Source organism: Vipera ursinii (genome assembly GCF_947247035.1).
Source record: "Vipera ursinii genome assembly, chromosome: 1".
In the NCBI taxonomy this organism is placed as follows: domain Eukaryota; kingdom Metazoa; phylum Chordata; class Lepidosauria; order Squamata; family Viperidae; genus Vipera; species Vipera ursinii.
The window spans coordinates 14,153,079-14,297,257 of record NC_139512.1 but is presented as its reverse complement, the minus strand read 5'-3'; the positions used below and the strand labels follow the sequence as shown (position 1 = coordinate 14,297,257).

General features: G+C 43.2%; 2 protein-coding genes across 7 annotated transcripts; both read right to left on the bottom strand.

The window, feature by feature from the left end:
• Positions 1–39,986: 39,986 nt before the first annotated feature.
• LOC310641043 (32 kDa beta-galactoside-binding lectin-like) lies at positions 39,987–88,056 on the bottom strand. 6 transcript variants are annotated; one of them, XM_083363699.1, is made up of 23 exons: positions 87,919–88,003; positions 87,571–87,804; positions 85,324–85,362; positions 81,890–81,922; positions 79,119–79,154; positions 77,750–77,785; positions 75,614–75,652; positions 72,244–72,315; positions 66,702–66,740; positions 62,908–62,943; positions 62,707–62,742; positions 58,739–58,777; positions 56,730–56,798; positions 55,910–55,942; positions 50,879–50,967; positions 50,340–50,550; positions 49,650–49,784; positions 47,874–47,962; positions 46,981–47,179; positions 46,282–46,407; positions 44,381–44,469; positions 43,271–43,430; positions 39,987–41,840 (listed from the first exon to the last, which is right to left on the bottom strand). In XM_083363699.1, the coding sequence occupies exons 3-23, from the start codon at positions 85,324–85,326 to the stop codon at positions 41,694–41,696; spliced, it is 1,716 nt and encodes a 571-aa protein (XP_083219825.1). In that variant the 5' UTR covers positions 85,327–85,362; positions 87,571–87,804; positions 87,919–88,003; the 3' UTR covers positions 39,987–41,693. The 6 variants fall into 6 exon arrangements, 4 of the variants coding, with proteins under 4 accessions (XP_083219825.1, XP_083219824.1, XP_083219826.1 ...); XM_083363698.1 differs by lacking the exon at positions 87,571–87,804 and having other exon boundaries at positions 87,919–88,054; XM_083363700.1 differs by lacking the exons at positions 39,987–41,840; positions 87,571–87,804 and adding an exon at positions 42,675–42,967 and having other exon boundaries at positions 87,919–88,056.
• A 9,152-nt stretch (positions 88,057–97,208) lies between these two features.
• Positions 97,209–139,800, bottom strand: LOC310641037 (galectin-9-like). The gene is made up of 23 exons (XM_083363684.1): positions 139,673–139,800; positions 135,878–135,910; positions 132,265–132,300; positions 129,758–129,793; positions 128,306–128,344; positions 126,103–126,174; positions 125,545–125,583; positions 124,178–124,213; positions 121,974–122,009; positions 121,183–121,221; positions 120,175–120,243; positions 119,320–119,352; positions 117,757–117,845; positions 116,895–117,093; positions 115,800–115,934; positions 110,530–110,618; positions 107,636–107,837; positions 106,792–106,926; positions 101,768–101,812; positions 101,612–101,641; positions 100,548–100,636; positions 98,989–99,148; positions 97,209–97,628 (listed from the first exon to the last, which is right to left on the bottom strand). The coding sequence occupies exons 1-23, from the start codon at positions 139,721–139,723 to the stop codon at positions 97,482–97,484; spliced, it is 1,839 nt and encodes a 612-aa protein (XP_083219810.1). The 5' UTR covers positions 139,724–139,800; the 3' UTR covers positions 97,209–97,481.
• Positions 139,801–144,179: the final 4,379 nt, after the last annotated feature.

Below are 144,179 nucleotides of genomic sequence, written 5' to 3'. Positions count from 1 at the left end.
TGTCATCCACTGGTGTCAGGGGACAGCCCACAATGTCTTGTGCTGTGCTTACCACCCTCTGTAATGCTTTCCTATCCACGGCTGTCAGACCAGCATAACAAACCACAATGCAGTACGAGAGGATGCTCTCTATAGTAGACCGGTAAAAGAAGGTCATTAGCCGTTGTTCTACCCTGTTCTTCCGCAAGACCCTGAGAAAGTGAAGTCTCTGTTGGGCCTTTCTGGCCACCTGGGTTGTATTAACTTTCCAGGTAAGATCTTCACAGAGGTAGACTCCCAGAAATTTAAAGGAGGAAACTCTCTCCACACAGCACACACCCCCCCCAATGTAAAGTGGGGCAGGTTTCTTCTTTTTCCTCTGGAAGTCTAGCACCATCTCTTTCGTCTTGCCGATGTTCAGGTGCAAGTTGTTGTTGCAACACCATATGGATAGTTTTTGTACCTCCCCCCTGTATGCTGTCTCATCCCCACCTGTAATAAGACCCACTACGGTAGTATCATCTGCGAACTTAATTATTACAGTAGATGGGTAAGCCCCTTCATGGATTACTGCCTTGTCGTGGCAAAGGGGCTTGCGTAATTCAATGAAGCTATGAGCTATGCCGTGCAGGGCCACCCAAGACGGAAAGGTCATAGCAGAGAGTTCTGACAAAACGTGATCCACTGGAGAAGGAAATGGCAAACCACTCCAGTATCTTTGCCATGAAAACCCTATGGACAGTACCAAAAGGCAAAAAGATATGACGCTGGAAGATGAGCCCCTCAGGTCGGAAGGCGTCCAATATGCTACTGGGGAAGAGCAGAGGGCTAGTACTAGTAGCGCCAGAAAGAATGAAGCGACTGGGCCAAAGCCGAAAGGACGCTCAGCTGTGGATATGTCTGGTGGTGAAAGGAAAGTCCGATGCTGTAAAGATTCTTTCTCCATAGGAACCTGGAATGTAAGATCCATGAATCAAGGAAAGCTGGACGTGGTTAAACAAGAGATGACAAGACTAAACATCGACATCTTAGGTATCAGCGAACTAAAATGGACAGGAATGGGTGAATTTAACTCAGATGACCATCAGGTATACTACTGCGGGCAAGAATCCCTCAGAAGAAATGGAGTAGCCTTCATAGTCAATAAAAAAGTAGCAAAAGCAATACTGGGATACAACCCTCAAAATGACAGAATGATCTCAGTTCGAATCCAAGGCAAACCATTCAATATCACAGTAGTCCAAGTCTATGCCCCAACCACTGGTGCTGAAGAGGATGAAATTGACCAGTTCTATGAAGCCCTACAGAACCTTATAGAACTAACACCCAAAAATGATGTCCTTATCATCATGGGAGATTGGAATGCTAAAGTAGGAAGCCAAAAGATAACTGGAATAACAGGCAAGTTTGGCCTTGGAGTACAAAATGAAGCAGGGCACAGGCTGATAGAATTTTGTCAAGAGAATACGATGGTCATAGCAAACACTCTTTTCCAACAACCCAAGAGACGGCTTTACACATGGACATCACCAGACGGTCAACACAGAAATCAGATTGACTATATGCTCTGTAGCCAAAGATGGAGAAGCTCTATACAGTCAGTAAAAACAAGACCAGGAGCTGACTGTGGCTCAGACCATGAGCTTCTCCTTGCAAAGTTTAGGCTTAAATTAAAGAAAGTAGGGAAAAGCACTAGGCCAGTCAGGTATGAATTAAATCATATCCCTGTTGAATATACAGTAGAGGTGACAAATAGATTTAAGGAATTAGATCTGATAGACAGAGTGCCTGAAGAACTATGGACAGAGGTTCGCAACATTGTACAACAGGTAGCAACCAAAACCATCCCAAAGAAAAAGAAATGCAAGAAAGCAAAATGGCTGTCTGAGGAAGCTTTGCAAATAGCTGAGGAAAGGAGGGAAGCCAAAGGCAAGGGAGAAAAAGAAAGATATGCCCAATTAAATGCAGAATTCCAAAGAATAGCTAGAAGAGATAAGAATGCCTTCTTAAATGAACAATGCAAAGAAATAGAAGAAAACAATAGAATAGGGAGGACCAGAGATCTTTTCAAGAAAATTGGAGAGATGAAGGGAACGTTTCATGCAAAAATGGGCATGATAAAGGACCAAAATGGCAGGGACCTTACAGAGGCAGAAGAGATTAAGAAGAGGTGGCAAAATTACACAGAAGAACTATACAAGAATGAGCTTAATGTCCCTGATAATCACAATGAGTTGGACACTGACCTCGAGCCAGACATCCTAGAATGTGAAGTGAAGTGGGCCTTAGAAAAGCTGAGCAACAACAAAGCTAGTGGAGGTGACAGTATTCCAGCTGAGCTATTCAAAATCTTAAAAGACGATGCAGTAAAAGTGCTACACTCAATTTGCCAGCAAATTTGGAAAACTCAACAGTGGCCACAGGATTGGAAAAGATCAGTTTACATTCCAATTCCAAAGAAAGGCAGTGCCAAAGAATGTTCAAACTATCGCACCATTGCACTCATTTCTCATGCTAGTAAAGTTATGCTTAAAATTCTACAAGCTAGACTCCAGCAGTATGTGGATCGAGAACTACCAGAAGTACAGGCAGGATTTCGAAGAGGCAGAGGAACTAGAGATCAAATTGCTAACATACGCTGGATCATGGAGAAAGCTAGAGAGTTCCAGAAAAACATCTACTTCTGCTTCATTGACTATGCTAAAGCCTTTGACTGTGTGGATCATAACAAACTGTGGCAAGTCCTTAAAGAGATGGGCATACCAGACCATCTTATTTGTCTCTTGAGAAACCTATATGCAGGCCAAGAAGCAACAGTGAGAACTGGACACGGAACCACTGATTGGTTCAAAATTGGGAAAGGAGTCCGGCAAGGCTGTATACTGTCGCCTTGTCTATTTAACTTATATGCAGAGCACATCATGAGAAAGGCAGGGCTAGATGAATCAAAAGTTGGAATTAAGATTGCCGGAAGAAACATCAACAACCTAAGATATGCAGATGATACCACTCTAATGGCAGAAAGTTGTTGCGAGTGAAGAATGAGAGTGCAAATGTTGGGTTGAAACTAAACATTAAGAAAACCAAGATCATGGCATCTGGCCCTCTCAATTCCTGGCAAATAGATGGGGAAGAAATGGAGGTAGTGACAGATTTTATTTTCCTGGGCTCCAAGATCACTGCAGATGGGGACTGTAGCCAAGAAATTAAAAGACGCTTGCTCCTTGGGAGGAAAGCCATGGCAAATCTAGACAGCACACTAAAAAGCAGAGACATCACCCTGTCAACAAAAGTGCGTATAGTCAAGGCTATGGTCTTCCCAGTTGCAATGTATGGCAGTGAAAGCTGGACCATAAGAAAGGCTGAGCGCCAAAGAATTGAAGCCTTTGAACTATGGTGCTGGAGAAGACTCCTGCGAGTCCCTTGGACTGCAAGGCGATCAAACCGGTCAGTCCTAGAGGAGATCAACCCTGACTGCTCTTTAGAAGGCCAGATCCTGAAGCTAAAACTCAAATACTTTGGCCACCTAATGAGAAGGAAGGACTCACTGGAGAAGAGCCTAATGCTGGGAAAGATTGAGGGCAGTAGAAGAAGGGGACGACAGAGAATGAGGTGGCTGGATGGAGTCACTGAAGCAGTAGGCGTGAGCTTAAATGGACTCCAGAAGATGGTAGAGGACAGGAAGGCCTGGAGGAACGTTGTCCATAGGGTCGCGATGGGTCGGACACGACTTCGCAACTAACAACAACAACAACAGATGGGTAAGATGATACACAATCATATGTGTACAATGAGTACAGGTAGGGGCTAAGCATGCAGCCCTGTGGCGAGCCAGTGCAAAGCTTCAGGGTAGTGGATAAAGCAGACCCGACCCTCACTGTTTGTAACCGGTCCCTGAGAAAGTCTTGAATCCAATCGCGGAGGGGGGAAATTTCAAGTCAGTCAGCTTTTCAATGAGAGTGCTCGGCAAGAAGCTTCTTCAATTCTGGATGAATGGTGGAGAGTGGAAGAATTTATATTCTTTGCAACCATCTGGTCTTTAGTGCTCTGAAGGTTGGCCATTAGCTCTTAGAGCCCTACACGTTCAGAGTGTTAACAACCAGATGACTAGTAAGGAACATAAATCCTTTCCTCACCATTCATCCAGAACTATAAAGGCTTCTTCGATGAGAAGGGAAAAAATTTTCAAAGAAAAAAACCCAGGAAGTCCAGTTGCCTTTTGAAAAGCACCTTTGAGACAAATTTATTTATTTTATTTATTTATTATTGGGACTTATATGCCGCCCTATCTCCCGAAGGACTCAGGGCGGCTAACAACAATAACATATAATAAATACAGAAGTTAAGATAAAATTAAAATTAAAGGCCTCTGTACAATAAATTAAAATTAAAATTAAAATAAATTAAAAATTAGTGTTACAAAATTGCCAGAATCACATGTCTGCAGAGGTGCTAAAATGGCTCTAACTTTGGCCACAGTTCAGAACTCTCTTTATTGTAAGTGCTGTCACTGAAGGAATGGTTAAATGTTGACAAAACGTAGTAGGAAGTCAGCGAAGCTCCAGTGATTTGTGCAAATATTTGATTAAAAACACTGAAGGTATTTAAAAACATTGAGGGTAAACACAATCCAACATATTTTTAAAGACTCTTTTAATGAAAATAAAGTGGGAAGCTGTCTTGTTGCAAACTACATCCGCATATCTTTAATATTGTATATTCCCAAATAGATCACTGGTGCCTTGGTGGAGAAAAATGGAATTAATAAGAAATAAAATGGTAGATTGTTGCTGATTAGTAGTTACTTTGTTGATAGGCACATAATTTGACTTTCAGTTATTTAATACAAGTAGTCCTCTCCCATTTTATGATTTTTTTAAAAAAAAATCAAATTCCAAAATGACCAAAGTAAAAAAAAAAGTTCCCAATCACACATAAATCAGAGATTCTTGTTTCTCATTATATTTTCTCTACAATTCAAATGAGGCCTAAATAAGATAATGTAGCATTTTGGGGAAAAAATACAGGCCAAGAGACCAGCCCTAGAAGCTAAGATAGAGAAGATCTCCACGGCCACCATGGTCTTCCCTTTGGTGCTCAGGTAAGTGGGGAGGAAGGTGATCCAAACACTGCAAAAGACCAGCATGCTAAATGTAATGAACTTGGCTTCATTAAAGGTATCAGGCAATTTTCTAGCCAAAAAGGCCACTGTGAAACTGATGAGAGCCAGGAAACCAAGGTAGGCCAGGACAGCATAAAACATCAAAGCTGAGCCTTCTTTACATTCCAAGATGGTCTCTCCTACCAAAGAGTGGAAGTCCAAGTTGGGAAATGGGGGACAGGTTGTCAGCCAGATGGTGCAAAGAACTGCTTGGACCAGGGGACAAGCTAAGACAATGGAGTTGCTCAGTGGTTTTCCAAAGAGTTTCCTTGTTTTGTTCCCTGGTTTTGTAGCCGTGAAGGCCAGAACCACCATGACAGTTTTTGCCAACACAGAGGATACTGCAAGGGAAAAGACAATGGCAAAGGCAGTTTGTTGGAAGAGACAGGTGAACTTATCAGGCTGACCAATGAAGAGGAAGGAGCAGAGGAAGCAGAGCAGGAGGGAAACCTGGAGAGTGTATGTGAGATCTTGGTTGTTGGCCTTGACAATTGGTGTGTTGTGATGTTTAAGGAAAATCACCAGGATTGCAGATGTAATCAAAGAAAGGAAAAAAGCTAGAGAAGCCAAAGTGCATCCCAGGGTATCTTGATAGGCAAGGAAGTGGAACTTCTTGGCAATGCAGTGGTCCTTGTCTTTGTTAGGATATTGATCTTCTGGGCAAGGGTCACAGTGAGCTGCATCTGAAATCAAGAGCCTTTGTCAAAGGATTTATGGGCATCTGCTATGTGTGGTAAAAGGTGATATGAAGGTCGCCTTTCTGTTGGTGCCAATCCACAAATTTACTGATGGAATGACTCACTGGGCACTTTATGAGATATCCTTCATGATGATCCTTGGGTTAGGTTAGCCCAGGGGTCAGCAACCTGAAACAATGAAAGAGCCACTTGGAACCGGCTCCCTCACAAAAGGAAAAACTGGGAGCTGCAAAAAATGTGTGCACATGCACGTACATGCACGCATGCGCAAAACAGGGTTTGACTGAAGAGTGGAGCCAAGGTAAGATATGCACCTACCCTGCATATTTGAATTGATTGTTTGAACTTTTTTAGTCCCACTTTTTTTTTTTTGGACTGCACATGGCAGAGGACTGGGAGCCGCAGGAGATGGTTGAAAGAGCCGCATGCAGCTCCGGAGCCACGGGTTGCAGACCTGTGGGTTAGCCCAAGAGAAACATCTGTTTATCTTCTGATGACATGATCAATTTATCAAAGAAATAAGACCCTCTGCAGTGATTGGACACTTCCCTGACTGCTGTGGCTTTCAATATCAGAAAGAATGTCAAACTCCTCTGCCACCTGGATTCACACACTTTATACTGGAACACCAAAAGTCTTATACATTTGTCCAGCGTGTATTCTGCTATTTTGTGTCTCTGTAAATTGGTGTGTGCTAAGAAGATCACAAATTGAGAAAGAGGAGGATATAAAAATGTATATTGAATGTTGTGAGAAGTCTCTTTTTCTGATCAAAAGTGATTTATAGGGATATTGATTATACCAGGGAGAAAATAAAAAAAGAATCAGAGTCACAATAGCTCTCTGGCTGAACCTGTCTGTTCTATATTTCAAGTCCACATATTTAGGGTTTTCTTTTTTTTAGGGAAGGGTTAGGAAACATAGACCTACAGGTCTATCAATTTCCTGGGAGATCAATAGCGTTGACAGAAAAAGCACATCTTACAGAATAAGAACAGAACAGAACAGAATAGAATAGAATAAACACAGTTGGAAGGGACCTTGGAGGTCATCTAGTCCAACCCCCTGCTCAGGCAGGAAACCCTATACCATTGCAGGCAAATGGCTGTCCAGTCTCTTTTTAAAAACCTCAAGTGTTGCAGCTTTCACAACTTCTGGAGGCAGGTTTTTCTAACTGTTAATTGTTCTGTCAGGAAATTCCTCCTTAGTTCTAGGTTGCTTCTCTCCTTGATTAGTTTCCATCGGTCGCTTCTTGTCCTGTCCTCAGGTCCTTTGGAGAATAGCTTGACTACCTCTTCTTTGTGGCAACCCCTGTGATATTGGAACATTGCTATCCTGCCATACCCAGTCCTTCTTTTCATTAAACTAGACACACCAAATTCCAGAAATTATGTTTTAGCCTCCAGTCCACTAATCATCTTTGTTGCTCTTCTCTGTACTCTTTCCAGAGTCTCAACATCTTTTTACATCATGGTGACCAAAACTGTATGCAGTATTACATATGTGGCCTCACCAAGGGATTATTAAATGGTATTAACACTTTAGACCAGTGATGGTGAACCTTTTAGAGATGGAGTGCCCAAACTGCAACCCAAATCCCACTTATTTATCACCAGGCTCTGGGTGGGTCGTGGCCCACTGGGTGGTCATGGCTGTGGTGGTCATGGAAGACTGGGTGGGTGTGGCCAAAGTGGGAGTGGTCACCTGGATGTTGTTCATGGGGAGGGATGCCTGTGGGGGCCAGGCAGGGTTGGGGGAGATCCAGGGGGGAACTGGCAGGTGGGGTGGTGGGCAGGAGGCTTGTCCTATGGGGTGAAGTGAGGCAAGGCAGGGCAGGAGTGCCATTGCCACAGGGCAAGGTGAGGCAGGGGCCGGGCAGCTGCTGCCTGACACCATCAGCCCCTGCACACAGCGGTCAGCGAGCGCATGGGGGCCGACAGTGTCTGTCAGCAGCCATAGCCTGTTGGCTCCTTGACCTGCGCACTCTAGGGCTCTGCAGCCCACTGCCAGCAGTTAGGAGAAGCTGCCTCTGAGCTGGACAGCTGGCCAACAGCTGAGGAGGCAATGCAGTGCCCAAGAAAAGGAGAGCATGTGAGGCCAGGAGGGATGGGATGGTGGGGGAGGGAAACCAGCCATGCCAGGATGCATCTGGCTATGTGGGACTTTGGACGACAGGTTGAAGAGGGACGGTTACCATCTCTGGGACATGGCACATGTGCCCACAAAGAGGGCTCTGACTGCCACCTCTGGCACGCGTGCCATAGGTTTTCCACCACTGTTTTAGACTAACCTTCACACCCCACTCCTTCAGTAAATGATTGATAATCAGTTTTCCTAATGGGAGAAGAGAGCGGCTAAACAAAAAAGGCTAAACAAAAATATGCTTTGAAACTATCCAGCATTAAACTGAAGCAGGAAAAGTGTCTTGTTGATGAAGGCAGTTTAGATTCAGAAACTGCGAGGTTCTGCTGAAAAAAAATATGAATAAGAATGACCAGAAAGGTCAATGTTATCATTTACTGAATGTTTGATTGTGGATGATCTACATTTGAGGTCTACCTGTCTGATTAGAAACAGTGCCTTCTGGACAAGGGTCACATTGGTAGCAGCAAACCTCCTTGCCTTCTGGAACTCTTCTCTCCTGCATGGCACCTCTTCATGCTACATCTGGCAAAGGGCACCTTCTAAAAGAGAAAAAAAAGAAATGTTTGATATGGTTTAAGCAATGAGAATGATTTTTTAAAGAAATGTTTCTATGTTCCTATTTTCATCTTCAAAATATCTTCAATAGTATATCTTCACTATGGTGTACCATAAACCAGGAACACCTCCTGGATGATTCAGATCGGTGGCACTGCCAACCCACCAATGGATGTTGGAGATGGGAACTGGGACCTCAACCTTGAAAGAAAGGCTTGTGGCATTGAGCTGCATCTCAACTCAATCCAATTCAGGAGGTCATAACAAGCAGATCCCAGTCTATTTCTGAAAGTATCGTTAGAAGAATGTTCTGCATCTGCAGGAAAGTATGAATCTCTCCCTGAATTTACAATATTTCCTTCCAACTCACCTTTGTGGCAAAGATGATTGCATCAGAGTTAATGGTGAAATCCTGGCCTGGGGGAGCCCCAAGATTTATTTGGCCAATTTTCTGTGGGACAAAAGATAGATTGGGGTGGAGAATCCAATTGAGGAGATCAAAACGAGCAAATCCCATTCCATTTTCTGAAAAGGAGATTTCATTTCATTTTTTATCCCTATATTTTCCCCTACTTTACTCTGCTCCAGTGAGTGGAATCCTTCCCAATTGCTCCTCCTGCACCCTGAACCAACCTAGAATTTTCCTGACAATTAGAACAATTAATGAGTGGAATGACCTGCCTCCAGAAGTTGTGAGTGTTCCATCACTGGAGATTTTTAAGTAGAGACTGGACAGCCATTTGTCTGAAATGGTATAGGGTTTCCTGCCTGAGCAGGGGGTTGGACAAGAAGACCTGCAAGGTCCCTTCCAACTCTGTCATTCTGTTGTTCTTCACTAGGTCAGCACAGTTTCTATCGTGTTGCCCTTCCTTACTTTTTATGTAGTTTATCGTCTTCGTCAAACTATTGAGAATTGTAGCCCATTTTATGAGCTCGGCTCTTTACCAAGAACAAATATCTGAATGATGCTGGGACACTGCAAATGTCACCACAACAAGGGTTTCTGAAATTAGTCCCTGAATCCCAAACCAAGCAAACCATTATCTACATCTTTTCTTTCCAGGTGAAACTTACAACATTATAAAAGGAAGCTCAAATGGGCACAATTGAAAGTCTGGGATATTGGAGGAAATAAGAGTTGCAAGAGGTAAATTCCCACCAATAACTGGTTCACCAGGCTTATAGTAGTCCCATTTCTTCTTAAGTTCAAAAGGATTCTTCAACACACATAGAGTTTGCATCGTCTTAGCAGTAGATGGAGGCAGGACCCAGAAGAGCAGTAGCAGTAAAGGCAGCCCAGTCATTTTTGCCATTTTCCCTCCAAGAATTCAGCAGCTGAATTGCAGGTAGCTCTTGAAATCTCAGCAGAGCTTTAGTAGAGTAGAGACTGACTATGCCAAAAGATGACCTTGGGACAAATTTATATCGACTGTGCTTCCTCTTATCTGTGTTTAGGCTATGGCCAAAAAGGCCAGCTGAATCTCCCCAAACCCAGGAGTTCACTGTTTGCAATACAAAGTGAGGTGACATTTCCTGCCCCAACAGGGAGAGCTCATAGCATATACAGTATATTAAAGCAGGTTTTCTTTTGTAAGATTTTTGTGGGTAGGAAATCCACAGGGGATACCTTAAAAATTACTGTTCTTCTGATAAGTGCAAGAAAAAAAGCCTTTGTCATTCCCATTGAGCACTAACTTCTCTTCATACACCAGAATGGAAAATATGTTTATGTCTCTTGCTGTTAATCCATAGAGCAGCTGGACTTGAGAATAGAGTTGAAGTTTTGCATTGGGCCTACATGAAACTGAGCCCCTGCAGACAAGATGGAGTTTGACCTGAGTGTTAAAGGGCATGTTAGCACACAACAACAGTTTTATCCTACTAATTGTGAACACTTTTGGATGAAATAACTGGTAAGAGAAAGAAATTGGAACTTCTCTCACAGATTTTAAAACTAGGTAGGAAGTTCTGTCAAGAAGTTAGACTAATTGAAATTCTACTGGCTTTTTCCCCATTGACCTGGTGCCTGTCTGAGTCCACTCTTTAAAATTCCTGACCAACTCCTTCCCTCACCTCTTACCTATCTGCAATCCACAACCAGGTTAAGTAAAATAGTTTGAGCAAAACTATTTGGCTGCAATAAAGGTAAAGGTAAAGGTCCCCCCGCACATGTGTGCTAGTCGTTTCCAACTCTAGGGGCCGGTGCTCATCTCTGTTTCAAAGCCGAAGAGCCAGCGCTTGTCCGAGGACGTCTCCATGGTCATGTGGCCGGCATGACTAGACGCCAAAGGCGCACGGAACGCTGTTACCTTCCCACCGTAGCGGTCCCTGTTTTTCTACTTGCATTTTTATGTGCTTTCGAACTGCTAGGTTGGCAGAAGCTGGGACGAGTAACAGGCGCTCACTCTGTTACGCGGCACTTGGGATTTGACCTGCCAAACTGCCGACCTTCTGATCGACAAGCTCAGCATCCTAACCCACTGAGCCACAGCGTCCCTGGCTGCAATACTAACTACTAACTAATCATGTCACAATCCCAACTTTTGATGTGATTTTCAGAGAAATGATTAAGGTCCCAAATCTACTTATATCAGAAATTCAAATCCTGAGTGCCATTGAAAGTGCTAGTTTTAATCTTGAAAGCCTGTATGAACTGGCACAAAGAAGTGAATGAGTCTGGAATGTGTTTGGTGTCTGAAGACTTGCTCTCAACTTTATTGGTTCTGTAATTCTTTACATATTAACTGCAGATTGTTTTATATTACAAATAAATAAATAAACTATAGTCAAATTTCTCTCCTTTGCAGATCACCATTGCTTCAACTTTTCATTTACACCACAAAAAAATTGCTTGTAATTCTTCCAGGTTCTTTTGGTAGACCCCACTTATCTCCTTCCAACCATGAATGTGTCAGTCTCCTGTTAACCATGTTGTCAAAACCCACTCCAATCCACATCTTAAGTAGCTCTGGGTTCAGCGGATGGCTCCGGTGCTGCAGGTTCCGGATCTCTCCCCCCCCGCTGTCTCTCCAGCTGCAGTTCCAGGCGCTGTTGTGGCTGTGGGACCCAGGTTTCTCCTCCTTTAGAGAGCCAAGGTTTTTTTTCATCAGGTCAATAGCCTTCTCTAGGATCCAGTCTGCATGTGGTGCATAACTCCCATCCTCTTCACTGATGTGCAGGGAGCTCTCCATCTCTTTTTTCCATTCGGGTTGGTGTCCACCCCACCTCAGGGTCACTTTCCTCGAAGCCTTTTCCCACTTGCTTTTCCTTCCAACGCCCATCGACTACCATGGTTTGTGGTCATGTGTCTCCACCACCTCTTCCCCGGAAGAATATGCCACTTCAATAGTTGGTGGGATGTTGATCAGGGGGAAAGTTCCCTTTCCATGGGGCTTCCCTCCTTCCCTGCCTCGTTGCTAGACATTATTTTTTTGCAAAGCCCCCCAGTAAGGTTCTTCCTTCCAGGTTGACTCTTAATGCAGATTCTATCTAATGTCAAAACCCACTCCAATCCACAACTTAAGAAAGAAAGACTCTTGGAGACAAGATTGTCCAAGCAGGAACTTTTACTAAGACATAGATGATAGAGGGTATAATAGACAGGATCTGAAAAATTTCCTCACAGATCGATATTTTTAAAGTGTCCCTGAGCAAAACCTCACCCCACCCCTCAGTCCATCTGGTCAGTTCCGGATCAGCTAAGTGTCAGATGGCAAGCCCTTCATGGGAAAGGGAGAATCATTAGTCCATTCACAGTGCAATTACTCCCTCCTCTTCACAGTCCATCCGAAGACACAAACCAGAATTCTCCCCACCCCCTTTCTTAGTTGCTCATAGATCAGAGAGAGAGTATTCCTTTCACTGATCTTTTTGCGATGGCCAACAGGCAGGCTGGATAAACAAAAAGTTACATCTAAGGGGAGGAAATTTATTTATTTATTTATTTATTTATTTATTTATTTATTTATTTATTTATTTATTTATTTATTTATTTATTTATTTATTTATTTTATTAGATTTATATACCACCTCTCTCCAAGGACTCGGGGCAGTGTACAGCAATAAGCTCCATTTATGTCCATGTCTGTTTAACTTCATGTCTATTTCCTTTCCTCCTCAGGAATGGCAGAATCCAAAAATGGTGTGTGTGTGTGTGTGTGTGTGTGTGTGTGTGTGTGTGTGTGAGAGAGAGAGAGAGAGAGAGAGAGAGAGATTTGGGTTTGCACAGAAAGAGAGTTAGAAATGAAATATATAAATGGATTCTGGCACATGTTCAATTTTTCATCAAAGTTCATTTTTCTTTTCTACATCCATTGTCATGCCTTGTGTTTGTTCTACCCATTTCTTCACCTTCTACTCTGTCCCATGATACAGATTCATCCAGCTACAGTTAAGAACTGAATTGTTCCAGATAATCATGGGGAACAGAGGTTCTGAAAGCTCTCTGCAAGAGCTTCTTGTGAATAGTTCACTCCATTTCTCTTTCAAACACAACCATTTTGGTGTTTGATATAGTGACCAGATAACATAATGGTTAGAGCATTGCCTTGGATGTGGGAGACCGGGGTTCAAATCCAGGCTGGCAACTACCTTATCAGTATTCAAAATAACATAATAACAGAGTTGGAAGGGAGCTTTGAGGTCTAGTCCAACACCCTGCTCGGGCAGGAAGCCCTATATCATTTCAGACAAACAGTTGTCTAATCTCTTCTTAAAAACTTCCAATGTTGGAGCATTCACAACTTCTGGAGGCAAGTTATTTTCCTAATTAATTGTTCTAACTGTCAGGAAATTTCTCCTTATACCCTCCTCTACATGGATAATATCAAGTTGTATGCTAACAGTGAATGACACCTCAGCTCATTGATCCACCTGATGTGGATCTACAATGGGGACATCAGGACATCATACAAATTAGAAAAGTGTGGCCAGATGGTAGTCAAGAGATGAAAAGTAGTAAAGACTGATGGGGTGGAACTACCAGCAGGCCACATAGCAGACATATAGACCAGTTACAAGTATACCATAGAATACATAGGAAGGAACAGCATACATCGAACAGCACAACCAAGTAGTGACATTGTGTACAGGAACATCGGCACAGAATATGGGTTAGACCCTCCTAGGTACAGATGGGAGATCCCACAGAAGGTTGTGGAAAACCAGAAAACCAAGATTCTGTGGGACTTCCAAATTCAGACAGATAGGCAGATACTAGCTAATCAAGCAGACAACTTGGTTGTAGACAAGGACCAGGAGATAGCAGTGGTGATAGATGACACAGTACTGAATGATAGCAACATCAGGAAGAAGGATATGAGAAGCTGAAGAAGTACCAAGGACTGAAGGAGGAACTGGAGAGGATGTTGAATGTAAAAGCTAAAGTCGCTCCAATGTTGGTGGAAGCAATTGGGGTTGTTACTTCTAAGCTGGGAAGTGGCTCCAACAGATCCTAGGAACAATGTCAGAGCTCACTGTCTAAAAGGCTGCAGTGCTAGGAACAGCTATGATCCTGCACAGAACCCTCAACCCTATAGAGGTGCCAAGACTGAAGAAGATGCATATCAGAATGAGAAGGAAATTTTTATATATATTCTCACCCATTCCTTCCTTTAATCTGCCCATCCTTCCTCCTTCATAATAGTTGGAAAGTATAAATAAATAGTAACAAAAAGAGGGGGAGGAAAATATCATTAATATCTACATGACATGATTTTATTTATTAATAAAGTACATTTCTCAAGTAAATATAGAATGAATCAATGTGGCTCATTTATACTCCAGATTTTTTTTAAAAAAAATAGTCAATTGAATGAAAAGGTTAGTAGGAAACTCAGCAAATGTTCAGGAATCTATGGAAACAAATATTTTTTAAAAAACACCCATAGTCAATCCAATATAGTTTTAAAGATACTTTTGATTAAAATAAATGAAGTGAGAACCTGTCCTAGTGGAAAGTCTTAAATATCAATGTTTATTTCAAAGTTATCATTAAATCCTCCTTTGGGATAATAGGCATTAATGAAAAATAAAAGGGTGATTGTTGCTGATTAACAGACAGATTGTCATTAGTCACATAATATGATTTCCAGTGATTTAATAGACAAGTCCATATCTCATTATATAATATTTTAGAAATCAGATCGAATAAAATAATGCCCTCAAATCAAAATAAAAGGTCCACATCCTAGTATAAATCACAGATTCTTGTGCCTTCTTATATTTTCTCTACAATTCAGATTAGGCCTCAGTAAAATAATGAAGCATTTAGGAAAAAAGATACAAATCAAGAGACTAGCCCCAGAGGCCAAGATGGAGAAGATCTCCACAGCTACCATGGACTTACCTTTGATGCTCAGGTAGGTGGGGAGGAAGGTAATCCAAACACTGCAGAAGACCAGCATGCTGAAATGTCATCAGCTACTAATCATGTCTCAAAAATAAATATCTTCCCCATGCCTGCCTTAGTTAGAGATTTTTGTTCCTTATCATATTTTCCCTACAATTCAGATGTGGTCTCAACAGGATAATGTAGCATTTAGGGAAAAAGTATTTAAGTATTTTTAAGAAATCTAAAAAATCAGATTCACAAAAATGCACCAAACTCAGAACAAGAGTTCCCAGTCCCTGTATAAGTCAGATATTCTTATGTCTCATTATACCCTCTCTGCAATTCAAATGGGGCCTCAGTAGGATAATGAAGCATTTGGGGAAAAAGATGCAAGCCAAGAGACCAGCCCCAGAGGCCAAGATGGAGAAGATCTCCACAGCCACCATGGACTTTCCTTTGATGCTCAGGTAGGTGGGGAGGAAGGTAATCCAAACACTGCAGAAGACCAGCATGCTGAAAGTAATGAACCTGGCTTCATTAAATCTGTCAGGCAATTTCCTAGCCAAAAAGGCTATAGTGAAACTAACAAGGGCCAGAAATCCCAGATAGGCAAGGACAGCATAAAACATTGAAGCTGAGCCTTCATTACATTCAAAGATGGTCTCTTCTACCAAGAAGTGGAAATCCAAGTTGGGAAATGGGGGAGAGGTTAAAAGCCAGGTAGCACAAATAAGTGCTTGAATCAATGGACACGCTAAGACAATGGAGTTGGTCAATGGTTTTCCTAAGAGTTTCCTTGCCCTGTTCCCTGGTTTGGTGGCCATGAAGGCCAAAACCACCATGACAGTTTTTGCCAAAACAGAGGAAACTGCAAGGGAAAAGATAATGGCAAAGGCAGATTGTCGGAAGAGACAGGTAATCTTCCCTGGTTGACCAATGAAGAGGAAGGAGCAGAGGAAGCAGAGCAAGAGGGATGCCAGAAGGATGTAGGTGAGATCTCGGTTGTTGGCCTTGACAATTGGTGTGTCATGATGTTTATGGAAAATCACCAGAATTGCAGATGTGATCAGAGAAAGGAAAAGAGTTATAGAAGCCAGAGTATATCCCAGAGGCTCTTGATAGGCAAGGAAGTGGAGCTTCTTGACAATGCACTGGTCCTTGTTCTTGTTGGGATATTGATCTTCTGGACAAGGATCACAATGAGCTGCATCTGAAATCAAAAATATTTGTCTAAGGATTTCTGGGGCATCTGCCACAAGCATTATCCCTCCCTTAAGAGTTATATGACTGTCCCCTTTCTTCTGTGGCCAACTCAGAAAAGTAGTGATAGATTGATGCATTCTGTATATTTAAGGTGCTGGTACTTACCTTTAAAGCCCTACATGGCCTAGGCCCAGGATATTTACAGGACTGTCTGCTGCCATGAACAACTTCCCATTGCCCACTGCGCTCACACAGGGTGGGCCTCCTCAGGGTGCCATCAGCTAAATGTCGGCTTGCGACCCCCAGGGGGAGGGCCTTCTCTGTGGGAGCGCCAGCCCTGTGGAACCAACTTCCCCTTGAGATCCAGATGGCCCTGGATCTCCGGTCCTTTCGCCGTGGCCTTCAAACATTCCTTTTCCATCAGGCTGACCTGGACTGACAACAGGGATTTTTAAAATGTCTTTAATTTTATTATTGGGGCTGCTAGTTTAATTCTTTTTTAACTTTTGTATTATTGTATTTTTTATTGTTGTTAGCCGCCCTGAGTCCTTCGGGAGATAGGGCGGCATATAAGTCCCAAAAATAAATAAATAAATAAATAAATAAATAAATAAATAAATAAATAAATAAATAAATAAATAAATAAATAAATAAATAAATATTATGGTCTATCAAAAAGAACAAATCATCCTTCATTCATGATGATCCTGAGATTAGATTAACTAGAGACAGGGGTCTATTTGGCTCCAAAAGGGGGGAAAGGTGTCTCCAGTCTTTGGACACTTCCATTATTGTGCTTTTTAGTATTAGAAAGGTTGTCAACTCTATTTTTTTTCACACTTTATATTGCAATCCTCAACAGACTGGTAGATGTGTTAAACAGCTATCCTGTTGTTTTCTGGTCTGCACATTATCTCCTGATGTGTGCTGAGAAGGTCACAGGTCATAAAAATGGGGATTAAAACAAGCACTTTGCATTCTAAGAGAGAAAGATCTCTTTTCCTAATCAGAAGTGAATTACAGGAAATTGATTCCAAGAGGGAGAAAGGAAACAGGAGCCAGATCTAAAATAGAACTCTTTGCCTCAATGTCTCTGCTTTGTACTTCACTTTTTTAAACCTTTTGATACATGAAAGAATTAACAAACATGGATAGACAAATGAGTAAGTGCCCCAGAGTTATAGTAATGGCATTTAGCAATAGCTCTGAGACTTATATATCACTTCACAGTGGTATACAGAGTCAGCATCTTGCCCCAAACAATCTGGGTCCTCATTTTACTGATCTCAGAAGGATGGAAGGCTGAGTCAACCTTGAGCCAGTGAGAATCAAACTGCCAAACTGCTGGCCATCAGCAGTAAGCAGAAGTAGCCTGCAGTACTGCATTCTAAGCACTATGCCACCGCAGCTCATAGGCAGATTTGAAGGGGTGTCCTGCCTAGTTCTCCAGGAAGCCAAAGACCTAGGATGAGTACTCCGAGTTTGTAGTTTTCTGGGCAGGCTAAAAATATCTTGCCTCCAGAATTTGTGGGTGCTCCATCACTGGAGGTCTTCAAGAAGAGATTGGACAGACATTTGTCCAGAATAGTACTGTATAGGGTCTTGAGCAGGGAGCTGGACTAGAAGAACTCCAACTATGATTCTATGTTCTATGTTCCTCTTTCCCCAACAGGTCTATCAATTTCCTGGGATTGATGGTGCTGACAGAAGAAGCGCACCTTAATAATAAAAATTAAAGCTTGGACTTTTATACCCCATGCCTTTAGGAAAACATTGTTGCTTGGTTTTCCTTAGGAGTTGTGAGACTCTGAGTGAAAGGTTAATAGGTTTCTGTCCTCACTCATGTCCATCTCTAGGGTGTGGTGCTCATCTCCATTTCTTAGCCGAGGGGGCCAGCATTGTCTGAATGCATTTCTGTGGTCATGGAAACTATATGCCAAAGGTGCATGAAATGCTGTTACAGTTTCACTGAAGTAGTATTTTTTTTATCTACATGCATCTGCATACTTTCAAACTGCTAGGTGGGACTAGCAGTTAACTGCTTATAGGGACCCATAAATTGTGCCCTGAAAATACCCCCCATTAAATAGTCAAGGAGCAAGAATGGTGGCTTATGTGGAACAGACATTTCAAATAGTTTGTTGAGAACAATGAATACTCTGAGGCATGTCAATCATAACACACATGACAAAATGATTTAATATTTTGGTCTACTAAATGGCTTCTTTGATCCTGGAAAAACTATATAAAAACCTGCTCTACCTGTCTGATTAGAAATGGTCCCTTCTGGACAAGGTGCACATTGGTAACAGCAAACCGGCTTGCCCTCTGGGACACTTCTCCTGTCTCCTGCATGACACCTCTTCATGCCACACCTGGCAAAAGGCATCTTCTAAAAGAGAAAAGAGAAATTCTCTGAGATAACCTACAGAATGAATATCCTTCGTTTATTTGCTTCCACATTCATTCGTTCATCTTCACAATGTCTTTAGAATAAATGGATCGCCAGGGTCTATGGAACAGTTCCTGGGGAATTCCCAACCCACAATGGACGATGGAGATTAGAACTGCAATCTTGACTTGCAAAGGAAGGCTGGAGTCATTCATCCACAACTTTTCAAAAAGAAAGAGTCATGGCAGTACTACTGAATGGGAAAAGTCCACTGTTGCCTACTCTAAGGGCATCCTATGTTCCAAGAAGTTTGTCCCAATCTTAACCTTTCATGGACCTGCCACAAATCAGACATCAAAACTGTTACATACAAAGCAGTTTTTTCAGCAAATGACTGCCATGTTTTCTGTTTAAATTAATGCATTTTTCCAGGATGAAGGAAGTTCTACATCCCCAGTAGAGAATGAATCTTTCAATGAATTTACTTTTTCTTTCAGCTCACTTTTGTAACCCAGATGATGGCATCTGTGTTAATGGTGAAATCTTGGCCTGAGGATGCCCCAGGATTTATTTGCCCAACTTTCACAGAGATAAAAGATTGATTAGGTAGGAAAACCCAGTTGAGCAGATCATAATGAGCAGATCCCAGTCCATTTTCTGAGAAGAAGACTTCATCTCCAACACTGTTGTTGAAGTGGATCCTCCTCAAATAAGGAAGAATCTGAAAGAAAAGAGACCTTCAGAAATTGGAGTATTTGGCTGAAAGCCATAAATGAGATACCATGGATTCTATGATTTTGTGATTGTCATCATTCTAGGAGATGGGTCTATGTTTTGAGAACCTAGTGGAGTTCCCTAAATAGAGCTCTGAGCATCAGGAGTAACACTAAATGCCTAGGTACTTCCTGAACCCTACAAAACTTTTCATTTATCATGAACAAATGTGTTGGGATCACATAGAACACTAAGGCAAAGAAACATAAATCAAAGTTAACATGAATCAAGTTGAGTGTCTTTTAATAGATTGTATTAGGCTATATATTGATGGAAATTGAGTTTATTCTGCAAAGATGCCCACCAGGACCTCAATTTACTTGTTGAACTGTCTTGCAGAAACAACCAGAGGTGTCATCTGACACCTCTTTCCAGGAGTGGTCACCTCCTGAAGCTCAGGGAACACGAAGAGCTTTCAAGTCCTTATAGGAAGTTCTTTCCTATAGGAGACCTCTGCACAACAAATTCCTTGACACTATCTTATGGACAATTTGTTTTTTTGGACGGGACCTTGGAGGTCTTCTAGTCCAGCCCCATCCTCCAGCAGCAAACCCTATACCATCAAATTCTGGGTGTGCAGTTAACAACTAGGCTGACTTGGTCACTCAACAGTGAGACACTGGTGAAGCAGGGCCTGCATTTTCTGTGTCACATGAGAAATGTACATCTTCCTTCCCTTGTCCTTACCACTTTCTACAGAGGGACAATCGAGTGTCAATGCTGCGACAAAATCAAATTGAAGCCATTTTCATTTTGTCTTTGTTGCCACATTTCTTAGTTAGAAGGAGGAGGGGGGTAATTCTCAGTTAGATAAAACAATTCACATGGATGGGAACCAAGGTTGTTGCTGATAACATTTTGGCGGACTGGAGCAGTTGGGAGGAGTGCCTGCATTTTCTAACAATCGGTGAATGTGATTTATGACAGCAATTTGGGGTGGGAAATGTAACTTGTAACTTTGTAACCTAAGGGGAGGGGAATTTAGTCTTGGGTTCACCTTTGTACATGCTGATGTTTTGTTTCCAAAATAAAATGTTCTTTAAGAAAGAAATTTTTGCCTTGAAGTTCTTTTAAATGGTTTCATCTATTAGAACAATGACAATCGAGAGCATCCTGTCATATGGCGTTACTTTCTGGTTCGTAAGCATCACTGCTTCAGATAGGAAGGCAGTGCAGAGAGTGGTAAGGATGGCAGAAAAGATTATTGGCAGTTCCCACCCTTCCATCCAGGATATGGCATATAAGCGATGCTTGAGCAGGGTCCACAGGATTGTCTGGGATGCTACACACCCTCTTCCCAACCTGTTCTCCTTGTTACCTTCTGGGAGGAGGCTTTGTGGTATCCAAAGCAAAACATCCAGATTCAATCATAGTTTTGTTCCATACAATATCAACCTTGTGAACTCTGAAGCTTTCTCTTTCCATTATGAATTCAAGAAGGACAGTGATTAATATTTATATGCATTTATGTGTGAGGGTGTAGGTTTCTACATATGTTGTGTATAGCATATTTAAATGTGTGTTATGTACATGTACACTTTGAGAGCAAACAACTAAATTTCATTTTTAATGTGTGCCAATGTGCCCACAGTAAAAAATGGCAATAAAGTTTGTCTATCTATTTCAGACAAATGGTTGTCCAATCTCTTCTTAAAAACCTCCAGTATTGGAGAACTCACAACTTCTGGAGGCAAGTCATTCTACTGATTAATTGTTCCCACTGACAGGAAATTTCTCCTTAGTTCTAGATTGGTTCTCTCCTTCATTAGTTTTCATCCTTTACTTCTTGTTCTACCTTCAGGTTCTTTGGAGAATAAATTGACCCCTTCTTCTTTGTGGTAACCCCTTAGATATTGGTAGACTGCTATCATGTCACCACTAGTCCTTCTTTTTATTAAACTAGACATACCCAGTTCTTCATATGATTTAGCCTCCAGGCCCCTAATCATTTTTGTTGCTCTTCTCTGTACTCTTTCTAGAGTCTCAATATCATTATTATATTGTGGTGACCAAAACAGGATGCAATATTCCAAGTATGGTCATACATTTGCTAAGTTCTTCTTAGATATGTTGATATGGTTGCATAGAGGTATTTAATTGGTAATTCAAGAAATACATATAGAAAGCTTCCTTTCTAAGGATCTGTGGATTGGATATAAAATCACAGAGATTACCTGCCATGGCTGGACATGTGAGGTCTTCTTTCCAAGTCTCATCATGGCTTGTCTGGTTTTAGATCCATACATTATACGTAAGGCATGTGCCACAACATAAACACCATTGTAGATATTGTAACTTTCACCTGTCATGCTTGTGTCAAAAATGTATTTTGGCAGTTTCTGTAAATTTTCCTTTCCTGTGCATGTTCTTTTCCCTTTTTGAAAGATTTTGCCTGGTTTGGGCATCGTGCAGCCAAAGACCCTCTCCCACCATGGACGGAGATAAACATTCCCTTGTGTGTTCAAGGGGTCTAAAGCCAGGAGGAAGTGGCTAAATTCTGAGACATCCCCAGTGTGGTCCCTAAAATGCAAAGCCCCATGGAAAGGCTTTCCATTTCTCAATATGTCTTCAGACTTTCTCACATTAAGCTTCCAATGGGAAGTTAAGATCCAAACTTTCAGACACGATGTCTTTTTCATTTGTTCATAATTATACTGAGCCATCTGTACATTTGCAATACTAAGGCGGTCTCCAAACACAATAATCACTTCAGCTTTAGAAAAGGTTTTGAAAATTCTATCTGATTTGTACATTTGAATTCGATAATCAGATTTCATCATTTCAGTGAAGGCCAGGCAGATCTCCTTCTCCTTGAGCATTGGCATCAGAGATGAGATGAAATGTTGTCCACTGTCATCTTCAGGGGCCATAAGTCCAACCCAGTTCCACTGGAAATGCAGGAGCAGCTGGACCAAACCCACATACTGAGGAAATTCATTGGGATTAATCCGGAAGAAGGAAGGATAAACTCTTCCGTCCCCTTGAGTGAACTCAAAGCCAACCCCGAGCTGGAGAAAGTGAGAATCCTCTTTAAAAGACAAGGTAAAGTTTTATGGTGACTTTAAGTATCACCATTGTGTGGTTTATAACCCCACCAGTCAAACTGACTCAATTTGAGAAGCAAGCGTCATCTTCCTCCATTATTAGAAAGAGCCACCAGTTACCTATTTTGCCTGGGTGTATGTCAGAAGTCAAGATAACAAACCACCAGTATGATGGCTTTTTATACAAATTGCACTGAAAGGATGGCCGTGATTTTAGGAAGAATAAGTTGGGAAGGAATTCCTCTTGATGAGTATAGCATTTCAGAATTATCTCATTGCCAATCTCTTTGGAGTTATATTAAAACGTATCTTGACGTATAAAATATAAAAAATGAATTCAACTCTAGCATGTCTTCTCTAAGTCACATATTCACGATCTGCCTGTCTTTGCAAATGCAGGCTTTCAGAATTATTATCTATCTCTCTGGGGTCATATAAAACATATCTTGAAACATTAAATATATAAATGAAGTCAGCTGTATCATAGATCTTTAAGTCACATAGACACCCCTTGGGTTTCCTCTTTTGCTTCTGTTTGTGCATCTGTTGTTTGTCTACTGCATGCTGCATCCTATGGAAACTCCTTACCTGTGGGACCTTGAAGATGCTGAGGATGGAGGCCATAAGCTTTGCATATCTGGAGCTGAGATCACCAGTCACAGAGAGCAGAGTGTCCTGCCTGTCACATTTATAACCTGGAACCATTTGGCCTCTTGTGGAAAGCAAGGAGAGGCTGTTTGAGGAAACTGATCTCTCATCCTGGACATTGCTATAGACCTGGAAGCCAAGGGTGATGTTAGGGAGGAGAACGGAATCTTTGTTCACTTCTGTGACTGCAAATGCCAAAGCCATGAAGTGTTGGTAGTTCTTGGGTATAAAACTAGAGTGGAAAAAAAAAATCAGAAATGTTGCGGACAATCTTTTATGTCCTGGCAGATTTTGAACTGCCTTATTTTGTGTGTGTGTGTGTGTTTTCTGGGGTTGTGCAGTGAGCTAAAACACATAGTTATAGTTGATTGGTCAAAGACTGTTGCATGAGGCAATCTGTGCTGTGATTGGTTGCTGTGGGTATGAAGGGGGAGCTTCTCTATTTTCCCCACCTTTTTCTTCTGTGTCCACTGTGATTTACCTCATGATTTACTTCAGATTGCCTGATTATCTAGTTTGCTGTAAATATTGATGTAAAATATATTTACATGAAACTACAAGTACATGTCAGCCTCTGTGACTTCATCTGGACAGCTGCTGCACAATTCCCTGACATCACTTAATGTCCCTTTATTGTCCCTCTTTTCTTCACTTCAGCCTCCAGTGGCTGAAATCCTTTCCATTTGGTCCTCTAGCACCCTAATCAATTTGGGCCCTTCCAGTGGTGGGATTCAAATATGTGAACAACCGGTTCTCTGTGTGGATGCTACTTCTGGAAGTCCATTCTGGGCCTGGGCAACAAAAAATTAGCTATCGGTTCTGCCGAAGTGGTGCGAACTGGCTGAATCCCACCACTGGATCCTTCTTTGAACAGCTTTTTCAGGTCTAGTTAGCACTGTTTAGCAATAGCAATAGCACTTAGATTTATATACCACTTTACAGCCCTCTCTAAGCGGTTTACAGAGTCAGCATATTCCCCCAACAAACCCTCATTTTACTGACCTCGGAAGGACAGAAGGCTGAGTAAACCTTGAGCTTGTCAGGATCGAACTGATGCCAGTGAGCATAGTCAGCCTGCAATACTGTGTTCTAACCACTGCACCATCAGAACAAGAGACTGAGAGCAAGAGTTGATTGATAGATAGATATATAGATATATAGATAGATAGATAGATAGATAGATAGATAGATAGATAGATAGATAGATAGATGATAGACAGATAGATAGATAGATAGATAGATAGATAGATAGATAGATAGATAGATAGATGAGTTAGTAATGGCACTTAGACTTATATGCCACTCCACAGTGCTTTACAGACCTTTCTAAGCAGATTACAGAGTCAGCATATTGTCCCCAATAATCTGGTTCCTCATTTTACCGACCTCAGAAAGATGGAAGGCTGAGTTAACTTTGAGCGGGTGAGAATCGAACTGCCAAAATGCAGGCAGTTGGCAGACAGCAGAATCAGTCTGCAATCCTGCATTCTAACTTTTGTTGCACCATGGCTCAGTACTAGACTATTAGCACTAGACTTCCATGGGAATCACAACACTGATTTACTGAAGATCATTATTCATGAACCCTGCTGATTCCAAAACTAAGTTTTTTCTTCATGACTGTTCCATCAAAATTAATGTTAGTTGTTCACTTCTGCACCAGGCCACCACAATTACAGAAACATGGTGGGATGGAACCCACAGCTAGAGGGATTTAAATTATTTAAAAGGAACAGACCAAACAAAAGAGGAGGTGGAGTTGCTCTCCGTATAAGAAATAACTACATCTCTACAGAAATAGAGAACAACAATGATGAAAACTGTCTTGAATGCATTTGGGTCAATATAAAAGAGGGGAAAATGACATTGCCATAAGTGTATACTATAGGACACCCAACCAAACAGAGGATGGACTTTTTCCAAGTCAGCTAACTGACTATATGCTGTGGATATAATTTACTTGGACTTCAGTAAGGCATTTGATAAAGTAGATCACAACCTACTACTTGATAAGATAGAAAAATGTGGGTTAGATAGCATCACCACCAGATGATTCATAGCTGGCTGACAGGCCCTACTCAGCGTGTGGTCCTCAATGGAACTGCATCTACATGGAGGGAAGTGTGTAGTGGGGTGCCCCAGGGCTCTGTTCTAGGCCCAGTGCTCTTCAACATCTCCATCAATGATTTGGACGAGGGGATAGATGGGGAACTCATAAAATTTGCAGACGACACCAAGCTGGCAGGAATAGCCAATACTCCAGAAGATAGGCTTAAGATACAGAAGGATCTTGAAAGACTTGAACACCGGGTGCCATCTAACAAAATGAAATTCAATGGTGAAAAATGTAAGGTTCTACATTTAGGCAAGAAAAACTAAATGAACAGGTATAGTATAGGTGGTACCTTGTTCAGTAGTAGCAGCGGTGAGAGGGATCTCGGAGTCTTAGTAGACAATCACTTCAATATGAGCCAGCCGTGTGCTGCAGCTGCCAAAAAAGCCAACACAGTGCTAGGCTGCATTAACAGAGGGATAGAATCAAGATCATGTGAAGTATTAATACCACTTTGCAATGCCTTGGTAAGGCCACACCTGGAATACTGCATCCAGTTTGGTCACCACGATGTAAAAAAGATGTCGAGACTCTAGAAAGAGTACAGAGAAGAGCAAAAAAGATGATTAGGGGGCTGGAGGCTAAAACATATAAGGAACGGTGGCTGGGATTGGGTATGTCTAGTTAATGAAAAGAAGGACTAGGGGTGACATGATAGCAGTATTCCAATATTTCAGGGGTTGCCATAAAGAAGAGGGAGTCAAGCTATTCTCCAAAGCACCTTAAGACAGGACAAGAAGCAACAGATGGAAACTAATCAAGGAGAGAAGCAACCTGGAACTAAGGAGAAACTTCCTGAAAGTCAGAACAATTAACCAGTGGAACAACTTTTCTCCAGAAGCAGTGAATGCTCGTATACTGGATGTCTTTAAGAAGAGACTAGACAGCCATTTGTTTGAAATGGTACAGGGTTTCCTGCCTACAGGATTGGACTAGATGACCTCCAATGTCACTTCCAACAACAACATCATTGTTATTGTTATTGTTATTGTTATAAAACTTTTATTCATCAAACATGAAACTCAGTCAACTGAACACTCAAATTGACTGGCACTAATGGTTGACATGGGCTGCTGCCAGCATCCTAGGTATCAACCAGGTATCTCCTTAAAATGTGAGATGTTCCAAGTAGCACAGTTTTTTGTAGCTTTGCTGGAGTTATTGCAGGAAGTTGCAATTTCTTGATGTGTTTTTGGACATAGTTCCCAGTGCCCCCAATGACAGTGGGTGTCACCGTTACACGTTTGATCCATAATTGCGCAGTTTCGATGGCCAGGTTGTGGTATTTTGTAATTTTTTCCCGTTCTTTTTCTTCGACTCTGGCATCTCCTGGTACAGCGATATCAATCAGCTGTATGCTTTGGTTCTCTACAACTGTGATATCTGGCGTGTTGTGTTCCAAATGGCAATCTGTCTGTATTCGGAAGTCCCACAAGGTCTTCACCCTCTCATTCTTGACAACTTTTTCCACCCTATGTTCCCACGACTTTTCGGACACAGGCAAGTCGTATTTTTTACACAATGCCCAGTGGATACGTTTAGCAACTGGGTCATGTCTAGCTTTGTAATCAGTTTTGCTGCACTCACATATTAAATGTGAAACAGTTTCAACTTTGTTGTTGCAAAGTCGGCAATTTGGATTGTCAGAAGATTTTTGTATCTTCGCTTTCATGGCATTAGTTTGTAGTGCTTGCTCTTGAGCAGCCAGAATTAAGCCCTTTATTATTAATTATTTTTTGATGGTTCCCATCTTAAGCCATGCCCATGTCAAGTTGTTATCACATTTTCCTTCAATGTTTTTCAAATGTTGTCCATGCAAAGCTTTGGTTTTTCATGTATTTAATCTATCATCCAGCTTTTTCCCCTTATATTCTGCCTTTGTTTCTGTTATTTTTATAATGCTCTCTGTTTTCACAGCCTGCAGCAATTTTTCTGTACTTTGATTCACATAGTCATTCAAACTTCGTTTTCCATCTTCTACAGTTTGGTGGATTTGCAGTAGCCCTCTGCCCCCCTATTCTTCTTGTCAGGTACAATCTGTCGATGTCACGTCATGGATGTAGAGCATGGTTGTTGTTGTTATTATTATTATTATTATTATTATTATTATTATTATTATTATTATTATTATTATTATTATTCCCCTTCATGGATTACTGCTTTGTCGTGGTGAAGGGGCTTGCTATGAGCTATGCGATGCAGAGTTCTGACAAAACGTGATCCACTGGAGAAGGAATAACAGGCAAGTTTGTCCTTGGAGTACAAAATGAAGCAGAGCACAGGCTGACAGAATTTTGTCAAGAAAATATGCTGGTCATAGCAAAAACTCTTTTCCAACAACCCAAGAGACAGTTCTACACATGGACATCACCAGACGGTCAACACAGAAGTCAGATTGACTATGTGCTCTGCAGCCAAAGATGGAGAAGCTCTATACAGTCAGTAAAAACAAGACTATGAGCTTCTTGTTGCAAAATTTAGGCTTAAACTGAAGAAAGTAGGGGAAAGCACTAGGCCACTCACGTATGAACTAAATCATATCCCTGACGAATATACAGCAGAGGTGAAAAATAGATTTAAGGAATTAGATCTGATAGACAGAGTGCCCGAAGAATTATGGATGGAGGTTCACAACATTGTACAAGAGGTAACAACTAAAACCATCCCAAAGATAAAGAATGCAAGAAAGCAAAATGGCTGTCTGACAAAGCCGAGGGAAGGAGGGAAGCGAAAGGCAAGGGAGAGAAAGAAAGATACAACCAATTGAATGCAGAATTCCAGAGAATAGCTAGAAGAGAAAAGAATGCCTTCATAAATTAACAGTGCAAAGAAATAGAAGAAAACAATAGAATAGGGAGGACCAGAGATCTCTTCAAGAAAAAACTTTTCATGCAAAAATGGGCATGATAAAGGACCAAAATGGCAGGGACCTAACAGAGGCAGAACAGATTAAGAAGAGGTGCCAAAATTACACAGAAGAACTGTACAAGAATGAGCTTAACGTATCTGATAATCACAATGAGGTGGTCACTGACCTCGAGCCAGACATTCTAGAATGTGAAGTGAAGTGGGCCTTAGAAAAGCTGAGCAACAACAAAGCTAGTGGAGGTGACAGCATTCCAGCTGATCTATTCAAAATCTTAAAAGACGATGCAGTAAAAGTGCTACACGCAATTTGTCAGCAAATTTGGAAAACTCAACAGTGGCCACAGGATTGGAAAAGATCAGTTTACGTTCCAATTCCAAAGAAAGGCAGTGCCAAAGAATGTTCAAACTATCACACCATTGCACTCATTTCACATGCTAGTAAAGTTATGGTTAAAATCCTACAAGCTAGACTCCAGCAGTATGTGGATCAAGAACTACCAGAAGTACAGGCACGATTTTGAAGAGACAGAGGAACTAGAGCTCAAATTGCCAACATACACTGGATCATGGAGAAAGCTAGGGAATTTCAGAAAAATATCTACTTCTGCTTCATTCACTATGCTGAAGTATTTGATTATGTGGATCACAACAAACTGTGGCAAGTTCTTAAAGAGATGGGAGTACCAGACCATCTTATTTGTCTCTTGAGAAACCTATATGCGGGTCAAGAAGCAACAGTGAGAACTGGACACAGAACCACTGATTGGTTCAAAATTGGGAATTGAGTCCGGCAAGACTGTATACTGTTTCCCTGCCTATTTAACTTATATGCAAAGCACATCATGAGAAAGGCAGAGCTAGATGTATCAAAAGTTGGAATTAAGATTGCCGGGAGAAATATCAACAACCTAAGATATGCAGATGATACCACTCTAATGGCAGAAAGTGAAAAGGAACTAAAGAGCCTCTTGTTGCGGGTGAAGAAGGAGAGTGCAAAAGTTGGCTTGAAAGTTAACATTAAGAAAACCAAGATCATGGCATCCAGCCCTCTCAATTTCTGGCAAATAGATGGGGAAGAAATGGAGGTAGTGACAGATTTTATTTTCCTGGGCTCCAAGATCACTGCAGATGGAGGAAGGAAAGCCATGGCACATCTAGACAGCACACTACAAAGCAGAGACATCACCCTGCCAGCACAATTGTGTATAGTCAAGGCTATGGTCTTCCCAGTTGCAATGTATGGCTGTGAAAGTTGGACCATAAGAAAGGCTGAGCAATCAAACTGGTCAGTCCTAGAGGAGATCAACCCTGATTGCTCTTTAGAAGGCCAGATCCTGAAGTTGAAACTCTAATACTTTGGCCACCTAATGAGAAGGAAGGACTCACAGGAGAAGAGCCTAATGCTGGGAAAGATTGATGGCAATAGAAGAAGGGATCGACAGAGAATGAGGTGGCTGGATGGAGTCACTGAAGCAGTAGGCGTGATCCTAAATGGACTCCAGAAGATGGTAGAGCACAGGAAGGCCTGGAGGAACATTGTGCATGAGTTCGCAATGGGTCAGACACGACTTTGCAAGTAACAACAACAACAACAAAATTATTATTGTTGTTGTTGTTTTCTAATGCATTGTCCCTTCTCACTTTGTATTTCTATTTTTTGTTTTCTTCTTCCTGGTGAAGAGTGCTGGAAGGATTGAGGATTCTAATCTAATTCTTGAACTGGATTCTTTATTGAGGAAAGTACAAAGTTTTGAATTACACTAGGATTAGGACATTGCAGACATCACTACACCAAGTATTTCTGAATGTAGTCCCTCAATAAAGATCAAAGCAAATAATAATAATTATATCTTTCTGTTCAAGGTGAAACTTACTAAAATGAGACAAAATGAAGAAATGGGTGTTGATCAAAGTTTGGTTGCATTGGTGCAATAGTTGCAAGTGGTAAATTCCCACCAATAATAAGGTTACCAGGTCTGTAATAGCCTTTCTGATTCTGGAAAGGGTTTCTCAACATACATATGGTTTTCATCCTCTTTGCAGAAGTTGGAGGGAGGAACCAGAAGAGCAGCAGGAGGAGGAGGAGAGGCAGCCCAGTCATTCTCATCACCTTCCCTCTTAGATCAGAAATCAAGATTCTGCAGAAGGTGAATTGCAGGTAGCACTTGAAATCTCTGCAGAGCTCCAGCACAAAAGAGACAGGTCATGTCACCTGGATGCAAATTTATATGAAACATGTTTCCTCTTGCCTGTATTTGGACTTTGACCAAACAGTAAATTAAAGCCAGCTGAATCAACAAATCCAGGTGTCAGCTCTTTGCAACACAAGGTAAGGTAACATGTCTCACCTCCAGTGGGAGATCTCAGGGTGTTTTTTTTTAAAAGAAGATTTTATCTTGGAATTTTTTTGTGGGTAGAAATCCACAGGGGATACATTAAAAACTACTATTGATCTGATAATTGCATGGAAAAACATTTGTCCTATCTACTTAGCAATAGTTACTCTTCACACACCAGATGGGGAAAAACATGCTTGTAACTCTTTTTGTTAATCCACAGAGCAGATTGATTTGACAGTCAACTAAGAACTCCCTAGCCAGCAAGCTGGATGGGCAATTCTAGAAGTTGAAGTCCATGTTTCTTATAGTTACCAAGGTTGTGAAACAATACTCTAAAAGGTTATTTTCCCCTCTCACGTCATGTATACTATGTTGAAAAGCAAAGGGACTAGGATGAAGTCTTTAACTTTAATCTCTCTCCTTCTAGCTTCAAGTATACAATACATTTATTCAGCTTGCCAAATGCTTTGCTGAAGTCAAGGTACTCTATATAGTAGATAGACCTCAACTTATGACAAATGAGCCCATAATTTCTGTTGCTAAGTGAAACATTTGTTAAGTGAGTTTTGCCCCATTTTGCAACTTTTCTTGCCATAGTTGTTAAGTGAATCACTGCAGCTGGTAAATGAGTACCAAGGTTGTTAAATGAATCAGGTCTCCCGTTGACTTTGCTTGTTAGATGGTTACAATAGGGGTTCACATGACCCTGGGACCCTGCATAAATATGAGTCAATTGCAAAGCATCTGAATTTTGATGATGTGACCATGGGAATGCTGTGATGGTCATACGTGTGAAAAACAGTCATAATTCACTTTTTACAGTGATGTTGTAACTTTGAATGGACACTAAATGAACTGTTGTGAATCAAGGAGTATCTGTATTTCCTTGCATTTCCATGGACAAGTCAAGTGGGAAAAAATACTGTATTGAAAATAAATTAATAGGGAGCTGAGCAAAACATCTGGGGACTATGGAAACAAAGGTGCTTAAAAATACTGAGAGTGAACCCAAACTGACATATTTTAATGAGTCTTTTATTTAAAAAAAATAAAGTGGGAAAATGTCCTGCTAGAAATTATTATCCACAACATTGACATCAAAGTTTATTTCCAAGTTGATCATGGGGCCTCACTGAGAACAATTGGAATTAGTGAAAAGTGAAAGACGGAGGGAATATTTAACAAATGTTTTCTTCTTAGACGTGTAACTTGATTTACAAATATTTAATGAAAAAGCACTTCTCTCATGTCACTGTAATTAAGAAATCAAATGAAATACAAAAAGGCCCCAAAAGAAGAAAAGTTCCCACTTCCTGCATTAGTTAGAGATTCTTTTTTCTTGTGACATTTTCTCTACAATTCAAATGGGAATCTAAGTAGGATAATGTAGCATTTGGGGTGGGGGGAATGCAGACTAAGAGACTAGCCCCAGAAACCAGGATGGAGAAGATCTCCACAGCCACAATGGACTTTCCTTTGGTGCTCAGTGAGTGGAGAGGAAGGTGATTTAAACACTACTAAAAGTAATGAATTTGGCTTCATTAAAACTTCAGGCAATTTTCTAGCCAGAAAGGCCAATTTTTTTTTTTATTTTTATTTTATTTTAATTCCATTTATATCCCGCCCTTCTCCGAAGACTCAGGGCGGCTTACAAGCTTAGCAGTAGCCTTCATTCTATGTATATGCCTGCTTATTAGGGCTTTCACACACACACCCCCCCAGCGGCATTTTTACAAAGTCAGCTTAATTGCCCCCAACAATCTGGGTCCTCATTTTACCTACCTCGGAAGGATGGAAGGCTGAGTCAACCTTTGAGCCTGGTGGGATGCGAACCTGCACTAATTGCAGGCAGCTGGTGTTACTTAAGGAGGCATCAGCCCACTGCTCCACCAAGGCTCAATATGAAACTGACCAGGGCTAGGAAACCCAGGTAAGTGAGAACAGCATAAAAGAATGGAGCTGACACTTCCTTCTATTCTAAGAGGATCTCTTCAAACAAGGAGTGAAAGTCCAAGTTGGGAAATGGGCAGGGGATAGGTTACCAGCCAGGTGGTACAAAGAAGTGCTTGGACCAGGGGACAGGCTAAGACAATGGAGTTGGTCAGGGGTTTTCCTAAGAATTTTGTTTTCTTGTTCTCAGGTTTGGTGGCCATGTAGACCAGAACCATGATGACAGCTTTTGCCAAGAAAGAGGAGACTGCAAGGGAAAAGAGAATGGTAAAGGCAATACAGGTGAATTTGCCAGCTGGACCAATGAAGAGGAAGGAGCAAAGGAAGCAGAACGTTGTAGCCACCTTTTCAGTGCAGTTTACTCTATGTGTCAGGTCGATAGTTTGATTCCTTGGCTTCTCTGACATGTCACAGCCAGACACAATATGTAACTGGGGGTTCTTCCTAAGAAGGGGAGAAGTTTAAGTTTACCCACTTATAATTGGACAGCCTGAGTGGTGGGGCAATCAACCGCACAACGGGGACCCCTAAAGTCACCATAAAACTTTACTTTGTGTTTGAAAGAAGAATCTCACTTTCTCCAGCTCGGTGTTGGCTTTGAGTTCACTCAGGGAGACAGAAGAGTTTATCCTTCCATCTTCCGGATTAATCCCAAGGAATTTCCTCAGTATGTGTGTTTAGTCCAGCTGCTCCTGCATTTCCAGTGGAACTGGGTTGGTCTTCTGGCCTCTGAAGATGACAAGGGAGAACGTTTCGTCTCATCTCTGATTCCAATGCTCAAGGAGAAAGAGATCTGCCTGGCTTTCATGGAAATCTTTAAATTTCATGATTTGATTGCTAGAGCGTTTGCATCACCTTTTGCTTTCAATGCTTGGTTTAAAGCTGAAGTGATTATTCTGTTTGGAGAGTCCAGTAGTAGTACGTATGTACAGTTGGCTGCATCTATTCATGAGCAATTGAGGATAACCTCTTCTCAGAATGTTTGGATCTTAATTTCACATTCGAAACTTACCGTGAAGGGATATGAAAGCCTACTGAAAGTAATGAAACCCTTCCATGGGGCTCTGCATTTTAGGGACCACACCAGTGATTTATCAGAATTCAGCCAATTCCTTCTGTCTTTGGACCCTTTGAATCCACAAGGGGACTTCTTTCTCCCATTATGGTGGGAATCAGTCTTTGACTGCAAGATCCAAAGGTCAGACCAGATCCCTCAAAAGGGGAAACATCAATGTACAGGAAAAGAGAATTTACAGAAAATACCATCTTTAATTTTTGAAAGAAGCATGACAGGTGAAAGTTACAATATCTACAATGCCATTTATGCTGTGGCCTATGCACTACATGCAATGGATGGATCCAGAGTGAGACCAGCCATGATGAGGCTTGGAAAGAAGATCTCAAATGTTCAGTCATGGCAGGTAATTTCTGCAGTTTCATATGCAGTTCACAGATCCTTCAAGAGGAAGCTCCCCTCACCTATTTCTTCAATTATTGATTAAATATCTGTATGGCATCATATCACGGCGACTCAAAGAGATTAAAACAGCAATTATTTTTTTAAAAAACCACAATAATACTAATTAAGTATAATGTTTTGTCAACTTTTCAATATCAAAGGCTAATTGTTGGACCTCTCTGGAAACTGATGGGACAAACAGAACTTGTCTCTTTGCTTGCATAAGGCCCTCAATTGATCAAACCTTGTTACTACTTTTTTTTTCCTCTTTGACTATCAGCTAGAGAAAGTCAGTAGAATGGTACACTGTTGTGATAGAAATTATTCAATCATTCCTAAAATGGATTTGCAACTTACTGAGCCATGCTGGTGCAGTGGTTAGAATGCAGTATTGCTCCTGACCAACTCAAGGTTGACTCAGCCTTCCATCCTTCCGTAGTCAGTAAAATCAGAATCCAGATTGTTAGGGTCAATATGTTGACTTTGTAAACCACTTAGAGAGGGCTGTAAAGCACTGTGAAGTGGTATATAAGTCTATTGCTACAGGACATTACAAGGCCTTGGGCCAAAGTAAACATATAGTCAAATATCATGGGAACAAAACCATACAATAAATTTTGGAGTGCATCTTTAAAATATTTGTATGTAGGTATGATCATGATGAACCTGAAATTGAATAAGCCAGGATACTGGATAATGATAAGAAAAGAGACAAATATTTGGTGTTATTCCTGATTACTCAGAACTTCACCAAGGGAACTCCTCAAGGCTCTCAGAGATCATAATCTAAGATTATGGTCATCATAGAATGACAAAAGCCATGATATCCCATGGGTGGTTTTCAGCAAGTACTCCAATTTATGAAGGTCTCTTTCCTTTCAGCTTCTTCACTATTTGAAGAATGTCCAGTTCAACAACAGTGCTGGAGATGAAGTCTCATTCTCAGAAAATGGACTGGGATCTGCTCGTTATGATCTTCTCAACTGGTTTTGGTTCCCCAATCAATCTTTTGTCCATGTCAAAGTTGGGCAAATAGATCCTGGGGCTCCTCCTGGCCAGGATTTCACCATTAATTCTAATGCAATTGTATGGCCTATGAAGGTGAGCTGGAATCTTTTCAGGGAAAGATTCATTTCTCCTGGGGATGCAAATCATCCAGAGTCAAAAGGTAGTGCAGCCAGTTTTCGTAAGACCCCCATGTAAACAGGTTTACATGGGACACATTTCAGAACTAATTTGTCATGCCCACAAAAGAATGGGATTGAGATATTTTTCTTAAAGTACAGGAGGCAATTAGAACTTGCAAGTGTTGTTTCCATTGACCATTCTCATTCAGTTGGATCCTCATCATCCCTTATTTTGGAAAAGCTGTTACTCCATGCTACAAACCTTCCTTTGCATCCAAGGTGCCAATGCCAATCCCCACCATCCATTGGTGGGTTTGGGAGTGCCACCATCCCCTGAATTCCCCAGGGTTTCTGGTAGACCATGGTCATGCCTTCCTTTTGAAGGCACTCTGAAGATGGAAACAGGAATGTGGAAAAGAATAAATGAACCATGTTCCTTGCTAAATCCATCTCAAACATTTGTCATTTCTCTTTAAGAAGGTACCCTTTGGCAGGTGTGGCATGCAAAGATGCCATGCAGGAGAGAGGAGAAGAGTTCCAGAGGGCAAAGAGGTTTGCTGCTACCACTGTGACCCTTGTCCAGAAGGGACCATTTCTAATCAGACAGGTAGAACACAATTTCAGTGTAAATCTTCCAGCGTTGAGAAGACATAGGTCAAAATCTTGATTTTATTTGTCATTTCTTGTATGATTGGCATTCCTATTGATAGTTTTCAGCAGAATCCTTCATTGTTTGTATCTAAGCTATCCTGCTCCACAGGACTCATATATCTAATAGAAGATCTTTTCAGAACATAATTTATGGGTCCCTTAGTAACCTTTTCACTCCCACTCCAGCTGCAGCAACATTCTCCTGAAGTACTTGGATTCATTGTTCAAGCTTTAATTTCTTTTACTTATTGTTTGTTTCTTCTCTCAGCATTATCCATCTCCCATGAAATTGATAGAGCTGTTAGAAAAAGAGGAGATCCATCTGTTTGTGATGGAGCAGCCACAACTTCTGGAGGGCTTGGGACAGGGGACATTCCTCTGTCCTAGTCCTATTAGACCTCTCAGCGGCGTTCGATACCATCGACCATGGTATCCTGCTGTGGCGTCTCAGGGGATTGGGAGTGGGAGGCACGGTTTTGCAGTGGTTCTCCTCCTATCTCCTGGGACGCTCGCAGTCGGTGTTGGCAGGGGGGCAGAGGTCGACCTCGAGGTCTCTCGTTTGTGGAGTTCCTCAGGGGTCGGTCCTCTCGCCTCTCCTGTTCAACATCTACATGAAACCGCTGGGTGAGATCATTCATGGTTTTGGAGTTGGGTATCATCAGTATGCCGATGATACCCAGCTTTTTATTTCAACCCCAAACCACCCCAGTGATGCCCTCGACGTGATGTCCCGTTGCCTGGAGGCGGTTCGGGTCTGGATGGGGAGGAACAGACTTCAACTCAACCCCGACAAGACTGAGTGGCTGTGCATACCGGCATACCGGGATATTCAGAAAATCCCATCTCTTTCCATGGGGGGTGAACTATTACCCCCCCCCCGTAGATAGGGCTCACAACTTGGGAGTCCTTCTAGATTCACGGCTCACTTTGGAAGACCATATAGTAGCTGTGACTAGGGGGGCCTTCGCCCAGGTTCGCCTGGTGCGCCAGTTGTGGCCCTATCTAGACCGGGATGCTTTATGTACGGTCACTCACGCGCTCGTAACCTCTCGTCTGGACTACTGCAACGCTCTCTACATGGGGCTGCCCTTGAGGACCACTCGGAGGCTCCAACTGGTACAGAATGCAGCCGCGAGAGTTGTGTTGGGAGTCTCCCGATACTCCCATGTTACACCTCTGCTCCGTGAGCTGCATTGGTTACCAGTTGTCTTCTGGGTGAGATTCAAGGTACTGGTAATGGTGTTTAAGGCCCTACATGGCATGGGTCCGGAGTACCTTAGGGAGCACCTGCTGCCTGCATTAACTTCCCTCCGCCCTGTGCGCTCCCACAGAGAGGACCTCCTCAGGGTGCCACCGATCAGAGAATGTCGATTGGTGGCCCCCAGGGGAGGTCCTTCTCTGTGGGCGCCCCGGAGCTATGGAATCAGCTGCCGGTTGAGCTCCGGATGTCGCCCAACCTTCGCTCCTTCCGTCGCGATCTGAAGACATTCTTATTTGAACAAGCCAGCCTGGCCTGATGGGGGATGGGTTGAGTTTTATGGTCATTTTAATATTTGTATTTACTGTTTTTAGTTGGGCATATGTTTAATTTTCTTTTAACTTTTGTATTTTTGTATTTTTATATATTTGCCCTGTTCACCGCCCTGAGTCCTTCGGGAGAAGGGCGGTATATAAATAAAATTTTAAAAAAAAGTTCTTCCACTGATTAATTCTTTTCTCCTTAGTTTTAGGTTGATTCTCTCTTGATTAGTTTCCATCCATTGCTTCTTGTCTGCCTTCAGGTACAATGCAGAAAAGTTGATTCAAAGACCTCTTAGTGTTAAAGTGCTCTGGAGCTTTTTTTTCCTTTCTCCCTCCTGTAATCAATCGCCCTTTAAATCACTTTTGATCAGGTAAAGAGTCTTTCCTTCTTACAACACTTAGTGCACAATTGTATGGCCTTCTCTCTTTTGTTTTGTTACTTTTTTCAGCATATAGCCACAGATAACGTACACAAATACAAAAGAGCAGGCATTTTGGCTAAAGATCTGTGAGACTTTTGGATGTTCTAGTATAAACTGGAAAATCCAGCTGGCAATTTATCTCACAGTGAAAGCCACAGTAGTCATAGATATGCCCGGTGACTGGCGATTTCGTCCACAGCAAACAGATCAGGTCATGTGGAGCTGATGAGGTCCTTGTCTCAGGCAAACCTATGTCTAGGGTCATCATGAATGAAGGATGATTTCCTCTTTTTGATTCCCCATTACGTGCTTGACATATTTGTGGATTGGCCACAGAAGAAAGGCAATAATCATGTCACCAATGTGGGAGGGAGAATGCCAATGGCAGGTGCCCCTAAAATCCTTATCAAAGATTAAGAACTTTAATCTTATCATTTTATCTTGATTTCAAATGCAGCTCACTGTGACCCCTGCCCAGAAGACGAATATCCCAACAAGGACAAGGACCACTGCATTGCCAAGAAGCTTCACTTCCTTTCCTATCAAGAGATCCTGGGATACAATTTGGCTTCTCTAGCTCTTTTCCTTTCTCTGATCCCATCTGCAGTCCTGGCGATTTTCCGTAAACATCATGACACACCAATCATCAAGGCGAACAACCGAGATCTCACCTACATCCTACTGGTCTCCCTCCTGCTTTGCTTCCTCTGCTCCTTCCTCTTCATCGGTCAACCCAGGAAGCTCACCTGTCTCTTCCGACAACCTACCTTTGCCATTCTCTTTTCTCTTGCAGTTTCCTGTGTGTTGGCAAAAACTATCATGGTGGTTCTAGCCTTCATGGCTAGCAAGCCAGGGAACAAGGCAAGGAAACTCTTAGGAAAACAACTGACCAATTCCATTGTCTTAGCCTGTCCCCTCATCCAAGCTGTTCTTTGTGCTACCTGGCTGTTAATCTCTCCTCCATTTCCCAACTTGGATTTCCACTCCTTCGTAGGAGAGACTATCCTGGAATGCAAGGAAGGTTCAGCTTCATTTTTTTATACTGTCCTCACCTACCTGGGTCTCCTGGCTCTCATCAGTTTCATGGTGGCCTTTCTGGCTAGAAAACTGCCTGACAGCTTTAATGAAGCCAAGTTCATTACTTTCAGCATGCTGGTCTTTTGCAGTGTTTGGTTCACCTTCCTCCCTACTTATCTGAGCACCAAAGGGAAGTCCATGGTGGCTGTGGAGATCTTCTCCATCTTGGCTTCGGGGGCTGGTCTCTTGGCTTGTATTTTTTTTGCCCAAATGCTACATTATCCTACTGAGGCCTGATTTGAATTGTAGAGAAAATATAATGAAACACAAGAATCTCTGACTTACCCAGGGACTGGGAACTTTTGTTCTGAGTTTTGTATATCAATTGATTTTTAAAAAATAGTGAAGTGAGAGAGATGATTTTCCATTAAATATTTGTAAATCAAGTAATAAGACTCACAATGAAATATCTGTTAATCAGCAATAATCACTTCCTCCTTGATTGTTCCTGGCTATTGTTCTTGATTCTTCTCCTCTTCTTCCGAACCTTTATTCCATTTGAGTTAAACTGCTTGAAAAACATCTTCATGCCATTTTTGAGAGAAGGTAGAAGAAAGTGCTTCCTTTCTCCCTTTTCTCATTTGCCATCTCCTTTCCTTTGCAGCATAGCACGGTTTATTATATGTTATCCCTCTTCACATTTTATATTCTTTTTTTTATTTTCTTGTAAGATTCGGTATTCTTGCCTGTTTTATGAGCTTGGCTCTGCAGCTTTCCACAGGCACCTGGATGATGTAGGGCTTGGGAAGATCTATTCCACTCTGGTTGCAAGGTGACTTTCTAGTGGATGTCTGGATTCAGACCCAATTCTCTGGCTCAAATGAATGGAGAGTGTAGTGTATGCGACTAAAAGCATACACAGGATGTCAGCACATCAGGGGGCTGGACAGCTCCAGGCTATAACCGCATTTGGCGGGAAAGCCTGTTTCGAACAAAGCCTGGCAGCCCCAGGGCATGGTCAGCTCTGGCGGGAAGCCAGGGTTTAAATCTATTGTCCACCTGCACTGGCGGGAAGCCCAGGTTTGAATCCATTGGATGGTATTCACCTGGGCAGGTATAAAGATACGCCAGGTAACCCCCTTTCCCCAGCTTCGTTCCTGACCTCAATAAAGAAGTGATTACCCAGCTGAGTGTCCGTCTCTGTGTGCGACCATGCTACTTTGCAGAGAGTCTTCTCTGGAAGCAGCATATGGATCAGTGTGCTCTGTTTCCAAAAGTTGCTGAGACATCTGTGCAGGGCTGACTCTCCCAGGAGAGGAAGTACTAGTCAGACAAAGGCATGGAGAACAGAGGATAAAAAGTGGAGAAGTGAAATGGTGGTGTGGGGCGGGGGATAGCTTGCAGGCAATTTGAAAAGACATTAAGGTTAGCTTTACAGATGTAAAATGGACAGATCAAACCCACTTAAACACATACAGTAAAGGAAGAATGAGACTTTTCCTGTAAATGAACTTTAAACATTCCCTCCTGAAAGAAATGGGCTCTACTTACAAGGAGAGAGAGGGAGAGAGGGAGAGAGGGAGAGAGGGAGAGAGGGAGAGAGGGAGAGAGGGAGAGGGAGAGGGAGAGGGAGAGGGAGAGGGAGAGGGAGAGGGAGAGAGAGAGAGAGAGAGAGAGAGAGAGAGAGAGAGAGAGAGAGAGAGAGAGAGAGAGAGAGAGAGAAATGAACACAGTTCTCTTCACCCTATTTTGTTGGCCAAGCAAACAGGGTGAGGGTGTTTTCCTTTTGGTGATTTATTTTAAGCAGAATTTCTAGCATAATTTTAAAATTCTTGTCTCTAGGGATTAGAGACAGCCAACAGTTAACATTTACCTCAGTGACACACAAAGACCTTGACACACACACACAAAGACAAAGAGGGAAGGAAAGGGAAACAGAACTCATAGTTTTTACACACAGGTCATTCCCACCATAAATCTCAATTGGCTCAAATTAGGGAAGGCACAAATCTCAATAAACATATCATATGGTTACATAGAAAGAGAGAGAGAAAGAAAATGGTCCTATATATATTTGCCTTTTCTTTTAAGTACCTTTATTTAGCCAAATTAGTTTCCCAGTTTTCTCCCTGAGTAAAGACCACCTTCTACATAATTTACATGTACACTTCTTTTTCATTTCCATCTGGACGGGTAACTTCTTTTGATCACAGGCTTTTAACAATCTCCCTAAAGGAGACATCGGCAGGACCTTGGACTCAGAGCTTCCCATATTTTCAGACATGACTCTGACCCTTGTTCCTCTTACATGCAGTGAGATTCTCTCCTTGACTCTCCTGCATCTGCAGAGTGAATGTCTCTTGGAGTCCAGATCCTCTCATTCTGTTTTGTTTCTCAGGCTTCATGATGGTTCTATATTTTTGAGTCCTTGACGATTCTGGCCTAAAGAGATGTTTGAACTGTGGGGCCTTTCTAAGAATAAAGACACTGTTTTATCCCCAAGAGGACTAAAAATATTGTGTACCATTCGTCACATTGATTTTTCTCTTGTGCAGTGCATGCCTTACAATCTGGCTGTTCTGTGGGGCTTGGCTGTGGACACTTGGGTGATGCTGGAAGGCCTGACTTGAGTCAAAGCAAAGGTAATTCAGCACCAATCCCATCAACTGGACATACCGAATACCTGAGTTGGGTGTGCATGACACATTTAATTGGCTCCTACGTTTGGGGGAATGAACGGTAAATTTGCCACACAGGTTGAGTTGACATAAACTCCCCCAAAGCTAAGATTAAAGCAAGTTATGTGAATGGAGCTGCTTGCTCTTTAACTGATCCAGTTATGGGCATCCTGGGAAAATAAGGAATTGGTTCGCACCTTTGAAAAGTTCCATTCCCAATCTAACAATCCTGCAATTTGTTGATTAAAGCCAAAAGTTGGATCAGGGCTCAGCAGGGAATGGAGTATCTGGAGGTTGAAATCCACACATCTTAAACTTGCCAAGTTTGAGAAAAACATCTGGGTCACCAACTTTAAAAAATACGTTGTGTGATCTACAAATCCCATTCTGAAGGCAGAAGAGTTAGCCTGTTGCACTGACTGATCACGATGCTTTATTAAAAATATTGCTTAATAATTATACTCAAGTCTGATTGAGTGATTGATTGATGGATTGACTGATTGGAGCTTGTTAACCACTTGAGTCAACAAGTTTCTAAGTGTATTGGCAGACAGAGAGAGAAGAGGGGGTCTATGCTGCTACTGGTCTCTCTCCCCCCCACCCCCTGCACCCAAATGCTTAGTACTTGATGTAGGAAAGAGTCACATCTCCATCAATCTCTATGGTGCAGATGTCTTCAATAGGGACATAACGGTGGACAAAGTTGAAGAAGGGTTGGCCATTGACGTAAACCTTGAACTTGTGGTTGTCACAGTGGATTAAGAGCTGGGAAAAGAGGAAGAATGTTAGTGTGACAAATCAGCACATCTGGATCACCTTTGATCCTCTGGTAAGGGGTTCTGCAGTCCACACCATCCACAGCTTGCATTAAAATCAAAAAGTGCCAACAATACATACGAAATGGGGCTTCATTGGGGAGGGGGGGACTCACAACTACTACATTGTTTTCTCTTCCTCCCACAAAGCCCCAAGGTCAATGCAAGGACAATCTTCCAGGAGAGAGAGGTAAAAACAGGATTCTGAATGACCCAAAGGTGCTTTCAGATCCAGCTGCTTTTGGAAATGCACCGTTAGGACAACCATGACCTGGATGATTGAGAATCTCCATAGATTCTGAATGACCTTCTAGAGAGGCCATTTCACTCTTCTCCACTAGAGGAGGTATTCATCCCATTAGCATCCCAGAAGCTCAGATTTTAATTCCTAGATCCTGTGCTAGCTGGGAATTATGGGAGATGGAGTCTTACACCTCTGGAAGGCACCAGCGGATCTTTCTCTACTCTCCCCATTGCCTCCCTACTTTCTCACTGGCCAAACAGCCAAGTTCTTTGCTGGAATCCCGGGGTGTCTACACGAGCCAAGTAAAACAGGGACCAGATATCATTTGTATAGCTATGGCTGACATTAACTTTTTTTTTTAATTGAAAAGTTTTAACATACAATTTTTCTTTAAGAATCCCCCCTCCCCCTCCCTCCTCCCTCCCCCCCTACCTCTACCCCCTCCCCCCCTCCCCCCCGACTTCCCAGAGCTAAATACAAGGTATATATAAAAAAAACAATCATAAACAACCATATACTAACAACCATAAACTCTAAAATCCATCACTCTCTAGCTTATATAGGATAAGACAAACATTAATAATATTAAATATATATAAAGAAACTAAAATAGAAAAAGAAAAAAAGAAAGAAGACTTATTCAAATGCTACATGAAACTTCTTAACCCTATACTTGTTCTGGACAAACTCAATCCATTTTCTCCATTCCATAATATAGCGTTCTTGCGAGTGATCTTTCAAATAGGCCGAAATCTTCGCCATCTCTGCCAGGTCGGAGACCTTTAAAGTCCACTCTTCTATGGTCGGCAGTTCCTCTTTCTTCCAATACTGACCTATCAAAAGTCTTGCTGCCGTAATTAAATTTAACATCAACTTAGTGTCCACAACCGTAGCATCCCTAATTATTCCCAACAAAAAGAGTTGCGGACAAAACTTTATCCTTTGCTTAAAAATCTTCTGCATATTCCACCAAATTTTTATCCAAAAAACCTTGATCTTTTTACAAGTCCACCATACATGAAAATATGTTGCATCTTCATCTCCACATCTCCAGCATTTTGCCAAAATGCTGACATTAACTTTTTTGACTGCCTCCCTGCAGACATCCCTCCTTGCTGTAATCAAAACCAACTCACCTCAAAGAACTGCCCAGGTTGGAAAGGGTTAAAGGGCAAGTCCCTTTCCTCACGTCCCCACCTGCCATAGAGAAAACTGTTGCGGACCACGGTTCTTCGTTCCATGCGTAGACTAATGTGCAGAGCAATATCTTGGCCAGCCATAAAATTGATTTGAAATCTATAGAAGAAAGTAGGTGTCTCAGATGACTCTTGGAATAAATAAAAGGAAATCTGATTCCCCCCTATCCCTTAAACCAACAGCAGCCTGCCAGATGTTTCCAGGGGGAAAAAAGACAGTTCTTGTTCCTCTTTGCAAATGTTTATTGGTTGACTGCTGCTAATTAATTATTGTTTTTAATGTAATTTATTTATTGTATTTGGGCACTATGGTTTAATCTGTTCTTAATTTTTGTATTTTTGTATTTTGATATTTATTGCCCTGTTCACCACCCTGAGTCCTTTGGGAGAAGGGCAGTATACAAATTAAATTAAATAAATAGAATAAATAAATATTCTATTCTATTCTATTCTATTCTATTCTATTCTATTCTATTCTATTCTATTCTATTCTATTCTATTCTATTCTATTCTATTCTATTCTATTCTATTCTATTCTATTTATTTTATTACATTTATATACCACCCTTTCCCGAAGGACTCAGGGCGGTTTACAGGGTGATTAAAAAACCAAGATACAAAAGTTAAAAACAAATTTAAAAAAATTATATTTGTCCCTGCATAAATAAAACCCCAGTTAAAATAAGATTAATCCTCAGCCTGGGCCAGAGAGCTCGAAGAGCCAGGCCCCGGCGGAATGAACGGAGGTCGGGGGCAGTCCTCAGCTCCACTGGCAGCTGGTTCCAAAGGGCAGGTGCCCCCACTGAGAAGGCCCTATCCCTGAGTGTCGTCCGCCGGCAATCTCTTACCGGTGGCACCCTGAGAAGACCCTCCCTGTGGGAGCGCACTGGACGAAGAGAACTTGATTCTATTCTATTCTATTCTATTCTATTCTATTCTATTCTATTCTATTCTATTCTATTCTATTCTATTCTATTCTATTCTATTCTATTCTATTCTATTCTATTCTATTCTAATCACAAAATGCATTTGATAAAAGAGACATAAGACCTTTTAGCATTCTTCGGAATAGAGCCTCGCACTGTGATGGTCCTGTTGGCTCCCAGACCTCCAGGAATGTTACCTGTGTAAGGCACTGTCTGAAATAGACAAGAATCCAGGTTACACGCAATGCCCGCCTCCAACCATGAAGCTGCTAGCTGGGGTCAAGGTAGTTTCATGGTCCAGGCTCTGGGCCTAGATTCTGAGTCAGTGGTTGTCTAGCTGATCATGTGAATGTCAGCTTCAGGATGGACAAAGCTAAAGGACATGAGGCTGATCAGTTGCAGGCACCACCTGTGCTGCTGGATCTGCCAGGACAGGAATATATACAGCTTTCCAGTCCCCACACCAGGTTAGTAGAAAAGAGAGCAGAAACAGAGAAAGTCTGTTAGTCTACGTGCCAAGCAAAGGAATAGATTTTCTAACGAGTGATTGCAACTAACTGCATCCTATACAAGTGACTTGCTCTGCCTCTGTTTCCTTTGCTGGAAACGATGTCTGACACCTGGCTCATGTCACATTTGTGCATGGATTCTTCTTGAACTTTCTCTGGACAACTTTTCAGTATATTCCCATTCACAAAACAAACTTTACAGGTAAGTGTCTGCTTCATTTATATTCCTTTATGTGCCGTAAATTTTTCAGCCATGTAGTAAACTGATAATTTTCCCCATAACTCTCTCTCTCTCTACCAGGCATTGTGTGTCCATTTGTGTGCACCTCAAGCCTCCACCAGGATAAGCAACTGAACGCAGCTCTTTAAGGGGATGGTCACCTTTCTTGGGCAAAAACCTAGAAAGATAGGTTTTACTTATGGGGTTTTACTTATGCAGGGACAAATATAATTTTTTAAAATATGTTTTTAACTTTTGTATTTTTGTTTTTAATCACCCTGTAAACCGCCCTGAGTCCTTCGGGAAAGGGCGGTATATAAATGTAATAAAATAAAATAAATAAATAAAATACTAATTTGCACCAAGCCAGAAATTGCACTGTAGCCTTTCTCCGACCATCTTTTCTGGGCGTTTAACGCAAGGTGATCACCGTTTGTCTCAGAATCTGTCTTTTCAGTGGAGAAAGCAACATGAGACTTCTAATCTTCTGACTGAAGAGATATGCTGCCGTTTTCAGCCGCTGCACACTTCTTGGGTGCTTGTCTTGTCTTGTGTTAATAATGATATGCAGGTATCTGCTAAGACAGGGGTGTCAAACTCAATTTCATGGAGGGCCGCATCAGCATTGTGGTTGCCCTCAGGGGGGCAGGTGGGTATGGCCAGGGTGGGCGTGGTGAGTGGGTGTGGCCTACTGGGTGGGCGTGGCCAACTCTACATCCTTCGCATCAAGGGTGCCTATGGGGGCCTGGGCAGGAGTGGGACAGATCTGAGGGTGTCTGGCAGGAGGAGGGTCTCTGGGCCAGGGCCAAGGCAGCGGGGGCCATTCCCTCCCTGTTTCCAGGATGGCTTCGCGGGCCGCATGAAACCACTTCGCGGGCTGGATCCGGCCCCCGGGCCTTGTGTTTGACATGTCTGTGCTAAGGCATTCTGGGAGTTGAAGTCACACATCTTAAAACTGCCATAGTGAGAAACACTGCTTCATCCTCATTTGCAAGGGGGAAAGGAGGGATTTTACTAAAATTTACTAGAGTAAATTTTCTCCCTAGTGCTAGTATCACCCCAGGAGGAGTTTATTTATTTATTTGTTTGTTTGTTTTGCTAGCATGCACACCCATAAGCGAAGACAACTGAGAACCCAGAAGGACAGCCATTCTTAGGGATCAAGAAAGATGTCTATGAAGAGCAAATGGAAGGGAGGAATAAAATTTGGCAGCTTGAGGGTTGAATGAACTGAGAATCAGTTCCCGGGGAGATCAAGGATCAGAAGGTACCACCCTGTCGATACCGAACGCTTACCATGTTCTCTGTCTCTTTCACATTCAGAGATTGCAGCTCCACTTGTCCCTTAATGTTGATGACCTTCACACTTTGTGGTGGGATTCTGTGCAGGTAGATACAGAAGGGCTTCCGGTTCACCAGGATCTCTCAGAGGAAAAAGCCAAAGGGATCAGGTCTCAATTGAGATCATACAATTTCTTTGCAGGAAAAAAACCTGTTTATTCTAGCCAGGAATGCATCCCATCCCAAAGCTGAGCAGACAGGACATAGAGGAGTCAAAAAAAAAAGTCAACATGTATTCATGTAAAAAAAAGGGAGAGACTTTTATTTTGATATCCGTTTTCCCTTCAGGAACAAGCCGGTGTCCTCATTTAGTGACTGGCTGCATTTCGACAGTGTTGAAATTTTAAGTTTGCAACCAATCCTGGCATTTGAAAGTTTCACAGGACCGTAAAGCAAAGCAAATCTGAAGGCCAATCATAAACACAGTCAGGATTTCATTTAATGACCTCAACACCTAATGGCTGAATTGTTGGTCCCAGTTGTCACTAAACGAGGACAAACCTGTACATCACTTAAATAGTATCTGTAAGATATGAAGTTGGGAAAGTCAGTACAGTATTTATGGTTCATTCCAGAGAAACTCTAAATTCTTGGGAGGGGTTGTAAAATGAAGGGCCACCTGCAGTCTCAAAGTAGCCTCTGCTGTGTGCTAACCTGGTATTTGGCCTCCTTGACAATGAAGATGACCTCAAAATCCTCCCCCTTTAGGAAGGGAATCTCATGATGCTCTTCATGTCCCCACCTGCCAGCCCGAAACGTGTTGAGCACAGTTTTCTGCCAATTAAAATAAACCTTGAACTGGAAGGCAATGTTCGCCCCATCATGCTGGCCACAGGCAAAGTTCACCTCAAATCTGAAAGAGACGGAGGAGAAAAACAAGTGGAAAATTTAATTGGCAGACGCAGTAATCTCAGGGTAGAGTTCTGCCCCTTCCTTTTTCCTTGGCCCTGAAGCTAGAACACGTAGGATAGGATGCTCTTTGTTGGTTTAACAGAAGAATCAAGTTCCTAGCCCTCAGGACTTGGTCAGAGTTGCATGAAGCAGAAAGTAGAATTAAGAAGGGCATTAATCTTGGCATACAATTTGAATTATATAATTTATCCTTAGAACATAATAATCTTATCACTATTATTTTGAGACAGGTAGATGGTGCTGGAGAAGACTCCTGCGAGTTCCTTGGACTGCAAGGAGATCAAACCAGTCAGTCCTAGAGGAGATCAACCCTGACTGCTCTTTAGATGGCCAGATCCTGAAGCTAAAACTCAAATACTTTGGCCACCTAATGAGAAGGAAGGATTCACTGGAGAAGAGCCTCATGCTGGGAAAGGTTGAGGGCAAGAGAAGAAGGGGACGACAGAGAAGGAGGTGGCTGGATGGAGTCACTGAAGCAGTAGGCGTGAGCTTAAATGGACTCCAGCAGATGGTAGAGGACAGGAAAGCCTGGAGGAACGTTGTCCATAGGGTCGCGATGGGTCGGACACGACTTCGCAACTAACAACAACAACAACAGATCTTGCCCTTCTCGTAAGCCCATAAAGGAATGTTACCTTTTGCTGTTTTGGGGCACTGTGCCTTGCACATATACAGACTTCCCAGGATAGAATCCACCAGGGACAGGTCGATGGTAAGGGAGAGCCTGGAAGACAGAAAATGATGAACCAAGCCAACGACCTTACAGCAAAACACAACTGTGACTTTTCATCCAGCCAACCACAACCTGTGCCTTGAAGCAGCCTTTCCATCTGGCTTCCAATTCTGTTCAACCTTGTAGTAAATTGATAATTGACCCAGAAACCCTCTCTTTCTGCATCTTTTTGTGTGTGTGTGTTTGTGTTGTGTGTGTGTGTGTGTGAAACCTGCATCAGGACAAACAACAACAACAACAACAATAAGAGAGTTGGAAGGGACCTTAGAGGTCATCTAGTCCAACCCCCTGATCAGGCAGGAAACCCTATACCATTTCCGACAAATGGCTGTCCAGTCTCCTCCTAAAAACTTCCAGTGTTGGAGCATTCACCGCTTCTGGAGGCAGGTTGTTCCACTGGTTAGTTGTTCTAACTGTCAGGAAGTTTCTCCTTAGTTCTAGGTTGCTTCTCTCCTTGACTAGTTTCCATCCGTTGCTTCTTGTCCTGCCTTCGGGCGCTTTGGAGAATAGCTTGACTCCCTCTTCTTAGTGGCAGCCCCTGAGATATTGGAAGGCTGTTATCATGTCCCCCCTTATTCTTCTCTTCATTAAACTAGACATATCCAATTCCAGCAGCCGTTCCTTATATGTTTTAGCCTCCGGTCCCCTGATCATCTTTGTTGCTCTGAACTCCACTCTTACCTTTGTTTATGCAAAATCTTAGAAAGGTAATTTGTACCATTGGTTTCTTAGTCGGCTCTACCTTGTGAGGCTGATGGGTTGACTTCAGTCTTGTATTCCATCCATATTTTCCCACCAACTCTGCGGCAACCAAGGGGCATTTTGTCTAAGCTCAAAGACAACGTTCTCACCACTGGCATTTTTCTGTGAACTTTCCCAAGAAACAACCATGAAACAAAGACCTGTCTCGCAAACATCCGAGCCCTGCCCACTTGGTCTGATCAACAGGAAATTACCACCATAAACATTCTAACTGGGGCATTGGAACCTGGCCTGGGATAAATTTTATCCCTGTTCAGTTGCTGGTCCATCTTAGGATGGCTACTTTTGCTAGCCTGCAGAGTAGTAAGCCAAGACAATTGAGGAGCCAGGAGAGGGAGGCCATTCTTAGGGGTCAAGGAAGATGTACGAGAAGGACAATTTGAGGGGAGAAAGAGCAAGTGAGCAAATCCAGAATCAATTCCCAAAGGAAGATCAAGGATCAGGACATACCGACTTGTCAATATCAAATGCTTACTGTCAGGGCTTTTTTTCTCATAGAACGCTCAGAACGGAGTTCCGGCACCTTTTTTGGATGGAACCTTGTAGGGTAGGCAAGGCAGGTTGTATGACATGTGTGAGTTCTGGCACCTTTTTCTTTTACAAAAAAAGCACTGCTTACTGTTATGTTCTTAGTTTGGTTAGGCATTGATGAGGCAGAGTGTTGAAACAGCAAGCATGTTTATTAAGTCACAACAGAAGCAGCCCTACAGGCTGCTGAACAGCTATATATGCAGTTCACCTCTAGGTGGCAACCAATAGGTTTAAAGTAACAGTTTCCCACCACAAACATAATTATCAGCTTGGAGACAGACAGCCTGGGTTGCAGTAACAGAAACCATTAAGCAATTATGCACTTAAGTACAGCAATTATTTAAGCAAGTGATTTCAACAGTTGAGGCCAATACATTACACTTACCATGTTCTGTGTTGTTGGTCCTCTGGTCACATTCACAGAGTTCAGCTCCAGATTTCCTTTCACCTTAATGAACTTCACGCTTTGTGGTGGAATTCTATGCTTGTAGGTACAAAAGGGCTTCTTGTTCACCAGGATCTGTCAGAGAGCAAACCCGAAGGGATCAAGTCTCAATTGGGACCATACATTTTGTTTGCAGGAAAAACCTGCTTATTTTTGCCAGGAACACATCCCACCCCAAAGCTGAGCAGAGTCAAAAAGTGTGAAGGGAGAAGCCTTTATTTCAACAATACCAAATTTTTTCCCCCTCCCCTGGATCAAAATGTTTTTTTTTTCCCTTCAGCTATTGGCTGTCCTCATTTAGTGACTATTTCAGTGATGAAATAGTAACTTTGTGACCAGTCCTGGTATTTACAACCTTTACAACACAGTAAAGCAAAGAAAAGCTGAAGTTCGATCATAAATGCAGTCACGTTTTCACTTGGCGACCTCATCACCTAATGACTAAGTTGCTGGTCCCAGTGTTCGCTAAACAAGGATTACCTGTACATCACCTAAACCCATCTGGAAGATATGAAATTGGGAAAATTGGTATTAAATACATTTATGGTTCATTCCAGAATTCCAGGTGAATTCTGTGGGTGGGTGGGGGGAGGGAATGAAGATGTGCCTGCAGTCCCAAAGGATACCAACCTGATATCCAGCCTCAGAGACAATGAAGATGATCTCAAAATCTTCACCCTTTCGGAAGGGCATCTGATGACCCTCTGCGTGTCCCCACCGGCCAGCCTGAAATGTGTTGAGCACAACATTCCCTGCATTAAACCGAGGGTTGAAGTGGAGGGGAATGTTGCCCCCCTGATTCTCGCCACATGCAAAGTCCACCTTGAAGTTCATCCAGTCGCTGGAAGAGAGAGAGGAAAAAAGAAGAAGAAAATTAAATGAGAGGTGCAGAAGTCTCAGAATACAATTCTGCTCATCCTCCCTTTTTTTTCTTTGCCCCGAAGCTAGAATCTGTAAGTTCCTGCTTGAAGAGAAGAATCAAATTCCTAGCCCTTATGGCTTAGTTGGAGTTGCAAGAAGCAGGATGTGGAACTATTTGAAGAATCTGGAAAAGCTTTAACCTCGAATTTGAATCATATGAACACCCTTAGCAACACAATAGTCTTATTATTATTATTTTGAGTAAGGTGGAACCTTGTCCTTCCTGTGAACCCCCCAAAGAATGTTACCTTTTGCTGTTGTTGAGCACTGTGCCTTGCACATATACAGATATCCCAGGATGAAGTCCACTAGGGACAGAATGAGCATAAGGGAGAGCCTGGAAGACAGAAAATGGTGAACTAAAATGACTTCACTGCAGAACACAACTTTGACTTTCAAACCAGCCAAGTGAAACAAAGACCTCCTGAGAGGGTCGCTACTAAGGATTAATCTCTGCAATGTGGCAGAGGAAGAAAGCTGTGGATGAAGCCCCAGAATTGCAGCAAAAGATTTAAGGTGCTGGTACTTACCTTTAAAGCCCTACATGGCTTAGGCCTGGGATACTTGCAGGACCATCTGCTACCGGGAATCAATTCCCATCACCCAGTACACTCACACAGAGAAGGCCTCCTCAGGGTACCGTCAGCTAGACAATGTCGGCTGGCGAACCCCAGGGGAAGGGCCTTCTCTGTGGGAGCGCCAGCCCTATGGAATCAGCTCCCCCCTGAGCTTCGGATGGCCCAAAATCTACAGTCCTTTCGCCGCGGCCTCAAAACACTCCTTTTCCACCTGGCTGACCTGGACTGACAGGCATTTTAATTATATTTACAATTTTTAATTTATTTTAATTTTTAATTTTAATTTATTGCACAGATGATTTCAATTTTAATTTTATCTTAATCTCTGTACTTATTATATGTTATTGTTGTTAGCCGCCCTGAGTCCTTCGGGAGATAGGGCAGGATATAAGTCCCATTAATAAATAAATAAATAAAAAAGACTGATGCTGCTTTAACTCGGTGGGTGATCAATAGATTAAGCGAGACTAGCTAGAAGGCAGAGTCTTGGAACACTCTGGGACACTCTGATCATTGCATGATTCACCTCGTACCTGCTTGTAGACTAAGACTTAAAACCACTAAACCAGACATGTCAAACACAAGGCCCGGGGGCCAGATCTGGCCCACGAAGTGGTTTCACGTGGCCCGCGAAGCCATCCTGGAAACAGGGAGGGAACAGCCACCACTGCCTTGGCCCTGGCCCAGAGACCCTCCTTCTGCCAGAGACCCTCAGATCTCTCCCACTCCTGCCCAGGCCCCCGTAGGCACCCTTGATGTGAACGATGTAGAGCTGGCCACGCCCACCCAGTAGGCTATATGCACTCTGGCCATGCCCACCCAGTAGGCCACGCCCACCTTGGCCATACCCACCCGGCCCCCTGAGGGCAACTGCAATGCTGATGCGGCCCTCAATGAAATTGAGTTTGACACCCCTGCACTAAACCAACAATTCAATCAGTGAAGTCTTGGACTGAGGAGGCAAAGGTAAAGCTACAGGCTTGCCTTGACTGCACTGATTGGAACGTTTTCGAAGATACCTCTGCAGACTTGGATGGACTCACAGATACTGTAACGTCATATGTTTTTGCGAAGAGTATGTGTCCCGGCAGAAACCTGGAAATATACAGTAACAACAAACCTCGGTTCACAGCTAAACTCAAGCAGCGACATCGTGCCAAAGAGGACGCATTCAGGAAAGGAGACAGAATGCTGTACAATCAGGCCAGAAATGTATTAACAAGATCAGAGCAGCCAAAAGCAGCTACTCTGAAAAGCTAAGAAATCAGTTTTCAACAAACGAATGAGGAAATATGTGGAAAAACCTTTGAAATATCACCCGTTGCAGCAAACCTCCTTTCCATGCTGAAGGAAATTGACAATTGGCAGATGACCTGAATATGCTTTACTGTAGGTTTGAAGGAAAACACTGTCACCTATCTTCACAATCCCCATCTTGGATACACCAACAACCGCCAAGCCTCCTACAACTGACCCCTTCCCTTTGGGTCCCCCACCTCTGATGATTAGAGAAAATGATGTGCAAGGTTTATTTCACAGACAAAAGCCTGGAAAAGCACCAGGCCCAGACAAGATAACTCCTTCTCGCTTGAAAGCTTCTGCTGACCAACTGGCCCCCATTTTCACCCGCATCTTTAATAAATCACTAGATATATGCTATGTTCCTTCTTGCTTCAAATGCTCTACTATCATCCCAGTGCCAAAGAAACCCTCCATCAAGGAACTAAATGACTACAAACCGGTTGCTCTGACATCCATAGTTATGAAAACCTTTGAAAGTCTAGTGCTGGTCCACCTGAAAACCATCACAGATCGGCTGTTAGACCTCTTGCAATTTGCCTACTCAGCAAATAGATCGGCAGATGATGCTGTTAATATGGCTCTGCACTTTATCCTACAAATCTTGAATCTCCAAAGACCTATGCAAGGGTCCTCTTTGTAGATTTTAGCTTGGCATTCAATACCAACCTTCCAGACATTCTTTTAACTAAACTAACTCAGCTAACTGTGCCTGACCACATAGTGAGTGAGGGCTATTTCCCCGCCGTCTTGAAGGAGGTGGTGGTGAGACCTCTCCTCAAGAAGCCTGCTCTGGACCCAGCTGTTTTGAACAACTTTTGTCCGGTCTCCAACCTTCGCTTTCTTGCGAAGGTTGTTGAGAGCGTAGTGGCGCATCAGCTTCCTCTGTTCCTAGAAGATACTGATTATCTAGACCCGTACCAATCGGGTTTCAGGCCTGGACACAGCACGGAGACGGCATTGGTCGCTCTGATGAATGATCTCTGGCGGGCTCGGGACAGGGGTCATTCCTCTGTCCTGGTCCTATTAGACCTCTCTGCGGCTTTTGATACCATCGACCATGGTATCTTACTTCGGCGTCTCAAGAGATTGGGAGTGGGAGGCACTGTTCTTCAGTGGTTCTCCTCCTACCTTCTGGAACGTTCACAGTGGGTGTTGGCGGGTGACCAGAGATCGACCCCGAGGCCTCTCATTTATGGAGTTCCTCAGGGGTCGGTCCTCTCACCTCTCCTGTTTAACATCTATATGAAGCCGCTAGGTGAGATCATCCGTGGTTTTGGAGTGGGTTATCATCAGTATGCTGATGACACCCAGCTTTTCATCTCGACCCCAAACCACATCAGTGATGCCCTTGACGTGCTGTCCCATTGCCTGGAAGCAGTCCGGGAATGGATGGGGAGGAACAGGCTTCAACTCAACCCGGACAAGACTGAATGGCTGTACATACCGGCATGTCAGGATATTCAGAGTATTCCATCCCTTAATATTGGGGGCGAGTTACTGCCCCCCGTAGATAGGGCTCGCAACCTGGGTGTCCTCCTAGATTCACAGCTCTCCTTAGAAGATCACATAGGAGCTGTGACTAGGGGGGCTTTCAGTCAGGTTCGTCTGGTGCGCCAGCTACGACCCTATCTGTACCTGGATGCCTTACGTACAGTCACCCATGCACTTGTGACCTCTCGTCTTGACTACTGCAACGCTCTTTACATGGGGCTGCCCTTGAGAATCACTCGGAAGCTTCAGCTGGTACAGAGTGCAGCTGCACGGACGCTTTTGGGGGCTCCCCGAAACTCCCATATTACACCTCTGCTTCGTGAGCTGCACTGGCTTCCAGTTGCCTTCCGGGTGAAATTCAAGGTGCTAGTGATGACATACAAAGCCCTACATGGCATGGGTCCGGAATACCTACGGGAGCACCTACTGCCAGCGTCAACACCCCTCCGTCCTGTGCGCTCCCACAGAGAGGGCCTCCTCATGGTGCCACCGGTCAGAGAATGCCGGCTGGTGACCCCCAGGGGGAGAGCATTCTTGGTGGGTGCGCCAATCCTCTGGAACCACTTACCAGCCGAAATCCGGATGGCCCCCGACCTTCGCACCTTTCGGCGAGATTTAAAAACCTATCTATTCCAGCAAGCCGGCCTGGCCTGATAGATTTGGGGTTTTATTTGTAGATCTGGGGTTTTATTTGTTTTATTGTTGGTTTATTGTATACTTACTTTGCTCTGTACACCGCCCTGAGTCCTCCGGGAGAAGGGCGGTATATAAAACGAATAAATAAATAAATAAATAAATAAATAAATAAATAAATAAATAAATAAATAAATAAATAAATAAATAAATGTAAGTGGATCGTAAGCTTTCTAACAGACAGGAAGTAGCATGCAAAGCATGCAAAGCTAGGCAAAATCACATCAGATACCTGTACAATTAGCACAGGACCCCCCCCTCTCTCTATACCAACAACTAGTATCTCAATGTTGCTCTTGGGGGGGGATGCCTGTAGGGGCCAGGCAGGGTTGGGGAAGATCCAAGGTGTCTCTGTCGGGTGGGGTGGTGGGCAGGAGGCCCAGCATAGATGGGGGGAGGCACACAATCCTAGCTGTGCCTGGGGGGCCATGGCGCTGATGGGGATCTGGCTTTCCCTGCTCTGGGTGGCCTTTCGCTTGCTGGGTGTGGGCATGCTCTACCACCTCTACTCGAGCTTGCTAGCTGGCCACTACACCTCCTTTGTGTTGGTTGGGCCTGCTGCTCTGGGCAGCAGCCTAATAGACCTGTGCAAGCTGCTGGCAGTAGTAGCGCGTGTGCCCACAGAGAGGGCTCTGTGTGCCACCTCTGGCACGCGTGCCAGAGGTTCATCACCACTGCCCTATACCATTTCATATAAATGGCTGTCCAGTCTCTTCTTGCATTCCAAGATATATCTTTCGTTCACTAGATGGAGATGTGCCTTTCTTTTTGATTACAAGGACTGATTCCTTTGAAGTTCAAATCTAATAATTGAAAAACAATAACAAACATGCCACAGTATAAATTGTGAAATTACTTCCTTGCTATACACACAATTCACTACAAATCAGCAGATGTCTTCATGCACCCCTCATCCCTTGCCATCTTCCCCACATGAACTTCCTTGGGTGAGATCTAAATCCCCCCTATTTGCTTCTCGGTCCCCAGGGGGAATCTTCATCCCAACATGGCTGCTGGATCTATTTTTACGGTGTGAATTATTGGAAAGGAAGCTCAAAACAGGCCAAGTATTTTGGCTCCTCCTGTTGTGATGATGCGCTGGTGAGTCTGCAGACGCTTTTGGTTTAGGTAGAATAAATACAAAACGGGTGCTTGTTCAGATCAAAGAAGAATATGAAAGAAATCAATGGCAGAAAATAAACAGAAGCTACTTACGTAATTTCCATCTAAATCATCAGTGAACATACTCTAAAATGGACACAAAAGGATAGCTTTAAAATTATGGTTTTGCAGGGTATCCCACCAGGATTTGTATGCATCAGGCCTGGGTCACTACAGTTTCTTCAAATCAAGAGCAGGTCTATCAGTATCACAGATATTAATGTCAGTGGAATGGTTTGAGCATAGTAGACCAAGCCATTCCAACCAAAGGAATAGGCATCAATAGACACAGTGATTGCAGTGATCTAAGGAAATGGCTGTTTTCCAATAATCCAACAATCCAAACGTTTACACGTGACTTCTTTTACCATGGCAATATTCAATAAGGCATATCGTATATTGATAATTATACTTGTATTTCATTCCTCAGATGGGAACGTGCCTTTCTTATCATAATACAGGGTGACCAGGGCCAAAGAGAAGCACATTAATTAAGATTGTTCTTTGAGGGTTTTACTTTGTTTTCATGAACAAAGGATTTGGGGGAACTTCTTCTTTCAAAAAGCTATATTGTGAATCAGCTCTTGTAAAGAGTTGTTTTCTGCATACAGTAAATAAATATTTAGTTAATCAATAGCTTTAAAAGACCGATATGGCCACCATCTTAGTGAAGCCAAAATCTTTCAAATTTTGATAACAGTCACAATGATGCCCTCCTTCAGATATTCCCCAAATTTATAATTTCCTGCTGGAATTGTTCTTGAAATGTCGGGAGGGGGGAGTGAGTCTCAAGAGGGCTACTGTGGTCACATTTAAGAAGGATAACATAGAAAACGTAGAAGAAATTAGACAAGTTCACTCTCTGTCTACTTACTATCAGTTTAGACAGTCCTTTGCCACCATTAGCTTTCTTGATAATAGGTATTACCTTTTTTCCAATTGACTGTAAGGAACAAGAAAAAAATCCATTATGGATTATTATTATTATTATTATTATTATTATTATTATTATTATTATTATTATCAATAATAATAATAATAATAATAATAATAATAATAATAATAAGAAGAAGAAGAAGAAGAAGAAGAAGAAGAAGAAGAAGAAGAAGAAGAAGAAGAAAAAGAAGAAGAAGAAGAAGAAGTAGTAGTTGGAAGGGACCTTGGAGATCATCTAGTCCAACGCCCTGCTCAGGCAGGAAACCCTATACCAGGGTAGGCAACCTTGGCTCTTTTATGACTCGTGGACTTCAACTCCCAGAATTCATCAGCCATCTGGCTCAGGAATTCTGGGAGTTGAAGTCCACGAGTCATAAAAGAGCCAAGGTTGCCTACCCCTGCCCTATACCATTTCAGACAAATGACTGTCCGGTCTCTTCTTAAAAACTTCCAGTGTTGGAGCATTCACCACTTCTGGAGGCAGGTTGTTCCACTGGTTAATTGTCCTCATTGTCAGGAAGTTTCTCCTTAGTTCTAGGTTGCTTCTCTCCTTGACTAGTTTCCATTCTCTCCTTGAGTAGTTTCCAACTTCTTTCATAAGTTGTTTCAGTGCATGATATGTGTGGCCTTGCATGGGCCACTGCAGCCCACTAAAAAAAACCGGTGAGCCCTCGAGAGTCACGCAAGATATTGATGTGAATGGCCTCACACCAGAGTAGCAATGTAAATCTACATCAACCCTTTGAGTTAGGCAAAGTCAAGGAAAGCCATCACAGGGATTCATGGAAAACCACTATAGTATTGTTGGGTATATTAGCAGAATCTTGAGAGCCTATACAAAACTTCACCACTCCTTTTCAAGGAGAATAAAGTTAAGCTGGTTTTCAAAACAAATTCTGCTAAAATTAATCCTGAGAAGGGAAATGAGGCAAGATATCAGAGAGAAAATGTACAAGCAGGGAAAATTAACTCTGAAGAAATCTTCCCCTTGGGCACAATTCAAAAATATAAGTTTCTCCCTTCGCTAGTGGCTAGCCAGGGATGGAATGGGACAAGTCGTCATGGCCAACTCACCATGGTTAGCTTGCTATGGTTCACTTGCCATGGGACAACTTGCTGTGAGACAATTCAACAATTCAATTTAATTATTTAAAATAATTTTATTTTATTTTTTATTTTTGTCATTCACATTTTATTTTGAGCCTCCTTTGCCATCCTTTCTTTAATAATTCTATTTGACTTTTTCTTTAATATTAATGTAACTCTTGTCTCATGGTGAGTTGGCCAGGTGAGTTGTCCATTGGAAAGTTGACCATGGAAAGTTGGCCATGGTGAGTTGACCACAGCAAGTTGATTTTGGGGAGATGGCCAACAGGTACCATCACCCCAGTTTCATAGTAATTGTTTTAAGGGGTGTACTATGTATTTGAAGGGATGCGGTGGCTCAGTGGGTTAGGACGCTGAGCTTGTCGATCAGAAGGTTGGCAGTTTGGTGGGTCGAATCCCGAGTGCCACGTAGCAGAGTGAGTGCCTGTTACTCATCCCAGCTTCTGCCAACTTAGCAGTTCGAAAGCACGTAAAAATGCAAGTAGAAAAATAGGGACCATTATGGTGGGAAGGTAACAGCTTTCCGTGTGCCTTTGGCATCTACTCATGCCGGCCACATGACCGTGGAGACGTCCTCGGACAAACACTTTGAAACGGAGATGAGCACCGGCCCCTAGAGTCAGAAACGACTAGCACACATGCGTGGGGGAACCTTTACCTATGTATTTGAAGCTTGAAAATTAAAACAGGTGAAATGTTTTGTCCCTGCCTGCTCTGTTTCTGCTCTGGGTTCTCTAAAGATGCTTTTTGGAAGATGTGGAATAACCAAAGGGATGTTTTATGGCATGCCAAAAGAATATTATCCAAAGGAAGGATAGAAGAACAACAAAATCTACTTACTATTAGTTCTGAAATATTAATTTGATCTGTACCCATATTCTATAACAGAAACAAAATGTATTACTTTTATTTTGAAGAGCCATCACATATGATTTCTTTAAGTATGGCATCACTACCCTCTTTGATAACATATATTTGAATCACTTCATTCCATAGATGAGATACATGCATTTCTTACCAGTACAGGGACTGATAGGCGCCAAAAGGCACAAACGAATGAATGGTTTTCTGAAACACTGTTTCATTATTCTTCCACTTAACACACAACCACAATCTGCACAGATAATCCAGTAGAATAATGTCCTCACTCATTTTTTGTCTCAAAAGATAAGATGCTTGCTGACAAAAGAGGTCCATTAATAAAAACAGCTCAAGCTTCTTTGGGAACCTGGTTACATCCCACATTTGTAACCCTCCAGTCACAATTGTTCGCTGAGCAATGCTTTGAAGTTATGACTAAACTCTCTGGGTATTATGACTGTGTTTAAAAGTTCTGATGGCCGCCTCTGTCCCTATGGTCACATGGCTGCATTTTAGGAAATCAGCAGCCAGCCTGCATTTATGGCTGTTTTCAGGATCCGACTGACCCACTTAAGAACCACAATATTAATTGAGTTGAACATGTGGGTGACTCAGTTCACGACTGTCATGACTTATGACCATGGCAGACAGGCACCTTTATAGTAATAAGTTAAGGACTACCTATTCCCAGGGGAAGAGCGTTCTCTGTGGGCGCGCCTGCCCTTTGGAATGATTTACCTGTGGAACTCCGGACCGCCCCCCATCAGCGTTCATTTCGCCGGGACCTGAAAACCTGGCTTTTCGATCTATCAGACCTGGACTGAAGGGGTTTTAGCTTTTTAAATATTGTTTTAATTGTTGGGCTTAATTAATTTAATTTATTTTAATTTTATATTATCTTTTATATTGTATTTTATGCTGCCCTGTAAACCGCTCTGAGTCCTTCGGGAATAGGGCGGTATAGAAATCTAATAAAATTAAATAAATAAATAAATAAATAAATAAATAAATAAATAAATAAATAAATACATACATACATACATACATACATACAGGTGATCCAAGGACAAGAAAGTGACAAACACAACAGCTGCACAGGCACAAATTACATAGCTTTAATCTTGGTTAGAATTTTTTTCTTTTTGCTGGTTTACTATATTGTGGAAATACAGATTCTTTGGTCACCTTAGTACTTAATATATTATGCAAACTCCAAAAATGCAGGTTTATCTGTGGCTAAGATAAGAGTTTTGCATGAAATTTGTACAACACTAAAAGTGTCAACTAAGTGACCCAGAGACACATTTAGGCTTCCTTATAATTTTTTTTTGATCATTTGAAAAATTCCTCTTTCTCGCTTCCCCAACATTTCCTGGTAAAACAGACCTTGGAAAAGATGAGGGTAAAACTGTTCCTCGGGGACCGTTCTGAAAAAATCCATACATTCCATCAAATAAGTTAGTTTGGGTTTGAGGTCAGTGTTGTTACAACACAGCAGCTGCATTTTTCTACATGTGTACAATTTTGAAATTACATGGACTCTACAGTGAATAAGGACTTTCTTGACACAATGTACCTAAGACTTTCCTGTCATGGAACCAGAATGTATTATTGAAAAATGGGGGTCTTGATGATCCCCAGAGGACCCAACTGCAAACAGAACGATGTGAAAGAATGTCATGCAGCTCTGTGCCATGACCAATCAAATCAGCAACTCAGGATAATGTAAAAGTGATGCAAATTTTCATTTTTACTACCCGATGAGATTCTATTGAGGAAACCAGAGTATAAAAATGAAGCCTTGATGAACCACAGAGGCTGCATTGGCAAATGGCATGGTGTTATAAAATGTATGGTACTTCCATAGGCTAGATCAGGGCTTTTCAACCAGTGGTACGGGTACCACCTGTGGTACATTGGCACCTGGCAGGTGGTAGGCGACCACCCTAGAAAAGTGGTAGCGGGGGAGGGGAATGAGCTGAACCAGTGGCAGCAACTCACAAGCCTGATCAAGAGACGGGTGGAGCTGCAGGGCTGTCAGGGCTCAGTGGAAGCGCCAGGATCAGCGCCAGGCTCCAACTGGAGCTTGGCACTGATCCCAGCGCTTCTGCTGGGCCCAGAAGAAGCGCCGATCAGCTGGAATGTTGCAGCATCTCCAGGGTCTTGTGATTTACATTCAGATGCTTGGCAACTGATTCATATTTATGATGGTCACAGTGTCCCAGGGTCATGTGAAGTGACCAAAACCTGCTGCAACCACCCAGAAGATGGGAGAAATAAAAACCCCTACCCCACCCCCACTGCCAATCCTCAACAGAAATGCTCACAACAATGAAAACCTCAGACAGGAGGAAGAGCGCTACCAGGCAGGCAGGCAGGTGTCTTGCTCGGATGTGGCTTGGGGGGGGGTACATTTTTCAGTGCCGTTGTAACTTCGAACAGTCACTAAGCGAACTGTTGTAAGTTGAGGACTACCTGTACTTCATCACTTTTTTCCTTTTTTTTTTTTTGGTCATCAAGTTTTTGACACCTTGCTAGGTGACTGGTGGTACTGGGATGTTGCCATATCCTAAAAGTGGTACGATGGGTGAGAAGGTTGAAAAGCCTAGGCTAGATCATCAGAGACGTATGATGACACAACAATGATGATATGCATGGCGTGAAAAACAGTTGCAATTATGTACTTGTCTCTCAACAGGTGACACAAATTCCAGAAACTGCAAGATCATTGTAGATCATTGTAGATTTTAAAAAGAGCCAACACAGACATACTCCACTCAGTATCAAGGATGCAGCTGTAGAGGTGGTCAACAGTATTAAGTATCTGTGGGTGGAGATAACTAACAATCTGAGTTGGTCTCTCCACACCTCATCCTTAGCGAAGCACGCAAACCAGCATCTGCATTTCCTGCATCGGATGAGAAGAGCACATATCTTTCCTTCTGTCCTGGCCACTTTTTTCAGAGGCACGACTGAGAGCATTTTAACAAAGTGCATCACTGTCTGGTTTGGTGGCACCAGTGCCTCAGATAAAAAGTCCATACAGAGAGTGATGAGGACAGCTGAGAAGATCATAAGAAGCTCACTCCCTGGTATTCAAGGTGCTGCTTATAAGCACTCATATGTGCTTAGAACTCAAAGCATTGTTACACACCCCACACACCCACTTTACACTCTGTTTCTGTTGCTCCCCTCTGGGAGGAGGTTTTGAAGTATTTATAGCAGGACTACCTGATTCTGTAATAGCTTTGTTCCCTATGCCATCCATCTGGTAAACTCACAAGATTCATTTTTCTCACCATGCACATGTATACATAACCTGAACTAAAGTGTTGTTTATCTGGGTCATATAATATATGTGGGTATATGCATAATTCTGTATTTATTTATTTTTGTCATATTTATGTAGTGTATATTGCAGGTTGTGACCCTTCACGAGCTGTATACAACAGAATTTAATTTTAATGTATGCTGATTAGTATACATTCAAAGTGACAACATTATTCTGTTCTGTTCTGTTGTACTCTACTTCTATTCTATTCTATTCTATTCTATTCTATTCTATTCTATTCTATTCTATTCTATTCTATTCTATTCTATTCTATTCTATTCTATTCTATTCTATTCTATTATGACATAATCAAGCATGTGGCACAGCTTGCCCCTCTTTCCCACAGGCACACCCCATGGCTGAGACCTAGTCCCTGCCTTTGCTACTCATTCCCAGGGGAAGCATCACCCCAATTTTGCAGTGGGAGTTTATCTAAGGGATAAATTGTTTCAGAAAGTAAGCAGGTGAAATGTTTTGGCCCCGGATACTCTATTATGAGCTAGAGACTCTGGAGATGCTTTCTGGGAGGAATAGAATCACAAAAGGAAAGTTACACTGCATGGAAGAAGAATACCACTCAACAAAAAAGGCAGAAGATGAAAAAAGAGCTACTTACCATTAATTTTCCAATTTCTTCTGCATTCAAAGCATTCTACAAAGGAAACAAACATATCAAATTCTATTCTGATGTGAAGACACCCAGGTCCTCTCTATCCCTGCCATCACTACCATCTTAGATATGAAAAGGGCTGCTTGATCACATGCAAGAACATTATTTCACATAGAAAAGGGAGAAGATGGTCAAAGAGCTACTTACAATTATTTCCATTGTATGTTCCTCACTCAGTGTATTCTACAATGGAAACAAAGGACATCAGCTCTATTTTCCAACCATGCTCTTTCTGCCTTCTCATATATCTTAAAAACAAATTTCTAATTCTTCAGATAGCATACATAGTGTACATTACTTATTATGGCAGGAAGTGATTTGGGACCAAAAAGACACCATATAAAATTAATAGTATTGTGATGCCCTTTGGTCTTTCCTTTCTCTTTTCAATACTTCTGCTTTGACACAGCCACAATATGAATAAATGAGAATATTTGTAGCTCAGAAATGAAATGAAGGGTCTTTGGTACTCTCTGACTGGTACTTACCTTTAAAGCCCTACATGGCTTAGGCCCGGGATATTTGCAGGACCGTCTGCTGCCGGGAACGTTTTTCCATTGCCCGGTGCGCTCACACAGAGAGGGTCTCCTCAGGGTGCCGTCGGCTAAATGTCGGCTGGCGACCCCCAGGGGAAGAGCCTTCTCTGTGGGAGCGCCAGCCCTGTGGAACCAGCTCCCCCCTGAGCTTCGGATGGCCCAAGATCTCCGGTCCTTTCGCCGTGGCCTCAAAACACTCCTTTTCCATCAGGCTGACCTGGACTGACAGGGATTTTAATTATGTTTTTAATTTTTAACTTAATTTTAATTTATTCTACTGGGCCCATTAATTTAATTTCTTTCTAACTTTTGTATTATTGTATTTTATTGTTGTTAGCCGCCCTGAGTCCTTCGGGAGACAGGGCGGCATATAAGTCCCAATAATAAATAAATAAAAATAAATAAACCTCAGTTGTTTTCTTGCAGATGTTTCTTTACCCAAACTAGGTAACCCTGATGATGTTACCTAGTTTGGGTAATGAAACATCAGCAAGAAAACGACCAAGCTAAGAGAGCACCCAAGACCCCTCCCAATTACAATATGAACAGAGAAACCTGAATCAAAATGCTTGTATTGAGTTTATACATGAACACAAAAGAGGGTTTGAGAGAGAAGAGGTACCCACCTCTTCCCTTTCTTGCTACAGGTAGTTCTTGACTTATGACCACAGCTGAGGTTGGAAATTTGGTCGCTAAACAAGGCAGATGTAAAAGGAGTCATCACATGATCAAAACCAATTTTACAACCTGTTTTATCATGGTCATTAAGCCAATCATGGTCAATACGTGACTGACTATCATTGTTAAACAAATCTGCCTACCTGTCTTCATGTTGGCTAGAAAGTCGCAAATTGTGATCGCATAATCAAAGGATACTGCAACCTTCATAAATATAAGCCACTTCTGAAGGCTCCAAATTGTGAACAGGTGACTACGGGAGTGGTGAAACTATTATGCCATTGTAAGCTCAAACAACTATTAAAGGTCATAAACCAAGGACTATGCAGAAAAGGTATCAGGGCAATTCTGAAGTAAACATTCATTTGGTTATCAATGACGACACTTGCAGGTCTTACAAGATTTGAAATTTCTTAGTAGTAATCGCCTGATGTCAAATCTGGGCTATGCGGGGGAGGGGATCCCAACAGAACTGTTTCAAAAGTTTTTGAGTGTGTCTAGCAGTGTGCGGGCGAGTATTATCGTGAACCAACACCACACTGGAAGTCAGCATGCCTGTTCTGTACCAGCCTGCTACCGGCCCTGCAGAAAAAGTAGGGAGGCAAGAGGCTGGAACTAAGCCTGCCAAATTTATTAACATAAAAACATAAACAGAGCAAAGAGAGCAAAGAGAGCAAATACGAACCATGAAACAGGAACTATTCAAACGGTTGCCTTCAGCAAACCAGCCCTCCCACGCATTCCCCTTATACAGTTCAGGGCGTGGCTTCTCTCTGCCTCCTTCCGAGGTGCCCCATTGCCTTCCTCTGTTTACTCCTTATTGACTGCCTCCTGCGTCGGGCGTCCTTGAACAGGGCCAGCTGTGGGTCATCTTCATCCAGGCCATCCAGGGCCAGCTGTGGGTCATCTTCATTCAGGCTCACACAGCTGGGTCTCCGTCGTGACCAGGTGGGAGGGGCCTGGCTGAGGGCTCTCATCAGCAAGCTCTCCAACCCGCTCAGCAACCTCTCCAACACCCCCCTCCTCCTCCTCTGAATCATCCGACCCAACTGCCGAACCCACAGGCTGACCCTGAATCACAACAATGCCCTGACGCTTGTTATGGATGGTTCGTCTGAGTTTTTGTAATGTTTCACAGTAGACTTCTGAATTGATGGTCAAACCACATTCCCTGAACTTCACTAGCTGTACTCCTTTGCCATCTTCACATTTGGCCAGATTTGCTATGGCACCACTTCCGGTGTGGTGTTGGTTCACGACAATGCTCGCCTGCACAACCACTGCTAAGGAATTTCAAACCTTGTAAGAAGTTATGACAAGTGCCTCAACTTGAATGGTGATTATACCAAAAAGTAATATAATGTTGTAATTTTATAATGTGTATAATAAAAGTTCTGTATCTGCAAGTGTCATTGATAACAAAACGGAGGTTTATTTCCAAATGGCCCTTGTACATGACAGCTCTGATTGAACAAAGCCATCAGGGGCAGCATTGGTCAATTGAGCAGGAAAATAAGAGTATGCAGTAGACTTAATTAGTTATTTGCTGTATTCCAATACATAGTGATAATGGAAGAACCAGATAAGCATTTATGGAAAAATTAACCTGATTCAATGAGGAAAAAAAAAACATTCTATCTATTCAAATGAATGGAGAAAGCATCAACAATCTTTCTTAGGCATGTCTGAATATTATTTTCATGCCCGAGTTATAGCAGTAAACTGTAGGAAATTCCTAACTATTACAAAACTATTTTAAAAAAATAGACATAACCATTAAGTGAAGAAGATCTGTCTACAAATGATGACGTGTGCCAAGATGTCATCACAGAAAGCAGATACCAAGTTGCTGACACCACTCACAACTGCAACACGACGTCATCTTGCACAAATGATCCCTTGTCTTTCTTCCATACAAGGACATCCATGTCAGAGATCAAAATCTTCTTTCAGCCCCAAAATACCTGCCCATTTTAGCTAGTGCTTTTCCTTCCTTCCTTCCTTCTTTCTTTCTTTCTTTCTTTCTTTCTTTCTTTCTTTCTTTCTTTCTTTCTTTCTTCCTTCCTTCCTTCCTTCCTTCCTTCCTTCCTTCCTTCCTTCCTTCCTTCCTTCCTTCCTCCCTCCCTCTCTCTCTCTCTCTCTCTTTCTTTCTCTTTCTTTCTTTCTTTCTTTCTTTCTTTCTTTCTTTCTTTCTTTCTTTCTTTCTTTCTTCCTTCCTCCCTCCCTCCCTCCCTCCCTCCCTCCCTTTCTTTCTTTCTTTCTTTCTTTCTTTCTTTCTTTCTTTCTTTCTTTCTTTCTTTCTTTCTTTCTTCCTCCCTGCCTCCCTCCCTCTCTCTTTCTCTTTCTTTCTTTCTTTCTTTCTTTCTTTCTTTCTTTCTTTCTTTCTTTCTTTCTTTCTTTCTTTCTTTCTTTCTTTCTTTCTTCCTCCCTGCCTCCCTCCCTCCCTCCCTCTCTCTTTCTCTTTCTCTTTCTTTCTTTCTTTCTTTCTTTCTTTCTTTCTTTCTTTCTTTCTTTCTTTCTTTCTCTTTGAAGAAGGTCAATTGGTTGCTTTAAGCTGCTTAAAAATGAATGTAAAAAAAAAGAATCATCCCATATTTTATGGGTTTGTCCTCTCAGGACTCTGGAGATGCTCTAAGTACTGGTTGAAGGAAAACAAAAGAGGTCTTTGTTAAGACACAAAAAGAAGTTAAATAAAAAACTGGAAGAAGTTACATCAAAGCTACTTACTATGATTTCAGCCAGAGCACCATGTTTGATGAATGTCTTCTACAAAGAAAACAAAGGGGATTGATTCTATTCTGATAATTATCACTAAATGTCTATGGAGATTCTCAGTCATCCAGGTCATGGTTGTCCCAAAGGTGAACTTCAGACCTGAAGAAACATCTTGGATGAGAAATGAAACGTCTTCAAAGAAAAGAAACTTTGGGATAACTATCACTAACTATTACTATACCATCATAGATAACTTCAATACCATATATCAGTTTCATCTATATATTTCATCCTCCAGATAGGAGCTATGCCTTTCTAATCACAAATGGAGTGATAAAGCCTAAAAGACAAATGAATTAGCAATCTGAGACTTCTTATTATTGCGAGCAAAGAGTTTTTAATGTTTTTTTTCCCTTGAAAGAGACATTATTGTGCAGCTCTTCTAAAAGTTTCCTGACATCCATGTTTGAGCCTTTCTCCTAAGCCAGAGGTCCCCAACCTTTCCGGGCTCACAGACCAGAGGGAAGGAAAGCAGCTTCCAAATTGGCATGCGTGCATACATGCAAACGAGGCCGCACACACCGGCGTGTCATTAGCGGCCTGTTCGTACACCCAGCATGCACTGGTACCATTGATATGCACAAATAGCCATGCACCTCCAGTAGTGGCTAGCGGCCCCATTCACACATGTGTGAATGGGCCGCATACACCTGCTCGGCACTATGGCCCCATTCACGCATGCGCCAATGGGCCATGCACACTTTCCCAGCACTAGTGGCCCTGTTTGTGCATGCACGAAGGCCGTGTACACCTGCCCGGTGCTAGCAGTCCCGTTCACGCCCACACACATGTGCAAACAGGACCGTAGGTGGTAGCAAAAGTGGGGGCAAGTAGGGGGCAGCCATTTCCATGGCCCGGTGGCCAAGAGGCCCATAGGTTGGGGACCTCTTTCCTAAGCTGCAGAGAAGAACTGTGAAGTTTGACTCCTTCAACTTCAACTTCTATACCCTCCTTTCTTTTTTTTAATTGAAAAGTTTTACAGTACATTTTTGAATACAAAACCCCTCCCCTCCCCCTCCCCTCTCCCCAAACCTCCCCAACTCTCCCCTCCCCTCGCCCCCTCCCCAACTTCCCAGAGCTAAATACAGGGTATAAAAATACAAACAAACATAATCTAAAATATGCAAACAACAATAAAATACCGTATATACTTGAGTATAAGCCGACTCGAGTATAAGCCGAGACCCCCAATTTCACCCCCAAAAACTGGAAAAAGTTATTGACTCGAGTATAAGCCAATCCGCCGTTCTGCAAGCCTCTGCCGCCAGCAGAGGCTCGATCCGCCATTTTGCAAGCCTGAATACACAGGAATACCCTGTGTGGCCGCGGCTCGTCGGCAGGTCTCCGTTCCTCCTGCCGACCTTTGGGGAGGTTTGGGCACCTCCCCAAACCTCGGCAGGTCTCCGTTCCTCCTGCCGACCTTTGGGGAGGTTTGGGCGCCTCCCCAAACGTCCCCAAACCTCGGCAGGTCTCCGTTCCTGTTTGGGGAGGTTTGGGCGCCTCCCCAAACGTCCCCAAACCTCGGCAGGTCTCCGTTCCTCCGCGCAGACCTGCCGACGTTTGGGGAGGTTTGGGCGCCTCCCCAAACGTCCCCAAACCTCGGCAGGTCTCCGTTCCTCCGCGCAGACCTGCCGACCTTTGGGGAGGTTTGGGCGCCTCCCCAAACGTCCCCAAACCTCGGCAGGTCTCCGTTCCTGTTTGGGGAGCTTTGGGCGCCTCCCCAAACCTCCCCAAACCTCGGCAGGTCTCCGTTCCTCCGCGCAGACCTGCCGACCTTTGGGGAGGTTTGGGCGCCTCCCCAAACGTCCCCAAACCTCGGCAGGTCTCCGTTCCTGTTTGGGGAGGTTTGGGCGCCTCCCCAAACCTCCCCAAACCTCGGCAGGTCTCCGTTCCTCCGCGCAGACCTGCCGACCTTTGGGGAGGTTTGGGCGCCTCCCCAAACGTCCCCAAACCTCGGCAGGTCTCCGTTCCTGTTTGGGGAGGTTTGGGCGCCTCCCCAAACGTCCCCAAACCTCGGCAGGTCTCCGTTCCTCCGCGCAGACCTGCCGACCTTTGGGGAGGTTTGGGCGCCTCCCCAAACGTCCCCAAACCTCGGCAGGTCTCCGTTCCTGTTTGGGGAGGTTTGGGCGCCTCCCCAAACGTCCCCAAACCTCGACAGGTCTCCGTTCCTGTTTGGGGAGGTTTGGGCGCCTCCCCAAACCTCCCCAAACCTCGGCAGGTCTCCGTTCCTCCGCGCAGACCTGCCGACCTTTGGGGAGGTTTGGGCGCCTCCCCAAACGTCCCCAAACCTCGGCAGGTCTCCGTTCCTGTTTGGGGAGGTTTGGGCGCCTCCCCAAACCTCCCCAAACCTCGGCAGGTCTCCGTTCCTGTTTGGGGAGGTTTGGGCGCCTCCCCAAACCTCCCCAAACCTCCCCAAACCTCGGCAGGTCTCCGTTCCTCCGCGCAGACCTGCCGAGGTTTGGGGAGGTTTGGGGAGGCGCCCAAACCTCCCCAAAGGTCGGCAGGAAGAACGGAGACCTGCCGAGGTTTGGGGAGGTTTGGGGAGGCGCCCAAACCTCCCCAAAGGTCGGCAGGTCTGCGCGGAGGAACGGAGACCTGCCGAGGTTTGGGGACGTTTGGGGAGGCGCCCAAACCTCCCCAAACAGGAACGGAGACCTGCCGAGGTTTGGGGACGTTTGGGGAGGTGCCCAAACCTCCCCAAACGTCGGCAGGTCTGCGCGGAGGAACGGAGACCTGCCGAGGTTTGGGGAGGTTTGGGGAGGCGCCCAAACCTCCCCAAACAGGAACGGAGACCTGCCGAGGTTTGGGGACGTTTGGGGAGGCGCCCAAACCTCCCCAAAGGTCGGCAGGTCTGCGCGGAGGAACGGAGACCTGCCGAGGTTTGGGGAGGTTTGGGGAGGCGCCCAAACCTCCCCAAACAGGAACGGAGACCTGCCGAGGTTTGGGGACGTTTGGGGAGGCGCCCAAACCTCCCCAAAGGTCGGCAGGTCTGCGCGGAGGAACGGAGACCTGCCGAGGTTTGGGGACGTTTGGGGAGGCGCCCAAACCTCCCCAAACAGGAACGGAGACCTGCCGAGGTTTGGGGACGTTTGGGGAGGCGCCCAAACCTCCCCAAAGGTCGGCAGGTCTGCGCGGAGGAACGGAGACCTGCCGAGGTTTGGGGAGGTTTGGGGAGGCGCCCAAACCTCCCCAAACAGGAACGGAGACCTGCCGAGGTTTGGGGACATTTGGGGAGGCGCCCAAACCTCCCCAAAGGTCGGCAGGTCTGCGCGGAGGAACGGAGACCTGCCGAGGTTTGGGGAGGTTTGGGGAGGCGCCCAAACCTCCCCAAACAGGAACGGAGACCTGCCGAGGTTTGGGGACGTTTGGGGAGGCGCCCAAACCTCCCCAAACAGGAACGGAGACCTGCCGAGGTTTGGGGACGTTTGGGGAGGCGCCCAAACCTCCCCAAAGGTCGGCAGGTCTGCGCGGAGGAACGGAGACCTGCCGAGGTTTGGGGACGTTTGGGGAGGCGCCCAAACCTCCCCAAACAGGAACGGAGACCTGCCGAGGTTTGGGGACGTTTGGGGAGGCGCCCAAACCTCCCCAAAGGTCGGCAGGTCTGCGCGGAGGAACGGAGACCTGCCGAGGTTTGGGGAGGTTTGGGGAGGCGCCCAAACCTCCCCAAACAGGAACGGAGACCTGCCGAGGTTTGGGGACGTTTGGGGAGGCGCCCAAACCTCCCCAAAGGTCGGCAGGTCTGCGCGGAGGAACGGAGACCTGCCGAGGTTTGGGGAGGTTTGGGGAGGCGCCCAAACCTCCCCAAACAGGAACGGAGACCTGCCCAGGTTTGGGGACGTTTGGGGAGGCGCCCAAACCTCCCCAAAGGTCGGCAGGTCTGCGCGGAGGAACGGAGACCTGCCGAGGTTTGGGGAGGTTTGGGGAGGCGCCCAAACCTCCCCAAACAGGAACGGAGACCTGCCGAGGTTTGGGGACGTTTGGGGAGGCGCCCAAACCTCCCCAAAGGTCGGCAGGTCTGCGCGGAGGAACGGAGACCTACCGAGGTTTGGGGACGTTTGGGGAGGCGCCCAAACCTCCCCAAACGTCGGCAGGTCTGCGCGGAGGAACGGAGACCTGCCGAGGTTTGGGGAGGTTTGGGGAGGCGCCCAAACCTCCCCAAAGGTCGGCAGGTCTGCGCGGAGGAACGGAGACCTGCCGAGGTTTGGGGAGGTTTGGGGAGGCGCCCAAACCTCCCCAAACAGGAACGGAGACCTGCCGAGGTTTGGGGAGGTTTGGGGAGGCGCCCAAACCTCCCCAAACAGGAACGGAGACCTGGGGAGGTTTGGGGAGGCGCCCAAACCTTCCCAAACGTCGGCAGGTCTGCGCGGAGGAACGGAGACCTGCCGAGGTTTGGGGAGGCGCCCAAACCTCCCCAAAGGTCGGCAGGAGGAACGGAGACCTGCCGAGGTTTGGGGAGGTTTGGGGAGGCGCCCAAACCTCCCCAAAGGTCGGCAGGAGGAACGGAGACCTGCCGAGGTTTGGGGAGGTTTGGGGAGGCGCCCAAACCTCCCCAAACGTCGGCAGGTCTGCGCGGAGGAACGGAGACCTGCCGAGGTTTGGGGAGGCGCCCAAACCTCCCCAAACGTCGGCAAGTCTCCGTTCCTCCGCGCCCTGCCTGCCTGCTTCTTTCCGCTGCGGAAAGAAGCAGGCAGGCAAGGCGCGGAGTTTGGGGAGGTGCGCGCGCACCTCCCCAAACCTCCCCAAACTTCGGCAGGTCTCGGACGGCGGTGGCTTGGGAGAGGTGCGGGCGATCCCGGAAGCACCAAAGCCTCGGCCGCGCACAAGTCCTCGGTAAGTTTTTTTTGTTGACTGGAGTATAAGCCGAAGTGGAATTTTTCAGCCCAAAAAGTGGGCTGAAAAATTCGGCTTATACTCAAGTATATACGGTATTAAATTCTATCGCATTTTAATTTAATTTTAACTCTTAATAAAATAACTACAAGCTAATTATACATCATATGAATCCACTACTTATTCAAATGCTAAGTGAAACTTTTTAGTCCCATATTTATTCTGGATATAATCAATCCATCTTCTCCACTTCACAATATATCTCTGTTGCGATTGGTCTTTCAAATACGCTGAAATCTTTGCCATTTCCGCCAAATTGGAAACTTTTAAAGTCCATTCTTCTATAGTCGGCAGTTCTTCCTTCTTCCAATATTGCGCTACTAAAAGTCTCGCTGCCGTAATTAAATTCAACATCAGCTTAGTGTCCACAACGGTAGTATCTGTGATAATGCCCAGTAAAAACAATTGCGGACAAAACTTTATCCTTTTCTTGAATATTTTTTGCATATTCCACCAAATTTTAATCCAAAAAGCTTTAACCCTCTTTTCAATGTTCCCAAGAACTTATAGATTCCTGCTCAAGAGAGATGATTTGGTCATATCTAAGAAGGATAACATAGAAGACATAGAAGAAACAAGAGATCTTTAATGTGTGCCTACTTACTATCGACTTATATATCAGGTTGTCACCATGTGATGTTCCCTTAAAAACAGTCAACATCTTCTGCATGAGGTCCTACAAGGAAGAAAAACATATATTCTCTTTTATGGATTCCTTCATAAATATGCTGTTCTGGAGCAGGATATGAGCATCTGTGTTGGCCTTTCCTGGGCCACTGTAGTCCATTAAAATAAATCACTGAGCCCTTGATGGACATGGAGGATATTGATGTGAATGGCCCCACTTCACCAAAGAAGGTACCTAAAGCCACATCAACTCCTTGAGGCAACCAAGGTCAAGGGAAGCCATGGCAGGAATGCTACTACGATGTTGTCAGATTTAGTAGCAGAAACTTGAAAGCCCATCCAAAGCTGGTGCTGGTAATGACCTATAAAGCCCTAAATGGCTTGGGTCCAGATTATCTAAGGGAACACCTGCTGCCGGCATCAACTTCCCAACATCCTGTGCGCTCCCACAGGGAGGGCCTTCTGAGGGTACCGCCGGTTAAGGAATGCCGGCGGGTTATTCCCAGGGGAAGGGCGTTCTCTGTGGGCGCGCCGGCCTTATGGAACAAACTTCCCACGGAACTCAGGACTGCCCCCGACCTTCGCTCATTTCGCCGGGACTTGAAAACCTGGTTCTTCGAGCTGTCTTGCCCAGACTGAGGGGTTTTAATTTTTAATTGGGTTTTAGTTTTAAATTTCGGGGACTTGAATTAATTAATTGTTTTAACTGATTTTATTTTATTTTATTTTATTTTATTTTATTATTTTATTTTATTTTATTTTATTTTATTTTATTTTATTTTATTTTATTTTATTTTATTTTATTTTATTTTATTTTATTTTATTTTATTTTATTTTATTTTATTATTTTATTTTATTTTATTTTATTTTATTTTATTTTATTTTATTTTATTTTATTTTATTTTATTCCATTTATATCCCGCCCTTCTCCGAAGACTCAGGGCGGCTTACAAGCTTAGCAGTAGCCTTCATTCTATGTATATGCCTGCTTATTAGGGCTTTCACACACACCCCAAGCGGCATTATTACAAAGTCAGCTTAATTGCCCCCAACAATCTGGGTCCTTTTTGTATGTTATGCCTTTAATTTTCCCTGTAAGCCACCCTGAGTCCTACGGGAATAGGGCGGTATATAAATTTAATAAAATAAATAAATAAATAAATAAAATAAAGCCTTTGTTACTCTTTTTTAAGGACAACAAAGTCACCTAGTCTGACTCGCTTTCCCACCCGTTCTACATACCCATAACTGAATAGCCATTTTTGTCCCTCCTTCCACTTCTGAAGGCCAGAGCTGAATTTCTCTACAAGCCATAACCCAACCTGTATATTGAAACCCTAGTTTTACCATTCAGTCCTAAATCTGAGTTCAGTTTGGACCTCATAGCTGAGTTTAAATCATTTGGCATCTTGCAAAGAGAAAAACCGCAAGCAGAGAAAATAATTTTTTTTAGGGGCCCTTTTCCCATACCAAAAATTTCACCCAGGGACAGTTTCCAAAGGGCTTGATGACATATACAACAGAGAGAAGAAATGGTAGGGTTAGGAACCAGAATTATATGATTGCAACAGCTATAATGTATTAGTCAACGTAGATAGTGTTTCTCAACTTTAAGATATGTGGACTTCAACTCCCAGAATTCCCCAGACACATGTTGTTTTCTTTTAAATTCATGTAGAATATTTATTAATTTTTTAAATTATTTTATTTATTTTATTTTATTCATTTTATTTTTAAATTTTTATTGGATGATAGACATGTGTTTATTCTGAGCATATTTAAACTCAGTTAAAGGTAAAGGTTCCCCCACACATGTGTGCTAGTCGTTTCCGACTCTAGGGGCTGGTGCTCATCTCCGTTTCACAGCCGAAGAGCCAGCGCTTGTCCGAGGACGTCTCCGTGGTCACGTGGCCGGCATGACTAGACGCCAAAGGTGCATAAAACGCTGTGACCTTCCCACCGGAGTGGTCCCTATTTTTCTACTTGCAGTTTTACGTGCTTTCGAACTGCTAGGTTGGCAGAAACTGGGATGAGTAACAGGCGCTCACACCGTTACATGGCACTCGGGATTTGACCCGCCAACCTGCCGACCATCTGATCGACAAGCTCAGCGTCCTAACCCACTGAGCCACCGCATTACTCATGATTAAACTATGACTTTTGCTGGAACCTGCTTCCAAGCTTCCACTACACTTTCTGTGAATTAATTATTTCTAATATTATTTTTGAACTTCCCTCCTGGCAGTGTGGGGTTATACAAGTTCTTGATTTTTGCTTAATATTGAAAATATTGCCTTCTGGAACCTTTTTGTAGGGGCTGTGATTTTTAGAATGCAATATTGCAGGCTAACTCTGCATTCTCACTGCCAGCAGTTTGATCCTGAACAGCTCAAGGTTGACTCATCCTTCCGTGGTCAGTAAAATGAAGACCCAGATTATTGGGGGTGATATGCTGACTCTAAATTGCTTAGAGAGGGCTGTAAAGCACTACAAAGTCTAAGTGCTATTGCTGTATTCACACCCTTAATAAATATAAAAGTTTCAATCATGTTCCGATCTTTTCCTTCTGTCCTCCAGGCTGTTCATATTCAGTTCCTTCAATCTCTTCTCATACGTTTTGTCCCTCAGACTTTGTAATATTGATCCCTTCAGGAAATTTCAGATTGTTCATTGAGCACAAAATAAATAAATAATTTTAAAAAATACTCAAGGTTAATACTTGCATTACAACTGTTCATTTGGTGCCATTACAATTAGAGGAACTTACAATGGCTTCTTGAAGTCCCAGCCCTGCAATCATGTGATTTTGATTCCTGACATTCCCTGCTGACTTCCCCCAAACAAAGTCAATGGGGAAGCCAGTAGGAAATCAGAAGTGGCAATCATATGAGCTGCTTCCTTAATAACCTGTGTGGTCCTCATCTAGCAACAACTGAAATTGCTGTTTCTAAGTGACATGATCATGTGAAAATATGATTTATAACTGTGTTAGTTCGTAACAGAGCTCCCAGTTCCAACTGCTCTCAAAATCCAGGGACTACGTTTACTTGAAATAATAATACTATGAATAACAACAGTAACAATAATGGATAATCCCACTGACCTTTCCTTGTGTTAGGGCACCTTGTTTTAGAAGGATGGAGGTGCATTTTAAGAGGTAAAGCAGGGCCTGAAGCTGCTTTATCAAAACTGGTCCAGCATTTTACCCTTGCCTTCTTTCCTGATGCTCTTGAGACAATGGTGATGGTTGCTGGCAGTGGGAGGGGAATTACAAAAGGGGTCTTTGATCACATGCAAGGAGAATATTTGACAAGGAAAGAACAGAGGATGAAGAAAGAGGCATTTACCGTGAAATCAGCCATTCCACACTCACTTTCTAAACAATCCTGCAAAGAAAATAAAAAAGTATTACTTCTATTCTTACAGAAATAGCCATGCCATTACTGCATCTCTTGTATCACATATGCGAATCACTTTCAATATTCTTCCACTTTTACACAATCAAAAATTGCACAGACAATCCAGTGGAATAATGACTTAGGACCAGTCACACTGCAATGGTGTAAACTTGCAACAGACCTTCCTGTAGGTACTTATAACCCATTCCAATGCTGGGGGGCCCTGCCCTGATGTCACCTCCCTGCATGTCGGGCACTTGGCAACTGGCCCACATTTGTGGCTGTTTGCAGCATCCCATGATTGTGTTTTACGACAGTTTTGCTGAAAACTGCATTTCCTTCCAGTTTTCAACAGGATCAACCTAGAGCTGAACCGGCAATTCTAATTGACTGCCACAAAATAAGGTCGTAAAATCAAGTCAGTCACCTGATTTATGACTGTCATGACTTATACTCATGAATGGGCACATTCCATTGTGGTCATACGTCAAGGATTACCTGTATGCAATCCAAGCCCACAAGAACAACATAGCGACTGCATTAGCACAACTTCCTAGAGTTGGATAGTTTCAGTCTTGGTTAGATATTTTTTTTTGACTTGCTATGTTGTGGAAATGCAGTTGATCTGATCACTTTAGTATTTAATATATTATGTAAATTCCAGAAATGCAATTATATTTCTGGCTAGGATAAGAGGCTTGCATGAAATTTGTAAAACAGTAAAAGTGTGGAGTAAGTCAGTGGTCCCAAACCTTTTGGTACCAGGGACCAGTTTCATGGAACACAATTTTTCCGTGGACAGGGAGTGGGTGGAAAGGAGGAGATCCTGTGCATGTGCAGTTTTGCTCACCTGCCGATGCGCAGCCCAGTTCCTGACATGCCTCTGACCTCTGGACTAAATAGCCCAGAGAAAGATTTAGGCTCTATAATAAATTTTTTGATTGTTCAAAAAATAAATAAAACCCTCTTTCTGCCTTCCACAGCATTTCTTGGTAAAACAGACTGTCAGGACCCACCCCAAACCACATCTTAGGAAGACAAAACTCTTGGAGCCAAATCTTAGTCCAAAAGAAATCTTTACTATGACATGCTTGGTTGTAGGAATACAAGACAGGACTTAATATTGTTCTACAAACTAAACCCTTATAAAGAGTTCCTGGTTCAACCCCCCCTTAACCCCATTTGGTCAGTCCCCCATCATTTACCTCGTATCATCCCTCTCGTGGGAAAAAGGAACTTAGGACCTTTTATGTTTATTGCTCTCTTCCGTGACACAAGCCAGATGCTCCTACCCTAACCCCCCCTTATGTTCCCCCAGTTCAAAAGACTTCTCTTTTCCTTTGAAATGCCTAATACAGGCTCAATACACATTTGTTCCCTCCTCCGTGGGAGATGGCAGGTTCCATGGAATAATGTTTTAAACATACATTTATGAATATGATATAAATGGATTCTGACACAGACTCTGGAAAAGGAGGTGAGGAAGTATACCATCTGACTAACAAAACTGCATGAGTCACACCAAAAAGGAACAGAAATTACAGCAGAGAAAGAAATTGTCCTGGGAACTCTTCCCCAGTCCAAAACTTCCTTGGGGGGACAGTTCTGAAAAGGTCTTGTCCACACATACAGCTAAATGAAATGGGTTTGGGGCCAGCGTTGTTATAACATAAAGATCCTTCATTTCAAGCAAGAAATCTATTACTCAAAGAAAAGGCAGAAGATGAAAAAAGCTAAGGTAAGAAAAGGTAAAGGTTTCTCCTGCCAGTCATGTCCAGCTCTAGGGGGCGGTGGTCATCTTTGATTCACATCTGAAGAGCTGGTGTTGTCCAAAGATTCTTCCATGGGCATTTGACCAGCATGACTATATACTGGAGGCACGCAGAATGCTGTTACTTTCCCACCAAAATGGTACCTATTTATCTACTTGCATTTGCATACTTTTGATCTGTTAGGTTGGCAGGAGTTGGGGCAAGGAATGGAAGCTCACTCTGTCATTCAGTACTTAAGTGTCAAGCTATTAAACTTCCGGTCAACAAGCCCAGTGTCTTAACCATGCTCTTTTTTTGAAGAAAAGCTACTTACCATTAATTTTTGAAGATCATAGTCATCCAAAGCATTCTACAAGGTAAAGAAACAAGTCAAATTCTATTCTGACATGAACACCTCCAAGATGTCTCGATCCATACCATCACTACCATCTTAGATATCATTTACATGAATTGCTGCTTTCTTCCACTTAGGATACATAAATTTCTTATTACAACGGGGAGTGATTCTAAAAAACAATTTGAGTTGAATGCTAATTCTAAAAACAAATTTGAATTAACAGAATTCTGAGTCATCTTTTTTTTCCCCTTTTCTTTTCAAGGTCCTTTTACATTCACAGAACTATAATATGCACTGAGAAACCTAAGGAATGATGATGTTACTCTATATATTAACATACAAGATGATTGCTTAGAAAAGAGGAGCTTTACAGACATGAAACTTGAGGGACAATACTCTTTGCCCTACATGTCCAATCACTTTACTTTAATTCACATTAGCTGTATACCTATACATATAAGACATCCTCATGGTTGAATGTTGTTGTTTTTCCCCCACTTCACCTAGGCCCCCTCTCTTCTACCCTCTCTGCCTCCTTCTCCTCCAAGCAGGTTCAAATATAGGTAAAGGTAAAGGTAAAGGTTCCCCCGCACACGCGTGCTAGTCATTTCTGACTCTAGGGGCCGGTGCTCATCTCCGTTTCAAAGCCAAAGAGCCAGCGCTTGTCCGAGGACGTCTCCGTGGTCATGTGGCCGGCATGACTAGACGCCAAAGGCGCACGGAGCGCTGTTACCTTCCCACCGGAGTGGTCCCTATTTTTCTACTTGCATTTTTACGTGCTTTTGAACTGCTAGGTTGGCAGAAGCTGGGACGAGTAACAGGCGCTCACTCTGTTATGTGGCATGGCAAACTGCCAACCTTCCGATCGACAAGCTCAGCATCCTAACCCACTGAGCCACCACGTCCCTTAGGTTCAAATATACTCATGATTAAATATGCAATTTGTGTCTCTGCCTTTTTCTGTCTCTGCTCTTTTTGGTTTTCAGTATAGCCATGGGACTGGAAAAGGGGCTACTGAAATCCCACAATGACATCTCATTTTCTCTTCCAACTGCTATAAGAATGTCAGCTCAGATTCAGAGCATTTTCTAGTCAGAAAAAGATTTTTAAAAAATTACGTCATCCTGAGCCCTGAAATCCTTATATAAGTACTTAAGATACCCCCATCCATTCCCCCACTTTGCGGATGGGCGGAAGTATGCCTGTTTGCATGCATGTATGCATGTATGCACGTATGCATGTATGTATGTATACTGGGGAAGCAGAATCCTAAAAGAGCTGCTTGTATAACACAAGAAAGATATTTTACAAGGAAAGGGGAAAACATCGTCAAAGAGCTACTTACGATTACTTGTTCTCGACCTATCTCACCAATGGCATTCTACAATGAAACAAAGGGTATCGGCATTATTCTTGCATGATAACATATATGACTTCTCCAATCACGCTATTTCTTCTATTCCATATATGATAACAGTGAATTCCTTTTATTAAAGCTTATCTACGAATGTCCACTATGTGTCTTCATTTCATATGTAAGCTTAGATTCATGCTCATTATCTCATCAAATCAAAAACTCTAACAGCTGCATCGGCACAACAGCCCAAACTTGGAGAATTGTAATCTGGGATAGTTTTTCATGCATTGGTTTCTGGTTTACTAAGTTGGGTCAATGCAGGTCTATACTGTATAACTTCCAATAACTTCCCTTTCTTAGCTGGGGAATTTTGTAGTCCACACATCTTAAAACTGCTAAGGTTGAGAAACGGTTCACTAAAGAAGAAGCTCTCCATAGGCCCTCTCCTCTGTTCCAAAAGGGTCCCCTTAATAATAATAATAAGTTGGAAGGGACCTTGGAGGTCATCTAGTCCAACCCCCTGCTCAGGCAGGAAACCCTATAACATTTCAGACAAATGGCTGTCCAGTCTCTTCTTAAAAACTTCCAGTGTTGGAGCATTCACCGCTTCTGGAGGCAGGGAGTTCCACTGGTTAGTTGTTCTAACTGTCAGGAAGTTTCTCCTTAGTTCTAGGTTGCTTCTCTCCTTGACTAGTTTCCATCCGTTGCTTCTTGTCCTGCTTTCAGGTGCTTTGGAGAATAGCTTGACTCCCTCTTCTTTGTGGCAGCCCCTGAGATATTAGAACACTTCTATCATGTCTCCCCTTGTCCTTCTCTTCATTAAACTACACATACCCAATTCCAGCAACCGTTCCTTATATATTTTAGCCTCCAGTCCCCTGATCATCTTTGTTGCTCTTCTCCATACTCTTTCTAAAGCAGGGGTATCAAACGGCCAGCCCATGGCCTGGATGCATCATCTGGAAGCCACATCCACTCCATTGCCGGCAATGACAAAATAGTCCTGATACGTCTTGCGATGTCACATGACATCACGAGTTTGATATGTCTGTTCTAGAGCAGGGGTGTCAAACTCAATTTCATTGAGGGCCGCGCCAGCATTGTGGTTGCCCTCAGGGGGGGCGGGTGGGTATAGCCAGGGTGGGCGTGGCCTACTGGGTGGGTGTGGCCAGCTCTACATCATTCACATCAAGGGTGCCTATGGGGGCCTGGGCAGGAGTGGGGCAGATCTGAGGGTCTCTGGCAGAAGGAGGGTCTCTAGGCCAGGGCCAAGGCAGTGGGGGCCGTTCCCTCACTGTTTCCAGGATGGCTTGACTCCCTCTTCTTTGTGGCAGCCCCTGAGATATTGGAACACTGCTATCATGTCACCCCTCACCCTTCTCTTCATTAAACTACACATACCCAATTCCACCAACGCTTGGAAAGTTTCATAATGTCTTTGCTGACACAGACCCCCAAAAGAGAGAGTGTGGGACTCAGGGTTATTTGAAGGCACCTACTGCATTTTGTGAATTGCAGGTTCTGTGAACCAACCATTGTATCAGAACTTTCTTGGCCCAGGATATCTCTGTCATTGGTAAACTGTTTCCCTTTCAATTTCACCTCCCTCCTTCCTTCCTTCTCCTTTGCCTATCTCCTCCTCATCTGGACACGACTCAAACACCTGTGTCTCTTTGTAGCCATCAATTGGGCAAAACTGGAAACCATTCTTGAATCAAAGTAATTCAAATCAAGTAACATACACAATGCCAGGATGCCTGACTCCTAAGGGATGAAATTTGGCACGTTGTGGACAGCTCAACATTTTTCTGACTACACTTTCCAGAAACCCAAAGGTTATATGGCGGCCCCCAGGGGGAGTGCGTTCTCTGTGGGCACGCCAGACCTTTGGAATCATTTACCGGTTGAGCTCCGGATGGCTCCTGACCGTCGCTCTTTCCGCCATGACCTGAAAACTCACCTATTTGAACAAGCCGGCCTGGCCTGATGGGTTGGGGTATTTTAATTGTAATTTTAATTAACTTTTTATTGTAATTGGGCTATTTTATTTAATTCTCATTTTAACTTTTATATATTATATTTTTATTGCATCTTATTGCCCTGTACACTGCCCTGAGTCCTTCAGGAGAAGGGTGGTATATAAATCAAATTAATAAATAAATAATAAATAAATAAATATGGTGCAAGGGATGATGGGAGGGGCCTATGCCTACCCTCTTTCCCACCTCACCCTGGCCCCTGTGACCAATTAGCTCACAGCAAGGCCAACAGACTAGAGGCCATTGGCTGCTTTGGAACCAAGGCCAAAATTTGAAATCTCTTAATGGCGGTGACTGGTGAGGGGACACGACGGGGTTGACGAGACGCCTGCTGGCAAGGTGGGGCTGGCTGGGGAGCACTGGCTGAAGTGGGGCTATCTAAACAGCATTGGCAGTCCATGGGTGGCCCTCTGCCTACATGTAGAAAGGGGACCTGTGGGGACATGTTGGAATGGAGAATGCGGTGCAATTTTCCTGGAGGTTTGTGGCTCCCTTTTTGTTATTCCCTGGAGTGGAATTGATCCGTTAAGCATGGAAGGGGAGGTATGTTTAATTTAAAAATGAAGGAGCTCAAATTCATGGCAGAAAATAGGAATTGGTTTTTGATGAGTGTGGGTGGAAATAAGAATCCCTAGTTGCTTTTTACCCTCCAGGAAATTTGGTTATGAAGGACTGAGAATATCCAAGCAAAGAGCATAAGATATAGAAAGCATTACTTACCATAACTTTTGCCATCACTACATCGCCATTTTCCTACAGGGGAAAAGAAGGCTATCAGTCTGATCCTAACATATCCAGGTTCCCCAACTGATCCATCACTAGATAACACACACATGAATGGCTGCATTCTCCAAGTAGGAAACATATAATTCTTACTAAAACATGAAGTGACATCAATTAATTAATAGTATTTTGGGACTATAAGAGGTGACCAGTCTGAGCCCAGGCATTGGGGTGAAGCTCATCATCAGTCTTGAGTCTCTTCGCGCCCACCAGAGGCGTGAAAAGTCCTTTACTCTTAAATCTTAGATAGGCAGTTTTTGGTTACTGCTTTTCTAGTAGCCATTTGCCCATTTGTAAGATGGAAAGAAAAGGGACGCGGTGGCTAAGTGGGTTAGGACGCTGAGCTTGTCGATCAGAAGGTCGGCAGTTTGGCGGGTCGAATCCCGAGTGCCGCGTAGCAGAGTGAGCGCCTGTTACTCGTCCCAGCTTCTGCCAACCTAGCAGTTCGAAAGCACGTAAAAATGCAAGTAGAAAAATAGGGACCACTCCGGTGGGAAGGTAACAGCGCTCCGTGCGCCTTTGGCGTCTAGTCATGCCGGCCACGTGACCACGGAGACGTCCTCGGACAAGCGCTGGCTCTTCGGCTTTGAAACGGAGATGAGCACCGGCCCCTAGAGTCGGAAACGACTAGCACGCATGTGCGGGGGAACCTTTACCTTTTACCTTTAAGACGGAGAGAAATTACACAATTAAAAATAAAAAGGAGGAGAAACAAAGCACAGGATTGTTCGTGAATATGTGCATATTTTAGAAATAATTATTTTCTCTGAAAGGGAAAATACAATAAACTTTAGCATAGAAGGAAAGTACAGTACTTGTGCTTGCACTCTATCAGACTGATATCTTGGGCAACTTCAAGGTCCCTTTCTTTCTTCTTAAAATATGCCTGGAATGGAAAACTCTTTTGATACACAATCTTTAAATATTGGATCTAAAGAAAGGGAAACTATTACAAAAGGACAAAGTATGCTGTATGCCTATATCCTTCATTTAGACATGGCCTAACTCTAAAATGCTTCTTCAGCCATGTCACTGCGTTGTTTTTTAAGTGTTTGTCAGCTCCGCACATCTCACTTTGTTTCTCTGCCAGCTGCATAGTAACCTTATCAATGTAACCAGGGTGATTGTCACATGTCCAGCCATGTTATGGTTTCATGCCTAGCACTGCTGTTCAGTGCGCATGTCTACAAAAGTTTTCTCACTTTACTTTTTTCCCCCTTTTTGTATTCTGTCTGATGAGAAGATGTAGTCACTTAGGTTTTTCTTTGCTTCCTAATACTTTTGCATCTCTGGTAATATAATATTAATCAGAAGAGACCCCTCAGAAACCTGACACTGAGTTTTATTTGGATCTGTTATTGGGACTAAGCCTGGTTAGGTAATCATTTGTGCCCATAACTCAGCAGAGGGGTCATCCAGGACTTCTTCACTCATTTTCCCTATTCCCCCAATGGGCTCTTCAGAGAAACATGGATCTGGATCAACTTAAAGGTAAAGATAAAGGTTCCCCTGCACATGCGTGCTAGTCGTTTCCGACTCTAGGGGCCGGTGCTCATCTCCGTTTCAAAGCCGAAGAGCCAGCGCTTGTCCGAGGACGTCTCCGTGGTCATGTGGCCGGCATGACTAGATGCCAAAGGCGCACGGAATGCTGTTACCTTCCCACCGTAGCAGTCCCTATTTTTCTACTTGCATTTTTACGTGCTTTCGAACTGCTAGGTTGGCAGAAGCTGGGACGAGTAACAGGCACTCACTCTGTTACGCGGCACTCGGGATTCGACCCGCCAAACTGCCGACCTTCTGATCGACAAGCTCAGCGTCCTAACCCACTGCCTCAAATGCCCCTTTTAAAGACATAAATGATTATAGTAATGTTACACTATTTTTTTTTTTACAATTGTAAGGTCGCTGGCCCTTGACCAGACTTGAGAAATCATAAAAATCCAATCATGAGAACTCAAGCAGAGGCTTCTTAAAGGAACAGTACTTTATTTGTGATCAAAATAAGTCCTGGGCAGGAACACAATCTGAATACCGGCAGCAGTTATGTTCAGAAGTGCCCCACCTTAGAAAGTTAGTACCATTCCTGAAAATCAGACAATAGAGTTATTACAATATAAGGTAGACATCAATCTTTACTGTACATTCCCTTATTCCCTCCTTCAGTACATCACATCCATGTACATGTTTCTCACGGTTGCATGAATTTTGTCCCTGACACAAACTCTGACTAGAAAAGCGAGATGGCAATAGTTAGGCAAGGCTACACAATTTTTTTTCTTTTTTTAGTTCCAGTTACAGAAGCCTTCACAATTATATATTTAAAGAATGATAAGCCTTTACTGGGACTGAAGCAGCATTTGCCACTGTGAGAGCAGCCCTTAGAAATATGGAAAAGTGCCTCTTCAGATCAGACTTGACTCCCGGAGATTTCCTGCAGAAATCCATACAGTTTTCTTAGTAACATCATTACCTCCTTCCTAGGGCTGAAATTAAAAGATGCTTGCTCCTAGGGAGGAAATCCATGGCAAATCTAGACAGCACACTAAAAAGCAGAGACATCACCCTGTCAACAAAAGTGCGTATAGTCAAGGCTATGGTCTTCCCAGTTGCAATGTATGGCAGTGAAAGTTGGACCATAAGAAAGGCTGAGCGCCAAAGAATTGAGGCCTTTGAACTATGGTGCTGGACAAGACTCCTGCGAGTCCCTTGGACTGCAAGGCGATCAAACCGGTCAGTCCTAGAGGAGATCAACCCTGACTGCTCTTTAGAAGGCCAGATCCTGAAGCTAAAACTCAAATCCTTTGGCCACCTAATGAGAAGGAAGGAGTCACTGGAGAAGAGCCTAATGCTGGGAAAGATTGAGGGCAAAAGAAGAAGGGGACGACAGAGAATGAGGTGGCTGGATGGAGTCAATGAAGCACTAGGCGTGAGCTTAAAGAGACTCCAGAAGATGGTAGAGGACAGGAAGGCCTGGAGGAACGTTGTCCATGGGGTCACAATGGGTCGGACACGACTTCGCAGGTAACAACAACAACAACAACAGGGCTGAAAGAGAGTGATTGGCCCAAAATCTCCTAGATGAGGGAGGATTACAACTTACTCTTTCAGTTGATTTGACTAAGGGAAGTGCGTCGCCCCAAAACAATTTCTGCCTCCCAAAATTCCCAGGCAGAGGCTATCTGCATTGCCCATCAGTTGAGCAACAACACCAGAGAGGAAACTTGCAGACTATTCTGGACTGGGTGATTTATACTGACTTTTCTCTCTAAAACTAGATGCAACTTTGAGCTGTTTTTGGAGAAAAAGGGTCATATACTGTACATTCTGCCAAAGGAAATATCAGGAGATACAGCCTAATGTAACCTACTTACCATATATTCTGCATCAGCATTAGCCTCTGCATAGTTATACTGAAAAGAAAACAAGAAAATGTCCTTACTGTTGCAGTTTCTGATAACTGGTTTTCTTATAGTCATTTGCCCATTTGCAAATCAAAGAAGAATTACACCATCAGCATAATGAGGAAAAGGAAGAAGACACCAGAATTTTTGTGCACATTTTAGAAACACAGTAATTATTTTTGAAACGCAAAGAAACATACAGAGGAATAACAAGAGTTGGAAGGGACCTCAGAGGCAGAAAACCCTATAACATTTTAGACACATGGTTGGCCAATCTCTTCTTAAAAATGTCCAGTGTTGGAACACCCTCAGTTTCTGGAAGCAAGTTGTTCCATTAATTGTTTCTCCTTAGTTCTAGATTGCTTCTCTCCTTAATTAGTTTCCAACCATTGCTTCTTCTCCTGCCTTTAGCTGCTTTGGACAATAGGTTGACAAGGAGTCAGGCATTATTGCCCTTAGAATTGTCAACCATAGCAAAATGCAGTATCCCCAAATATGGTATCCTCCAGATGTATTGGACTATAACAAAATTCTCAGCATGTTATATTGAGAATTACAGACTGGTAAATCTGGAAGACATCACGTTTGAGAACCTAATGTGCACAGGATATAGAAAAATACATCTGCACTTCTGTTTCAAAAGGAGACACAAGATTTTCAACCATGCTGCCAAAATTTTACTAAAAAGGAAAATGCAGTAGACTTCAGCATACAGGTAGTCCTCGACCTATGAAACCAACATAAGGACCCAGATTGTTGGGGGCAATTAAGCTGACTTTGTAATAATGCCACTTGGGGTGTGTGTGAAAGCCCTAATAAGCAGGCATATACATAGAATGAAGGCTACTGCTAAGTTTGTAAAGCCGCCCTGAGTCTTCGGAGAAGGGTGGGATATAAATGGAATTAAAATAAATAAAAAATAAAAAATAAAAAACATTTCTGTTGCTAAGCAAGACAATTGTTAAGTGAGTTGTGTCCCATTTTATGACCTTTTTAGGCCATGGTTAAGTGAATCACTGCAGTTGTTAAATGAATTGTTAAGATAATGTGGCTTCCTCCATTGACTTTGATTGTCAGAAGGTTGTAGATCACAATCACAATCACTACCTCAGATCACTGCAATCATCATAAATGCAAGCTAGTTGCTAAGCACCCGAATCATGATCACATGACTGCAGGGATAGTGTGATGACTGTAACTTTGAGGACAGTCAAAGTTATTTTTTTCAGCACCATGGTAAATTCAAACTATGCTTAAAGAAGTCTGTTCCATGTACAGATATGTCAAACAGATATAAAGACATAGATGGCTAGAATATCTATCTCCTTCTCTAAGAACAGGGGTGTCAAACTCAATTTCATGGAGGGCCGCATCAGCATTGCGGTTGCCCTGAAGGGGCTGGGTGGGTGTGGCCAGGGTGGGTGTGGCCTACTGGGTGGGCATGGCTAGAGTGCGTATGGCCTACTGGGTGGGCGTGGCCAGCTCTACATCGTTCGCATCAAGGGTGCCTATGGGGGCCTGGGCAGGAGTGGGACAGATCTGGGGGTCTCTGGCAGAAGGAGGGTCTCTGGGCCAGGGCCAAGGCAGTGGGGGCCGTTCCCTCACTGTTTCCAGCATGGCTTCATGGGCCTCATGAAACCACTTCACGGGCCGGATCCGGCCCCCGGGCCTTGTGTTTGACATGTCTGTCTAAGAACTTGAGATTTCTCTTTTCTATGTAAGATCAGTATATTATTGGCCAGATATCCCTTCGGGAAAGGGCGGTATATAAATCTAATAAATTAAATTAAAACTAAGATAACTCTCTCTTTCACTAAAATCTCCTTCAGTTTCTTTCTTTAAAAAAAACATGGGCCAAACCAATTAAATTTGGATCAGAAGCACCTGGGGAAATGAATCCAGTAGCTATTGAGAAATTGCTACATCTTTTTCCAGTTAGACTCCACTGCAGAATAAAAATCATAAAAAGGGATCTGTCTGCCCCCAGTACTGCGGCCCTTCGTCCAAGCATTGTCTCCAAGTTTTTCTTGACGTAGCCAAGTAAATACATAAAGTTTTTTGGTATCCAAAATAAGTCTTGACACAATATGTGAATTAAATGTCAAACATTAAGCTTCTTTAGATATTTACAAGTAACATAACCACATAAGATATGCAGCTTAGGTGCCAAAGAACCTGTGAATTTTGCTTAAACTTTATCTCAAACCTTTCCCATACCTTGCACAGTTACTGATGTCTGTTCAACCAAAATAATTTTAAGCATTTTGCATTGTTCCAACTCAGTCGGTCCAACAAGGGGTTTCATCTGACACTCATGCTAAGTCAAACATTGAGGAAGCCAATCCAGAGAACAGGATGCTAATCTGAATTCAGAACCGCTGGTACAGTTGAATTCCCGATGATTAAAAGACTGAGTACTCAAAGCCTTCTGGATGATTTTTCAACCCCTTCCTGAAGAAAAGTATTCATTAAAGCAGGGGGACAAACTCAACAAAATGCTTATTGATTGCATTTACAGACATCCTAGCTAAAAAGACTATTGCAACCCAGAAAATTTAGCCTTACCCCATGTGCAGAAAGTGTAAACGTCGAAACAAAGATTAAAAGGAGACACATTCCCTTTTCTTGCTGGTCAGCTCTTCTGGTCCTTGCTGTTCTTCTAAGTGACTTTATTCTGCTCCATTGCCACTTTTTAACACCTTAATCTGCAGGCATCATTGCCCAAATCCAATGACTCTTTTGTTACTTGATTTACAAGGAAATATTAAACTTCTATTGCATCATGCACAATTATTCTATCAGCCATGTTCAAATTGAAGCTAAACAACAGAGGTTGGGTCTTTTTGTACAGCAATTTTCCTCTAATGTCACCATACAAAATTGGACTAAGTGAGTGATTAAACCAAAGTCACTGATGGAAACTTCACGGCTGAAAGTGCCCCATAACCAGGATTTGCCTGATCCTACTCCAACATTTAACACTTCACTTTATTATTTTTATTAGGTTATTTTTATTGTACCTTGAGTGCAGTTCTGGTTCTGAGGATAATGAGATAAAAAATAATTAATGAGTCCTGCATGGAACACAGTTGATTATCTTGATGAAATGTTTTGCCACATTGAGATCAATCTCTCCATGTCTACAAAGCATTGAAAGAGGGCTTATCCTCCTCAAGTGGCAACTTTAAGTGCGTTGTTGTTTTTTTCTTTTTTAAAGCCAAGCATATGTAATCTCTTCAGCTGTGTCTTCTGGCTAGGAATCAGAGGAAAATGTTTCCTCAAAGCAGTCCACAAAAATGATAAGACTTGCCTACCAGCAGAATCCTATTTGGGATTCTTCAGACATATGATAGCCATATATTATTAAATGGGGTTTAAACTTCTACTAGGAATTGAACCCATGCCCAATTTCATTTTAGACATCAGTACATTAGTTTAAGGAGACATCTAGATTCTGGTGCTCAGCATTGTAATACAAATTGTGAACCATTTCAAATAACATCTAACTTCCTACATCTGGAAAGTCCTAAACAGGATGAAGCCAGTCACATAATGTATCATAGGGAACGGTTGCTGGAATTGGGTACGTGTAGTTTAATGAAGAGAAGGGTGAGGGGTGTCATGATAGCAGTCTTCCAGTATCTCAGCGGCTACCACAAAGAAGAGGGAGTCAAGCTATTCTCCAAAGCACCTGAAAGCAGGACAAGAAGCAACGGATGGAAACTAGTCAAGGAGAGAAGCAACCTAGAACTAAGGAGAAACTTCCTGACAGTTAGAACAATTAACCAGTGGAACAACCTGCCTCCAGAAGCGGTGAATGCTCCAACACTGGAAGTTTTTAAGAAGAGACTGGACAGCCATTTGTCTGAAATGTTATAGGGTTTCCTGCCTGAGCAAGGGGTTGGACTAGATGACCTCCAAGGTCCCTTCCAACTTTATTATTATTATTATTATTATTATTATTATTATTATTATTATTATTATTATTATTATTATTATTATTATTATTTATTATCAACAGAGGCATAGAATAAAGAAAAAGTGAAGTATTAGTACTGCTTTAAAAAACCCTAGTGAAGCCACACTGGAATAGTACGGCCAATTTTGGTCACCATACTACAGAAAAGATATTGAGACCTTGGAAAACTTCAGAGAAGAGCAACTAAGATGATCCAAGGCCTGGAGACTAAAACATATGAAGAACGACTGCAGGACTTGGGTTTGGCTAGTGCAGCGGTAGGCAAGCTTGGCTCTTTTATGATTTGTGGACTTCAACTCCCAGAATTCCTGAGCCAGCATAGCTGACTCAGGAATTCTGGGAGTTGAAGTCCATGAGTCATAAAAGATCCGAGGTTGCCTACCCCTGTGCTAGTGTAAAGAAAAGAAGAAACAGGAGAGAGATGATAGGAGTATTCCAGTATTTGAGGGGCTGACACGAAGAAGAGGGGATCAAATTATTCTCCAAAGAGAAAGAGAGGGCACCTATTACCACCAGTGGTGGACCTGTGGCGAAGCGAGGAAGTATTGGCATCGGCTTCATATATGGTTGAATGAGATTTTAGGACATTCTGTTAAATTGACTCCTGAGACGTTTTTGTTAGGCTTAAAACCAGACAATCTGAATAGATCTGCATGGTATTTGATATTCGCATTTGTTAGCGGCGGCACAGATATTATGGGCTCAATATTGGAAGAATTCTTTTAGTCCTCCCGAGGATCTGTTAATCAAGAAATTTATTGATTGTGCAGAATCGGACCCTTTGACCATGCTGTTGAAAGATAAGGGGGATACAGATTATTATTTATCTTGGAGACCGTGGTATGAATGGTTGACAAAAAGGGATGGTTACGGGAAGGATTGATTATACAATGTAACAGCAACTTGTCTAAATCATTAGAATGTTTATTATTACGTTTTGTATTTTTTTTAAAAAAGAATTTTAATAAGCACTGTGATGTATTGTTATGATGTAGTTGTGGATGATTACAATAAAATAAAAAAATATATTAAAAAAAAAATTATTCTCCAAAGCACCAAAGCTTAGGACAAGAAACAAAGGTTGAAAACTGACCAAAGAGAGAAGCAACCTGGAATTAAGGGGAAAGTTCCTAACAGTGAGGACAATTAACCTTGCCTTCAGAAGTCGTGGGTTCTCCATTACTGGAGGTTTTTAAGAAGAGACTGGACAGTCACTTGTCTGAGATGGTATAGGTTCTCCTGCTTGAGCAGGGGGCTGGACTAGAAGACCTCCAAGGTCCCTTCCAGATTCTATTCTATTCCATTCCATTCTATTCTATTCCATATTTTATTATTCTATTCTATTCTATTCTATTCTATTCTATTCTATTCTATTCTATTCTATTCTATTCTATTCTATTCTATTCTATTCTATTCTATTCTATTCTATTCTATTCTATTCTATTCTATTCTATTCTATTCCTCTTAGTAGTTAAGATATTTGAAAACACCACACAGGATATGCACTGCCTACAAATAGGGAAATCCCCCTTCAAGAGTTAGGATGAAAGTCATACAAAACACATACAAGGAGAGCATGACTGCATAAAATATATGCATTTTTCTGCTCTGAGAGTTTAAGGAAAGATGGACTGTATGTACAGGTTTGCTAAACAGTGAGAAGTATTTCAGCTACTTCATCCAAGCTCTTGTGACTTCAGGGACATTTCCACAGTGATGACTCCATGTGTAGCTCAAGGCCGAACTGTTGACTTTCTTTGAGCCTGCTTTTCTTCTTGCAAGGTTTCATTCCCAAGATAGCCAAGGAAATCTCTGCAAGACGAAAAGCAAGGAAGTTCACCCAGACCCCAGCATATAGTTTTCTTAGGAACTGCATGGAAATGGGTTTGTCATTGCCTTTTTCCAAAATGTGCACATCCATTATTTTTAGCCCAGTGAGATAATCCAAAAACACTGCCAGAAGTATTCTATCTGTTAAATCGCAGAAGAAAGAGACGCGTAGGCGATGGCTGCAACAGAATCTTTATTGGATGGCAGGTTGTAGTAGCAAGACTGGGGAACTGGGGTTACCTGGGTCTTCTTATACCTGTCCAGGTGGGCACTGACCAATAGGTTCAAACCTTGGTTTCCCGCCTGGCAGTCAGCCAATAGGCTTCCGTGGTTTTCCCACCAGTGCTGCATCTTACCGGCGCTGTCCAACAACTGCGCCTCCTGTAGTTCTTGTACTGTAACTAGACCCATACATTACACTATCTTTACTGTAAAATTACGTCAATAGAATCTTGCAAGGCTGAAAAAAAATTTCCCCTCTTTTCCTTTTATTCTTTGAAAAATTAGGGAGGGTCCCTTCTGAATTGTTCCCAACACCCTTCTTCCTTTTTCAATGCTATTTTAATACGGCAGCATCCAGCCATTGAAATCACCACCTACCTTGCTTGTTCTCACCTGAGGAAATAAAAAGCAGCGTAACAGGAAGTTGTTGTCAGTTTCCTTCCATGTAGCACTGGCATACAAAATAAATACAAATTGTGAATGCTAATGCTCAATTGCTTCCTTGCTACTTGAAGAAGTTTTTTTTTTAAAAAATTGTGCCATTTCTCAGGGAAATAAGTCAAGAAGGGTGATCACATTCATTAACAGTAAAAGGGACAGGACTTTCTCAGAGAAGTCGGTATAAATGGTGAAGAAGATTCTGAGAATGTATAAAATGTACGTGTCAGAAGGATATGCAGTCTGTGCCCTAACCCCAGCAGGTGGAGGAAAGATAAGAGGGATGCTTGTTGAAACAGAAGAGGAAGATGGAAGAAAGCAATGGCAGAACAGAAAGAAAGGCCTTGTTCTACCTCCACCATCACTAAAAGGTAAAGGTTCCCCCGCACATGCGTGCTCGTCGTTTCTGACTCTAGGGGCCGGTGGTCATCTCTGTTTCAAAGCCGAAGAGCCAGCGCTTGTCCGAGGACGTCTCCGTGGTCATGTGGCCGGCATAACTAGACGCCAAAGGCACACGGAACGCTGTTACCTTCCCACCGTAGTGGTCCCTATTTTTCTACTTGTGTTTTTACGGGCTTTCGAACTGCTAGGTTGGCAGAAGCTGGGACGAGTAACAGGCGCTCACTCTGTTACGCGACACTCGGGATTTGACCCGCCAAACTGCCAACCATCGGATCGACAAGTTCAGCATCCTAACCCACTGAGCCACCGTGTCACTACTCAAGCTCTAAAGGAAAAAAAGGTAACCATTCTACGGATATGGTTGAAAGATAAAGGGGTGATTGTTCCGATCAAAGAAGAATATGAAAGAAAGCAAAGGCAGAAAATAAACAGAAGCTACTTACAGTTCTTCCATCTTCATCATTAGTGAACCTACTCTAAAATAGAAACAAAAGGAGACCTTTATAATTATGGTGTGGCAGTGTATCCTATCAGGATTTGTGTGCATCAAGCCTGGGCCACTGCAGTTTGTTCAAATCAAGAGTGAGTCCATAAGTTGTTAGGACCTGTCCAGTATGTTGAGATCAGGTGTGTCCAACTCGCAACCCTGGTCAGCTGGTAATGAGACCCCCACAAGATCATGAAACATTAAAGGAAGTTGTTAGTTATATACATTAACAGTATTATATGAATAAGAAGAGAATAGAGCTGGAAGCAGGAGAACCTATACCATCTCAGACAAGTGACTGTGCAGTCTCTTCTTATAAAACCTCCAGTGATGGAGCACCCATGATTTCTGAAAGCAAGCTGTTCCACTGGTTAATTGTCCAGAATAGAATAGAATAGAATAGAATAGAATAGAATAGAATAGAATAGAATAGAATAGAATAGAATAGAATAGAATAGAATAGAATAGAATAGAATAGAATAGAATAGAATAGAATAGAATAGAATAGAATAGAATAGAATCTGGAAGGGACCTTGGAGGTCTTCTGGTCCAGCCCCCCACTCAAGCAGGAGAACCTATACCCTTTCAGACAAGTGACTGTCTAGCCTCTTCTTAAAAACCTCCAGTGATGGAGCGACCATGATTTCTGGTGGCAAGCTGTTCCACTGGTTAATTGTGCTCACTGTTAGGAACTTTCTCCTTAATCCCAGGTTGCTTCTCTCTTTGATCAGTTTCCAACCATTGTTTCTTGTTCTGCCCTCTGGTGCTTTGGAGAATAGTTTGATGTCCTCTTCTCTATGGCAGCCTCTCAAATACTGGAATACTGTGATCATGTCACCCCTGTTTTTTTCTTTTCTTTAGACTAACCAAACCCAAGTCCTGCAGTCGTTCTTCATATATTACGTGGTCCAACCTAATTCCTCTTTATCCAATGCAGCCCGGGCAAGGCAAAAGGTTGGACATGCCTGGTTTAGACTTAGTGGGTGCGCTCCAGCTCCCCGCCCCAAATTATAGAAACCCTTCTTGTAAGACTGAGAAAGAATGACTTTGCTCAGAAGCACAAGCGAAATTATGATCTTTTCTTGCAGGTGCCTCAAAGCAAGCAAGTACTGCATCCCCTCACAACCGGTATTTATACAGCTCGTAGGTGACATCAGCAGTCTGTGATTGGTCGAATCAGCTTACCTCAGTTTTGGCGGGCTTTCTCTGTCTCCAGGCAGATTTCCCTCACTCCTTCAGGGGGCGCCTGGTGACCAGAAACATCCAGCAGCCCTTTGTGGTACCTCAGCTTGGTGCACCACATCCACACTCATACCCACACGCACACCCACTCACCCTGTCTAACTCAACCTCGCTCATTCCCCATTCTTCAGAATGCAATCCATGCCTCCCTCCTCGGTGTCTGGTAGTCTATCCTGGGGAGTTTGCTGTGCCAGCCCTGAGAGGCAGGCCAGGCTGAGACATCAAAGTCTGCCGATAAATGCCACTTTCATGTGAAGGTTGCAGCCTCAGGATCTTCCAAGCCTTGCTGGGCTTCCCGCCTTCCTCTTTGGCCTGGCCTGAGTTGCTCTCTGGCTGGACTTGGATTTCTTTCCCTGACCTGACTTGTCGAGGCAGCGGCTTCCCCTCTTCCTTCTGTCCCTTTCAGGGGGGAGCTGGAGAACTTGAGCAGGGCAGGCCTCTTTTGTAGCTGGGGCTGAAGACCCCAAAGGAGCCACGGGGGATCCCTACCTCCCTTCCCTCTGGGGGGCTCTGCTGGGTCCTCCTGTTATGATTCAGGGTCAGCCTGTGGGTTTGGCAGTTGGGTCGGACGATTCAGAGGAGGAGGAGGGGGTGTTGAAGAGCTTGCTGATGATGGCCTTGAGGCTCCGCAGAGCCCTCAGCCAGGCCCCTCCCACCTGGTCACGATGGAGACCCAGCTGTGTGAGCCTGACAGCGTGGATGAAGATGACCCACAGCTGGCCCTGTTCAAGGATGCCCGACGCAGGAGGCAGTCAATCAGGAGTAAACAGAGGAAGGCAATGGGGCACCTTGGAAGGAGGCAGAGAGAAGCCACGCCCTGAACTGTATAAAAGGGGAATGTGTGGGAGGGCTGGTTTGCTGAAGGCAACCGCTTGAATAGTTCCTTTTTTCATAGCTCCTGTTTCATGGTTGGTGTCTGTTTTATGTTAATAAATTTGGCAGGCTTTATTCCAGCCTCTTACCGTTTGTAAAGGGGTTGTCCCTGCTTTTTCTGCAGGGCCGGTAGCAGGCTGGTACAGAACACCTCCACCCAATGCAATCTGAAGCATCTCTGGGGCAGGAAATGGATGCAAGATCCTTCTAACTGGGGGCACACCAGCCGTGCAAGTGATGCCTTTCCCAAGTGAAAAACGTTTTGAGAATCTGAGGAGGACTCATCAGAGGTTTCAGAGTGACTGGATCAATGAGGATGCAGCTTCCCTTTAGTAACTCTGATGCTGCTCATAAACAGTAAACAGCTGTGCCAATAAAAGTGAATACACGTAAACAGCCATACCAATAGAATACACATAGCTCTGGATTGAACTGGGGATTCCTTGGTCATCTCTGAGCTTGGCCATTTTCTTGGAGAAGTTTCATTACCAGACTAACATCGTCAGTGTACAGTGTACAGAAGGCCATGCAATTTGGAAATTTGATCTCTTTTTTAAAGAGAAGAATCAACCACGTTCATTCAGCACTCTGACTCATTTTTTTTGCACCAGCTCTCAAGGTGGATGACATGGTCTTAACATCGACCTTCTGCAACGGCAGAAATAGAGGTAACAGCAGGTTAGAGAAATTTTATTGCCAGGTAGAGACTGACAGGTTGGGAGCCAGAAAATCAACTGGAAAATTCCAGGGCAGAATAAACAAGGGATAGAGACCTGCACAGAGCCAAATTCCTATTAAATTCAGCCCAGTACTGGTTTATCTACTTTGCTCAAGCTGAGCTGCTGCTTCCCTTGTAACTAGTTACATTCCCAGGTGCAGCCAAAAGGTTAGAATAACCAACATAGCAAAGCCCAATCACACAATGCACCCATCCTACCTACCGTGTCATTTCATAAATCAGCATAATCCAGTAGAAGTAGACCTTGCTTAGCCACGTCCTCACTTACTGATCAAAGTTACAGTGTCGTTGAAGGTGTAACTTTACGGCTGGTCTTTGCACTTATGACTGTCACAATGTCTTGTCGCCACATGACCGCCCTCTGCACACATCGCAGCTGACTTCCAATAAGCAGAATCAATGGAGAAGCTGGCAATATAATCACAAATCATGGTGTGATGTCTCGCTTCATAACTCTGTCGCTTAGTAAGAGAGTTGCCAGTCCCAGTGATGGTTGTTAAGTGAAGACTAGCTGTATATAACTGCAAGGAGACCTGTCTTAATGGCTTTCCTAAATCCCATCAGGTTGGTAGGATTCAATAACTATCTAGACCAGGGGTGTCAAACGGCCAGCCCACGGGCCGGATGCGTCATGCCGAAACCGCGCCCAACTCAGCTATGGCAATGCGGAAAAAGTTTCAACACATCACAACATGTCATGTGACGTGATGAGTTTGACACTCCTGATCTAGACTAACTGGGGTTTTGGAGTCCCTCTGCTAAACCGTAATGTGATGTATTTGGGAACTGGAGATTGTGTGAATGAAGCCAATGAAATAGGGCCCATCTTATTCTAGCTATATCTTTCCATCCATCCATGCATCCCATTGATAATTTTCCCTTGGAGCAGTATATCACAGAAGAGCCATTTCAGCTAACCTGACATATGCGTTCAACAAGTTATAGAAATTGCTAATGGTGATCCAGATCTATTCACTCTCTTTTGTTTCTCAGGCTTTTGTAGATTCTCCCCAGCAGTTTGAAGCCACATTTTTCAAGCCCCAGAACAAAACCTCTGGCCTATTGAGGAGTTTGAACTGCTGGGCCTTTCTAAAAATGAGCACAGTTTTTTTGTCTTCAAGAGGACTAGAAACATGGTACATCACTAGTCATCTTGATTTTTCTCTGCTACAGCATATGCTGTATAATCAGGCTGTCCTGTGGGGCTTGGAGATGGACCTCATGGGTGATGCTGGAAGGCCTAATTCTGAAGCAAAACATGGGTACCAATCCCTTTGAATGGACACTCCAACTATCTGGGTTGGGTCCACATGATACATTTAATTGGCTACTGAATTCTCATGTTTGAGGGAATGAATGGTAAATTTGCCACGTGGGTTGAATTTACTCTAATCTCCCTCCAAGCTAACCAAGGTTAAAATGAGTTGTGCGAATGGAGCTGCTTGGTCTTTAACTGATCTAGTTATGGGTGTCCTAGGAAAATAGAGAATTTGTTTGCACCTTTGAAAAGCTCCATTCTCAATCCATCCACCCTGCAATTTGTAGATTATAAGTTAGTTCAGAATCCAACAGGGGGTGGGGATATCCATCCATCTTAAACTTGCCAAGCTTGAGAAATATTGTTCCCACACATCTGAAGGGCACCAATTTTTTTTTAAAAAAAATGCTTTGTATCCTCTTCATGTCAAATTCAGAAGGCAGTAGAGTAAACCCGTTGCACTGTTTGCTCAAGATGTTTTATTGAAGATGTTGCTTAATCTTATTTTTTCTTAAGTGTCTGATTGATTGATTGATTGATTGATTGATTGATTGATTTACTGGAACTTGTATACCACTTGATTTTAAGTATACTGGCAGACAGAGAAAGAAAGAGGAGGGGATCTGTTGTTGCTATTGGTCTCTTCCCATCTCATTGCTTAGTACTTGATGTAGGAAAGGGTCACGTCTCCTGTGATCTTGAGAGTGCGGATGTGTTCAATAGGAATATAACGATGGGCATAGTTGAAGAAGGGATGGCCATTGGTATAAACCTGGAACTCGTGCTTGTCATAGTGGATCGAGAGCTGGGAAGAGAGGAAGGATGTTATTGCAGCCAAATCAGCACATTCGATCCTCCATGGAGCAGGGTCCGCAGTCCACACCATCCGCAGCTTGCTACACACCTCCAATACATAAGGGGTGGGTGCTTTGATGGGGGACTCTCAATTGCCACACATTGCTTTCTCCCCCCGCCCCCCAAAGGGCAACATAAGGACAATTTTCTAGAGTGAGAGATAACAAAGGGATTCTGTATGTCTATGGAGATTCTCAGCCATCCAGGTCATAGTTATGCCAAAGATGCTTTTTCACAAGGCAACTGGACTTACTTGTTTTTCTTTGAAGATGTTTGAAGACATTGGATGAGAAGCAAAACGTCTTCAAAGAAAAACAAAGTCCAGTTGCCTTGTGAAAAAGCATCTTTGGGATTCTGAATGGCCTTCTGGAGTGGCAATTCCACTCTTCTCCACTAGGGGGAGTATTTTATTTATCCCATCAGCATTCCAGAGGTTCAGATTTCAGTTCCTCAAGACTGTGCTAGCTGGGAATTTATTTAATTCATTTATTTGTATCCTGCCTTTATTATTATTATTTTTCTAAAAAAAAATAACTCAAAATGGCAAACAAATTCGATACACATCCTTCCTTGTATTTTCCCCACAACACCTGATAGAGGTGGGTTGAGAAAGAGTGACTGGCCCAGAGTCATCCAGCTGGTTTTCATGGCTAAGTTGGGATTTAAACTCTCAGTATCTTGCTTTTTAGCCTCATTCTAAACCACTACACCACGCTGGCTCTATGGTATAGAACCGATAATTCTATGGGATTATGGAAGATAGAGTCTTATAACCTCTGAAGGCACCAGCTGGATTGTCTTTCCATTCCCCACTGTCTGCCTGCCTACCTTCTCACCAGCCAACCACTTTGCTGGAATTCAGGTCTGTCTGCCTGAACTGGGTAAAATAGGAGTGATAAATGAATTGCATAGCTGTAGCTGCCATAATGACTTTTTTGACCTCCCTGCCAATGTTGTTGTTGTTTGCTGCAAAGTTGTGTCCGACCCATCGCGACCCCATGGACAACATTCCTCCAGGCCTTCCTGTCCTCTACCACCTTCTCGAGTCCATTTAAGCTCACGCCTACTGCTTCAGTGACTCCATCCAGCCACCTCATTCTCTGTCGTCCCCTTCTTCTCTTGCCCTCCACCTTTCCCAGCATTGGGCTCTTCTCCAGTGAGTCCTTCCTTCTCATTAGGTGGCCAAAGGATTTGAGTTTTAGCTTCAGGATCTAGCCTTCTAAAGAGCAGTCAGGGTTGATCTCCTCTAGGACTGACTTAGTCCTAGTCCCTGCCAATACCCCTCCCTAATGGAATCAAAGTCAACTCACTTCAAAGTACTGGCCACATTGGAATGGGTTAAAGGGCAGGTAATTTTCCTCGGGTCCCCACCTGCCATTCAGAAAACTGTTGCGCACCACAGTTCTCTCTTTCATGCGTGGATTAATGCGCAGAGCGATGTCCTGGCCAGCCATCAATTTGATTTCAAACCTTGGAAAGAGAAAAACAAACAGACATTGAAGACTAGACCTTTGGAATAAATAAAAGGAAATCTGGTTCCTCCCCTACTTTTTAATCCAACAGTAGCCTGCCAGATGCTTCCATGGATGAAGGCTAAAGGGGAAAAAAAAACAGTTCTTGTTCCTTTTTCCAAATATTATTTATTGGTAGACTGCTGCCGAATGTGGAAAATATGTTTAGCTTTTTAGGCATTTAGGCATTACATTTACATCCTGACAATCGCAGCAACTCTCAGTGAGCTATAAATCAGACAAAAACATACTAAGAGCATACGATCAGCAGCATTCTAGGAGACGATAGCATTCTTCTGATGAAGAATTGCTTATTCCTGATCCTGCTTAATGACAGCTTGAGTCCTAATCATTCTTTAAAGCCACCTCCTAAGCCAGAGTTGCCCAAACTCTTCAATTTGTCAATGCCTTCATGAAGTTTCAGATCTCCCACTTTGGGGAACCTTGCCCTAAGCTAAGACCCCTTGCTTATTCTTGTGGCAATGAGTTCCACAGACTACATTCCACGTTGTGCTCCCACTCTCCTTAATCTCCTTGTCCTCTGGGCAGAGCCTGAAGATATGCAGAGGAGTGTTGTGATTCAGGGTCAGCCTGTGGGTTCAGCAGTTGGGTTGGACGACTCAGAGGAGGAGGAGGGGGTGTTGAAGACCTTGCTGAGGGGGTTGAAGATCTTGCTGATGAGAGCCCTCAGCCAGGTCCCTCCCACTTGGTCACCACGGAGACCCAGCTGTGTGAGCCTGACAGCGTGGATGAAGATGACCCACAGCTGGCCCTGTTCAAGGATGCCCGACGCAGGAGGCAGTCAATTAGGAGTAAACAGAGGAAGGCAATGGGGCTCCTTGGAAGGAGGCAGAGAGAAGCCACGCCCTGAACTCTATATAAGGGGAATGTGTGGGAGGGCTGGTTTGCTGAAGGCAACCGCTTGGATAGTTCCTGTTTCTTAAAGCTCCTGTTTCTTGGTTCGTGTCTTGTTTGTTTTTGTAGCTATAAATTTGGCAGGCGTAACTCCAGCCTCTTGCCTTCTTGTAAAAGGGGTTGTCCCTGCCTTTTCTGCAGGGCCGGTAGCAGGCTGGTACAGAACAAGGAGATGGGAAACTCATAGAAAGGAGATAGATCAGGAAAGGACTATGATAGGCCCTAATGCTGGAGTTTAGCTGTGCCGAAGCTAAACTAGAGCCCTAGTGTTGAACTCGCAAGCAGGGGATCAGTGGGGCTGAAATATGTGATGCCAGAAAAAAAAAAACCTGGCAGGATGGGATCCATGGTCCTGACTATGGAAGGACAGTCATGTGTGATGGTTACATTTCCATTCCTCCGCCTGAATCCCAAAATGCATGTGAAGAAGAGAGAGCTGAGACCTTTTAGTGTTCTTTGGAATAAAGCCTTGCAGTGAGATGGTCCTGCTGGCTCCCAGATCTCTAGGAATGTAGCCCATGTAAGGCATTGGCTGAAATAGACAAGAATCCAGGTTATACTTAACACACTCCTTTGACTCTGTGGTCCCTATCCCTGCTAGCGGGGGGGGGGGGGTAAAGGTAGTTGTAATCCAGTAAGTCTTGGGATACCGAGCAGGAGACACACAAAATGGGTGGAAGGCAACTTCTGGAATCTTGTCTCAGATGGATTTTTCCTGCCTTCCTTTGTGGATGCGAGCATCTCTTCCCTTAACCAGGAAAGTAGTAATTTTTGGCTCAAAAGTAAGATACCGGTTGGTTCAAGCAGTTTGTTTGCTCAGCAGGGCTATCCCAAGGATGTGGTCAAAACAGTCAAGATGGCAACCTGGTTGGTGCCATTGCTTTATGTGCAATGAATTTGTATTCATTGCTTTATGTGCAATGAATACAAAAAATAGATGGGATTGTGATGATGTCAGCATGGCTGCTGTGTTGACATTTTTAATCACATGCTGTGAATGCCCTTAGTTTATTGCATCATAAAAGACGGAGTTCCCAGATCAAATCATAAACCTTGGTTTTTAGAGCTGGTTTCCTTGTGCAATACATACGTAGGTCTTTCTTTCTACTCTGCCCCACATTGGCCCAACAGCCTTCTTTCATCCCAACTTTTCTTGTTCAACTAGAAATTTCTTGGCAATGGGGAATGGGTAGCTTTTAACATGGACGAAAGGGACTAAGATTAATCCCCGTCCTCAGCCCTTAAATATTCCATTCACTATTTCTCCCACACACACAAACTTTCTATATGATTTTAGAGGCTTGGAAGACCAAGTACTTAAATATTTGGCAGTCCTTGTTCTTGTTCACTGGGAGCATGATCTAAGCCAAAACACAAGGACATACAAGGCTCTTTGAATTCCACCTGAATGCATGCAGACTCTCCACTCTTGGTTTCTATCCCATCCTGCAAATCTGGGCTAATGTAAGGAGAGACAAGCTGGGTTAGCAAGTATCTTGGTACTTACTGGGTAGTAGATCACAGGACCCATCAGCATCTGGTAAAAAAAGAAATCCAAAGAGGCTGTTAACAATGCTATGTTAACAGAGCTAAAATCCGTAGCCGTAGACCTGGATGTCTTTGCCCACTGCCCACTGCATTTTTTTTCCTTCTGAGTACTTACAGGAAGATTTTTTGGTGTTCCATATCCATTGTTTGGCAGCATACTCTAAAGGGTAGGAAAACAATAGTGGCTGAGTCTGGAAGCTGAGTCGTGTCAACTGGACTTCTTTTCTTTGGGGTTTGAAATGTTTCGTTGTGAAGCTACTTGTGAGTTGTGAGTCTACCTCTGTGAAGATCTGACCTGGAAAGTTAACACAACCCAGGTGGCTAGAAAGGCCCAACAGAGGCTTCACTTCCTCAGGGTCTTGCGGAAGAACAGGGTAGAACAGGGGTGTCCAAACTTTTTTCAAAGAGGGCCAGATTGGATGAAGTGAACATGCTGGAGGGCCAAACATTTTTCCTAACATTCTTTGAACAATTACAATTAAATGCAAATGAATTATTTTATGCCAAGTTAATTGCAAATGGCATACTTTTTTATTTTATAACATAAGCTCAACTGACAGCTGAGTTTTCACAATGTATTTTAAATAAATTTAAAAAAAACTTACTGTGTGAGCTGTTACCAGAGAGTCTGACCTTGTCAAACTTACTTTGACAAGGTCAGACTCTCTGGTAACAGCTCACACACTTCCACCACTTCACAAATTCTGCTAGGCCAGGGCCCTACCTACCCCTGTCCAGCTCCCCACATCCCAGCCCATAAAATGGCTGTGAAACACAGAATGCGCGCACGTGCACACACACACACACAGAGAGAGACACACCCGCCCTTCCCTGGATGTCGCCTTCGCCCAGGGGAGCCAGAGGGATTTGAAGCCGGGGCAGCTCCGGCGGCAAAGAAGGCGTGCCCTCGCTGCACCGGCACAGACGCCGCACCAAGCCCGCGGCGGGGGGGAGGAGCGTGGCGGTTCAGCCAGACAAGAAAAGGTGCGGGAAGCGGCTGCCGCCTGGTAACGGCGCCCAGGCTCACAACGTGGAGGCGGCGAGCAAGCACGCGCTCAGGTCGAGGCGGCCGCGGTCCGGTGAGGGAAGACCGCCGAGGGAGTGGCTGGCCGGGCTGCGCTGCTGCCGAGCGAAGCTCGGCCGGGGTGCCCGCTCTGCTCTGCCTGGCGCCAGCTCAGAGACTCCGCCCGCCAGGCCCTTCTCCCGCTCAGCCAGGCCAGGCGCGCACCGTCAGCCTCGCTGCACCGGCACAGACGCTGCGCCAAGCCTGGGGCGGGGGGGGAGGAGCGCGGCGGTTCGGCCAGGCAGGAAAAGGTGTGGGAAGCGACTGCCGCCTGGTAACGGCGCCCGGGCTCACAACGTGGAGGCGGTGTAGCGAGGCTGACGGTGCGCGCCTGGCCTGGCTGAGTGGGAGAAGGGCCTGGCAGGCGGAGTCTCAGAACTGGCGCCAGGCAGAGCAGAGCGGGTGCCCCGGCCGAGCTTTGCTCGGCAGCAGCGCAGCCCGGCCGGCCACTCCCTCGGCGCTCTTCCCTCACTGGACCGCGGCCGCCTCGCCCTGAGCGCGCGCTTGCTCGCCGCCTCCACGTTGTGAGCCCGGGTGCCGTTACCAGGCGGCGGCCGCTTCCTGCACCTTTTCCTGCCTGGCCGAACCGCCACGCGCTCAGCCAGGCCAGGCGCGCACCATCAGCCTCGCTGCACCGGCACAGATGCCGCGCCAAGCCCGGGGTGAGGGGAAGGAGCACGGCAGTTCGGCCAGGCAGCCGGCCCTTCAACCCACCGGAGGAGCGGCAGATCGGCGCGGCCGGAGTCGGGAAAGCCACTAGAAGGGGGATGGGAATCACCTCTCCCCGCCGGGGGGGTCGCCCAGCCCGTCCCGGGAGGCTGACATTTCTGCAGCTGAAAAAGTCGTCTCGGATTCCATGGCGGAAGGTCACCCCCGGGACTCCAGCGCCAGGCAGGGCTGAGAGGGGGAGGGGGGAAGAAACGGAGGGAAGGAGACAGGGAGGAGAAAGGACGAATGGGGGGAGGGAGGGAAGGAGAAAGAGAGAAGGAAGGAAGGAAGGAAGGAAGGAAGGAAGGAAGGAAGGAAGGAAGGAAGGAAGGAAGGAAGGAAGGAAGGAAAAAGAGAGAATGGAGGCAGGAGAGAGGAAGAAGAAAGAGAAGAGAGAGAGAGAGAGAGAGAGAGAGAGAGAAAGAAAGAAAGAAAGAAAGAAAGAAAGAAAGAAAGAAAGAAAGAAAGAAAGAAAGAAAGAAAGAAAGAAAGAAAGAAAGAAAAAAGAAAGAAAGAAATCGGAGGCTTGGACAGACCCCGCTCCAGGCTCCGGGGCCGCCACCACGGAATGCCCAGCCTCGGGGGGGAGTCTTCTGCAGGCGCACCCTGGCCCCCTCCCCTCCCCTCCCTCCCTCCCGCGGCCCGTCCCCAAGGCGGCGCCCGCGGGTCCCCGGACTCACAGCATGCAGAGGGCGAAGGCGCCGGCCATGCTCTCGCTGTCGCGCACCAGGAAGCTGCCAGCCCACCCGGCCCACGCCAGCAGCTCCTCGGCCGCCGCCCGGCTCAGGTCCTTGTGGTACCAGAGCGGCCAGACCAGCACCGCCGGAGGCCCCGCACCCGGGAGCCCCAGCGCCGCCGGAGCCGCCGCCATGGGCAGCCGCGGCGTGCAGGGAAGGTGCTCAGCGGGATGGGTGGGCAGGCCGAGACCCCCGCCGGCCACCCCCGCCTCGCCCACAGTGCCACATGGCCCGACCAGAGACCCCCGGCCGCTCAGGGCATGCCCGGCCCAGCGGCTCCTCCTCTGGGCTGCGCTCCGGCCGGGATGAGGGCGCGATCCGCTCTCCGCGGGCTTCCCCTGCGCACTGGAGCTGCCCCGGGCCCCGAGCAGGCCCGGTGGAGGAGGAGGAGGAGGCGGAGGAAGCCGTGTGGAGCCCCGGAGCCTGGCTGGTGGGGTGGGGGCGGCAGCTGGGCCGGCCTGCGCTTCCTGGGGCGGCCCCTTGGCGGGGGAGGCGGGAGCAGCTCCCGAAGGGGCGGCCCTCAATCAGAAGGGAGGGCCGTGGGAGGGCCGCATTTACATACAGCAGGGAGGGCTGTTGCGGGCCGTATTAAACTGCCCCGCGGGCCGCAAATGGCCCGCGGGCCGGACTTTGGACATGCCTGGGGTAGAACAACAGCTAATGACCCTCTTTTACCGGTCTACTATAGAGAGCGTCCTCTCGTATGGTATTGTGGTTTGGTATGCTGGTCTGACAGCCGCGGATAGGAAAGCATTACGGAGGGTAGTGAGCACAGCACAAGACATTGTGGGCTGTTCCCTGACACCACTGGATGACCTCACCAGGGCTCGTTGCCTTGGAAGAGTGAGGAAGATCCTCAGGGATGACTCACACCCTGGACGGTATCTCTTTACTCTCCTACCATCTGGTAGGAGATATAGGAATATAGCCAGCCGTACCAACAGGCTGAAAAACAGCTTTTATCCGTGGGCTGTTAGGCTTTTAAATGGGACATAATCTCTGTGAACTTATGCAGAATTGACTTGGGAGGCCGGTGTGTGGTGTAGGTGGTTCACATGGTGTGGTGGGATGGAGGGTTTGTTGTCACTGTGTGTTGGGGGGAGAGAGTACGGGGGGAGGCTCAGCTAATCTCAATGTACACATGTTGTACTTTGACAATAAAGGTTTATTATTATTACTTGGATAAGCAGCAAAATATTTCAAAGCAAAAAAAAAGAGGTCCAGTTGCTGTGACTCAACTTCCAGAGAAGTCTACCTGGATGAATGAGAATCTTCATCAACAATGGCTGTTTTGTGTTGTGGGTTCTTGGAGACATCGATCGGACCGATCTAATGCAACCTATTTATTTACGAGAATAACAGCACTGAACTCAACCGACAGACTGACAGACATTTATACGTGCCGCCACTAGGCGGTGACCAATCAGATTTGAAGCTGGTTTCCCCCCTCAAATACAAACTTTAGTTTCCCTCCAAAACAGATGGAGACACATTTAAACCAAAACACATTAACGGTTAATATCAGTACATAACAGGCTGAGTCTGTGTGGTACATTTACCCAAGTCAGTTGAAGCCTTCATGGGTGCTTTTGTATCACTTGCACAACTCAGTTTTAACCTGGATTGGTTAGACCAGTGATGGCAAACCTTTGAGAGACCGAGTGCCCAAACTGCAACCCAAAACCCACTTATGTATCATCGGGTGCCGGGTGGGCGTGGCCCCTTGAGTGGGTGTGGCCAATTGGGTGGGTGTGGCTGCAATGGTAAAGCAGACTGGGTGGGACTAAAAAGTTCAATCAATCCCAACTTTGTGAGAACTTTTTTTTTCCCCACGAGAAGTTGAAATTGATTGATTGATTGAACTTTTTTTTTGTACACGGCGGCGGAGGCCTAAAGCAAAAAGGTTTTATAAAACCCACCTGAAGACCTAGGACTAGGGTGACAGCATGTGTGCCCACAGAGAGGGCTCTGCGTGCCACCTGTGGCACCTGTGCCATAGGTTCGCCACCACGGGGTTAGACAGTTTGGCCTGTTGCATATCACTCTGCTGTGTGAATGGAGGAAATGGACTAATGTTATGTTGACCTTGCAGTACTTAAAGGTGTCAGGAATTCTATCCTGCTACAGAGTCAGATAAAAGAACAGTGATATCATGGCTCAGGCTCAGAATGAGAAACTAAAGGTAAAGGTAAAGGTTCCCCTGCACATGCGTGCGAGTCGTTTCCGACTCTAGGGGCTGGTGCTCATCTCCGTTTCAAAGCCGAAGAGCTAGTGCTTGTCCGAGGACGTCTTCGTGGTCATGTGGCTGGCATGACTAGATGCCAAAGGCGCACAGAATGCTGTTACCTTCCCACCGTAGTGGTCCCTATTTTTCTACTTGCATTTTTACGTGCTTCCGAACTGCTAGGTTGGCAGAAGCTGGGACGAGTAACAGGCACTCACTCTGTTATGCAGCACTCGGGATTCGACCCGCCAAACTGCCGACCTTCTGATCGACAAGCTCAGCGTCCTAACCCACTGAGCCACTGCATCCCTTCTAATGAGAAACTAGCAGAGATCAAACTTGTTCAGAATCAATTCACAAAGACATCAAGGATCAGCAGCTGCCAATTTGTTTTAGTAAACACTTACCATGTTCCCTGTCATTGGTCCTCCTATCACGGCTAAAGATTGCAGCTCCAAGTGTCCATCAACATTGATGTCCCTCACGCTTTGTGGTGGGATTCTGTGCTTATAAGTACAAAAGGGCTTCCTGTTCACCAGGACCTATCAGAGGGCAAAGCAGAAGAGATCAAGTCTCAGTTGGGATCAGTGCTTTTTTTTGTAAAAGAAAAAGGTGCCGGAACTCACACATGTCATACAACCCGCCTTGCCTACCCTACAAGGTTCCATCCAAAAAAGGTGCCGGAACTCCATTCTGAGCCTTCTATGACAAAAAATGCCCTGGTTGGGATCATCAGTTTTCTTTGCAGAAAAACCATGTTTATTCTTGCCAGGGACACATCCCACCCCAGAGCTGAGCAGAGTAAGTAGAGTCATTGAGGGGGATCCAAAAAGGTTAAAATGAGTACATGTAAAAAGGGGGAAGGCCTTCATTTCCCTCATATCTATTTTTCCCCTGGACCAAACGTTCTGCAGCAGGTCATCCTCATTTAGTGACTGTTAGGACACTGATGAAATAGTAACCTTGAAACCAATCCTGGCATTTACAACCTTCACAGGACTGCAAAGAAAAAAAAAGTTGATCATAAACACAGTCCTCAAGTGACCACATCACTTAATGACTAATCTGCTGGCCTCAGTGGTCCATAAACAAGGCCTGCCTGTACATCACTTAAACCCTATCTGGAAGATATGAAGTTGGGAAAGTCGATATTAGATACATTTCTGGTTCATTCCGGATAAATGGTGGATTCTAGGGAGGAAATGAAGAGGCAGCTGCAGTTGCAAAAGAGCCTTCGTCACATTTACCAACCTGGTATCTGGCCTCAGTGACAATAAAGATGACTTCGAAATGCTCGCCCTTTCGGAGGACCATGTTGCGTTTATCTTCCCTTCCCCACTTGCCATCCTGAAACGTGTTGAGCCCAATGTGATTCCAGACAAAGGTAGGGATGAAGTGGAGGGGAATATCAGCCCCCTCGCAAGCAAAGTTCACACGAAACAACTCTGAAAAACTGGAAAAGAGAGAGAGAGGAAAAAAGTAGAGGAAAATTAAATGAGATGTGCAGGAATCTCAGAGTAGAGATCGGTCCTCCTCACTTCTCCATTGGCCTGAATCTGGAATCTGCAGGATGCTGGATTTTTGCTTGAGGAAAAGAATCAAGCTCCTCACCCTCATGGCTTAGCTAGAGCTGGAAGAAGCAGGAAGTGGAACTATCCAAAGAATTAAGAAAGGCTTTAATCTTGGCACAAATTTGGATTATATTTTTATTTTATTTTATTTAATTTAATTTGTATACCGCCCTTCTCCCGAAGGACTCAGGGCAGTGAACAGGGCAATAAATACTAAAGTACCGAAATACAAAAATTAAGAAGAGATTAAACCATAATGCCCAAATACAACAAATAAATTACATAAAAACAGTAATAAAACCCAAACCCATCAAACCAGGCCGGCTTGTTCAAACAAATAGGTCTTTAGATCACGTCGGAAGGAGCGAAGGTCGGGAGCCATCCGGAGCCCAACCGGTAAACGGTTCCACAGATCAAGCGCACCCACAGAGAACGCCCTCCCCCTGGGGGTCACCAGTTGGCACTCTCTGACTGGTGGCACCCTGAGGAGGCCCTCTCTGTGGGAGCGCACTGGGCGAAGGGAAGTTGATGCCGGCCACAGGTGCTCCCTAAGGTACTCCGGACCCATGCCATGTAGGGCTTTAAAGGTCATTACCAGCACCTTGAATCTCACCCAGAAGGCAACTGGAAGCCAATGCAGCTCACGGAGCAGAGGTGTAACATGGGAGTATCGGGAGACCCCCAACACGACTCTCACGGCTGCATTCTGCACCAGCTGGAGCCTCCGAGTGGTCGTCAAGGGCAGCCCCATGTAGAGAGCGTTGCAGTAGTTTAACCGAGAGGTCACAAGCGCATGAGTGACTGTACGTAAGGCATCCCGGTCTAGATAGGGCCACAACTGGCGCACCAGGCGAACCTGGGCAAAGGCCCCCCTAGTCACAGTTACTATATGATCTTCTAAAGAAAGCTGTGAGTCTAGGAGGACTCCCAAGTTGTGAGCCCTATCTACGGGGGGTAATAACTCACCCCCCATAGAAAGAGATGGAATATTCTGAATATCCCGGGATACCGACACGCACAGCCACTCGGTCTTGTCAGGGTTGAGCCGAAGCCTGTTCCTCCCCATCCAGACCCGGACCGCTTCCAGGCAACGGGACATCACGTCGAGGGCATCACTGGGGTGGTTTGGGGTCGAAATAAAAATCTGGGTATCATCAGCATACTGATGATACCCAACTCCAAAACCACGGATGATCTCACCCAGAGGCTTCATGTAGATGTTGAACAGGAGAGGCAAGAGGACTGATCCCTGAGGAACTCTGCAAACGAGAGGCCTCGAGGTCGACCTCTGTCCCCCTGCCAACACCGACTGCAAACGTCCCAGGAGGTAGGAGGAGAACCACTGAAGAACCGTGCCTCCCACACCCAATCACCTGAGACGCCGCAGCAGGATACCATGGTCGATGGTATCAAAAGCCGCTGAGAGGTCTAATAGGACTAGGACAGAGGAACATCCCCTGTCCCGGGCCCTCCAGAGATCATTCACCAGAGCGACCAATGCCGTCTCCGTGCTGTACCCAGGCCTGAAACCCGATTGGTACGGGTCTTGATAGTCAGCTTCCTCCAGGACCAAAGGGAGCTGATGCGCCACCATGCTCTCAACAACCTTCGCAAGCAAGCGAAGGTTGGAGACCGGACAAAAGTTGTTTAATACAGCTGGGTCCAAGGCAGGCTTCTTGAGGAGAGGTCTCACCACTGCCTCCTTCAAGATGGCGGGGAAACTACCCTCACTCAAAGATGCAGATATCACTGCCTGGAGCCAGCCTCGTGTCCCTTCCCGAGCTGCATAAACCAGCCAGGAAGGGCACCGGTCCAATAAACACGTGGTGGAGCTCAGCTTCCCCATAATCCTGTCCACTTCCTCCGGAGTCACAGGATCGAACTCCTCCCAGATAACATCGAGAAGACCACCCATGTCCTGATCGTCAGACTCTGCCCAGTCGGAGTCCAAACCGGTCCGAATCCAAGCAATTTTGTCCGACAGATGTTGACTAAACTCCTCAGCACGACCCTGCAAGGTCCCTCCTGATTAAGGAGGGAGCGGGTCACCCTAAACAGAGCGGCCGGGCGATTATCTGCAGACGCGATGAGGGTAGCGAAGTAATTAGACCTTGCCATCCTCATCGCCGCGAGATAAGACCTAGTAAAGGATCTTAGTCGCGATCGGTCGGATTCAGACCGGCTGGATCTCCAACAGCTCTCTAGGCCCCGTCTCCGATGCTTCATCTCCCGGAGCTCAGCGGAAAACCATGGAGCCCACTGGGATCTGCACCAGGTCAGGGGCTGCAAGGGTACAACTCGGTCAAGTGCCTCCGTGGCTGCCTTTTCCCAGGCTTCCACTAAGGCATCCGCTGAGCTGTGAGCAAAGGAGGCAGGTGGGGACCCCAGCACTGCCTGGAACCTCTCAGGGTCCATTAAGCACCTGGGGCGGAACCATCTCGTTGGTTCAACAGGCCCACGACGGGGAGTGGCAAAACGGAAGACCAACAACCTTAAAAACATAATAATCTTTCTACTATTATTTTAATTATGGTCGCATCTTGTCTTTCCTATGAATCCCCAAAAGAATGTTACCCTTTAGTGTATTTAGGCAATGTGCCTTGGACATATATAGCCATCCCAGGATGGAGTCCATCAGGGACTGGTTGATGGTAAGGGAGATTCTGGAAAAAAAAGAGAAAAATGATAAAACCAATTAATAAGTTTACATCTCCTGCTGAATGTGATCATTAGAGAAACATTCCCTAATTTGGGAGGAATTAATTTGGGGAGGGATTATGGATTGAAAATGCATCATTGGTCTTCATCAGAGGCAGAAGTTAATTTGTTGTTCTTTTAACAGCCTCCCCTCCAAAGATTTAAAGGGGGGGTTAGTTATTTATACATATTTGTAGAAATGCTCAAGGCAGGTTTTTTTTTTTACTAGCCAGGGTGTTCTAGGGATGGGAGACCAAGCTCTGCAGAAAGGGAAGTTAAGACAGACAAGATACTGAATGACTAAGAGAAAAGCTGTTTTTCTCCCAAATGAGATGGATTCTTAAGGTAGAATACAGTAAGTTTTTTTTTTAAAAAAAGATATTATTAAAAATTGGTCAGTGAAGAGGGGCTTGAAGCCCAGCCAAGAAAGTCATGAGAAAAGCTTCTCAGACAAGCCCTACCTAGTTCAACAAAGATAAAAGGAGGGAGGGGGAAGCAAATTCAGGTGTACAAGATTCTTTTTATATATTTGAATATATACTTTTGTTATATATTTTTAAAAGAAGGTAAAACTAATACAAATTAAAGTGAGAAAAAGAGAAGGAAGAAATAAAAGAAAAAGCTAAAAGTGCAAGAAAAGAAGTAGAAAAAAAGATAGCTTCCATTTTTTTGATAGCAGTTTTAAATAAATTATAAATTTACCTCTTATGTTATGGTTACAAAATGATTCTTTTCTTTCTATAATTTATACAACCATCAAAACTATAAATCATGTTATTATTATTTTCTGTCTCATGCTAAAAATCCATAAGGACAACTTGCGAGATGTGGTTACTTAATAATAATAATAATAAGTTGGAAGGGACCTTGGAGTTCATCTAGTCCAGACATGTCAAACACAAGGCCCGGGGGCCAGATCCGGCCCGCGAAGTGGTTTCATCCGGCCCACGAAGCCATCCTGGAAAGAGTGAGGGAACGGCCCCCACTGCCTTGGCCCTGGCCCAGAGACCCTCCTCCTGCCAGAGACCCTCAGATCTGTCCCACTCCTGCCCAGGCCCCCATAGGCACCCTTGATGCAAATGATGCAGAGCTGGCCACGCCCACCCAATAGGCCGTACACACTCTAGCCACACCCACCCAGTAGGCCACACCCACCCACCCCCCTGAGGGCAACCGCAATGCTGATGCGGCCCTCAATGAAATTGAGTTTGACACCTCTGGTGTAGAGCATGATGCAGTAATTCATGAGTGACCATGTGCAGAGCCTCATGTTCCATGTCAGGGTACAACTGGTACACAACATGAAGTTGTACAAAGGCCCTCTTACCCACAACTACTACCTACTCTATGAGCAGGAGTTGTGAGTTCTGAATGACTCTTGCGAGGTGCACCAGGTCTGTCTGGGATAGTGCAAACCCACCCAGAATTAATGAGGATAAACAGGTAGATCCTCAGGTCCTTTGCTCCCACAGTCATTCCATCTTGCCTGGCTTCAGCTGAAGCCTCTTAATCAGCCTAGAATTGCTATGTAGCCACAAGCAGACTACGTCCAACTCCCCACCCCTTAAATTCCTTTGACCCTTATCTAACTTGAGTGATGCCGAAGTGTGCCAGGAATTTTAACATCATCATCATCATCATCATCATCATCATCATCATCATCATCATCATAAAGTTGGAAGGGACCTTGGAGGTCATCTAGTCCAACCCCCTGCTCAGGCAGGAAACCTTATACCATTTCAGGCAAATGGCTGTCCAGTCTCTTCTTAAAAACTTCCAGTGTTGGAGCATTCACCACCTCTGGAGGCAGGTTGTTCCACTGGTTAATTGTTCTGACTGTCGGGAAGTTTCTCCTTAGTTCTAGGTTGCTTCTCTCCTTGACTAGTTTCCATCCGTTGCTTCTTGTCCTGCCTTCAGGGGCTTTGGAGAATAGTTTGGCTCCCTCTTCTTTGTGGCAGCCCCTGAGATATTGGAACACTGCTATCATGTCACCCCTCACCCTTCTCTTCATTAAACTACACATACCCAATTCCAGCAACCGTTCCCTATATGTTTTAGCCTCCAGTCCCCCAATCATCTTTGTTGCTCTTCTCTGCACTCTTTCTAGAGTCTCGACATCTTTTTTACATCGTGGTGACCAAAACCAAAACATGCTACAGAGGAATACAAAACTACAGCAATGTAATGGCCCAGGCACTGGACTCAGATTCTGAGTCAGAGATAGTCCAGCTGAAAGTCCAGATAGTACCAGATTAGTAGAAAAGAAAGCAGTGTAGAGAAGGTCTATTAGGGTACTGGCCAAGCAAAGGAGTAGACTTTCTAATGAGTGACAACGACTGCAGCTTATAGAAGAGACTTACTCTGCCTCTATCCCATTCGCTTTGAACACCATATGACATTGACAATACCGTGCCATCACTCTGCTGAACACTTATTTCCCACACCTCTGTTCTCACTTCTTATCTATTTTTCATTTTTTTTCATCTTTCCTATCTTTTCCTATTGGTTTCTCATGATTTAACAATTGTTGTTTGCAACTTATGATTAATAATTGTAACTATGATTTATGACCAATTACTAGCTGTTTCCGATCATCACTTGTCCAATAAAGAATATTCTATTCTACTCTATTTTGTTCTTCCATTCCCTATTCTATTCTATTCTATTCTATTCTATTCTATTCTATTCTATTCTATTCTATTCTATTCTATTCTATTCTATTCTTCCATTATTCTATTCTATTCTATTCTATTCTATTCTATTCTATTCTATTCTATTCTATTCTATTCTATTCTATTCTATTCTATTCTATTCTATTCTATTCTATTCTATTCTATTCTATTCTTCCATTATTCTATTCTATTCTATTCTATTCTATTCTAGTCTAGTCTAGTCTAGTCTAGTCTAGTCTAGTCTAGTCTAGTCTAGTCTAGTCTAGTCTAGTCTATTCTAGTCTAGTCTAGTCTAGTCTAGTCTAGACTAGTCTAGTCTAGTCTAGTCTAGTCCAGTCCAGTCCAGTCTAGTCTAGTCTGGTTTAGTCTATTCCCCATTCCTTATTCTATTCTATTCTATTCTATTCTATTCTATTCTATTCTATTCTATTCTATTCTATTCTATTCTATTCTATTCTATTCTATTCTATTCTATTCTATTCTATTCTATTCTATTCTATTCTATTCTATTCCATTCCATTCCATTCCATTCCATTCTGTTTCTTGAAAATCCGACTTTGAAACATTGGGTTGACTCTGGATGACTCTTCGTCATGCTCCTATTCACAAAGCAAACTTTACAGGCAAATCTTTGCTTTGTTTACATTCATTTCTTCACTGTAAATGGTTCAGCTTTGTGGTAAACTGATAGATAGCAATAGCACTTAGACTTATATACCACTCCATATTGCTTTACAGCCCTCTCTAAGAGGTTTATATATTCCCCCCATCAATTTGGGTCCTCATTTTATTGACCTCGGAAGGATGGAAGGCTGAGTCAACCTTGAATGCCCTAGATTACTCAAACTCAGCCTCTCTTTGTGTGTGCATGAGTATCTCTCTCTCTCTCTCTCTCTCTCTCTCTCTCTCTCTCTCTCTCTCTCTCTCTCTCTCTGTGTGTGTGTGTGTGTGTGTGTGTGTGTGTGTGTGTTTGTGTGTGTATCTGAAGCCTCCACCAGGACAAAGTAACTGAACTCAGCTCTTAAGACACAGTTGGGGATTGTCACCTTTGTTGTACAAAAGCCTAGAAAGGTAATTTGGACAAAGCCAAAAATTACACTGTGGCCTTGGCCTGACTATCTATTGTAAGCATTTCACAGAAGGTTACCATTCTGCATCTCAGAGTCTGGCTTTTCAATAGAGAAAGCACAGGAAACAGATTTCTAATCTTCTGACTGAAGAGGCAGGTTGTCGTATTTAGCCATTGCACCCTTCCTGGCCTTTGTTAGTTAAGGATGTACGGGTGTTTGCTAAGCCATTCCGAGAGTTTAGGCAACATATCTTAAAAGTGCCAGATCAAGAAATACCACTTTATGGACATCTGCAAGACAGAGAGCAAGACCTGAAATGCTATAGGTTCTCGTGCTTGAGCAGGGGGCTGAACTAGAAGACCTCCAAGGACAAGAATCAACGGATGGAAACTAGTCAAGGAGAGAAGCAACCTGGAATTAAGGAGAAACTTCCTGACAGTTAGAACAAATGACCAGAGGAACAACCTGCCTCCAGAAGTGGCAAATGCTCCAACACTGGAGGTTTTTAAGAAGAGACTGGACAGCCATTTGCCTGAAATGGTATAGGGTTTCCTCCATGAGCAGGGGGTTGGACTAGATGACCTCCAAGGTCCCTTCCAACTTCTTCTTCTTCTTCTTCTTCTTCTTCTTCTTCTTCTTCTTCTTCTTCTTCTTCTTCTTCTTCTTCTTCTTCTTCTTCTTCTTGTTAGTTGCGAAGTCATGTCCGACCCATCGCGACCCTATGGACAACGTTCCTCCAGGCCTTCCTGTCCTCTACCATCTTCTGCAGTCCATTTAAGCTCAGGCCTACTGCTTCAGTGACTCTATCCAGCCACCTCATTCTCTGTCGTCCCCTTCTTCTATTGCCCTCAATCTTTCCCAGCATTAGGCTCTTCTCCAGTGAGTCATTATTATTACTATTATTATTATTATTATTATTATTATTATTAGTAGTAGTAGTAGTAGTAGTAGCAATAGTAGTATTAATATTGATATTGATATTGATATTGATATTGATATTGATATTAATATTAATATTAATATTAATATTAATATTAATATTAATATTAATATTAATATTAATATTAATATTAATATTAATATTAATATTAATATTAATATTAATATTAATATTAATATTAATATTATTACTTCCAGCTCTGTTCTATTCTAAACCTTGGCTCCTTGTTCAGTTGCTGCTCCTAGCGTCATTCTGGAATGGTTATTTTTGCGAGTGTGCAGAATAGGAGGACAAGAACACAGAGGACAGCCATTCTTTGAGGGGCAAGAAGGTTAGAAGAAGAGAGACTGGAGAGAGAAAAAAAGAGAGAAAGCGGCAGTTTGAAGGTAGAACAAAGCCCAGAATCAGTTCCCAAGGAGAGATCAAGGCTCAGGATGTGACAACTTGTCCATAGCAAATGCTGACCACGTTTCCCATCATTGGACCTTCCATGACAGCCAGAGTTTGAAGCTCCACGTCTCCATCGACATGGATGTTCTGCACGCTTTGGAGTGGCATTCTGTGCTTGAAGGTACAGAAGAGCTTCTTGTTCACTATTATCTGCCAGAGGGCAAAGATGAAGGGATCAAGTCGCAATTGGGATCATCCATCTTTATGTGCAGGGGGGAAAAACAGTTCGTTCTCGCAAGGAGCACATGCCACCCCAAGGGAGCAATAGAAGGGGGTCAAAAATATGAATATGTGTGCATGTAAAAATGGAGAGGCCTTTATTTCACTGATACCCATTCACCCCCCCCAACTACCTCCAAAAGGTTTTCCCTTCAGCTAGAGGTCATCCTCATTTAATGACTGTTTGCAAATAGGATAGTGATAAAATAAAAACTTTGCAACCAAAGCATGCATTTACAATCTGCACAGGTCTTTCGAGCAAAGAAACGCTGACGTTTGATCATAAACACAGTCCTAGTTTCAGTTAGTGACCCCCATCACTTAATGACTGAGATGCTAATCCCAGTTGTTGCTAAACCTGAACTACCTGTACATTAAAGGTAAAGGTAAAGGTTCCCCCGCACATGTATGCTAGTCGTTTCCGACTCTAGGGGCCGGTGCTCATCTCCATTTCAGAGCCAAAGAGCCAGCGCTTGTCCGAGGACGTCTCCGTGGTCATGTGGCCGGCATGACTAGATGCCAAAGGCGCACGGAACGCTGTTACCTTCCCACCGTAGTGCTCCCTATTTTTCTACTTGCATTTTTTACATGCTTTCGAACTGCTAGGTTGGCAGAAGCTGGGACGAGTAACAGGCGCTCGCTCTGCTACGCGACACTCGGAATTCGACCCGCCAAACTGCCGACCTTCCGATCGACAAGCTCAGCGTCCTAACCCACTGAGCCACCGCGTCCCTGTACATTACTTAAACCCTATCTGGAAGATATGAACTTGGGAAAGTCAGTATTAAATACATTTGTGGTTCATTCCAGACAAAGGGTGAATTCTGGGGGAGGTGGGGGGGAATGAAAGGGCACCTGCAGTCCCAAAGGAGGTTCTGTTACATTACCAACCTGGTATCCGGCCCCACTGAGGAGAAAGATGACCTCAAAATGCTCGCCATTTTGGAAGGGCATCTTGTATTTCTCTTCCTTTCCCCACCTGCCAGCCTGAAACGTATTGAGCAGAATATCCCCTGCATCAAATTGAGGGCTGAAATGGAAGGGAATGTCAGACCCATTGTGCTGGCAACAGGCAAAGTCCAACCGGAATCTTGAAGAGAAAGGAAAACAGAAGAAAAAAATTAAATGGGGCCTCAGAGCAGAGTTTTGCTCCCTTCTCCTTTGCTTGAACTACCGGGTGCTGGTTTTTTTTTGCTTGAAGAGAAGAGTCAATGGCTTAACTGGTGTTGTAAGAAGCAGGAAGTGTAACTATCCAGAGAATGAAGAAAGGTTTTCATCTTGGCACAGAATTTGGATTATATAAACTACCCCTAACATAATAATAGGGACGCGGTGGCTCAGTGGGTTAGGATGCTGAGCTTGTCGATCAGATGGTCAGCAGTTTGGCGGGTCGAATCCCGAGTGTCACGTAGCAGAGTGAGCGCCTGTTACTCGTCCCAGCTTCTGCCAACCTAGCAGTTCGAAAGCACGTAAAAATGCAAGTAGAAAAATAGAGACCACTCCGGTGGGAAGGTAACAGCGTTCCGTGCGCCTTTGGCGTCTAGTCATGCCGGCCACATGACCACAGAGATGTCTTCGGACAAGCGCTGGCTCTTCGGCTTTGAAACGGAGATGAGCACCGGCCCCTAGAGTCGGAAATGACTAGCAAGCATGTGCGGGGGAACCTTTACCTTAACATAATAATAATAATCTTATTGTTGTTTTGAGTAGGGTAGCATCTTGCCCTTCCTGTGACCCCACCAAGGAAAGTTACCTGTTGGCATGTTTGGGCACTGTGCCTAGCATATATACAGACATCCCAGGATGAAGTCCACCAGGCACAGGTTGATGGTAAGGGAGAGTCTGGAAGAGAAGAAAATAATGGACCAAACCAAAACACAACTACCAGTCAAATAGAATGGGGGGGAGGGAGGACTGGAGCGCACCCACTCAGTCTATGCACGTCCAACCTCTTGCCTTGCCTGGGCTACTGCATTGGGTGAAGAGGAATTGGATTGGGTCGCATATAAAATATATAATACAGTTAATGTATATAACTTTATATTATTATTATTATTATTATTATTATTATTATTATTATTATTATTATTATTATTATTATTATTATTATTATAAAGTTGAAAGGGACCTTAGAGGTCTTCTAGTCCAACCCTATACCATTTCAGGCAAATGGTTGTCTAGTATCTTCTTAAAAACCTCCAGTGTTGGAGCCATTCACCACCTCTGGAGGCTGGTTGTTCCACTGATTAATTATTCTAACTGTCAGAAAATTCCTCTTTAATTCTGGGTTGCTTCTCTCCTTGACCAGTTTTCATCTGTCGTTTCTTGTCCTGCCTTCAGGGGCTTTGGAGAATAGCTTGACTCCCTCTTCTTTGTGGCAGCCCCTGAGATATTGGAACAGTGCTATCATTTCACCCCTCATCCTTCTCTTCGTTAAACTAGACCTACCCAATTCCAGCAACCGTTCCCTATATGTTTTAGCCTCCAGTCCCCTAATCATCTTTGTTGCTCTTCTCTGTACTCTTTCTAGACACTCAACATCTTTTTTACATCGTGGTGACCAAAACTGGATGCCGTATTCCAAGTGTGGCCTTACCAAAGCATTGTAGAGTGGTATTAACACTTCACGTGATCTTGATTCTGTCCCTCTGTTAATGCAGCCTAGCACTGTGTTGGCTTTTTTATACCTGTGCCTTGTATCAGCTTTTCCATGTGGCTTCTGAGTCAAACAAAGACTTCCTAAGAGGGCCTCTGCTAACAATTAATCCCCCCACCCAACATGGTAGGGAAAGGAAGGCCTGGAGGAAGCAGAAGAACTGCAGCCACCAACTGGTTCTGCTTTAACTCAATGGGTTGATCAGACTGACTGGATGCAGCCAGAGAGCAATACAATTGAAAATTTCAATTGATAATTGAAAAACAATGACACATGTGTGAGATATTATCATAATAATTGTGATATTGCTTCCTTGCTGGCAAAAATCACCACAAATCAGCAGACACCATCAAGCCCATCTCATGCCTTCCCATCCTCCCCACATGGACATCCCTGGCTGAAATCTAAATCCTCCCCTTTGCTGCTCAGTCCCCAGGGGGAAATCTCCCCCCCCCCCCACAAGATGGCTGTTGGATCTATTTTTGAGAGGTCAGTTATTGGAAAGAAAGGTAAAAATGGGCAGAATATTTTGACTCTTCCTGCTGTGATGATTCTCTAGAGATGCTTTTGGTTTAGGCAGAAGAAAGATAACAGGGGTGCTTGTTTAGATCAAAGCATATGAAAGAAAGCAATGGCAGGAAATAAGCAAAAGCTACTTACTGGTTTTGTATTTGTATCACCAGTGAGCATACTCTAAAATGGAAAAAAAGGATACCTTTATAATTATGATGTGGCAATGCATACTATGAGGATTTCTATGCATCTGGCATAGAATAGAATAGAATAGAATAGAATAGAATAGAATAGAATAGAATAGAATAGAATAGAATAGAATAGAATAGAATAGAATAGAATAGAATAGAATAGAATAGAATAGAAACAGGAAGAAGAAAAAATAGAATAGAATAGAATAGAATAGAATAGAATAGAATAGAATAGAATAGAATAGAATAGAATAGAATAGAATAGAATAGAACAACAGAACAAAAAAAACAGAACAGAACAGAACACAATAGAATCTGGAAGGGACCTTGGAGGTCTTCTAGTCCAGCCACCTGCTCAAGCAGGAGAACCTACACCATCTCAGACTACATTTTGTTCAAATCAAGAGTGGGTCCATGTGGGCCACAGAGGGTATTAATATCAATGGCATGGTTTGAGCAAAGTAGATAATCATTTAATCACAATCATAATAAAGTTGGAAGGGACCTTGGAGGTCATCTAGTCCAACCCCCTGCTCAGGCAGGAAACCCTATACCATTTCAGACAAATTGGCTGTCCACTCCAAAACCACTCCAAAACTCACTTATCAACTATCTTTCTTGCAGCAAAAAAGGTGGGTTGAGGATTGATTTACATTCAATCCTCTCCTTTAAATATTCACAAGCGTTTATAGTTCCCTGCTGGAATTTTCTCAAATGTCTGGAGATTCTTGGGGCTACTGTGATCATAGCTGAGAAAGGTAACCTAGGAGACATAGAAGAAATGAGAGATTTTAACTTTGTGTTTACTTACCATCAGTTTAGGCAGTCCTTTGCCATCATTAGCTTTCATGATAATAGGCATTATTTTTTTCTTATAAGGCTATAAGGAAGAAGAAGAAGAAAAGGCATTTATAGATTCCTTCATAGGTTGTGCCAGTGCATAATATGAGTGCCGTTGCTTGGGCCACTGCAGTGCACTAAAATAAACTGGTGAGCTTTTGAGGGCCATGGAGGACACTGGTGTGAATGAATTTACAACAGCAGAGTAGGCACATAAAGCCACATCAACCTCTTAGGTAAGGAAAGCCATGGCAGGGATTCATGGAAAAGCACTATAATGTTGTGGGGTATCTTAGCAGAATCTTGAAAGCCTATCCTGAACTTCACCGCTCCTTTCCAAAGAGAACAAAGGCAAGTTGGTTTCCAAACCATATCCTGATAAAATTGATCCTCAGAAGGGAAATGTGGAAATATATTTTAGCAGAAAATGGCATCTGACAGAAAGACCGTTTGAACTCACAACCTACCATTTTGCGGAGAGAGAGAAAACACACAATCAGGGAGAAGTAACTTTGGAGAAACCCTAACCCCATTCAAACAAGCATCCCTTGGGGACAATTGCAAAATCTAAGTTTTTCCTTTTGCTGATGGGTACCCAGAGACACCATCATTGCAGTTTGGGAGTCGGTCTTGTTATAAGGAATATAGTAGGTATTTGAAGCTGTTTTAAAAGGAAACTTAAAACAGGTGAAATGTTTTGGTTGTGCCTGCTTGGTTTCTGCTTTGGGGTATCTGAAGATGCTTTCTGGAAGGTCTGAAACAGCAGTCTTCAAACTTGGCCCTTTTATGACCTGTGGACTTCAACTCCCAGAATTCCTCACCCAGCGTGCCCAGCTGAGGAATTCTGGGAGTTGAAGTCCACAAGTCATAAAAGGGCCAAGTTTGAAGACCCCTGATCTGGAATAACAAAAGGGATGTTTTACTGCATGCAAGAAGATGATTCAAAGACAGGAGAGAATATGAACAAGCAGGTACTTACCATTAGCACAAAATTATCAACTTGATGTTTACCTATATTCTAGAATGGAAAGAAAAGCATTACTTTTCTTTTGAAAAGATACCACATGTGACTTTTACCTGATGTAAAAGGGATGCACATTTTAAAGTTTACTATCAGATGAGTTAATACTGGGGGCACCCGAGTTTAAAAACAGAAGATGCTATGGCAAATGGTATGTGATAAAATGTTCTGGCAGTTCTCTGTTCATGCAAGCTAGATCATCAGAGATTTATAAATAATGATATGCATGGCATGATACAGTATCATCACAAAAAAGCTGCAATTATCTACCTGCGTTTTGTCATAGACCGCTCAGAACGGAGTTCCGGCACCTTTTTTGGATGGAACCTTGTAGGGTAGGCAAGGCGGGTTGTATGACGTGTGTGAGTTCCAGCACCTTTTTCTTTTACAAAAAAAAGCACTGGATGACACGAATCCTAACAACTGCCAGAACGACAAAATTACACACATGGCACAGTTCGCCCCTCTTTTCCAAAGGCACACCCCATGGCTGAGACCTGGTCCCTGACTTTGCTACTCATTCCCAGGGGAAACATCACCCGATTTGGCAGTGGGGAATTTTCTTAAGGGATAAATTATTTCAAAAAGAAAATAGGTGAAATATTTTGGCCCTGCCTGCTCTATTCATGCTCTGGAAACGCTGGAGATGTTTTTTGGGAGGGGCAGAGTCACAGAAGGAAAGTTTCACTCCACGCAAGGAGAATATCACTCAACAAAATGGCAGAAAATGAAAAAAAAAACCTACTTACCATTATTTTTTCGATTTCTCTTGCATCCAAAGCATTCTAGAAAGGAAACAAGCGCATCAAATCCTATTCTGAGAAGAAGACACCCAGGTCCTCTCTATCCCTGCCACCTCTACCATCTTGGATATCATTTGCATGAATTGCTTCTTCCCTCCAGTTAGGAAACACACATTTCTTATCACAACAGGGAATACTTCATCTCTAAACCAAAGTTAAATTAACTGTCTTCAGAGAATTTTTTTCCCTTTTCTTTCTCTTTTCATTTTTTTTTCCAACGTTCATGCAATAAAAATATGCATTTAGAATGCTGGGATATAATGATTGCTTAGAAAAGAGGAGCTTTAACTGATATGGCCCTTGGGGGGACAACACTCTTTTGAGAACATTGTTCTACAGATCCACATTTCATGCATGAATTCACATTAATCATAAACCTATATAGGTAAGACATCCTTATAATGGAACTTTTGTTTATTCCACTTCAATTAGGCACCTTCTCTTCTACCTTCTCCACCTTTTCCTCCTCCATGTAAGTTCAAATGTGAGATGTACATATACATATACATACATATAATCATATCAGCATATCAATATTGAATAGAATAGAATAGAATAGAATAGAATAGAATAGAATAGAATAGAATAGAATAGAATAGAGTGGAATAGAATAGAATAGAATAGAATAGAATAGAATAGAATAGAATAGAATAGAATAGAATAGAATAGAATAGAATAGAATAGAATAGAATAGAATAGAATAGAATAGAATAGAAAATGGAATGGAATGGAATGGAATGGAATGGAATAGAATAGAATAGAATAGAATAGAATAGAATAGAATAGAATAGAATAGAATAGAATAGAATAGAATAGAATAGAATAGAATAGAATAGAATAGAATAGAAAATGGAATGGAATGGAATGGAATGGAATGGAATAGAATAGAATAGAATAGAATAGAATAGAATAGAATAGAATAGAATAGAATAGAATAGAATAGAATAGAATAGAATAGAATAGAATAGAATAGAATAGAATAGAAAATGGAATGGAATGGAATAGAGTGGAGTGGAGTGGAGTGGAGTGGAGTGGAGTGGAACAGAATGGAATGGAACAGAACAGCACAGAATAGAATAGAAAGGCACTTCTGAGGTCTTCTAGTCCAGCCCCCTGCTCAAGCAGGAGAACCTATACCATCTCAGACAAGTGACTGTCTAGTCTCTTCTTAAAAACCTCCAGTGATGGAGCGCCCACGATTTCTGGAGGCAAGGAGTTCCACTGGTTAATTGTCCTCGCTGTCAGGAAGTTTCTCCTTAATTCCAAGTTACTTCTCTCTTTGATCAGTTTCCAACCATTGTTTCTTGTCCTGCCCTCTGGTGGTTTGGAAAATAGTTTGACCCCCCCTTCTTTGTGGGAGCCACTTACATATTGGAATACTGCTATCATGTCTCCCCTATTTCTTCTTTTCTTTAGACTAGCCAAACCAAATCCCGCAGCCTTTCTTCATATGTTTTAGTCTCCAGGCCTTTGATCATTTTAATTGCTCTTGTCTGAACTTTTTCCAAAGTCTCAACATCTTTTTTGTAGTATGGTGACCAAAATGGGTTGCAGTATTCCAGGTGTGGTCTCACTAGGGTTTTATAAAGCGGTACTAATATTTTGCATGATCTTGATTCTATGCCTCTGTTTATACAATCCAGGACAGTATTATCTTTTTTGGCTGCAATATTTGCAGCCAAAATATGCAATGTATATGTGTACATTGAATATGCAGATTTATGTCTTCACTTCTATGCACTCTACTTGATTTTCATGTGAGGAAAAGGGACTATTGAAATTCCACAATAGCATTCCAGTCCCTCTTCCAACTGCTAGAAGAAAGTCAGCTCAAATTCAGAGCATTTTCTGTCGGAAAAAGATTTTTTAAAAATTTAGCTATCCTGAATCCTAAAAGGCTTATTTAGGTACTCCGCACACCACCAGCCTCTCCCCAAACTTTGGGGATGAGTGAATATTGTTTTAAGAATGAATATTATACCTTTTGTCATAAAGCAAGATAACTATCCTCCTAAATATATAATCTGGGTAAACTACTAATTTTCGTGGAACTGGGGTTAAATCTTGAAAGGGTTGCTTGATCGCATACCAAAAAAAAAAAAGATATTTACACAAGGAAAGGGAGAAAGATGGTCAAAGAATTAACTTACAATTATTTCCAATGCATCTTCTTCACTCAGTTCAGTCTACAATGGAAACAAAGGGTATCAGCTCTATACTCACAGGAGAACATCTATAACTTCTCCAACCATCTTACTTCTGCCATTTCATATCTCATAAAAAATGAATTTCTTCACTCTTCAAGTAGCAAAGATACACTATTTATTAAATCAGGAAGTGATCTGAGACCAAAACAAAATTAACTAATTGTGTCAATGTGGAAAAATACTGGAGATAGGGGCGGAAAACCCAAGAGATGGAGTGTATAGGGAATTAGGATACGGTACTAAGTGGATAGGGACACGGTGGCTCAGTGGGTTAGGGCGCTGAGCTTGTCGATCAGAAGGTCGGCATTTTGGCGGGTCGAATCCCGAGTGCCGCATAACAGAGTGAGCGCCTGTTACTCATCCCAGCTTCTGCCCACCTAGCAGTTCGGAAGCACATAAAAACGCAAGTAGAAAAATAGGGACCACTCCGGTGGGAAGGTAACAGCGTTCCGTGCGCCTTTGGCGTCTAGTCATGCCGACCACGTGACCACGGAGACATCCTCGGACAAGCGCTGGCTCTTCGGCTTTGAAACGGAGATGAGCACCGGCCCCTAGAGTCGGAAACGACTAGCACGCATGTGCGGGGGAACCTTTACCTTTACCTTACCTTTACTAAGTGGATGATAGTTATTTGCTCTCTTCCAACAAATGGTGATATTGGAAGAACCAGGCAAGGATTTGTGGAAAAATTAACATAATCTAGGGGGAAAGATCATTCTACCTATTGACATGACTACAAAAAACAGCAACAATCTTTCTTATACATGCCTTGATATTGATTTCATGCCCATAAATTATATCAGTAAATGGCAGGAAATTCATTCTATTATTAACAAATAGGTATAAGAAAATCAGGATCTACACTGTTCAAACAGGCATCCACAACTAACAATAATGCAAAAATGATGACATCAGATAATGCACTCAGGTATTTAATGGCTGGCATCACTAACAACTGTAGCATGACATCAGCTTGCACAAATGATCACTTGTCCTTCTTTTACCTCAGGACATCAATGTCAGGGATCAAAATCTTTTTTCTTTAATACTCAGCCCCAGGGGGAAACTTCTGTCCAATTTAGCTGCTCATTTTTTTAATTTTTTTTGAAGATCAATTGGTTGCTTTAAGCTGCTTTAAAAAAACACAAATGTATAAACAAGCCAAATGTTTTCATCCTATTTATTGTGTTTGTACTCTCTGGACTTTCGAGGTGCTAAGTGCTGGGTGAAGAAAAATGAAGGAGATCCTTCCTCAGATGCAAGACGAATTTAAAGAAAGAAATGGAAGAAGATAAATCAAAGCTACTTACTACCAATTCAGCCAGAGGACCATGTTTTACAAGTCCCTTCTACAAAGGAAACAAAAGGGGATCAGTTCTATTCTGATAACTATTAATAACTATACCATGACAGATAACTTCAACACCATATATTGATTTCACCTATATCTTTCATTTTCCAGATAGGAATTATGTCTTTCTAAGCACAAATGGAGTTATAAAGCCTACTTAATAGCATTCTTTGTCTTGTTATTGTGAGCAAAGAGTTTTTATGATTTTTTTTCCTTTAAAAGACACATTATTGTGCAACTCTTCTAAAAGCTTTCCTGTACCCTCTTTTAGACCTTTCTCCTAAGCCACAGGGAAGATCTATGAAGCCGGACTCTTTCAACTTCCGACAATAGTCAAAGCTTTGCCCTCCTTTAAATGTGCCCAAAAGCTTATAGCTTCCTGCCGCGATTATTACTGAAATGTCTGGAGATCCTTTGGGGTGGAGTGAGGCTCAAGGGGACTGCTGTGGCCACATCTAAGAAGGATAACATAGAAGACATAGAAGAAATGAGAGAACGTAAGTGCGTATCTACTTACTATCAATTTATATATCAGTTTTTCACCATGTGGTATTTCCTTAAGAGCATTTAACATCTTCTCCATGAGATCCTTCAAGGAAGGAGAAAAAAACACCCATTATCCTCTTTTATGGATTCCTTCATAAATAGGCTGTGCCAGAGCATGATATGAGCATCTCGGTGGGTCTTGCCTGGTCCACTGCAGTGCATTAAAATAAACTGATAGGCCTTTGAGGGCCATGGAGGATATTGATCTGAATGGTCTCATGTCACCAGAGAAGGTACGTAAAGCCACATCAACCCTTTGAGGTAGGCAAGTTCAGCAGTGTTCTGAGGGGAGGAGTTGAAACAAGTTATGTCCAGGATATGAGGGGTCTGTAGATAATTTTCTCAGCCCTCCTTCTGACCTGTGCAATATAGAGGTCTTCTATGGAAGGCAGGCCGGTTGCAATTGTTGTTTCTGGAGTCCTAACTATCTGTTGGAGTCTATAACTGTTGTTTTTTGGTTTCTGCACAAAACCAGACAGTTATAGAAGTACAAATGACAGACTCAATAATTCCTTTTTAAAGCTCTTATCGACAGCTCCTGGGACTGTCTGAACTTCCCTGAGTTGATTCAGGGAGAATATACTTTGTGGTACCTTTTTAACGATGGTTCTAATGTTAAGCATCCATTTCAAGTCCTAGGAGATTAGTGAACCCCAAAACCTGAAGGACTCTGTTGCTGATTCTGTGCTGTCAAATATAGCAAGAGGTGTTAAAATAGAAGGGCTCCTCCAAAAATCCACTCTCATCTCTACTCAAATGATATGACATGATCTCACAAAGAAGCTAAATTGCTTTCTTATGTCCCAACAGCTGCAGGATGACATCACCATACCTAAATCTTTGCATGACTCCTTCTTGCAGGGAAGCCCATGGCACTTCCTTTGTTACTCAATCACCAGGGTGGCTCTTTACACCAGGAATCCCCAACATCTTCAGCTCATTGACCCCTTCATGAAGTTTCAAATTGTTCATTGAGCCCAAACATTTATTAAATGTAAATAATTTAATAAATATTGAAGGTGGTCCTTGCATTACAACCATTTGTTCACCGACTGTTGAATACCATTACAATGGCGCTGAATCAGAGGAATGTACAGTGGCTCCTTGGAGTTCCACACAGTAACCCTGCAGTTATGTGATTGTGATTTCTGATGTTCCCTACTGACTTCCCACAAGCAAATTCAATGGGGAAGCTGGTAGGAAATCAAAAGCTGCAATCACACAAGGTACTTCTTTAATAACCTATCCTTATACAAAGAACAGAAGCAAAATTGGTGGAATTGTTGTTGTTAAGTAACATGATCATGTGACCTCACGCTTTCTGACTGTGTTGCTTAGCAACAGAATTCCTGGTTCCAATTCCTGTCTATCTGTACTTTAAATAATAATACTATGAATAACAACAACAATAATTGATAATCCCTCTGACCCTTCCTGCCTTTAGGGCATCTGGTTTTATAATAGGGCAGGTGGTGGATGCATTTTAAGGGGTAAAGAGGTGCCTCAAGGACCTTTACAAAACCTGGCCCAGGATTTTAGCCTTGCCTTCTTTCTTGATGCTTGTTGTGATTCAGGGTCAGCCTGTGGGTTCGGCAGTTGGGTCAGACGACTCAGAGGAGGAGGGGGTGTTGAAGAGCTTGCTGAGGGGGTTGAAGGTCTTGCTGATGAGAGCCCTCAGCCAGGCCCCTCCCACCTGGTCAGCACGGAGACCCAGCTGTGTGAGCCTGACAGCGGGGATGAAGATGACCCACAGCTGGCCCTGTTCAAGGACGCCCGACGCAGGAGGCAGTCAATCAGGAGTAAACAGAGGAAGGCAATGGGGCACCTCGGAAGGAAGCAGAGAGAAGCCATGCCCTGAACTGTATAAAAGGGGAATGCGTGGGAGGGCTGGTTTGCTGAAGGCAACCGCTTGATTAGTTGCTGTTTCATAGCTCCTGTTTCATGGTTGGTGTCTTGTTTTGCTCTGTTTTATCTTAATAAATTTGGCAGGCTTAATTCCAGCCTCTTGCCGTTTGTAAAGGGGTTGTCCCTGCCTTTTCTGCAGGGCCGGTAGCAGGCTGGTACAGAACAATGCTCTGGGGACAATGGTTGGGAGCAGACTCACAAAAAGGGGACTTCATTACATGCAAGGAGAATATTTCACAAGAACAGAGGATAAGCAAAAAGGTACTCACCACGAAATCAGCCATTTCACAATGTTTTTCTATACATTCCTGAAAAGAAAACAAAAGATATGACTTTTATTTTGACATGACATCACATATGACTTCTCTAACCCAGTTTCTGCTGCATAAATGGACACCATATGAATCTTTGAAACAAAAAAAAAATAGCCACATCATTACTACCACCTTTGATATCGTACATGTGAATTGCTTCATTCTACAGATGAGATACTAACATTTCAGAACAGATTTTGATACAGGAGAAAAAGGCACACATGGATGAATTGTGTTGTGAAATACTTGGTTTCAATTTCTTTTCAATATTCTTCCACTTTCACACAATCAAAATATGACAGAGAATCCAGTGGAATAATGCTTGTATTAAATTACTATTAGAAAAGATAAGATGCTTGCTGGCAAATGAGGGCTGTGGACCTCTGGCTGTTTTGGAACCTGGCATTAAATCTCTGCATTCCATATATGTAGTCCTTGACTTACGACAGGTCACTGTGTAACTGTGCAAAGTTACAACAAACTTCCCTGAGGGTACTTACAAATTCCAACAGCCAGACCCATCTCCATTGCTGTCATGTCTCTGCATATTGAGCACTTGGCAACTGGCCCACATTTATGGCTGTGTGTAGTGTTTTGTGGTCATATGATAACGTTTTACAATAGTTTTGCTGAAAATGCATTCCAATAAGTGTGCCATTTCTTAACAACTGTCACAAAAATGGTCATAAAAACAGATTGGTCACATGGGTGACAAAATTTATATCCGTCAAAAGTTATGCCTGTGATGGGCAGGCTTCATTGTGGTCATAAGACATAAGTCAAGGGTTACCTGAATATGATCCTAGAACAAGATAATAACATAGTAACTGCATTATCACAAGTTCCTAAACTTGAATAGTTTTAATCTTGCTTAGATTTCTTTTTATGGTTTACTACATTATGGAAATGCAGATTATTTGATCATCTTAGTATTTAATATATTATGCAAATTCCAGAAATGCAGATGTATTTGTAGCCAAAATAAGAGGGTTGCATAAAAAGTAAAAGTGTGGCCTAAGTAACCCAGAGAAAGATTTAGGCTTCATTAAAAAAAATTGGATCATTTGAAAAATTCCTCTTTTTCCCTTCCATAGCATTTCCTGATAAAACAGACCCTGGAAAAGGAGATGAGAAAATACATCACTTGATCAACAGAACTGCATTAGGACCACACTGATGAGTCACACCAAAAAGGGACAGAAATTACAGGGAGAAAGAAATTGTCCAGGACAATGTTCCCCAGGGCGAAACGTCCTTGGGGTCAAGCTCTGAAAAAGCTTCGTCCACACATGCAACTAAATTAAGTGGGTTTGGGGTCAGTGTTGTTATAACACAGGGATGCTTCGTTGCAGGCAAGAAGTTTATTATTCAAAACAAAAGGATGAAGTTGAAGAAAGAACTACTTACCGTTAATTTTTCAAGATCGTAGTCATCCAAAGCATTCTGAAGGGGAAACAAGCAAGTTAAATTATATTCTGACATGAAGACACCGAGGATCTCTCTATCCCTGCCATCACTACCATCTTAGATATCATTTACCTGAATTGTTGCTTTCCTCCACTTAGGAAACACACATTTCTTATTATAAGAGGGAGTGGTAGAATTAAAAAGCACATTTGAATTAACAGTTTTCTGAGGCTATTTCCCCTTAATCTTTCTCTTTTCAACGTTTTTTTCACATTCTACAAAGTATAATATGCATTGAGAAACCGGAGGTAAAATAGAATAGATCTGGAAGGGACCTTGGAGGTCTTCCAGTCTAGCCCCCAACTCAAGCAGGAGAACCTATACCATCTCAGACAAGTGACTGTCTGGCTAGCCTCTTCTTAAAAATCTCCAGTGATGGAGCACCCACAATTTCTGGAGGCAAGCTGTTCCACTGGTTTATTGTCCTTACTGTTAGGAAGTTCTCCTTAATTCTAGGTTGCTTCTCTCTTTGGTCAGTTTCCAACCATTGTTTCTTGTCCTGCCCTCTGGTGCTTTGGAGAATAATTTTACATTCTATTCTATTCTATTCTATTCTATTCTATTCTATTCTATTCTATTCTATTCTATTCTATTCTATTCTATTCTATTCTATTCTATTCTATTCTATTCTATTCTATTCTATTCTATTCTATTCTATTCTATTCTTTGTGTCAGTCTCTCAAATACTGGAATACTGCTATCATGTTGCCCATTTCTTCTTTTCTTTAGACTAGCCAAACCCAAATCCTGCAGCTGTTCTTCATGTGTTTTAGTCTCCAGGCCTTTGATCATCTTAGTTGCTCTTCTCTGAACTTTTTACAAGGTCTCAACATCTTTTTTTGTAGCATGGTGACCAAAACTGGTTGCAGTACTCCAGGTGTGGTCTCACTAGGGTTTCATCAGCAAACAATATGATTGCTTAGAAAAGAGAAGCTTTACCAGACATGGAACTTGAGGGACAACACTATTTTGAGAAGAATGCCCTACATGTCTACATCTCATACCTGAATCTAGATTCACTTTAGTTATACACCTATACAGATAAAACACCCTTATGATGGAATGTTGGCTTTTTTCTCTGTTTCACCTAGCCCCCTTCTTGTCTACCCTCTCCAAATGTAAAATATACTCATCATTTAATATGCAGACTTGTTTGTTTTTCCACTGTGGGACGTTTTATATGAAAATATATTTAATTCTTTATTCTGTCTCCATTTCCCATTAAAGAGAGAGGTTTTTCATGGACCAGAGAGGGCGTGGTTTCATGTGCGGCCTGCAACACGCAGTTGGGGCTTCACTTGTTTGTGAGGCCAAGTTGCTGGCACGCCAGGGATGGGCGCCAGTCCCTGGACTGGGGGCTGGGAACCCCTAGTAAAGGGTCTCATGCTTGAACAGGATTGGAGTAAAACAGGGGAGAAACAAGGAGAGAAGCAACCTAGAACTAAGGAGAAACTTCCTGACAGTTAGATCATTTAACCAGTGGAACAACCTGCCTCCAGAAGCTGTGAATGCTCCAACACTGGAAGTTTTTAAGAAGAGACTGGACAACCATTTTCCAGAATGGCATAGGGTTTCCTGCCTGAACAGGACTAGATGACCTCCAAGGTCCCTTCCAACTTTATTATTATTATTATTATTATTATTATTATTATTATTATTATTATTATTATTATTATTATTATTATTATTATAGGGGTCCCCAACCTATGGGCCATGGCCCACTACCGGGCCACAGCCTCCTAGCCAGCGGGCTGCAGAAATGGCTGGCTACTGCGTGCACTCCCCCCCATTCACGCTAGTGCCCGCAGCCTCATTTGTACATGCACATGGGCAAGAACAGGGCTGCTAGAGCTGGGTGGGTGTGCATGGCCCATTTGCGCATGCACGAATGAGGCTGCTAGAGCTGTGCTGGGGTGCACACACATGCCAATTTGGAAACTGCTTTCCTTTCCTCTGGGCCAGAAAGCCCAGAAAGACTTGGAGACCTCTGGACTACAACATCTCCAAGGTCCTTCCCAATTCCATTGTTCTATAATTCTGTAAATCCCACAACAGCATATTTCCTTTCCTAATTGCTCCAAGAATGTCAGCTCAGATTCAGAACATTTTCTGGTCAGAAAAGGATTTTTTTAAAAAAAGATCTAGGCTATCCTGAGCTCTGAAAACCTTATTTAACTACTCCACAAACCCCTCACACACATCCCAAGCTTTGAGGTGGGTGGAAGCATGCAATATATTTTTAAGAATGACTACCATAGCTTTCATAAAAAAACAAGGTAGCTATTCTTCTAAATACTGTATATAATCTTAATACAGCTCAGTACTTTGTATATATATATATATCTGCTAAATTTTGGTGGGGTAGAATCCCAAAAGGGCTTGCCTGATATCATGCAAGGAAGATATTTCACATGGAAAAGAAAGAAGATGATCAAAGAGCTACTTACCATTACTTTTGTAAGACCTTCCTCACCAATTGCATTCTGCAATGGAAACAAAGGGTGCTGTATCATCTCTCTTTTCACATGAGAACATATAAGTTATCTCCAGCCATGGTGTCTCTGCCATCTCATATATGATAAAAATGAATTCCTTCCTTCTTCTAATATGAAAGGATCAGTCCTTTAACAGACATATTTCTTGGGATTAAAATACTTCTGCGAATAGGTACTACTCTTCATTTCATATGCGAACCTAGAGTCATTGCAGTTATCAAGCCAATGAAAACACTAACAGCTTCATTGGCAAAACTTCCCATACTTGGAAGACGGGTAGTCTGGATTAGATATTTATACATTGTTTTGTGGTTTACTTAACTGGTTAAATTCAGATTACTTCATCATTGTGGCATTTATTGTATTATGCAAACTATAGAAATTTGTAGCCAGGATATGTGCACTCCATGAGCTCCATTAATACTAAGTGGCTAACTAAATAACCTTGAGAAAGACTTTCACTCCATGAAATATTTTGAACCCTAATCGCACTGAGTCCTATGGGAGAAGGGACGTATATAAGTCTAATAAAGAAGAAAGATAAGAATTGTATTATTTGAAAAAAATAATCTTTAGGGGTTTGCAAAGATGACTCAATAAAATGAGCCTTGGTGGAGCAGTGGGCTAATGCCTCCTTAAGTAACACCAGCTGCCTGCCATTAGTGCAGGTTCGAGTCCCACCAGGCTCAAGGTTGACTCAGCCTTCCATCCTTCCCAGGTAGGTAAAATGAGGACCCAGATTGTTGGGGGCAATTAAGCTGACTTTGTAATAATGCCGCTTGGGGTGTGTGTGAAAGCCCTAATAAGCAGGCATATACATAGAATGAAGGCTACTGCTAAGCTTGTAAGCCGCCCTGAGTCTTCGGAGAAGGGCGGGATATAAATGGAATTAAAAAAATAATAATAATCTCTAGAAAAAGGAAGGGAGGAAATCCATCTTACCAGCAAAATTGCATCTGACACAGGAATATTTGATGAGTCACAACCTTCAGGGACAGAAACTACCACTAGAGAAGTATTTCTCAACCACGGCGACTTTAAGCTTCATCTCCTTCCCTCCATCTCCTTTGTGTCTCCCTTCCTCATCTGGCTACAACTCAAATACCTGAGTCTGTTCATCTATAAACTTCAGTTGAGCCAAACTGGCGACCATTCTTTTTTTTTTTATTAAAAAGTTTTAACATACAATTTTTCCCCTCACAAATCCCCCCTCCCCCTCCCTTCTCCCTCCCCCCCTTCCTCTCCCCCCTCCCCCCTTCCCCCCCACTTCCCAGAGCTAAATACAAGGTATATATAAGAAAAAAAGCAAACATAAACAACCATATGCTAACAACCCTAAACTCTAAAATCTATCACTCTCTAGCTTATATAGGATAAAACAAACCTTAATAATATTAAATATATATATAAGAGAAAAAAGAGTTATTCAAATACTACATAATACTTCTTAACCCTATACTTGTCCTAAATAAACTCATTCCATTTTCTCCATTCCATAATATAACATTCTTACAAGTAATCCTTCAAATTGACCAAAATCTTCGCCACCTCAACCAGATCGGAAAACTTTAAAGTCAACTCTTCTGTAGTCGGCAGTTCCTCCTCCAGTACTGAACTATCAAAAGTCTTGCTGCCGTAATTAAATTCAACATCAACTTAATGTCCAAAACTGTAACATCTATAATTATTCCAAGCAAAAAAAAAATTGCGAACAAAACTTTAACCTCCATTTAAAAATCTTCTGTATATTCCACCAAACTTTCATCCAAAAAACCTCAACCTTTCCACAAATCCACCACATATAAAAAATATATTGCGTCTTCACCCAAATCTTTTCCCACCTCCCACTACTTAACTATAAGTACATTGTAAAAGTTCCATAGACTTCTGCTAATCCTACTATTTTCTCTTTTTGGATCGTTTTAAAGCAGCACGCGTCACCCTCTGTTCTATAGGATCATCCAACAAAGTTATAACTTGATCTCCTCCAACACCGTTCTCTTCTATCTGTCCATCTTCAGCCTCTTGATGTTCTCCTTCTCCAGATCCCTTTGCAGCTTCCAGAAGTGTTAATGGTGTTGCTTTTAAAACATTATTATAGAAATCACGCGCTTGCATCACAGTAACCAGACGGTACCTTTTACCTTCATGCATCACCATCAACCCAACTGGGATCTCCCATCTGAACCTTATATCTCGTTGCTTGAGCTCTTGCACAAGAAATGTAAAATCCTTCCTTCTCCTTAAAATCTTTGGAGGAATTTCTTTTAGAACCAAAACTTCTTGATCAGCAATCACAACTTTAGTATCATAAGCAGCTCGTATAACTTCATCTCTAATTTCCCTTTTTGCAAAATAAACCACCACATCTCTAGGCAACTTTCTCTGTCTAGCAATCCATGAATTCACACGAAACACTTTATCCATGCCTCCTTTTATTTCAGATGCTGGCTGTTTCAATACTACTTCGAGAGCCTCAGAAACCAGCTGCTTTAGATCTTCCTTAATATTCTCCTTTAAGCCTCTAATTCTAATGGCAAACTGCATCTGGTAATATTGAGCAAGACTCAGTTCTTTATCCATTTTATCTCTTAAATCTTCGTTCTCCAATACTTTTGCTTCTAATATAGCATTCTTTTGAGTCAAGTCTTCCACTTTTTCCTCCAATTCTTCCACACATTCAGCCACTTTATACACTGAGGACAAAATGTCTGCCTTCATCACTCTGAACTTCTGTTCCATCCTCTCCTCCATTCTCTCCTCCAGTTTCTCCAATTTCTCCTCCATCTGTGCAAATCTATCATTAATTAGTTCCAAAATTACCTGGGTATGTTTTTCAAGAGCATCTTGTAAGTCCTTCGATGTCAATACATCAGGAGACCATTCTTGAACCAAAGTAATTCCAATGGGGTAACATACATGATGCTGAGACCCCTGACTCCCCAGGAAATGAAATTTGGGGAAGCTGCAGACTACACTTCCCAGAAACCCATAGGTTGCGTGGCGCAAGGGAAGATGACCTCTTTCCCACCTTCCCTTGTGGCCAATCAGCTGGCAGCAAGACTGATGGGTTAGAGGCCATTGGCTGTTTTGGAACCAAGCCCAAAATTTGAAATCTCTTAATGGTGATGGCTGGTGAAGGAAAATGAGGTAGATGCCAGTGAGGTGAGGCTGACTGGGGGCACTGACTGAAATGGGGCTGGTTAGGGGGCACTAGCAGCCAATGGGGGAGTTATCTGCCTACCTGGAAGAAGGGGACGTTTATGGGCATGCCAGAATATGGCACAAGTTGCAATTTTCCTTGTGGCCTGTGGTTCCTTTCTCATATTTTTTTTTGTTCTGAAATGAGCAGTTAAGCAGGGAAGTGAAGATGTACATTTAATTTTAAAAATGAAAGAGCTCAAATTCATGGCAGCAACTATGAACTGGTGTTTGGTGAGTGTGGGTGGGAATAAGAATCCATAGCTTGATGATGATTGCTGTTTACCCTCCAAGAAATTTGCTAATCCAGGACTGAAATGACCCAAGAAAAGAGCACAAGATAAGAGCACAGTGAACAACTTACCGTAACTTTCTCCATCATTTCATTGGCATTTTCCTACAAGGGAAATGAAGGGTGTCAGTCTGGTGCTCTCCTGATAACATATATGACTTCTCCAACTGTTTCAACACTAGATCCCAACACATATAAATGGCTGCATTCTCCAAACAGGAATCACATATTTCTTGCTACAAGAGGGAGTGTCAAGGCCAAAACACTCAAACATGAATTAATTGTGTTCTGAGACCTTTTTTATCTTTTCTTTCTCTTTTCAATATTCTTCCACATTCACACAAGCACAATATGCATAAAGAAACCTGAGGCTTCAGGACATCCAGGGCCTCTCAGTTGCACCCATGTTATCGCTGGCAACTTAGATATCCTATCCTTGAACTGCTATTTCTCTCCAGTCGGGAAACACATATTTGTTATCATAAAAGGGAGTGCTAGGACCAAAAAAACAAAAAACAAATCTGAATTAACAGTGTTCTGAGACTTTATTGGGTTTTCTTCACTTCTTTTTAATTTAATTTGTGTATTCATTCAATTTCCACGCTATTTTCTTTTGTTAATTTTCTTTTTTAATTTTTTGTATTGTAATAATTTAATTAAAATATCAATAAAAAATCACTTAATGACTGAGATGAGCTTAAATGGACTCCAGAAGATGGTAGAGGACAGGAAGGCCTGGAGGAATGTTGTCCATAGGGTCGCGATGGGTCGGACACGACTTCGCAGCTAACAACAACAATGACTGAGATGCTAATCCCAGTTGTTGCTAAACCTGAACTACCTGTACATTAAAGGTAAAGGTTCCCCCGCACATGCGTGCTAGTCGTTTCCGACTCTAGGGGCCGGTGCTCATCTCCGTTTCAAAGCCGAAGAGCCAGCGCTTGTCCGAGGACGTCTCCGTGGTCATGTGGCCGGCATGACTAGACGCCAAAGGCGCACGGAACGCTGTTACCTTCCCACCGCAGTGGTCCCTATTTTTTTACTTGCATTTTTATGTGCTTTCGAACTGCTAGGTTGGCAGAAGCTGGGACGAGTAACAGGCGCTCACTACTCTGCTATGTGGCACTCCGGATTCGACCTGCCAAACTGCCGATCTTCTGATCGACAAGCTCAGCGTCCTAACCCACTGAGCCACCGCATCCCTAATAAAATAACAATATGTGTGCATATATTGTAAGATATAGAATTTTAAGCTTAACCCTAACAATCTTCCCCCTTCTCTTTCCCTCCCAGTGCCCCTGTTCAGGGTGGCCTAGATGGGGAGGGGGAGATATAGAATTGCTTCTCTTGTGTTCAGGGGAGGGAGTGACACCCAACAGAGTCAAAGTATTGGGCATTTTCCAAATTGTGGAGAGGCTGAAAGGTTTTGCCATCATTGCCCTATTTGCTCTCAGGGAAGCTCTACGTATTTCCAAAAACAAAGAGGAAACAAACAGAGGAGGTGGTGGTCCCAGTAACGAGAGAGCCCTGCCTAGTCCTGACTGTTATTTCATTTCATTTTTCTTTCTCTCCTAAACCAAATGGAACATTTCTCTTTATCCTAAAAAAGAGAAAGCAAACGAAAACTTTAGAAATACAGTAATTATTGTTACTGAAAAGGAAACCGCAACAGATTTCAGCATAGAAAGAAAGGCACGATTTACATGTGCTTGTGCTATCTCAGGCTGATATCTTGGGCAATTTTAAGGTACCTTTCTCCCTCCTTAAAATACGCCTGGAACTGCAAACCCTTTGTTGTTCTTGAACTCTTCTGATCCTTGCTATTATTCCAAGTAACTTTATTTACCATCGGTGCAAGTTTTGCTCTTTTAGTCCACAAGCCTCATTATCCAAAATCAATGCCTCTATTGTCAATTCATTCACAATGAAAGGTTAGGCTTCCATCGCATCGTGCATCATTATTCCATCATCCATGAGCAAATTGAAGCTAAAAAGCAGAAGTCGTCTCTCTGCCCACGGTGAATTTCTAATGTTATGAAAGGCGTACTCAGATGGAGCTCTTTGTCTAAGGACTACAAGAGCTGAGCTGCATAAATCCATATGACCACTTAAATGGTAGCACAAGACTGGAATTGGTACCAGGGATTTGTACAGTATTGAAGCCAGATCTGGTACTTCTACATTTTATAGCAGAGATCTCTTTGGGATCTTCTTGCTGTGGCAACAAGCAAAAAATAAATAAATAATCCTCTCTCATCCTTCCTTTGGTGACAACGGAAAACATGCTTCTTCACTTTTTCATTTGTAAGGTAACATCTACTCCAGCTAACAATCTTTCTCTTAATTCTTGCCTTTTTATTCTATGCTGGTTGGTTTGGAGTAAAAGTGTACCTTTTGGCTGTTTTATTTCCTTCTCATTTTTACCTCTTAGATTCAATGCAATTGCCTTGAGGATAGAAGAAAAGCATATGATTTATGTGCTTCCTCTCTCTCCGACTGATATCTTCAGCAACTTCAGGTTTCCTTTCTTTCTTCTTAAAATATGCCTGGAATGGAAAACCCTTCTGATCCAAAATCTTACCAATAATGGATCTAAAGAAATGGAAACTATACAAAAGGATAAGTGTGTGGTATGCCTGCATCCTTCATGATGACATGGCCTGGCCCAAAAATACATCTTCAGTCAGGAGACATCTAATACTGATATATCCGTTGTGATTTAATGTTGACCAGAACAGATATTTCATTGTTGTTGTTGTTTTGTTGTTGTTAACTGCGAAGTCGTGTCTGACCCATCGTGACCCTATGGACAATGTTCCTCCAGGCCTTCCTGTCCTCTACCATTTTCTGGAGTCCATTTAAGCTGACGCCTCCTGCTTCAGTGACTCCATCCAGCCACCTCATTCTCTGTCGTCCCCTTCTTCTCTTGCCCTCCATCTTTCCCAGCATTAGGCTCTTCTCCAGTGTGCCCTTCCTTCTCCTGAGGTGGCCAAAGGATTTGAGTTTCCACTTCAGGATCTGGCCTTCTAAAGAGCAGTCAGGGTGGATCTCCTCTAGGACTGACCGGTTTGATTGCCTTGCAGTCCAAGGGACTCGCAGGAGTCTTCTCCAGCACCAGAGTTCAAAGGCCTCCATGCTTTGGCGCTCAGCCTTTCTTATGGTCCAGCTTTCACTGCCATACATTGCAATTGGGAAGACCATAGCCTTGACTATATGCACTTTTGTTGACAGGGTAGATAGATATTGTTGACAGGATAGATATTTCTATCCCTGCCTGAATCTAGTGAGATCGATACATAGCTCAGGAACCCAACGCTGATTTGGATTTGGATCTGGCACTGAAACTAAACTTAGTTAGGCAATCACTAGTGCCTAATAAATGGAGCATGTGTGCTTGCCTGATTATTTTATTTTATTTTTATTTTAATCCCATTTATATCCCGCCCTTCTCCGAAGACTCAGGGCGGCTTACAATTTAAGCACAAACCAATGTGCTTAGCAATAGCCTTCATTCTATGTATATGCCTGCTTATTAGGGCTTTTGGGTCCCCCCAAGCGGCATTATTACAAAGTCAGCTTATTGCCCCCAACAATCTGGGTCCTCATTTTACCTACCTGGGAAGGATGGAAGGCTGAGTCAACCTTGAGCCTGGTGGGATGCGAACCTGCACTAATTGCAGGCAGCTGGTGTTACTTAAGGAGGCATTAGCCCACTGCTAATGCTCACGCAAGTTTCAGCAGGCCAGCTCCAAAAGCTCAAGGCTGTTGGGGACAAGCATGGAGACAAGCTCAAACAAAATGCTAACTTGTTTCATCTGCAGGCACCCCATTTGAAAAGCAATTGCAATCCACAAAATTTAGACTTACCTGCTGTGCAGAAAGCATAAAAGTCAAAGCAAAGGTTAAAAGGAGACGCATCTCATTTGTTGTTCTTCAGCTCTTCTGGTTCTTTCTGTTCTTCTAAGTGACTTTATTTAGTAGCACTGGCACATTTTAATACCTTAATCCTTAGGCCTCATTGGCCAAACCCAATGCCTCTATTGTTCCTTTATGAAATCTTAAGGCTTCATTGCATCATTACTGTGAAGTGCTAACACCATACAGATAACACATCTTCCTTTAATTTTTCCATGCAAAATTGGGGCTAAGAGCGTGATTGATCCAAATATGGAAACTGCTTGGTGCAAAGGGCCCCATCATCTGTGTCTGCCTGATCCTACTCCAACATTCAACGCCTCACCTTATTATTTTAATAACATTGCGTTTATTGTACCTTGAATGCAGTTCTAGTTCTGAGAATGAGATAAAAATAATTAATCATGCCCTGCATGGAACACAATCGATCACCATGATTAAATGTTTTGCCCCACTGTGATAGAATAGAATAGAGCTGGAAGGGATCTTTATAAACAAACAAACAAACAAATAAATGTTGAAATGGCTGTATATAGAAAATTAATTAATTAATTAATTAATTAATAATAAATAATAAATAATAAATAAATAAATAAATAAATAAATAAATAAATAAATAAATAAATAAATAAATAAATGCTGAGCAAAGTCTCCACCTGCCTGGAGCCTCCAAGGGACTTTGGCTGGGGGTCGTAAATGGAGGGAAGCCCAGATAGACTAGCAGACTCCCAGGAGGGAGGCATGGATTGCATTCTGAAGAACAGGGAATGGGCCAGGTTGAGTTAGACAGGGAGAGCTGGTTGTGAGTGTGAGGAGTGTATGTGTGGATGTGATGGGCCACATTAAGGGCACCACAAGAGTCTGCTTGACATTTCTGGTGACCAGGCGCCCCCTGAAGGAGTGAGGAAAATCTGCCCGGAGACAGAGAAAGCCCGCCAAAACTGAGGTAAGCTAATTTGACCAATCACAAACTGCTGACATCACCTATAAGCTGTATAAATACCGGCTGTGAGGGGACCCAGTGCTTGCTTCCTTTGAGATGCCTCCAATATAATATGCTAATTTCACTTGGCTGCTGAGTCCAATAAGTATTAAAATGGGGTGCAAAATTTGGTCCTATCAGCTTTGGAGAGAACTCTAGGCTCAAAAGGTCTCCAGGCCTCATTTTTGCAGCCTTGTCTTTAGGAGTTAAAGAATGCTTTTAGCAATTAAATAAAGTAGCCCACTGTGACTTAAGACAAATGAGGATAACCAAGTTTTATTGCTCTGTACACCGCCCTGAGTCCTCCGGGAGAAGGGCGGTATATAAAACAAATAAATAAATAAATAAAATAAAGTGAGCATGGCTCAGCATGAATAGGCAGCTGTTCACTGGGTCTGAATCAGAGGAAGTGAGCCCTGTAATTCATCCTTGTCTGGACCTGTGACTTGGTGCCTTCAGTTTACATCAAAATGATTAAATCTTCTATAAACCAAACCCAAAACACAAAGAAAAATGATCGTTGTGTAACCATCCAAATATCATATAACTAAGCGGTGGCTCCGTGGGTTAGGACGCTGTGCTTGTCGATCAGGTCGACAGTTTGGCGGGTTGAATCCTGAGTGTCGCGTAACAGAGTCAGCGCCTGTTACTCGTCCCAGCTTCTGCCAACCTAGCAGTTCGAAAGCACATAAAAATGCAAGTAGAAAAATAGGGACCACTCCGGTGGGAAGGTAACAGCGTTCCGTGTGCCTTTGGCGTCTAGTCATTGCGGCCACATGACCACAGAGACGTCCTCGGACGAGCGCTGGCTCTTCGGCTTTGAAACGGAGATGAGCACCGGCCCCTAGAGTCAAAAATGACTAGCACGCATGTGCGGGGGAACCTTTACCTTTAACTTAAAAATGAATATCTTTGGCCCCACTCGCTACTGGCCCCAATGTTGGGGGGGCATCATGCAAATTTTCATTGCCTGGCCAAAGGTCAAGGGGTTTAGTGCTTTGTGGGATCAGGAAGACTCATGTTTTTCCCATGTTTTATTCAGTATTATTATTATTATTATTATTATTATTATTATGTTGGTTTCATTGTTGTGATTGGATGGTGTGTAAATTAGATAAATTACATTTAAAATATAATAATATCCTTTGAGGGCTTCAAAGTCCCCCTCCCATTTGATTGATCTAAAGTTCAGTGGCCTAGGGGTGGCTCTCAAATGTGCTGAAAACATGACAAAATATATCCAAAGGGATCTATAATCCAGGCTGACTGTTTTCTTTTTTCCCCCCTTCTTGCAGAGTTCATATGGCATCAAGAGTGGTGGTACATTGCCAAGTAACCAGGGGGCAAGTCCCATATGCATTTGATGTCACTCATTTCCTTGATGTCCATTGGACGTCACTCATTTCCTAGTGCACATAACCACAGCCCACCTCTTGAGAGTGACTCCCCTAAAGCATCTCCAGATATTGGAAGAGCAATCCCAGTAGAAATTCCGATATCATTAGGAATGTTTAAAGGATGAATTTTAGAGAACCATTGAGAAGTTATAGAGAGGGTTGGGGGGAAAAACATGTTCTATGCCCAGGAAACGGAAAGCATGAGAGAGCACATTAGGTGGATTCTTGCCTTGTTCACTAGAGCAGGGGTCCCCAACCCCCAGTCCATGGACCAACACCGGGCCACAGCATGCCCAAAACTGGGCCACGCAAACAAGCAAAATGTAAGGACCTGCCTCAACTAGGTCTCCCAAGAAAGTAGAACTCTTGAAACAAGCATTGTTTCCAAAGGAAGTTTTATTTTGAGTTAGTGATAGCAAGAGACCGAAGCAAGGTATGAAGAAATCCTGCAGAAAATGGTACATCAAAATGTCCATTTAGAACTCCTCCCCCCAGAGTCCAACTGTTTGTTTGAAATCAGCCAATCCTTCTTCATTTTGGGATATGTGGGAGCAAACCCTTTTCTGAATCCTCTCACAGGACTCTTTTTTCATCTGTCGGTTGTTTCTCCCCTTGACCCATCTACATGGCCCAAAAAAGGTCTTCCCATTAGATATAATTTTGCATGGGATGGATTTCAGATGCAATGATTCCCTTCACTTTCTTTCCCAGTGTTTATCTAGAAGTTGTGTGGAATGCAGAAAGGGAAATTTTTCAAGTCAACCTTGGTAACCTCGTCTACTACTTCATGTTACAAAGCACACGCAACATGCTTATTCTGGCTATTAATCTATCCATCTTTCTACAGTTTCCATTATATGGAGTGGTAAACAGGCAAAATAGTTCACCTGTACACAATATAGTAATCCATAGAACAGTTTAAAGAAACCTAAGACGAAACATATCCAGGTTTGAGGTTGTTGTGTCAGCAGAGATGTTAAATTTCTCCTTGACTTGGCTAACGTGAACTCAAATTCACACGTGAAATGTGATCACATTGTACAAGCTTCCTGAATGAGCATTAACTCCAGAGCTATGTTTGTTAAAGGTCCTCGGTTCTCAGCAATGGACGTAATGCCATAAGGCAGGAATTCAGTGCAAGCATTTTTCTCTTTCACATGGTAGGTGTGTGAACATGGAAGAATATTGAAAAAAAGAAACAAGTTTCTTCAAACAGTTAGCACAAATTCCTATGGAGATTCTTAGTCATCCAGGTCATAGTTATCCCAAAGATTCTTTTTCACGAGGCAACTGGACTTTCTTGTTTTTCTTTGAAGACGTTTCACTTCTCATCCAAGGCAGCTGAAGAAGCTTCTTGGATGAGAAGCCAAACATCTTCAAAGAAAAACAAGAAATTCCAGTTGCCTCATGAAAAAGCATCAAATGCATCTTTTAAATGATTATCCCTCTCTGTTGAGTGATAGAATGCATGTTTTTTTAAAAAAAATAATCTGGAGAATGAAGGAATGCATATATTTATTATATATATATATATATACCAGATAATGAAGATGGTAGTGATGGCATAGTTTGAGAAGTCACGGATGTAACCATGTCCAAGTAGAAAGGTTAGCTTTTGTTTCCCTTTAGAGCTTGAATGAGGATGGGGAGGTGGAATGAGGATAAATAGCTTTTGTTTCTTCTCTGCCATTGCTTTCTTTCATAATCTTCTTCCATTTGAACAAGCACCCTTTTTATCTTTCTTCCTCCTTTGCCAGAAGCCTCTCCAGAGTCTTTAGAGCATAATCACAAGCAGTGACTAATATATGGCCTGTTTTTAACTTCCTTTCAATTAACTGAACTGTTAAAAAATCAATCCAGCAGACGTATTAGGGTGAAGATCCCCCCTATGGACTGAGGATCAAAAGTGTGTGTGTGGGAGATCTATGGATATCCATGTGGGGGAATATGACATGTACATGATACTGTCTGCTGAGCTGTGGTGACATGTATCATCAAGGAGGAAAATTCTCTAGGTATGTGATAATACTCCAGCAGCTGTGTCATCATTTTGGCATCCCCACGATGTGCTGATGCCCTT

Coding starts and splice junctions, on each gene's coding strand:
- LOC310641043 (XM_083363698.1), bottom strand. CDS start 87,969: ATGTGTCTCCTTTTAATCTTTGTTTCGACGTTTACACTTTCTGCACAT. Junction 62,944..66,701: donor GTGCTCTGGCTGAAATCATA/GTAAGTAGCTTT, acceptor TTTCCATTGTAG/AATACACTGAGTGAGGAACA. Junction 58,778..62,706: donor AAGAAATTGGAAAATTAATG/GTAAGTAGCTCT, acceptor TTTCTGTTATAG/AATATGGGTACAGATCAAAT.
- LOC310641037 (XM_083363684.1), bottom strand. CDS start 139,723: ATGCGTCTCCTTTTAACCTTTGCTTTGACTTTTATGCTTTCTGCACAG. Junction 129,794..132,264: donor AAGGTCTTACAAAAGTAATG/GTAAGTAGCTCT, acceptor TTTCCCCTTCAG/AATGCTTTGGATGACTACGA. Junction 119,353..120,174: donor AAGGACTGCCTAAACTGATG/GTAAGTAAACAC, acceptor TTTCCATTTTAG/AGTATGCTCACTGGTGATAC.